At 43.0% G+C, this 144,179-nt stretch overlaps 5 protein-coding genes across 9 annotated transcripts in view; 2 read left to right on the top strand and 3 right to left on the bottom strand.

Moving 5' to 3' along the window:
* Positions 1-36,070: 36,070 nt before the first annotated feature.
* Positions 36,071-51,916, bottom strand: LOC129815571 (uncharacterized). The gene is made up of 3 exons (XM_055869509.1): positions 51,154-51,916; positions 46,486-46,750; positions 36,071-43,632 (listed from the first exon to the last, which is right to left on the bottom strand). The coding sequence occupies exons 1-3, from the start codon at positions 51,606-51,608 to the stop codon at positions 43,405-43,407; spliced, it is 948 nt and encodes a 315-aa protein (XP_055725484.1). The 5' UTR covers positions 51,609-51,916; the 3' UTR covers positions 36,071-43,404.
* Positions 51,917-55,347: 3,431 nt separating this feature from the next.
* On the bottom strand, positions 55,348-68,709 carry LOC129815570 (neuroblastoma suppressor of tumorigenicity 1-like). Of its 3 annotated transcripts, XM_055869505.1 has the most exons (5): positions 68,142-68,709; positions 66,578-66,684; positions 64,472-64,652; positions 64,025-64,136; positions 55,348-56,188 (listed from the first exon to the last, which is right to left on the bottom strand). In XM_055869505.1, the coding sequence occupies exons 2-5, from the start codon at positions 66,636-66,638 to the stop codon at positions 55,913-55,915; spliced, it is 630 nt and encodes a 209-aa protein (XP_055725480.1). In that variant the 5' UTR covers positions 66,639-66,684; positions 68,142-68,709; the 3' UTR covers positions 55,348-55,912. The 3 variants fall into 3 exon arrangements, with proteins under 3 accessions (XP_055725480.1, XP_055725481.1, XP_055725482.1); XM_055869506.1 differs by lacking the exon at positions 66,578-66,684 and having other exon boundaries at positions 68,142-68,706; XM_055869507.1 differs by lacking the exon at positions 68,142-68,709 and having other exon boundaries at positions 66,603-66,679.
* A 2,505-nt stretch (positions 68,710-71,214) lies between these two features.
* Positions 71,215-76,339, bottom strand: LOC129815568 (MICOS complex subunit Mic10-like). The gene is made up of 4 exons (XM_055869504.1): positions 76,222-76,339; positions 71,796-71,843; positions 71,559-71,668; positions 71,215-71,439 (listed from the first exon to the last, which is right to left on the bottom strand). The coding sequence occupies exons 1-4, from the start codon at positions 76,280-76,282 to the stop codon at positions 71,431-71,433; spliced, it is 228 nt and encodes a 75-aa protein (XP_055725479.1). The 5' UTR covers positions 76,283-76,339; the 3' UTR covers positions 71,215-71,430.
* Positions 76,340-94,309: 17,970 nt separating this feature from the next.
* Positions 94,310-125,035, top strand: LOC129815567 (F-actin-capping protein subunit beta isoforms 1 and 2). 2 transcript variants are annotated; one of them, XM_055869502.1, is made up of 9 exons: positions 94,310-94,503; positions 100,117-100,206; positions 119,879-120,000; positions 120,212-120,325; positions 120,783-121,041; positions 121,230-121,295; positions 122,673-122,749; positions 123,173-123,274; positions 123,944-124,031. In XM_055869502.1, the coding sequence occupies exons 1-8, from the start codon at positions 94,501-94,503 to the stop codon at positions 123,264-123,266; spliced, it is 825 nt and encodes a 274-aa protein (XP_055725477.1). In that variant the 5' UTR covers positions 94,310-94,500; the 3' UTR covers positions 123,267-123,274; positions 123,944-124,031. The 2 variants fall into 2 exon arrangements, with proteins under 2 accessions (XP_055725477.1, XP_055725478.1); XM_055869503.1 differs by lacking the exon at positions 123,173-123,274 and having other exon boundaries at positions 94,313-94,503; positions 123,944-125,035.
* A 2,244-nt stretch (positions 125,036-127,279) lies between these two features.
* LOC129815564 (cadherin EGF LAG seven-pass G-type receptor 2-like) overlaps positions 127,280-144,179 on the top strand; it is a 109,801-nt gene continuing 92,901 nt past the window's right edge. For both annotated transcript variants that reach the window (XM_055869497.1, XM_055869498.1), the window contains exon 1: positions 127,280-131,200. In XM_055869497.1, coding sequence (XP_055725472.1) covers positions 127,642-131,200 — 3,559 coding nt within the window. In that variant the 5' untranslated portion in view covers positions 127,280-127,641. The remainder of the gene's footprint in view (positions 131,201-144,179) is intronic.

Genomic DNA, 144,179 nt, shown 5'->3' with positions numbered 1-144,179 from the left:
TAAAGGAGAAGAAAGTGAGCTATATTTCGTAGTATATATATATATATTTGACTTTCCCAATCTTAGCTAGCTAGTTTAGCCTACTCTAACACCCAGTTCAGACAGAGAGGGATTCTATTTTAGCTAGCTGGCTATGGCTATCCAACAACGGGAACTCTTCCAAGTCAAGGTAAGCATTTGGTTTTTATTGCCACCGGGGCCTGTAATTTATTGCAACCGGGACCTGCCGATGTAACTGCTAAACTGCATGCTGTACACTGTACTGCATGATTGTAGCGGGTTTACTGATGTGTTAGTTCTATTAGCTATGCTGACTATGATATTAATATGGCTACAACGATGTAGGCTGTGTCTTGCAGTTGTGGTATGAAAGTTTGGCTTGGAAAGTTTTTTCCTGGTCACAGACAGCTGTTGTGTTGTGCACAGAGTCCACAAGCGAAGGGAAAAGGTGAGAGGAGGAGAGAGCGTACATGCGAGAAGGAATTATATATACAATGAGTAATCATGCAGTTTATATGTGGCTGTATTTGCATGTGATCTGGGGTGTATTCATTCCACCAATTCTGTTGAAAAACGTTTCTTTAGCGGAAGCAAACGGAAAGAAACTGAATTTGCCCAATAGAAACTCTCATTTGCAACTGTTGGACTAATGATTACACCTAAATCAGCTAGATGCTGGCAAGATTATGCAAGGCAGAATTGAATGTGTCAATGTCTGTCACCTTGATATCTAATTTTTAGATTTTCTTTTTTTACAACGTAGGTGCACAGGTAGAGAGAGATTTAAGTAATCAAGGTGACAAATATATATATTTATGATATATTTATTTATTTATTTTTTGCTCCAAAAATTTTGGGGGCAAAATAAAACCACCCATGGGCCTAATTCGGCCAGCGGGCCGCCAGTTTGGTAAACCTGATGGACACTGTCCCTGTCAAATAAATCTTATAAAGTAAAGGAAACTGCATATGAATGTGTGTTTATGTGGTGTGCATACATGCGAAAGGTGAAGTCACATGTTAGGAACATAGTATTTCTAGCAAATATATCCCTCTGGGTAATAAAGATTCTCCACTCTACTCTACTCTCGAGTATGGAGGTTTGTGCACACAAACAGTGTTGAAGCAGTATATTTTTTATGAGCACATGGAAGTTGTGCGTGTTTATGAGGTGGCAGGAGGTGGGACACCTGTTCTGATGTCCAGGTGTGTACGGTGTGTGTCTGATGACAGGACCATGACAGCTTATCTTCTGTTGACAGACGTGACGCGGGTTCCATACTCTATCTCATCCCTTCTCTTCACTTCCCTCACTTGTTTCTGTCATCCATCACCTCCTGTCTTCTCCTCCTTTCTCCTCTATTCTCCTCCTGGCCCTCTAAGCTGCTCCTCATCTGCCTTTCTCTTTCTTCTCCTTCTCTGGCCTAGGGAGGGGCCAAGGCGGACTGGGGAGTCTAGCACTCTCCTCCTCTCAGAGTTGCAGGACTCTATGGATATGTCACCCAGGAAGGAGGGTGTTTGTTTATGTCTAATTTCTGTTTGTCTGTTGTGTTAGTGTGTGTGTGCTTGGTGCGTGTGTGTACATTGTTAGGACCCGCCCTTGGGCTGTGTTTTTTCTGGAGCACATGAACAGCTCCATCGTCAGTCAACCTGTCTCTGGATTTCACTCTGTGTGTTTGTGGCTGTTTGTGTTACCTTCACTGCCCTGTTTCATATCCTTGTTGTAACCTGTACACTCTCATAGGTTTGCACTGTGTGTGTGATGTCTGTGAGTGAGTGTGTGTGTGTGTGTGTGTGTGTGTGTGTGTGTGTGTGTGTGTGTGTGTGTGTGTGTGTGTGTGTGTGTGTGTGTGTGTGTGTGTGTGTGTGTGTGCAGTAAGGTTTGTGGGGGTATCTCTTTGATGTGTGATGAAAGGGGACCCATATGCACTCAGTCTCACAGCAACAACCATGATGCTCCCACCACAATGTGAAATCTTCTCACTGGAAGTCTGTCTGGATCTGAATCATTAGACAACAAGAGACTGGAGCCTCTGAGCCAATGATTGCAATGTCAGTCATTGACTCATGTAACCAAATTAAATGTGGCTCTCCCATTGATGACCTGACTGTTGGCCCATACCACAGAACTTTACCACTGGAATAAGATTCATTAGGTCATCACTCCTTACTTGGATGAGTCAGTGATAAATGAATGACACATCTATTGTTCATAGTCAATTGCCTTAAAATTGTCTGGACATAATGACACAAAACCCTTATGATACCAAACCTGCAAATGAGAGTCTAATGACATAATCACAGTGAGTCAGTCTCTATCAATTCATTCCCTATGTTCATTTGTGCAGCAGGAGAACAATGCCAGTATCCTTGGTAAAGTTCTGGCTGTAGTGGTGCCTCAAAATAATTGTAATAATTTTGACCAATGACCAATGACTTTACTTCTCCTCTATCCCTATGTTAAACTCTACTCTCTGCCATGGCTTCAAATATATTAATTTTCTATTAAAACACCTCCTCCAAAATGACATTGTAATACCTACAGTGGCTTGCGAAAGTATTCCCCCCTTGGCATTTTTCCTATTTTGTTGCCTTACAACCTGGAATTAAAATAGATTTTGGGGGGGGTTTGTATCGTTTGATTTACATAACATGCCTACCACGTTGAAGATGCAAAATATGTTTTATTGTGAAACAAACAAGAAATAAGTGTCACGTTCCTGACCTATTTCTGTTAGTTTGTTGTATGTGTTAGTTGGTCAGGACGTGAGTTTGGGTGGGCATTCTATGTTGTCTGTTTCTATGTTGGTTTAGGGTTGCCTGGTATGGCTCTTAATTAGAGGCAGGTGTTTGGCGTTCCTCTAATTGAGAGTCATATTTAGGTAGGTTGTTTCACAGTGTTCGTTGTGGGTGGTTGTCTCCTGTGTCAGTGTTTGTCGCACCATACGGGACTGTTCGGTTTGTTTGTTCATCGTCATTTATGTGTAGGCTATTTTCCCTGTTCGTGCGTTCTCGTGTTTTATTGTAAGTTCGTATGTCCAGGTTTGTCTACTCCGTTTTGTTATTTTGTTAATTAGTCAAGTGTTTTCGTTTTCGTGTTTTCCGTCTTTACTTTAATAAATATCATGTCTTCACAATCCGCTGCATTTTGGTTCAATCCCTGCTCCTCCTCTTCGGATGAAGAGGAGGAGGACAACCGTTACAATAAGTCAAAAAACATAACTATTCACCCCCCCAAAGGCAATACTTTGTAGAGCCGCCTTTTGCGGCTCTCTATAAGCTTGGCACATCTAGCCACTGGGATTTTTGCCCATTCTTTAAGGAAAAACTGTTTCAGCTCCATCAAGTTGGATGGGTTCTGCTGGTGTACAGACATCTTTAAGTCATACCACAGATTCTCAATTGGATTGAGGTCTGGGCTTTGAATAGGCCATTCCAAGACATTTATATGTTTCTCCTTAAACCACTCGAGGGTTGCTTTAGCAGTATGCTTTGGGTCATTGTCCTGCTGGAAGGTGAAGCTCCGTCCCAGTCTCAAATCTCTTGAAGACTGAAACAGGTTTCCCTCAAGAATTTCCCCGTATTTAGCACCATCCATCATTCCTTAAATTCTGACCAGTTTCCCAGTCCCTGCCGATGAAAAATATACCCACAGCATGATCCTGCCACCACCATGCTTCACTGTGCAGATAGTGTTCTCAGGGTGATGAGAGGTGTTGGGTTTGCGCCAGATGTAGCGTTTTCCTTGATGGCCAAAAAGCAACATTTTAGTCTCATCTAACCAGAGTACCTTCTTCCATATGTTTGGGGAGTCTCCCACATGCCTTTTGATGAACACCAAACGTGTTTGTTTATTTTTTCCTTAAGCAATGGCTTTTTTTCTGGCCACTCTTCCGTAAAGTCCAGCTCTGTAGAGTGTATGGCTTAAAGTGGTCCTATGGACAGATACTCCAATCTCCGCTGTGGAGCTTTGCAGCTCCTTCAGGGTTATCTTTGGTCACTTTGTTGTGTCTTTGATTAATGCCCTCCTTGCCTGGTCCATGAGTTTTGGTGGGCGGCCCTCTCTTGGAAGGTTTGTTGTGGTGCCATATTCTTTCAATGTTTTAATAATGGATTTAATGGTTCTCTGTGGGATGTTCAAAGTTTCTGATATTTTTTTTAGAACCCAACGCTGATCTGTACTTCTCCACAACTTTGTGCCTGACCTGTTTGGAGAGCTCCTTGGTCTTAATGGTGCAGCTTGCTTGGTGGTGCCCCTTGCTTAGTGATGTTGCAGAGTCTGGGGCCTTTCAGAACAGGTGTATATATACTGAGATCATGTGACACTTAGATTGTACACAGGTGGACTTTATTTAACCAATTATGTGACTTCTGAAGGTAATTGGTTGCACCAGATCTTATTTAGGGGCTTCATAGCAAAGAGGGTGAATACATATGCACGCACCACTTTTCTGTTTTTTTTATTTTTAAATAATTTTTCATTTCCCTTCACCAATTTGTACTATTTTGTGTATGTCCATTACATGAAATCCAAATAAAAATACATTTTTAAATTACAGGTTGTAATGCAACAAAATAGGAAAAATGCCAAGGGGGTGAATAATTTTGCAAGGCACTGTATTAATCTACCACTGCAAAATCCAATAGCACTAATGTTATAGCCCATGACTATAATGGACCTTGGTAGGGCCATAATGATGAGAGAGATTAGTAACACGGATCCATGATCTCATCGCAGAGTAATGGGAGGTCAGCAGTGGCCTATAATGAGAAGGTGTGGGGGGTGCAAGTCATAGGGAATTACATTTTCTAAAGGGGGATAGACTATAGAGGCATGAGACGGGCTAGATAGAGGACATGAGATTGTTTGGTAAAAGGGAATTAGCATTAAGCTGTAAATTGAAAGTAAAGCGACAAAAGGAGACAATGAGAAATGGGGAGGAGAAAGGATTAAACAATGTATCAGTGTGACTCCCTTTGCCTTCTCTGGTGGGAGTAATGAGAGTGAGAGTGTGGCAGACGCAGGGGGCGGACTCCATTTTTCAGGTTAATTTTGGGTCTGAAAATCAGTTGCTGTCAGGCACAGGGACAGAAAGAGACTGACTATGGGCAGGCACAGAGAAAAGTTACAACAGGACTCAATACAAGGAGAGAGGGAATGAGAGAGAGAGTTAAAAGGTGCGAGTGGGAAAGTCAAGAGAGCAAAAGTAACTGAGGTGAGCGTGAGTACAAGACATGGAGAAAGGAAAGTGTAGCAGAAAAGATGCATGGAGAGAGAAACTGACGGGGCCGACTCTACGGGGTAGCAAAGCCTGGCATGGACCCCCCCCCCCAGACAGAATTTGTGCCCTCCCCCAAGTTTTGTTTCCCCATAAACATAACAAATGGTATATGAATTACCATGCCCGGTTTGCAAATGTACCGCCGCTGGGCTTACCAGTAGCGCAGACCCGGACAGAGGATATATGCCGGTGGGTGCTCATGATCTGAGGAGGGGGAAGGAGGGAGGGAAGTGGGATGTAATAATGTAACATTTAGTAATTCAAATCCAAAAATGCATTCTGATTGGGCACCTAGCCATGCAATTGCATAAGGTACCGCCTTCATTACCTTGTTTAGGAAGCTCATTGGATCCCAGGACAGGGTAAAATTGGGGAAAATGGTTGTTCACTTTTGCAGACAGCTACAGCTAGCGTCGTTAAGCTTTGGTAGTGGCGCACTGATTGAATAATTATAGCTAGTTAGCTAAGCTTTGATCAGCATGGATATCCGAAAATGGTTGGGCACTGCCAAGAGCAAAAAACCTGAGGACCACCATGTTGAGACCGATGCTGAGCTCACCGAGCAGCTTCCTAGCCTGACCACTGAGGTAGAGGAGCCTAGCAGCAAATGCAATACCCGCCCATCCCCAATGCCACCTGCTGACCAACAAGACAGAGAAAAGCCATGGCCAGCAGCATGAGGGTAACATCCCAACAAGCACCTGCACCACCGTTACCACAGCCACTAGCACCTGACGACCTCGGTGAGGATGAGCCAGCGCGGGTTTGTCTTTCAGTGGGAGAAAGCGGGCCTTTTGTAGCACCTGGTTGTGGTGCACGCTATGTCGTTTCAGGAGGCGATTTAATACTTTTTTGTGTGTAGCTCCCTGTACAATTTCTTTAGGAACCCCACGGTGGCTGCACAGTACACTGGGGGAAAACTGAACAGACTTCTTGATCAGAGATGGACTGTGTCGTGGAAATTTCAGTACTGAGAGAGACTTTGTAATTTCTTTAAAAAATCATCTTTATTTAATGTTGATTAGTTATTGCAATAAGTAAACCAGTCTGAGTAGCTTTTACAGACAATGCACAGTTTTATATAGCTGATAACAAGAATGCTCACTCATGGCTGGTTCCAGCCCTCCCATAAAGATTGTGGCGCACCATAAGCCACTTTGGGTTCATCCTGTGGTCATCTGCCTCTGGTGTTGTCTCCCAGATGCCAGAATAATTAGGAATACTGAGGCCTTTGTTCTGCTCCTCCAGGCAATCTCTATCTCGATGACACCCACCATATCTTATCTACGGAATGCCAGCTGTAGGTTTTTAGGCTCCTCCATTCACACAGACATTTAATAGAACAAAAATGTCTTACTGTTTAGTTAAGTGAATCATTGTTAAATATCCAACAAATCAGGTAAATATGTAATTTTTCTATCACAACTGGCAACCTCAACACCGTGTCAGTCATTTTGAAATCAAGTGACAACATCACAGAGATGCTCGTTGAAATCAAATCTATTTGTGCATATGGCACAGAAGTGAGACTTGAGGCCACATGCTTCTTGAAAGCAGTGGCAGAGGAGGGCGAGCTTTAACTTCTCTAGGGTATGTGGGACGCTAGCGTCTCACCTCGTCAACAGCCAGTGAAGCTGCAGGGAGCCAAATTCAAAACAACAGAAATCCCATAATTTAAATTCCTCAAACATACAAGTATTTTACACCATTTTAAAGATACACTTGTTGTAATTTCAAAAACGTTTTACAACGGAAGCACACCAAAAGATTATGTTAGGTCAGAGCCAAGTCACAGAAAAATATATTTTTCCAGACAAAAAGAGGAGTAACAAAAAGCAGAAATAGAGATAAAATTAATCACTAACCTTTGATGATCTTCATCAGATGACACTCATAGGACTTCATGTTACACAATACATGTATGTTTTGTTCGGTAAAGTTCATATTTATATCCAAAAATCTGAGTTTAGGCGGTACGCTACTGTCTAACTTGGACAAAAGCCAGAGAAAATGCAGAGCGCCAAATTCAAATAAATACTATAAAAATCCAACTTTCATTAAATCACACATGAAAGATACCAAATTAAAGCTACACTGGTTGCTAATCCAGCCAACATGTCAGAATTCAAATAGGCTTTTCGGCGAAAGCAAACGATGCTATTATCTGAGGATAGCATCATAGTAAACAAAGAGTGAAGCATATTTCAACCCTGCAGGCGCGACACAAAACGCAGAAATAAAAATATAATTCATGCCTTACCTTTGACTAGCTTCTGTTGTTGGCACTCCAATATGTCCCATAACCATCACAAATGGTCCTTATGTTCGATTAATTCCGTCGATATATATCCAAAATGTCAATTTATTTGGCGCGTTTCATCCAGAAAAACACTGGTTCCAACTTGTGAAATGTGACTACAAAATATCTCAAAGGTTACCTGTAAACTTTGCCAAAACATTTCAAACTACTTTTGTAATACAACTTTAGGTATTTTTAATGTAAATAATCGATCAAATTGAAGACGGGATGATCTGTGTTCAATACAGGATTAAAATAAACTGTAGCTAGCTTTGTGGTCACGCGCCTCTAACAAACAGGACACTTCGAGTGACCCTCGTTCAAGATGGCCGTACTTCTTCATTACACAAAGGAATAACCTCAACCAATTTCAAAAGACTGTTGACATCCAGTGGAAGCGGTAGGAACTGCAAGAAGGTCCCTTAGAAATCTGGATTCCCAATGAAAATCATTGAAAAGATAGTGACCTCAAAAAAGAAAAATCTGAATGGTTTGTCCTCGGGGTTTCGCCTGCTAAATAAGTTCTGTTATACTCACAGACATGATTCAAACAGTTTTAGAAACTTCAGAGTGTTTTCTATCCAAATCTACTAATAGTATGCATATCTTATCTTCTGGGGATGAGTAGCTGGCAGTTTGATTTGGGCATGCTTTTCATCCAAAATTCCAAATGCTGCCCCCTACCCTAGAGAAGTTAAATGTATTGCCAACATGACTCACAAAATCCTGGGGCTTCTCGACCCTCCTAACAAGTTACTGCAGTCTGAAGCAACTGATCTGCACACCAGTGTAAAACTTGTTTGCAGTACATATGGGTGTGTTGACAAACTGTGATGTGATGCTGAATTCAAAAAGCTTTGGGAAGCATGCCAGGAGGGCACGAGCACACCAGCTCCAAGGAAACGACAGAGACTCGTGAGTAAAACTTTGAAAGAGTATGTAGTTTAAAGCACAGTAGGTCAGCATAATGATGGAGACGAGGGAATATAAACAACTGTTTTTCAGCACTTCGGATGCTGTGCTGGGGGAAATGTCATCACAATTTAGGGAAGGAAATAGTCAACTGGTGGAAGCTCTGTGCGCCATGGATCCAAAGAGCCCAGACTGGATGTGGATGTGAACAAGGTCAAGGTAGCTCTAACCAAAACTGAACCAGTGGAAGCAGAATTTATTGAGACTAGTACATTCTTGCAAAGTGAAATCACAACCCCAGCCAGCAACAACAAATAGACCCCACTCAGTGTCCTTCAAAGATCGGGCGGCCTTTGTCAACAATGCCGACTGTGCTGTTGGCACTGAAACATGTATTAACATTTGGGGCATGTACAGCAATGTGCAAAAATTCCTTCTAAACCCTGAATAATGTATGTAGTGAGCACAGACGCAGCATGTTACAACAACGAAAGCCCAGCTTGTCCATCTGGCATTTTAGAGGGACCTGACAAGTACATTTCGCCAGGAAGGAGAATGAAATCAGAAACTTTTCATGAGTTTCAACACATAATCGAAGAGGCATCAGCTCTTCTAAAAGGTAAGCTACTATCTTTATGGCTCTGTCCGCCGTGCCTTAATCATACATTTTTTGGTTTTCCCTCATGTAAGCCTGGTTGTTTGTCAGATTTTTTTACGTAATGTATAGCTACTTTAGGCCTTTATTTTTTACTTCAATACAGGTTAGATTTATCTTTGATTCTTAATATCATTGTTTAGTTTTTGTGGGTCTAATTGCTATTTATATATATACAGATTTGTGTTATTTTATGGGTATAGGGACAATGACCAATGTAACCTATTGGTTGTCCTCTGAGGTGAGCCCTGGTGCGGTGCTCCTATTGTTCTGGCTGTCCACTTCAGTGGTGCTGAAATTGGCAATGCATCCTTTCATAGAGCTGACTGGCAGTAGCTTTCTCCCCATGGTCCTGAATTGTTGGTTACGGTGTATGTTGTTTTAATGAGCTCATCTTGGGCTACCAGTCTTAATGGGGATTCTCTTCAACATTGCAGGCTTTTATTGTGTGCAAAATGAAAGTTGTTGTGTATATGGCTGCATTTCAGATAGGCCTACATTTTTAAAAACATTTTGTATGTTGCAGTAGTATAGGACTAATACCGTGTGTAGTCTACTAAAAGAGGTAGACAAACGTTCACTCTATTATCATTAATTTACATTACACACAGTTGTTGTGTGATAGTGTAAAGGCAGTCATTGTTGTTCTCCCCCTTAGACGAGGAGGAGCATGGATAGGACCAAGATGCGGATTGAGGGAAATAAGCCATCTTTTAATGAAAACAGCAAACAAGACACTACAAAAACTACAAAACAACAAACGTGACTAACCTTCAACCGTCCTGTGTGGACACAGGAACAAACACCCACAAAACCCCAGTGAAACCCTGGCTGCCTTAGTATGACTCTCAATTAGAGACAAACGATACACACCTGTCTCTAATTGAGAATCATACCAGGCCGAACACAAAAACCAACCTAGAAATACAAAACATAGACTGCCCACCCAAAACACACGCCCTGACCATAAACACATACCAAAACAACATAAAACAGGTCAGGACCGTTACAGAACCCCCCCCTCAAGGTGCAAACGCCGGGCGCACCAGCACAAAGTCCAGGGGAGGGTCTGGGTGGGCAGTTGACCACGGTGGTGGCTCCGGCTCTGGACGCTGTCCCCACACCACCATAGTCACTCCCCGCTTCTGTCTTCCCCTCCCAATGACCACCCTAAAACTAACATCCCCTAAATGAGCGGCCAGCACCGGGAGAAGGGGCAGCACCGGGACGAGGGGCGGCACCGGGACGAGGGGCGGCACCGGGACGAGGGGCGGCACCGGGACGAGGGGCGGCACCGGGACGAGGGGCGGCACCGGGACGAGGGGCGGCACCGGGACGAGGGGCGGCACCGGGACGAGGGACTCCGGCAGGTCCTGGCTGAGGGACTCCGGCAGGTCCTGGCTGAGGGACTCCGGCAGGTCCTGGCTGAGGGACTCCGGCAGGTCCTGGCTGAGGGACTCCGGCAGGTCCTGGCTGAGGGACTCCGGCAGGTCCTGGCTGAGGGACTCCGGCAGGTCCTGGCTGAGGGACTCCGGCAGGTCCTGGCTGAGGGACTCCGGCAGGTCCTGGCTGAGGGACTCCGGCAGGTCCTGGCTGAGGGACTCCGGCAGGTCCTGGCTGAGGGACTCCGGCAGGTCCTGGCTGAGGGACTCCGGCAGGTCCTGGCTGAGGGGCTCCGGCAGGTCCTGGCTGAGGGGCTCCGGCAGGTCCTGGCTGAGGGGCTCCGGCAGGTCCTGGCTGAGGGGCTCCGGCAGGTCCTGGCTGAGGGGCTCCGGCAGGTCCTGGCTGAGGGGCTCCGGCAGGTCCTGGCTGGACGGCTCCGGCAGGTCCTGGCTGGACGGCTCCGGCAGGTCCTGGCTGGACGGCTCCGGCAGGTCCTGGCTGGACGGCTCCGGCAGGTCCTGGCTGGACGGCTCCGGCAGGTCATGGCAGGACGGCTCCGGCAGGTCATGGCAGGACGGCTCCGGCAGGTCATGGCAGGACGGCTCCGGCAGGTCATGGCAGGACGGCTCTGGCTGGTCATGGCAGGACGGCTCTGGCGCTAGGCAGACGGCAGACTCTGGCCGGCTGAGACGCACTATAGGCCTGGTGCGTGGTACCGGAACTGGAGGTACCGGGCTGAGGGCACGCACCTCAGGGCGAGTGCGGGGAACAGGAACTGGGCACACTGGACTCTCGTGGCGCACTCTAGGCCTGGTACGTGGTACCGGAACTGGAGGTACCGGGCTGGAGACACGCACCATAGGGAGAGTGCGTGGAAGAGGAACAGGGCTCTGGAGATGCACTGGAAGCCTGGTGCGTGGTGTAGGCACTGGTGGTACTGAGCTGGGGTGGGAAGGTGGCGCCGGATATACCGGACCGTGAAGGAGGACACGTGCTCTTGAGCACCGAGCCTCCCCAACCTTACCAGGTTGAATGGTCCCCGTAGCCCTGCCAGTGCGGCCAGGTGGAATAGCCCGCACTGGACTATGCAGGCGAACCGGGGACACCACCTGTAAGGCTGGTGCCATGTACGCCGGCCCGAGGAGACGTACTGGAGACCAGATACGTTGGGCCGGCTTCATGGCACTCGGCTCGATGCCCAACCTAGCCCTCCCAGTGCGGCAAGGTGGAATAGCCCGCACTGGGCTAAGCACGCGTACTGGGGACACCGTGCGCTTTACCGCATAACACGGTGTCTGACCAGTACGACGCCCTCTTACTCCACGGCAAGCCCGGGGAGTTGGCTCAGGTATCCAACCCAGCTTTGCCACACTCCCCTTTAGCCCCGCCCCAAGAAATTTTTGGGTGAGCCTCTCGGGCTTCCAGCCTCTCATACGTGCTGCCTCCTCAATCCACCGCTCCTGGGCTGTGGCTGCCTTCTCCTCCCGCGAGCGGCGATTCACACCAACCTTAGCCCAGGGTCCTTCTCCGTTGAATATTTGTTCCCAACTCCATTCCTCTTCTCTCCATTGCTTTAGTTCCTTTTCTCTCTCCTCAATCCGCTTGGTCCTGTTGTGGTGGGTGTTTCTGTAAAGGCAGTCATTGTTGTTCTCCCCCTTAGACGAGGAGGAGCATGGATAGGTCCAAGATGCGGATTGAGGGAAATAAGCCATCTTTTAATGAAAACAGCAAACAAGACACTACAAAAACTACAAAACAACAAACGTGACTAACCTTCAACCGTCCTGTGTGGACACAGGAACAAACACCCACAAAACCCCAGTGAAACCCTGGCTGCCTTAGTATGACTCTCAATTAGAGACAAACGATACACACCTGTCTCTAATTGAGAATCATACCAGGCCGAACACAAAAACCAACCTAGAAATACAAAACATAGACTGCCCACCCAAAACACACGCCCTGACCATAAACACATACCAAAACAACATAAAACAGGTCAGGACCGTTACAGATAGGCTATTGTAAAAGTGATGTCAACACTATGAAGGCACGCAGCTTACTTTATTGCCCCTCCCTGCTCTCTTGCTATAACGTGTGTGTGTGTTGCTCTCTGAATTGGCATTTACTCTTATTCGTGGCAGATTCATATTGGCTACTGACATGTAGAACATTTCACACCAGCTATGAATATAGTTTGGATTTAGTTTGCTTTTCTGAAACTCTCCCATAGAAAATGTTCCACACCTGGAGAAGTGGAGGCTTGGCTTACTGTAGATTATGCTCATTGCGTAGTGTCACAAATTTGACTAATGTAGCCTATAGTTGTAGTAATTGATGTTTACATTATGAAGCCTGTGAGAATCTTTGATGTCCTACTGGTGCTCATTCTGTCAGGCTGATCTGTGCCTTTTGGTAGGCGCAAATTATGTGTAGGCCTATGGCAGCTACAAGGTTGTTGATATGTATGGCTACATTTCAGAAAAGTTTTTGTACATTTGAAAAGCAGTAGGACCAATCTCTTGTTTTATTAGGGCTCTAAAGGAAAACTAGTTGTGCCCCTCCATGGATTTAAAATACCCCCTCAGGCGTGTCATCCTGGAGTCGGGCCTGGAAACTGAGTTGTTTTTCCTGCATATAGAGAAAGAGATGGTGGTGCAGGGAGGGAGTGAAAATAGTTTGGACAGGAGAGGGGTAGGTAAAGAGAGATAGTGGGGATGGGAGATTGATAGAGATGGTAAATACTACAATGACAGTGATTTACTGCACTGGGAAATTGGAAGCTGAAGGCAGAGAGAGAAGGAAGGAGTGGAAATCGGAGTGAGAAAACATTATATACACCACGCACAGGGCAGCCCTCATTTTCACTGGAAAACTTGAGAGAAAGCAGTGTCCTCTCCTATCTGTTCATTTATGTGTGTGACTGTGAATGTCTTTACAGGTTCTGTACATACTATTCCTATATATAACCAACTATATAGGTCTAATTGCCATATGAGATTGGAACATCACACAGTGGCATCAAATTGTCTTTCTGATACATATGTATATACATTACGTGTAATTGTAACTGAAATTTGTGACACTGAATGCGGTGATTATCACTGTAACCTAGATTCTGAATATACAGTACCAGTCAAAAGTTTGGACACACCTACTCATTCAAGGGTTTTTCTTTATTTTTACTATTTTCTACATTGTAGAACGATAGTAAAGACGTCAAAACTATGAAACAACACGTATGGAATCATGTAGTAACCCCAAAAAATGATTTTATTTTTGAGATTCTTCAAAGTAGCCACCCTTTGCCTTGATGACAGCGTTGCACACTCTTGGCATTCTCTCAACCAGCTTCAGCTAGAATGTTTTTCCAACAGTTCCCACATATGCTAGCACTTGTTGGCTGCTTTCCTTCACTCTGCTGTCCAACTCATCCCAAACCATCTCAATTGGGTTGAGGTCGGGTGATTGTGGAGGCCAGGTCATCTAATGCAGCACTCCATCACTCTCCTTATTGGTCAAATAGCCCTTTTACAGCCTGGAGGTGTGTTGGGTCATTGTCTTGTTGAAAAACAAATGATAGTCCCACTAAGCGCAAACCAGATGGGATTGCGTATCGCTGCAGAATGCTTTGGTAGCCATGCTGGTTAAGTGTGCCTTCAATTCCAAATAAATCACAGACAGTGTCACCAGCAAAGCACCACCACACCATCACATCTCCTCCTCCATGCTTCACGTTGGGAACCACACATGCGTAGATCATCCGATCACCTACTCTGTGTCTCACAAAGACACAGCGGTGTCACGTTCCTGACCGGTTTTCTGTTATTTTGTATGTGTTTGACGGTCAGGGCTTGAGTTTGGGTGGGTAGTCTATATTATGTGTTTCTATGTTGGTAATAGGGTGACCTGATATGGCTCTCAATTAGAGGCAGGTGGTTTTCATTTCCTCTGATTGAGAGCCATATTAAGGTAGGTGTTTTCACACTGTTTGTTTGTGGGTGGTTGTCTCCTGTGTCAGTGTCTGTTATGCCACACGGGACTGTTTCGGTTTCGGTTTGTTTGTTCGGTTTTTGTGTAGTCTGTTTTTCCTGTTCGTGCATTCTTCGTTACATGTAAGTTCCTACGTTCAGGTCAGTCTACGTCGTTTGTTGTTTTTCTATCTATTCAAGTGTTCTTCGTGTTTTCGGTTTTGTTTAATAAATATCATGTCATATAACCACGCTGCGTTTCAGTCGAATCCCTGCTCCCCCTCTTCGGATGAAGAGGAGGAGGAAAGCCGTTACAGGCGGATGGAACCAAAAATCTAAAATGTGGACTCATCAGACCAAAGGACAGATTTATCCAGGTCTAATGTCCATTGCTCGTGTTTCTTGGCCCAAGCAAGTTTCTTCTTATTATTGGTGTCCTTTAGTATTGGTTTCTTTGCAACAATTCTACCACGAAGGCCTGATTCAAGCAGTCTCCTCTGAACAGTTGATGTTGAGATGTGTCTGTTACTTGAACTCTGTGAAGCATTTATTTGGGCTGCAATTTGGCAACTCTAATGAACTTATCCTCTGGTACTTCCTATCCTATGGCGGTCCTCGTGAGAGCCAGTTTCATCACAGCGCTTGATGGTTTATGCGACTGCACTTGAAGAATCTTTCAAAGTTCTTGAAATGTTCCGTATTGACTGACCTTCATGTCTTAAAGTAATGATGGACTGTTTCTTTTTTGCTTATTTGAGCTGTTCTTGCCATAATATGGACTTGGTCTTTTACCAAATAGGGCTATCTTCTGTATACCAACCCTACCTTGTCACTACACAACTGATTGGCTCAAACGCATTAAGGAAAGAAATTCCACAAATTAACACCTGTAAATTTAATTCATTCCAGGTGACTACCTCACGAAGCTGGCTGAGAGAATGCCAAGAGTGTGCAAAGCTGTCATCAAGGCAAAGAGTGGCTACATTGCAGAATCACAAATATAAAATATGTTGTTTCATAGGTTTGATGTCTTCACTATTATTCTGCAGTGTAAAAACAATTGTAAAAATAAAGAAAACCCTTGAATAAGTAAGTGTGTCCAAACTTTTGACTGGTGCTGTATGTACTGAACAAAAATATAAACACAACATGTAAAGTGTTTCATGAGCTGAAATAAAAGATCCCAAGAAAATGTCCATACGCACAAGAATCTTATTTCTTTCAATGTTTGCAGAAATTTATTACATCCCTGTTAGTGAGCATTTCTCCTTTGCCAAGATGTCAGGTGGATTGAAGAAACTGATTAAATGGCATGATCGTTACACAGATTTACCTTGTGCTGGGGACAATAAAAGTCCACTCTGAAATGAGCAGTTTTGTCACACAACACAATGCCACATGTCTCAAGTTCTGAGGGAGCGTGCAATTGGCACGCTGACTGCAGGAACGTCCACCAGAGCTGTTGCCAGAAAATTGAATGTTCATTTTTCTACCGTAAGCCGCCTACAACGTTGTTTTAGAGAATTTGGCGGTACTGTACATCCAGCCGGCCTCACAACCACAGACCACATGTAACTACGCCAGCCAAGGACCTTTACATCCAGATTCTTCACCTGCGGGATAGTCTGAGACCAGCCACCAGGACAGCTGATAAAACTGTGGCTATGCACAACCAAATAATTTCTGCACAAACTGTCAGAAACCGTCTCAGGGAACCTAGTCAACATGCTCGTCGTCCGCACCAGGGTCTTGACCTGACTGCAGTTCAGTATTGTAACTGAATTCAGTGGGGAAATGCTTACCTTCGATGGCCACTGGTACGCTGGAGAAGTGTGTTCTTCATGGATGAATCCTGGTTTAAACTGTACCAGGCAGATGGTAGACAGCATGGGTGAGCGGTTCAACGTTGTGAACGGAGTCCCCCATGGTGGCGGTGGGGTTATGGTATGGGCAGGCATAAGCTACGGACAACGAACACAATTTCATTATAGCGATGGTAATTTGAACACACAGGGATACCGTGACAAGATTTTGAGACCCATTGTCGTGCCATTCATCTGCTGCAATCACCTCATGTTTCAGCATGATAATGCATGGCCGCATGCCGCAAGGATCTGTAAACAATTCCTGGAAGATGAAAATGTTCCAGTTCTTCCATGGCCTGCTCCTCAGACATGTCACCCAATGAGCAAGTTTGGGATGCTCTGTCTGGAACAGCATGTACGACAGGGTGTTCCAGTTCCCGCCAATATCCAGCAACAAAGCACAGCCATTGAAGAGTGGGACAACATTCCACAGGCTACAGGCAACAGCCTGATCAACTCTATGCAAAGGAGATGTGTCGCGCTGCATGAGGCAAATGGTGGTCACCCCAGATACTGACTGGTTCTCTGATGCACTTTCCCTACCTTTCTTCAAGGTATCTGTGACCAACAGATGCATATCTGTATTTCTAGTCATGTGAAATCCATAGATTAGGGCCTAATGAATTTATTTAAATTCACTGTTTTCCCTATATGAACTGTAACTCAGTAAAATCTTTGAAATTGTTGAATGTTGCGTTTATAATTTTGTTCAGTGTAGTTAGATATGATTGTCTGTAAATGAGATTATCAGGATCCGATGAAACCGTGACTGCAATTCAGAATAACCAGGAGGAGTCCGAGTGTCATCTGCATAAGGAAGCACTATCATTGTTAATTTGGAACACTGTATGTTCTTGGCGGTGATTGCAGCACAATCTTGAGTGTGTATTGTATTCTATCAGCCATTAATTCAGTTGCTGAGCACAGATGAGAACATCTGGTAGACGTGATTGTGACTGCTATTTGGAAGACTGAGCGCAGTGTCAGTGAACGATGTCTTTGACCTCCTTTGAATGAGGCAGTGTAAATCTAATCAATAAGGCCTGAGGAGATGTGGTACAGTGCTTTTGGAAAGTATTCAGACCCCATGACTTTTTACACATTTAGTAACATTACAGCCTTGTTCTAAAAAATGTAATTTTTTAATCCTCATCAATCTACTCACAATAACAGGTTTTTAGAAATTGTTGCTAATTTATGAAAAACAAAAACCAGAAAAACCTTATTTACATAAGTGTTCAGACCCTTTGCTATGATACTAGAATTTGAGCTCAGGTGCATCCTCTTTCCATTGATCATCCTTGAGATGTTTCTACAACTTGATTGGAGTCCACCTATGGTATATTCAATTGATTGGAGATGATTTGGAAAGGCACACATCTGTTTAAATGAGGTTCCACAGTTGACAGTACATGTCAGAGCAAAAACCAAGCCATGAGGTCGAAGGAATTGTCCGTAGCGTTCCGAGACAGGATTGTGTCGAGGCACAGATCTGGGGAAGGGTACCAAAGCATTTCTGCAGTATTGAAGGTCCCCAAGAACACAGTGGCCTCCATCATTCTTAAATGGAAGAAGTTTGGAACCACCAAGACTCTTCCGAGAGCGATCCCCCCCAGCCAAACTGAGCCATCGGGGGAGAAGGGCCTTGTCAGTGAGGTGACCAAGAACCCGATGGTCACTATGACAGAGCTCCAGAGTTTGTTGTGGTGTAAAGTACTTAAGTAAACATACTTTAAAGCACTACTTAAGTAGTTTTTTGTGTATATGTACTTTACTTTACTATTTATATATTTGACTGCTTTTAGTTTTGCTTCACTACATTCTTTAAGAAAATATTGTACTTTTTACTCCATTCATTTTCCTTGACACCCAAAAGTACTCGTTACATTTTGAATACTTAGCAGGGCAGGAAAATTGTCAAATTCACAAACTTATCAACCGAACATCCCTGGTCATCCCTACTGCCTCTGATCTGGCGGACTCACTAAATACACATGCTTTGTTTGTAATGATGTCTGAATGTTGGAGAGTCCCTGTCTTTCGGTATATTTAAAAAACAAGAAAATGGTGCTATCTGGTTTGCATATATAAGGAATGTTTAACCTCTAACGCCTCACAAACCCGGATCCGGGAGCACCCCCATCAAAAAAGCTGACTAGCATATTTTTTTTATTTATTATCAAATAATAAAATGTTCATGAAATCACAAGTCCAAGACACCAGATGAAAGATACACATCTTGTGAATCCAGCCATCATTTCTGATTTTTAAAATGTTTTACAGGGAAGACACAATATGTAAATCTATTAGCTAACCACGTTAGCAAAAGACACCACTTCTTTACTCCACCATTTTTTTACTCCATCAGTAGCTATCACAAATTCGACCAAATAAAGATATCAATAGCCACTAACCAAGAAACAACTTCATCAGATGACAGTCTGATAACATATTTATTGTATAGCATATGTTTTGTTAGAAAAATGTGCATATTTCAGGTATAAATCATAGTTTACATTGCAGCTAGAGAGTGTTTTCTATCCAATAGTAATAATAATATGCATATTGTACGAGCAAGAATTGAGTACGAGGCAGTTTAACCTGTCTAACCCCGGGGTGCCGCTAGCGGCACCCCCCCCACCCCCACTGAAAAGGCAGAGCCGCGAAATTCAAAAAAAAAATATTTTTTAAATATTTAACTTTCACACATTAAAGTCCAATACAGCTAATGAAAGACACAGATCTTGTGAATCCAGCCAACATGTCCGATTTTTTAAATGTTTTACAGGGAAGACACAATATGTAAAGATGTAAATCTATTAGCTAAACACATTAGCATAATCCACCATCTTTTCTTTGTCCACCAACACCAGTAGCTATCACCAATTCGGCTAAACTAAGAAATTGATAGCCACTAACCAAGAAAAAACCTCCTCAGATGACAGTCTGATAACATATTTATGGTATAGGATAGGTTTTGTTAGAAAAATGTGCATATTTCAGGTAGATGTCATAGTTTACAATTGCACCCACCGTCACAAATGGACTAGAATAATTACAATGAGCAACGTGTTTACCTAACTACTAATCATCAAACATTTCGTAAAAATACACAGCATACACTAATCGAAAGACACAGATCCTGTGAATACAGACAATATTTCAGATTTTCTAAGTGTTTTACGGCGAAAACACAATAAATCGTTATATTAGCATACCACATACGCAAACGTTACCCGAGCACTGATTCTAGCCAAAGAGAGCGATATCATATCATCGCCAAAATATATTAATTTTTTCACTAACCTTCTCAGAATTCTTCAGATGACACTCCTGTAACATCATATTACAACATACATATACAGTTTGTTCGAAAATGTGCATATTTAGCAATAAAAAAACGTGGTTATACAATGAAAATAGTAGCAAAACAAGCCTGGAAATGTCGGTCGCCATCTTTGAGTGATCTAGTTTAATCAATAGCTAATCATATACTTGACTAAAAAATACAGGGTTGACAGGAATCGAAAGACAAATTAGTTCTTAATGCAATCGCTGATTTACATTTTTTAAATTATCCTTACTTTTCAATACAGGTTGCGCCAAGCGAAGCTATACAAAACAAGATGGCGGCGTAAGCTTTAACATTTTTCGACAGAAACACGATTTATCATCATAAATTGTTCTTGCTGTGAGCTGTTCTTCCATCAGAATCTTGGGCAAAGAATCCTTTCTTGGGTCTAATCTTCTTTTGGTCGAAAGATGTCCACTTGTCCGTCGAAATGCCCACTAACGTACGACCGGGAACCCGAAATGTGCCCAGCGCGTCAAAGTGCACAACAAAGCAATGCCTCAAAATCGCACTAAAAGGATATAAATTGCTATACAACGGTTCAAATTAACTACCTTATGATGCTGTTAACACCTATAACGGGTGAAAACATGACCAGAGAAATATTACTGGCTACACTAATGCTTGGAAAAAGAGCAGGGCGGTGTCCACCGCGCGTCCGGCGCAGCTGGAAAAGAGTTCCTACCTACAGGTTTTTTTCCTTTATAGTGGCTGTGATTGCGCAATCGATACCATTCAAAGCGTCATCACGTAAAGGCATCTAGGGGAAGACGTAAGCAGTGTCCGTAATCTCATAGCGTTCACAGTGGCCTTTAAACTGACTCCAGATCAGGGGCCAAAATGTGTGAAATCTGACTCCATGTCAGGGAAATTGCTGTAGAATGAGTTCTGTTCCACTCAGAGACAAAATTCCAACGGCTATATAAACTAGAGAGTGTTTTCTATCCAATAATAGTAATAATATGCATATTGTACGATCAAGAATTGAGTAGGAAGCCGTTTCATCTGTAGAGACAATTATGCTAATTTGAAACAGCACCCCCTATAGTCGCAAGAAGTTAACCACAGCTTCTCAGCACACTTATCTGGGGCAAAATGTTACTTCCAGCACACACACACAGACACCCATGCGCCCAAACCAACAGTTGCTAATATTCAATCACGTGATGTAGTATTGGGTTATAGTGCAATAAACACAGATCCTCACACTCGGTAGAACGTGACTGATTTTACAACTAAATTAGACAATTATAAATAGGGTTATTCGCGAGGAGTTTTCGTCAGTTGGTGGTGCAGCGTTAGAACTCTTGCCTACAACGCGGGAGACTCGGGATCGCATCTCAGACTATGCACCAATAGGCTAAAATTCATTCGGATTGTAATTCAACTATTGATATGTCTTGCCTGGAAAGATACGGTCGCTAGTGTTTGGATAGGATATAAATTGAACGTTTTACTAGCTTGTTTAGGTTAAATTGAAAGACTCATCCATTCTAAATAATAGTGAGTCGATTTTGATGGAATAAGTTGTCTTGCCTAAATGTTCCGCTGGAATAACGTATTGGGAAAGGAATCCTATTTAAATGACTGAATCATAGAAGAGACAGTTGCCTAAATCCAATGAATTCTAAATTATAACGGAGAGATAATTACGATAGAGTTGTGTCCATCGAAATGTTTTTATTCTTATGGATTAACTGACATACGTTATAAACTTAGCGAAGTACATGGTACTTTTACAATTTTTTTTTTTTTATTTTTTTTTTTAGGGGTGGATCAGCTTAGTATTGCGGAAAGAATGTTGCTTCCAATGTAATTGTCTGCATCATTTCCATTCCCCCATATTTTTGGGGGTAAATATATATATCCATACACGTATGCATACATATACACATATATACATACACATACCTATATAGACATACATACTTTTTTAAAGAATATGCCTTTATTATTATTCCCCGCGACCCTACCACCAATCCCCCAATTGGAGTAAACTTATAAACACTTCTGCTTTTACCTTCAATTTCTACATCTTATACCTATCTTACAGACACAGTCCACTTTACAATAGTTCTCTCTTATTTGTTCTTAGTCCTTCCTCTATTTCTGTTGTCCATCCAATTTTATTTCCACTTGTAACTGTGCTATTTCACAAAAGCTCCGCACCTATACACATTTCACAGATCCCGTATGCCCTATATTGTTTATCTTGTTATTAGTCCCACCCTTCAGCTCCACCCAACCCCTCCCATCTATCTTCCAACATCATCCATTTCGGATTTCTATTTGCCATACATTTCTCAACTGTGCTGTGATGCTTCACAAAAGACCTGAACCTTCCTATTCTCATAGCTTCTACAGATTGTAAATTAAAAATAAACATCTTTGCCAAAATAATTATTATATTATTGATTGATTGACTATGGCTTTTCAAATCCCCCAGTATTGCTATCTGTAGCGTTAGTTTTAGGCAAATGTTGCAATTCTTCAGCCATTCCTGGACCTGTGACCAAAAACGAGCTACATATGGACAATACCAAAATAAATGATCTAATGACTCTGCCTCCTCACAACAGAATCTGCAGAGCTGGGAAGATTGTATACCCCATATATATAACATTCTATTAGTTGCAAGAATTTTGTACAGTAATTTATATTGAAAAATTCGAAGTTTTGAATCCGGCGTTGTTTTGCGTATCAATTCATAAACCATGTGCCATGGAATGGGTACATCGAAAATCTCTTCCGAACTATTTTGCAATTTGTATGGCACAGCTGTTAGTTTTTTGGTCCTTAAATGAAATTGGTATATGTTTTTATTTATCACACTTTTCTTTAACCATTTTTGTTCTTTAATACAGGGCCGACATACAAGTTCCTTACTTTTTTCCCCTTCTACTTGCCTCTTCCATTTTTGTGGTAATGCTGCAATTAATTGGTTGTAATTTTGGGTAGAGCAGACTTTTCCATATGTCTGTGTTAGCTGCATGTGTGACATAACTCCACCAGTCCTATTTATGATATCATTCACAAAAGTATACCTTTTTTAAACATTTCTTCGATAAATACAGTTTTTTTATCAATTATTATATTTGAATTTAACCACAATATTTGTTGTACTATTTGTTCCGTCCTTTCAGGTGGATTAAACTGAAATTGCAACCAACTTTCTAAGGCTTGTTTAAAGAATAAGGATATTTTGGAGATTATTTCCTTTTCAAACAACCGAAAGTGAGCAGGTGTAATCTGAATAAAGGGAAAAAGGCCCTTCTTGAACATAGGATGAGACATTCGTACCAGTTTACTAGAGAACCAGTTTGGATTTAAGTATAACTTTTGTATGACCGATGCCTTTAGTGAGAGGTCTAATGCTTTAATATTTAATAATTTCTGCCCTCCGAATTCATATTCGTTATATAAATAGGCCCTTTTAATTTTATCTGGCTTGCCGTTCCAAATAAAATTGAATATTTTTTGTTCATATAATTTAAAAAACAGGTCACTAGGTGTAGGCAAAACCATAAGCAAATAGGTAAACTGTGATATGACTAAAGAGTTAATTAGGGTGATTTTTCCACAAATAGACAGGTATTTTCCTTTCCATGGTAGCAAGATCTTATCTATTTTTGCTAACTTTCTATAAAAATTTATTGGAGTGAGATCATTTCTTTCTTTTGGGATTTTTATACCGAGTATGTCCACATCTCCGTCAGACCATTTAATTGGTAAACTACATGGCAATATAAAATGTGTATTTTTTAGTGATCCAATACGTAATATGGTACATTTATCATAATTTGGTTTTAATCCAGAGAGGATAGCAAAGGTATCTAGATCCTCTATGAGGCCCTGGAGAGACTCTAGTTGTGGTTTTAAAAGAAAACATGAATCATCAGCGTACAATGACACCTTAGTTTTTAAGCCATGGATTTCTAATCCTTTAATATTAATGTTTGATCTAATTTTAACAGCTAACATTTCGATGGCAATAATAATTAGATATGCCAATAGTGGACAACCTTGTTTTACTCCTCTAGATAGTTTAAAACTTTCTGAGATGTAGCCATTATTTACTATTTTACACCTAGGGTTACTATGCATAATCTTAACCCATTTTATAAGAGATTCCCCAAAATTGAAATATTCTAGGCATTTATATATAAACTCCAGTCGTACTTTATCAAAAGCCTTTTCAAAATCAGCTATGAAAACCAGGCCTGGTGTCCCCGATATCTCATAGTGTTCTATTGTTTCCAGTACTTGCCTTATATTATCTCCAATGTATCGTCCATGTAAAAAACCTGTCTGATTAGGATGAATAATATCTGACAAAACTTTTTTTATTCTATGCGCCAAGCATTTTGCTAGGATTTTTGCATCACAACACTGAAGTGTAAGAGGTCTCCAATTTTTTAATTGGACTGGATCTTTATATATACCACTTGGGTCCTGTTTCAGTAACAACGATATCAGACCTTCTTGTTGTGTGTCTGATAATCTACCATTTATATAGGAGTGGTTAAAACAAGTTAATAATGGTCCTTTGAGTATATCAAAAAACGTTTTGTATACTTCCACTGGTATGCCATCCAGCCCTGGAGTTTTCCCATCTTTAAAGGCCCCAATTGCAACAAGCAGTTCCTCCTCTGTAATTTGGCCTTCACATGAGTCTTTCTGTTCAGATGTTAATTTTACATTATTAATAGGAAAAAAATCCATACAATTAGTTTCAGTTAGTGGAGATGGAGGAGCTTGAAACGAAAACATATTCTTAAAGTACTTTACTTCCTCTTTCAAAATATCATTTGGTGAATCATGCGTGACTCCATCATTTGTCACAAGTTTTAATACATTTTTTTTGGTAGCATTTCTATATTGAAGATTGAAAAAGAATTTGGTGCATTTTTCCCCATATTCCATCCAGTTCGCTTTATTTTTATAATATATTACACTGGATCTTTCTTGAATAAGTTCCTCCATTTCTTTTTGTTTTTCCTCTAAATTATTCTGTGCCTCTATGGTACCGTTTTTATTGCTATCTAACTGTACTGTTAGTCCTTCAATTTCCTTTGTTAATATGGACTCTTTTGATCTAAATTGCTTTTGTTTTATAGATGAGTACTGAATTGCATGGCCTCTAAAGGCACACTTAAAAGTGTCCCATACAATAAGGGGATCTGCTGTACCTATGTTATGTCTGAAAAAGTCAGTTATAAAATCTTCTGTCCTAGTTCTAAACAATTTATCATCTAGTAGACTTTGATTAAATTTCCAATATCCTCGCCCACGTGGAAATTCTGTAAGAGAAATATATATGCCAATTATGTGATGATCCGACCGCATTCTATCCCCTATCAACACTTTTTTAACTTTTGGTGCCAGAGAGAATGGAATAAGAAAGTAGTCAAGACGACTAGCTTGATTCAGCCTCCGCCATGTATATCTCACTAAATCAGGGTATTTAAGTCTCCATATATCCACTAATTCCAATATATCCATGACATTCATGATTTCCTTAAGTGCCTGAGGGTGATAATTTGTAGTGTGATTTCCTTTCCGGTCTATAGAGCTATTTAAGACCGTATTAAAATCTCCCATTATAATAATAGAGTCTAGTGTTGCTTGTAGAGTTGATAAGTTCTTATATATATTTTCAAAGAAGCTTGGATCATCATTATTCGGACCGTATAGGTTAACAAGCCATATTTGTTTATTGTCCAATAACATATTTAAAATAATCCATCTACCTTGAGGATCTGTTTGGACAATTTGCACATTTGGATCAAAATTATTGTTAATTAAGATCATCACCCCTTTTGAATTTCTTTGCCCATGGGAGAAATATATTTTGCCCACCCAGTTCTTTTTCCACAAAACTTCATCTAAAACTGTTGAATGGGTTTCCTGTAAACAATAAATATTATAATCCTTCTCTTTTAGCCAGGTAAATACTGATCGTCTTTTCTTATTATCTGCTAAGCCATTACAATTGTAACTGGCTATACTTATTTCACCACTTACCATGAGACACACCTTTCATTCTTTTAATAAGAATATATTTTTGTAAACGTACTATTAAAAAGTAACATAATGATTGAGTGTCTATATAGTTGTACCATGATATTTGCATTTCTACTAAGTAAACCTCCAATTGGTCCCTACTATTCCACCCGCTAAAAGGCCTCATCTCGAGATGGCTTGTCATCCCAATGCCCGGCAGACCACCCTCGACCCCCTGTATCCCATAGCCCTGAACCGACTGGGATCCATTCTTTGAAAAGAGCATACAGTTCCATTTACCGAATTGAAGTAAATCAATTGCCATATGCATTTCCATTGCCGTCACCTCGATTTGTATTATATATAGCTGTGGATCATCCTCTATTGTACCTTACATCTTTTACTTCTTCTTTCGCAACAGTTGTGGGATACACACATACACACTCAGCCCTTACCCCCACACAACCATAAGCTCACTTTCTCAACAGTTGCACCATCCCAGAGCCCAACTCAAGATGGGTCATGATTTACAAATGCTATTGCAGTTGCAGCTGCATGAGAAGGCCTGCAAGACCGCGCAAAAAAAATAAGCAAAAATTTAATTTTATTTACCATTGTCATATCCTAGATAATGGCAGTCAAATGTACACCCTATTCCTGAAAAAAACACCCACAATACGGCCACCAGTCATGACCATGTCCCCACGCATCTCCATGCAGTCCGACCTTGATTCTGTGCCGCCAGGGCCACAATAATATACCCCCTCTCTGAATGTCCGAGTGTGACCCCCTCCCCATGGGTTACTGCAGCTAGTGTTGCCAGCACTGCCACTGCCTGGGTGGGGGTACCCCACCGGAATCCCCACCGGCTAGGTACAAGGTCGTCAAGGTTCTCATTAGCAGCTTTGAGAAATTCCTTGTATATTTTCCTCTCCCTTTAGGGGGCTTTGGCTTTGCAGGACCAACCCTGCCAAGCAGGCTCAGAATCTTGAGGGGGCAGTGCTGCTCTTGGTCTCTGACCTCATTTTAGCTGCATATAGACCGCTTACAGCGAGCACATAAAACAGTTAGGGACTTCTCCTTAATATCTGGGTCATTCAGGTGGGTGTCTAGGGTATAGGGCCATAGACAGTACCATTAAAATAGGATAATAATTAGATATAATTTATTAAGATAAAAAAAATGTAGTTTTCCATGATAGGACAATAAATAAATAAGACGTATAATTCATTATAAAAGTATATCCATCATCTGAACAACATTGAAAGCCCTCTCATACCCGGCTCACAGCAATACATTGGCTCTGGGATATGCAACCATTTCATTACTCACTCACTCAACTTTCCAAACATAACAAATAAGATAAAAAATAAAATAAACACAAACCATACCATCCACACATACTGTGCCTTCTGTTTACTTAGTTTTTATCTTCACTGTGTAAAAATAGTGCTTGTGTGTTCAATTAGTTATATGTGAAGATTTATAAAAAAGCTATATTTTTTGTTGTATTGTTACAATCAGTAACCGGGCTTGAATTGTGTTTATTTTCCTCGTCTATGAGAACTTTGTAAATTTTAAAATAACCATGGAGTAGTCTTTGTGTCTCTGAACAACTGGTTATCAATATATAGTTTATCAACGACGAGAGCTACTCGTTTCGCTTTTAATCTGTTTTCTTTGAAAATTGGATACAGAACTTTGCGCCGTTCTGCAATTTCTTTCGGAAACTGATCATTCATGCCAATTTTGGTCCCAGCAAGTCTTTTACCTAGGCTTTTAACCATTATTTTATCTTTAAATGAAGCAAATTTTGCAACGATTGGGCGTTCGTACCTCTGCCCTCTCTGTCCGAAGCGGTGAACACGTTCAAGTTGGATTTTGTCGACAACTTCGCATGGAATCTGAAGCGCTGTACGGAGGAACTCTCTAACTATAGATTCAGGAACTTCTCCTTCTTTTTCTTGGATACCTGTAAGTACCAAATTCTCTCTCATGGATCTAGTTTGAATCTCCAGTAAGGCTTCCTTCAGAACGATGTTCTCTTTTTTAATTCCATTCAGTACTTTTACATTTTGGAGTAGAGAGAGTTGGAACGTTTGGTTTTACTCTTACGATAGAACTAAAACAGAACTCAGTTTGAGTAGGGGGTATATTTTTGCCTAGAGGCAGGAATAAGAGAGTTGGTTGCAGTGTTGCCGAATAATTTTCAGGGTAAGTGCTGGAGGCAGGTTGAGTTGTTGCTAAATGACGTTGTGATATCATTGCGTGATAACGTAAAACTGTGTCATTACGTAGAATACACAATAACGGTACTCAAATTGATTTGAAAGTTGTTCAGGGATAGACTCCCACTCTTTCCTGTACTTCTGGCAGTACAATTTTGATTGGGAGACGTTGATTGATGTTGTAAGTTCTGTTCAAAATCAAACATTCATGACCAACGATATTAATTGGGTTTGGCTTGTCAAACCCGTAGAACTGCTGCTGCAGTCAGCCAATAATGATTTGCAAATCGCTGAAATTGCTGCTGCCTGGGGACGGGCTGAGCGCCTACTGCTGACATCACTCACAATGCACTTTTGCAGCCAGGCAATGATGTTGTGACTGAGGGTGTGACAGAGAAAATTGTTTGTGTCATTCAGAGGGGGAAATGCGTGCATTATAGCTTTGAGTCACTTTTCAAAAGTTGCTAAAAGTTCCAAATACATTTTTTTTTTAAGTAGCTGAATTTGTCAGGATAGTCTGAAAAGATGCTAAATATAGCAACAAAATTGCTAGGTGTACATCACTGGTTGTGTGCGCTGGGTTATATTTGGCTGTAAGCGATTCAGGTCGGAATAGTTGAATCGTAAACGTTTTGTCATAGTTTCTGGTTATTGATTTTTGGTTTGATTGTTTAGGTAACACCAGTGAATTTGAAGAGGAAGTTAACGTATTCTAAACATTATAATCTGTTTCCATTACGTGGAACCATGTCCGGTCGGTAAAGGGGATTGCAGGTTAGTTCATATTATTTTAAAGGGACAGTGCACGTTAATCACAGTTGTGGGTATCTAATGGCAGGATATTCCTATTAAGAATTTTGGGAGACTGTCTGCAAACGGACTGAATGGGTTTCACATATGACCATTGAGGAAATTTAAAAGGAATTATTAGGTTTTGTTTGTAGTCAACGGTTGGATTTCTGAGTCCGGGTAGTCTGACAAAGTGGTTTTTCTGGGAAAAGGAATACTTCATTGTTTTTCTTTGGAAATGTTTTCCGGGGCTGTTATCTTGAAGGGGGCGAGTGAGACAGAGGCATGTTTCTACCAACATTGCAAAGGCCTTTATATGTTTGTTTTTAGCCTTTGGGTTTGAGGAATTTTCCATTTTCCTAGAGAGACGATATCTAAAAGGGGTACGTACACACATGTGGAATATGAGAAGTTTTATTTTCCGAGTTTTAATTAAACACGTGAATTCTTTTGATCCGGGAATGTACCTGTACCTGGGATACAACATGTAAGAAATTTTTTGATGGTTTTTCTTCAATTTGTCTAATATTGTCATGTTTTGTCTTTGATTATCATGTCTTGTCCCTGTGCTTCCCTCTGCTGGTCTTATTAGGTTCTTTCCCTGTTTCTATCCCTCTCTCTCCTCCTCCCTCTCTCCCTCTCCCGCTCTCTCTCTCTATCGTTCCGTTCCTGCTCCCAGCTGTTTCTCATTCTCCTAACGACCTCATTTACTCTTTCACACCTGTCCCCTATTTTGCCCTCTGATTAGAGTCCCTATTTCTCCCTCTGTTTTCCGCTTCTGTCTTTGTCGGATTCTTGTTTGAGGTTTGCTGCTCTGTGTCCTTGTGCCGCCCTGTCGTGTTTTTTGCCTTTGTCAGATGCTGCGTGTGAGCAGGTGTCTATGTCAGCTACGGTCTGTGCCTTCCTGAAGCGACCTGCAGTCTGTGGTCGCGTCTCCAGTCGTTCCTCTCTACTGACGAGAGGTTTTTAGTTTCCTGTTTTGGATTTACCTTTGATAAGATCCAGGAGAATCATTGTTTGTTTAAAACTGGAATAAAGACTCTGTTTCTATTACGTCGCTTTTGGGTCCTCCTTCATCAGCATAACAGAAGAATCCGACCAAGAATGGACCCAGCGACTACGGATTCTCGCAAGACTGCCATCGAGATCCAGGGAGCAATGCTCGGCAGACACGAGCAGGAATTGTCTGCTGCTCGTCATGCCGTTGAGACCCTGGCCGCTCATGTCTCCGATCTCTCAGGACAGTTACAGAGTCTTCGTCTCGTGCCACCAGCTACTTCCTGGTCTTCCAAGTCTCCGGAACCTAGGGTTAATAACCCACCTTGTTCCTCTGGGCAGCCCACTGAGTGTCGCTCCTTTCTCACCCAGTGTGATATTGTGTTCTCGCTCCAGCCCAACACATACTCAGGAGAGAGAGCTCGGATCGCTTACGTCATATCGCTCCTTACTGGTCGGGCTCGGGAGTGGGGCACAGCTATCTGGGAGGCAAGGGCTGAGTGTTCTAACGTTTATCAGAACTTTAAGGAGGAGATGATACGCGTTTTTGATCGTTCTGTTTTTGGGAAGGAGGCTTCCAGGGTCCTGGCTTCCCTATGTCAAGGTGATCGATCCATAACGGATTACTCTATAGAGTTTCGCACTCTTGCTGCATCCAGTGACTGGAACGAGCCGGCGTTGCTCGCTCGTTTTCTGGAGGGACTTCACGCTGAGGTTAAGGATGAGATTCTCTCCCGGGAGGTTCCTTCCAGCGTGGACTCTTTGATTGCACTCGCCATCCGCATAGAACGACGGGTAGATCTTCGTCACCGAGCTCGTGGAAGAGAGCTCGCGTTAACGGTGTTTCCCCTCTCCGCATCTCAACCATCTTCTCCCATCAGCTCAGAGACTGAGCCCATGCAGCTGGGAGGTATTCGCATCTCGACTAAGGAGAGGGAACGGAGAATCACCAACCGCCTTTGTCTCTATTGCGGTTCTGCTGGACATTTTGTCATGTCATGTCCAGTAAAAGCCAGAGCTCATCAGTAAGCGGAGGGCTACTGGTGAGCGCTACTACTCAGGTCTCTCCATCAAGATCCTGTACTACCTTGTCGGTCCATCTACGCTGGACCGGTTCGGCTGCTTCCTGCAGTGCCTTGATAGACTCTGGGGCTGAGGGTTGTTTTATGGACGAAGCATGGGCTCGGAAACATGACATTCCTCTCAGACAGTTAGGGAGGCCCACGCCCATGTTCGCCTTAGATGGTAGTTCTCTCCCCAGTATCAGATGTGAGACACTACCTTTAACCCTCACAGTATCTGGTAACCACAGTGAGACCATTTCCTTTTTGATTTTTCGTTCACCTTTTACACCTGTTGTTTTGGGTCATCCCTGGCTAGTATGTCATAATCCTTCTATTAATTGGTCTAGTAATTCTATCCTATCCTGGAACGTTTCTTGTCATGTGAAGTGTTTAATGTCTGCTATCCCTCCTGTTTCTTGTGTTCCCTCTACTCAGGAGGAACCTGGTGATTTGACAGGAGTGCCGGAGGAATATCATGATCTACGCACGGTCTTCAGTCGGTCCAGAGCCAACTCTCTTCCTCCTCACCGGTCGTATGATTGTTGTATTGATCTTCTTCCGGGGACCACTCCCCCTCGGGGTAGACTATACTCTCTGTCGGCTCCCGAACGTAAGGCTCTCGAGGATTATCTGTCTGTTTCTCTCGACGCCGGTACCGTGGTGCCTTCTTCCTCTCCCGCCGGAGCGGGGTTTTTCTTTGTTAAGAAGAAGGACGGTACTCTGCGCCCCTGCGTGGATTATCGAGGGCTGAATGACATAACGGTTAAGAATCGTTATCCGCTTCCCCTTATGTCGTCAGCCTTCGAGATGCTGCAGGGAGCCAGGTTCTTTACTAAGTTGGACCTTCGTAACGCTTACCATCTCGTACGCATCAGAGAGGGGGACGAGTGGAAAACGGCGTTTAACACTCCGTTAGGGCATTTTGAATACCGGGTTCTGCCGTTCGGTCTCTCTAATGCTCCAGCTGTCTTTCAGGCATTAGTTAATGATGTACTGAGAGACATGCTGAACATCTTTGTTTTCGTTTACCTTGACGATATCCTGATTTTTTTCACCGTCACTCGAGATTCATGTTCAGCACGTTCGACGTGTACTCCAGCGCCTTTTAGAGAATTGTCTCTACGTGAAGGCTGAGAAGTGCGCCTTTCATGTCTCCTCTGTCACTTTTCTTGGTTCTGTTATTTCCGCTGAAGGCATTCAGATGGATCCCGCTAAGGTCCAGGCTGTCAGCGATTGGCCCGTACCTAAGTCACGTGTCGAGTTGCAGCGCTTTCTCGGTTTTGCTAATTTCTATCGGCGTTTCATTCGTAATTTCGGTCAAGTGGCTGCCCCTCTCACAGCTCTGACTTCTGTCAAGACTTGCTTTAAGTGGTCCGGTTCCGCCCAGGGAGCTTTTGATCTCCTCAAGAAGCGTTTTACATCCGCTCCTATCCTTGTTACTCCTGACGTCACTAAACAATTTATTGTCGAGGTTGACGCTTCAGAGGTGGGCGTGGGATCCATTCTGTCCCAGCGCTTCCAGTCTGACGATAAGGTTCATCCTTGCGCTTACTTTTCTCATCGCCTGTCGCCATCGGAACGCAACTATGATGTGGGTAACCGCGAACTGCTCGCTATCCGCTTAGCCATAGGCGAATGGCGACAGTGGTTGGAGGGGGCGACCGTTCCTTTTGTCGTTTGGACTGACCATAAGAACCTTGAGTACATCCGTTCTGCCAAACGACTTAATGCACGTCAAGCTCGTTGGGCGTTGTTTTTCGCTCGTTTCGAGTTCGTGATTTCCTATCGCCCGGGAAATAAGAACACCAAGCCTGATGCCTTATCCCGTCTCTTTAGTTCTTCTGTGGTTTCTACCGACCCCGAGGGGATTCTCCCTGAAGGGCGTGTTGTCGGGTTGACTGTCTGGGGAATTGAGAGACAGGTAAAGCAAGCACTCACTCACACTGCGTCGCCGCGCGCTTGTCCTAGTAACCTTCTGTTTGTTCCTGTCTCTACTCGTCTGGCTGTTCTTCAGTGGGCTCATTCTGCCAAGTTAGCTGGCCACCCCGGTGTTCGGGGTACGCTTGCTTCTATTCGCCAGCGGTTTTGGTGGCCTACTCAGGAGCGGGACACGCGCCGTTTCGTGGCTGCTTGTTCGGACTGCGCGCAGACTAAGTCAGGTAACTCTCCTCCTGCCGGTCGTCTCAGACCGCTTCCCATTCCTTCTCGACCATGGTCTCACATCGCCTTAGACTTTATTACCGGTCTGCCTTCGTCTGCGGGGAAGACTGTGATTCTTACGGTTATCGATAGGTTCTCTAAGGCGGCACATTTCATTCCCCTCGCTAAGCTTCCTTCCGCTAAGGAGACGGCACAAATCATCATTGAGAATGTGTTCAGAATTCATGGCCTCCCGTTAGACGCCGTTTCAGACAGAGGTCCGCAATTCACGTCACAGTTTTGGAGGGAGTTCTGTCGTTTGATCGGTGCTTCCGTCAGTCTCTCTTCCGGGTTTCATCCCCAGTCTAACGGTCAAGCAGAAAGGGCCAATCAGTCGATTGGTCGCATTTTACGCAGCCTTTCGTTTCGAAACCCTGCGTCTTGGGCAGAACAGCTTCCCTGGGCTGAGTACGCTCACAACTCGCTTCCTTCGTCTGCTACCGGGCTATCTCCGTTTCAGAGTAGTCTTGGTTACCAGCCTCCTCTGTTCTCGTCCCAGCTCGCCGAGTCCAGCGTTCCCTCCGCTCAGGCTTTTGTCCAACGTTGTGAGCGCACTTGGAGGAGGGTCAGGTCTGCACTTTGCCGTTACAGGGCGCAGACTGTGAGAGCCGCCAATAAACGTAGGATTAAGAGTCCTAGGTATTGTCGCGGTCAGAGAGTGTGGCTTTCCACTCGTAACCTTCCCCTTACGACAGCTTCTCGCAAGTTGACTCCGCGGTTCATTGGTCCGTTCCGTGTCTCTCAGGTCGTCAATCCTGTCGCTGTTCGACTGCTTCTTCCGCGACATCTTCGTCGCGTCCACCCTGTCTTCCATGTCTCTTGTGTCAAGCCTTTTCTTCGCGCTCCCGTTCGTCTTCCCTCCCCCCCTCCCGTCCTTGTCGAGGGCGCACCTATTTACAAGGTACGGAAGATCATGGACATGCGTTCTCGGGGACGTGGTCACCAGTACTTAGTGGATTGGGAGGGTTACGGTCCTGAGGAGAGGAGTTGGGTTCCATCTCGGGACGTGCTGGACCGTTCGTTGATTGATGATTTCCTTCGTTGCCGCCAGGGTTCCTCCTCGAGTGCGCCAGGAGGCGCTCGGTGAGTGGGGCGGTACTGTCATGTTTTGTCTTTGATTATCATGTCTTGTCCCTGTGCTTCCCTCTGCTGGTCTTATTAGGTTCTTTCCCTCTTTCTATCCCTCTCTCTCCTCCTCCCTCTCTCCCTCTCCCGCTCTCTCTCTCTATCGTTCCGTTCCTGCTCCCAGCTGTTTCTCATTCTCCTAACGACCTCATTTACTCTTTCACACCTGTCCCCTATTTTGCCCTCTGATTAGAGTCCCTATTTCTCCCTCTGTTTTCCGCTTCTGTCTTTGTCGGATTCTTGTTTGAGGTTTGCTGCTCTGTGTCCTTGTGCCGCCCTGTCGTGTTTTTTGCCTTTGTCAGATGCTGCGTGTGAGCAGGTGTCTATGTCAGCTACGGTCTGTGCCTTCCTGAAGCGACCTGCAGTCTGTGGTCGCGTCTCCAGTCGTTCCTCTCTACTGACGAGAGGTTTTTAGTTTCCTGTTTTGGATTTACCTTTGATAAGATCCAGGAGAATCATTGTTTGTTTAAAACTGGAATAAAGACTCTGTTTCTATTACGTCGCTTTTGGGTCCTCCTTCATCAGCATAACAAATATAGTATGGAAAACGACTGTAAAAGGGTGGTATGACTCTTGACCTCTATCATGGCTTTCCCTTGTGGTCTGATCATCCTCATGGGAGGGCCATTTGGATAAAGAATTAGAGGTCATTTGTGATACTGATTATAAGGTAAATTTGAGTAATGGATAATTATGAATGAGTTTATAGTTTTTTTACATAGTGGCCTTACATGGCCTTACATGTCGTGGCCTAGTGGCCTATGTGATAATGAACTACTAATTAAAAAGAAAAAAGTGACATCATTTGAGTCAATTGGAGGTGTACTTGTGGATGTATTTCAAGGCCTAACTTCAAACTCATTGCCTCTTTGCTTGACATCATGGGAAAATCAAAAGAAATCAGCCAAGACCTCATAAAAAAAATTGTAGACCTCCACAAGTCTGGTTCATCCTTGGGAGAAATTTCCAAACGCCTGAAGGCACCATTTTCTTCTGTACAAACAATACAGTATAAACAAGTATTAACACCATGGGACCATGCAGTCGTCATAACGCTCAGGAAGGAGACGCGTTCTGTCTCCTAGAGATGAACGTACTTTGGTGCGAAAAGTGCAAATCAATCCCAGAACAACAGCAATGGACCTTGTGAAGATGCTGGAGGAAACAGGTACAAAAGTATCTAAATCCACAGTAAAACGAGTCCTATATCGACATAACCTGAATGGCCGCTCAGCAAGGAGGAAGCCACTGCTTCAAAACCACCATAAAAAAGCCAGACTACGGTTTGCAACTGCACATGGGGACAAACATTGTACTTTTGGAGAAATGTCCTCTGGTCTGATGAAACAAAAATAGAACTGTTTGCCCATAATGACCATTGTTATGTTTGGAGGAAAAAGGGGGAGGCTTGCAAGCCAAAGAACACCATCCCAGCCGTGAAGCACGGGGGTGGCAGCATCATGTTGTGGGGGTGCTTTGTTGCAGGAGGGACTAGTGTGCTTCACAAAATAGATCGTATCATGAGGAAGGGAAATTATGTGGATATATTGAAGCAACATCTCAAGACATCAGTTAGGAAGTTAAAGCTTGGTCGCAAATGGGTCTTCCAAATGGACAATGACCCAAAGCTTACTTCAAAAGTTGTGGCAAAATGGCTTAAGGACAACAAGTGGCCATCACAAAGCCCTGACCTCAATCCTATAGAACATTTGTGAGCAGAACTGAAAAAGCATGTGCGAGCAAGGAGGTCTACAAATCTGACTCAGTTACACCAGCTCTGTCACGAATAATGGGCCAAAATTCACCCAACATATTGTGGGAAGATTGTGGAAGGCTACCAGAAATGTTTGACCCAAGTTAAACAATTTAAAGGCAATGCTACCAAATACTAATTGTGTGTGTGTGTCACGTTCGCTGGAATAATCATCGGACCAAGGTGCAGCGCGATATGGTTTCCACATATTTAATAGAGAAACACACAAAACAATAAAGAAATAAACGAAACGTGACGACAATTGAGTGCTAACATGCAACTACACATAACAATATCCCACAAACCACAGGTGGAAAAAAGGCTACAACGATTACCAGCTGCCTCTAATTGGGAATCATACAAAATCACCAACATAGAAAAACAAAACTAGAACCCCACATAGAAATAATAAACTAGACTAACCCCCAGTCACGCCCTGACCTACTCTACCATAGACAATAAGGGCTCTCTATGGTCAGGACGTGACAGTGTGTATGTAAACTTCTGACCCACTGGGAATGTGATGAAAGAAATAAAAGCTGAAATAAATCATTCTCTCTACTATTATTCTGACATTTCACATTCTCAAAATAAAGTGGTGATCCTAACTGACCTAAGACAGGGGATTTTTAATTGAATTAAATGTCAGGAATTGTGAAAAACTGAGTTTAAACTTATTTGGCTAAGGTGTATGTAAACTTATGACTTCAACAGTATAAAGTGGGACTTCAGCACTGGTATTCATGTGAGAAGGTGGATGTGAACCCTGGTCTCCAGCTTGTCAAAACACAGCCATAATCCACTCAGACAGACTAAATTTATTAACCACCCTTGTTACACTGAGCACATGAGGCCCGATTAAATGTTAAATCATCTTATTTCAAGTCTGAATAGGGCCTAGGGAGAATATTATTTTGTGGAAGTCCATCTTTTTTTCTGTGATTTCTTTATATGATTGGAAACAGGAGGAGACAGAGAAGGGGTGAAAGTGGGAGAAGGGAATTTAGCCCCTGACTTCTGGGTCAGTAAGATGGCAAATTTCTTTGGATTTTGACCAACTCAGCCACACAGCCACCTACCGTGTGAGGAACTTGGGCCACCATATCAGCAGAAAAATGTTTGGATTAAAGGCAAAATGTGAACTTCAAACATTGTACTGCCGTACTGTTCATAATTCCCCTAGTCCGGGGCATGGAGGTGGAAAGAGGGTATTCGTGGCAGGTGTGCCCTCTAGGAAACTATATTGTCAAGTATAAAAACAGGCACATTTGTGGACACCCAGATGTATTTACTGCTAAATCTCTCTCAGGTTGGAACAGTGGCCATTGTGGAATAGAGTAAGATGAGGACTGTGTCGTGAGGTCGATTTCTCAGAGAATGGCAGAAGCGGATACCAAGTTTGAATCTGATGGTGCAAAGCAAAGATGAGAGTGAGAATGAAGGTGATGAGAACACTGGATGGACTACAGTTGCTAAAGGACAGATACCATGAGCTAAAATTACAGTTAAAATGCTGTCTAGTAAGCCTACTTCTCATGGCACAACTATTTGTTTGTTTGTAAGAGTGAGTGCGGTTTGAGGATAAGAAGATGTACCTGGGAGATCTGTTTGATGTTCCCAGGATGGTGAAGAAAGTGTTGGGATCTGTGTAATCTTTGAGTTCCCTGAATGTCCTATAAGGGTGAAGGAGGCAGAAATTGCTAGGATAAGAGCTGTTCAGCATATCTCCTATGCTGAGGCAGAAAGAAAAGTTAAAGAATGTTCTAGTGGTTCTGTTGCTGTGGAGACACGGCAGTCCAGTGCTGATGGGGAGAGGTCTGTCAGTGATAAAGAGATGCTCTGTTTTTTTGGCACCCCACTCCACAAAGCAAGTCCTGCAGACTAGTTTAATCTTATCTTGATTATTGCCCAGTCATGTGGTCAAGTGCTGCAAAGGACCTAGTTAAGCATCAGCTGGCCCAGAACAGCAGCACATGTTGCTCTTCATTGTAATCAGAGGGCTTACATCAATACTATGCATGCCAGTCTCTCTTGGCTAAGAGTTGAGGAAAGATTGACTTAATCTCTTCTTGTTTTTATAGGAAATATAAATACGTTGGAAATTCCAAATTGTTTGCATGGTCAACATACACAAAGCACAGACACACACACTTATCCCACCAGACATGCCACCAGGGGTCTTTTCACAGTTCCCAGGTCCATAACAAATTCAAGGAAACATGCAGTACTATAAATTGCAGTGGCAAACAAGAAGAGAAATAAGAGAAGTAAAGTGGTCGTGAGAATCTAGGCATTTTGCCGTGAGGTGTTGCTTTATTTGTTTTTTTTACACCAGGATTGCTGTTCACTTGTGCTATATGAGATGGAAGGAACTCCCTTCCGTCTCATATAGAAAAAGTGAACAGCAAACCTTGTTTAAAAAAACAAATAAAGCAACACCTCACGGCACAATGCCTTTCCCCCATGGGACCTACTTTTTGTGTGTATGTATTGACATGTATGTGTCACACAAACAAACACACACACTATATGTTAATGTTTTTAAATGTATGTAAATTGTAGTCTTTTGTCTGTAATGTCTTTTACGTTGTGTCGGACCCCAGTAAGACCAGCAGTCACCATTGGCGTCGGCTAATGGGGATCCTAATAAAATAAAATACAAATCTGTGGGTGGTGTTTGCAAGGTGCATGATCTAGATACCCTTGTTGTGAAGAAAGTCAATTTTTGGGGCATTTATTGCTATAGTGATAAACTGCACTGCAAGAGTGGATAAGAACTCAGGAAAGATCGATCTCATCGTATCTGCAGCTGAACACTTCTTGGGAATGAAGAATGTAACAGGTGAGGAGCTGGATGGTGTACTGACTGGAGCAGCAGTTGTGTCATCTCAGGTCACCTGGATCGGAGTAGGGCTCTAAGTGTATTTTTAAGGACAGTGGGGGGGGGGTTGTATTTAATTTTCGGATGTTTAAGTGGATTGAAAGTTTTAGTTTATTTCCCTTTTCCATTTGGGATTTCCCCCTTTTCTATTCCCCACATCCAGTATTGGGCATAAGTTTTATGTTTGAAATTGATGGCGAGTTGAGTAGAAATAAGAGTGAGAAGGAATGAATTGCAGTGGCGAACAAGAAGAGAAATAAAAGAAGTAAAGTGGTAGTGAAAATCTAGTAAAGCCAAGCCTTACTCTGACTCTTTTTTTAGTTGGAGTGAGGGTTCTGGGCTGATGGCTTTATCTGGGAGATCCATTTGACGTCTCTATGAATATCATAGATATGTTGGACAAGGTTATGTCAGTGAGGATAACAAGAGGTGGGCTTATTTAGTTTTTTTGTGTATCCGAGGAGCAGAAGGAGTGTGCTTTGCAACTGAAAAAGATGTTGGATTGGAATGTGTCATATGTGGATCTGCAAAACAGGGCACATATCAAGGGTGTTAACTCTGGAGTGGCGCTAGGAAGGAATCCTGTCAACGAATGTTCCGTTCTCATATCCCAAATCAAATTGAAGCCGCTTTTGTCTTATCACTCCATATGGGTTGAGAATTCTTAACTCGCCTATAGTCATCTGCCGCATTACATCGTGATTTCACAAAAAAATTGTTTATCCAACTGTTTGGTTATGGTATGAGGATCCATTTAGACAAAATGCTGGCTGTACAATTTAGCTAGCTAGCTAGCCAAAAGGAAATTGCCAGCAATGTTTTATCAAGCAACAAACTAACCAAGCTAGCAACGAACTAATCTGGCTAGCTAGTGGTGTTCATGTTGAACAATTGCAGTTGAAACTGGTAAGAGAGAGGTCTGGGTTCACTTAAAAAAATAAATTATTGACTGCCAAAGCATGTACATAAACCTTTACTAACCCGGATGCCTGTATTTAATAACAGCTCCTGTTTAATGTCTCTTATTTATTGTTTTACTTTTTACCCCAATTTCATGATATCCAATTGATAGTTACAATCTTGTCCCATCACTGCAACTCCCGTACGGACTCAGGAGAGGCGAAGGTCAAGAGCCAAGAGACCTCTGAAACACGACCCTGTCAAGCCGCACTGCTTCTTGACACACTGCTCGCTTAACACGGAATCTAGCCGTGTGTCAGAGGAAACACCGGCCAACTAGCGACCATGTCGGTGTGCATGCGCCCTGCCCGCCACAGAAGTCACTAGAGAGCGATGGGACAAGGACAAACCCTCCCCTAATCCGGACGCCGCTAGGCCAGTTGTGCACCGCCACATGGATTTCCCGGTCGAAGCCGGTTGCGATACAGGCTAGGATCGAACCAGGATCTGTAGTGACACCTCTTGCACAGCGATGTAATGCCTTAGACCGCTGCGCCACTCGGGAGGCCTAATGTCTTTTCTGTCAACCTTTATCATGGCTCCCACAGCACTGACAGTTGTGTTGACATGACAACTGGGCTGGAATTGTGGACCTTCTTCTTTAAGGTTCAACCGATAAGGTGTATTGCCGCCAGAGTCGTAGGGGGTAGTAAACGATAGAAAAATAATTAAATTTTTTGTATTTTTAAATGACATCATACAAAAATAGACACATTAAAAAACCATCCCAATCCTTCAGTCACAGTCTGATTCTAATCACATCCCTACAGGCTCAGGGGCCTGTGAGGGAGGAACATTCTTCGAAAGGATTCCTTGCAAGGCATTGGCTGTAAAATGACTCCCAAAAAACTTCCAGCTGCACTCACAATGATGCAAATTTTCTCAAATGTATTTTCTGTTTGTGCTGTGCAGTTTATGATCATTGCAATTAACGATGCAAAGTCCATCATTATATCAAGATCCCTCAGTTGCAGAGAAACATTCACTGGTGCAGGTTCTACTACCTTTGCAGCGCCAATGCTACTCATTCCTTCGACTCTTCTCACTATAGGGCACAAAGGTTCTTACAGGGTATCTCACAAAGCCTAATGCCTAATAATAATTTGGGCTGTGCAGGGTGCTTATATTTGTCCTGCTACACACAAGTGTGTTATAGAAATGTGTTTCTTGCATATCCCAACTCCCCCTGAGACACCAACAGGGAGTGGGGTCCCAGCCAGAGTCACCATTGTACAGTGGCCCTGAGAAGGGAGAGTCTCTTCATCAAAGAACAAAAGTATAGGTGCCACCTGAGTGACGTAGCGGTCTAAGGATTGGCATGGTCATGTTTTGGAGGATGAATGGCTCTTGTTCTTCGCCTCTCCCAAGTCCGTAGGGGAGTTGCAGCGACGGGACACGACTGTAACAATCAATTGGATATCACAAAATTGAGGAGAAAATGGGTAAAAATACAAAAAAATACAACAACCTCAAAAAATGTATGGATGACGTGAATTTCTTCACTGCATCCACCATATGGGTCAGTCAATGTGCACCAACCACTCCACCTACTTCCTCAGGTATTTCATCTGCACACACATGCGCTATACCAGAGAATCCCCTTGATAGGCTCTCTGCTTCAAAGATCCATACACAAAACATTCCACTCTTACTGTATATCTTTTTGAGGCACAAAGCATATGAACTTCTCTGCAGACACACAAATCTAAACAAGACCACTTTTTGTGACCAACGCCACATTATCCTCCAACGTATCCCAGATTTTCCTTGAGAAGTCAAACGGGTCTCCAAGGTAACATTGGTTCAAAACCCTCATTCTAGACTAGGCTTGGATTTCCTAGTTTCCACCACAACTTTACCTCTCTTGTTTCCTTTCATTTTTGCCACTGTACTCATCTTCACCCAACATGCTGTCAGTTTCAAATAAAACATCGTCTCGTCTCTCGTTCCGAACCTGGATCATGTGACAAAATCATTCATTTTGATTGGCTGTCATTTTGTAAGGCCATCTTTTTGGTTCATACTGCTGGCTTGTTTGCCTACTAGCTTTAGCTTTACCTATTGTTTGATGCTAGCCCCACATGCTATATGCAACACTAAATAGCCTATGCCAATTTAGCCTGTTTAGGCTTTGCCCTACCACACCACATGTTATTGCATCCCACTTTTGACATTCATTTTTGGAATTACAAATGAGTTTGTCAACACAATATATAAGAGCATGGAATATAGGCCTACTATAAGAGGGACTCTCATTTACAGTATAGGTAAATGGATCTACTGTAATTCTGCACTAGACAGGATTTGAAACACCATAATAGTGTTTTCAACCTTTTCCATGTAAGTCTGGCAAGGTGTTAAAAGAAAGTGATGTTACAAGACAACATGTCATGTTTCAGAGCACCTCAGGATGAATGTTTCAGTACACCATCAAACTGTCTCAATACCCTCACAACCATGTGTTTCAATAATCCAGCAAAGTTAAGGTTTCGTCTCCTTTAAGGTGGTGGCAGCTCAGTTGCCACTCATTTTAGCGTTACAAAGCACTTTATTTTAACAGTGTGTGTTACAGTAATAGCCCTGAATGTAAAAAAAGAGAGTCTATTAAGCTACTCAGTGTACAAATTGGTCACATTAAACCCCAGTTAATTGGGCCACATCAGGGGAAAATGAATAAGTGCATGTACTTGTCAGTACATCTAAAGTTGGAGAGTTTGAAGTTTAATGAGGAATCTGAAGATGACTATCAAACATTATTCGAGGCAGAGTGAATCATGCCACTGCAGACCCACTGTACTGGAACCCTCCCTCTTATCACCATTAATACTTAAAGTGTGTGTCTGAGAGACTGTGTCTGAATAATGATGAGTGAGAAAGTGACAGACTCACAAATATCATACCCTCAAGACATGCTAACCTCTCACAATTACTATAACAGGGGAGGTTAGCATTTTTGAGGTATATGATATTTGTGCGTCTAACTTTCTCACTCATCATTATTCAGACACACTCACACTATTACGGAACTGTTGGAGCTTTTTGATACACGCGCAATGACATCTGATAAATATGTGTATGCAACCAATACAATTGTATTTGATTTAGATACTGATTTGGTGCTGAAGATAATGAATATGAGGTTGAAAAGTGGCAGAATTGCCCTTTAACCCAGATGGTGAAAAAGTGGCAGAATTGCCCTTTAGCCCAGATGGTGAAAATAATGAAATCAATAGAATGAACAACATCTGTCAAAATAAGTAAGTTTGTAAACATATTTTCCTTCCATTCTAGACATTTGAGTGACAGTTTATGCAATACTGTTTCGTTTATCTGCTACATCATGTTCACAACTATATGTTAACAGATAATTGATAACAGAAAAATATAAATATACATAACCAATACAAATTCACAGAGAACAGCTGCTAGTATATCCCACCATTGCCTCCACTGTCTCCTCTCTGACCAGCAATACTCCCCTAACCACTGCCTTGTTAACATGTCAAGCTCTGTTTTTAAATAATTGGACTGGTTCCTGTAATATCCATTTGATTGTATGACATTCACTACAGTTTAATAGGACACTAAATACATTAGGTGACACAGCGATTCTCCAGGACTGGATTCTCTCTTGACCGTTGACCTATTAAACTTTTAGACAACTGGTTTATTAGAGCGTTGGTCCAATCAGACCCAAGCACGGACGTTGCCTCCCCAGTCCAAGCCCTGTCCACGGTACCAGGCGCATGTGATTGGCTGAAACAGCAGGAGGAGTCGCAGCCTCCGGAGCAGCCCACAGAAGATGGCTGCCGCCACCACCACCAGCGGTGACATCATCACGAAGCCCAGGATAATAAGGGCGGAGCAGCTGTTGTCGTCGAGGTAACGGCAGAAAGGAGAGTGGGAGTCTAGGACCTGCGGGGGTGGAGAGGGAGACTAATGTAACATTCAGACAGAAACAGACTCCAAAGATATGGACAATTATATTGATACAGTACGTGTTTCTGAGTTGTTTTTGTTGGTGAAGCAAATGTTGGTGCTTTATCTTTAACTGAACAGAACTGAGGGGGAGGTGTGTGTGTGTGTGTGTGTGCGTGCGTGCGTGCGTGCGTGCGTGCGTGCGTGCGTGCGTGCGTGCGTGCGTGTGTGTGTGTGTGTGTGTGTGCATGCATGACAAAGCAAGAGGGACCATATGAGGGAAGGTAGTGGGGCGTGACAGACTCTTTCCCAGTTTCCCTTCAATGTTCAGATAAGAGGCAGCTGCCAATAAAACCCCTAGGCTGTCAATCACCCGTGAGTGCCACCGAAAGAGAGAGAGAGAGACGGAGGAAGATGGAGAGAGACTGGGATGAGAGAGAGGCAGATAGAGATAAGAGTGGAACCCTTGCTCTGCTTGCTACACTAAAAACCTGTAAGCAATGCTAATGGGTGACATACTATATACACACTGTCAGCAAGAGGGGAGAGGAGGGAGGGATACAGCTACACAGAGAGGGACATGCACAGGCAGACAGACATGCACAAACAGAAATGCACAAAAACACTTACATAGGAGTACACAAACACTCAAACACACTCAGTGTTGTCTCAATAGGGCTACATTCTATAATAACTCTCTGGCATATAATTCTCTAATTGTCAACATTTTCAAGAGGAATTTCCCCAGCCACCTCAACTGAGCTCTGCAACCTCGAGCCCATCACCAACTACAAGTACACACTCATCTACACACGCATACACACAGACACACTTTTTCTGTCTTGTCTGTATAGGCCTGGGCCCAGCTGGGGACTAACGGGTACTAATTTCAACAATCAGATCTTCTCATGGATATCCTTACTGTCCCATCCATCACCTCTCCAAGACAAACTGTTGATTGACACCCCCAACTCTGGCAGGCAGCAAGGGTCTATACTGGAACCTGTTGTCTTCTATATAGTACTGTTCACAACATTCCATTAAGCTACACTTTAAAAATAGCACTCACATTCTGTATAATGGTACATCCTCCCCAGCCATCACTAATGAAGATGTGGAAATGAAAACACCTTGAAAATACCAGTGTCTTCAAGGTGTTTAAAATATTTAGGATTGCTATTGATTTCATTAAATGGCAACTTTCCAAAGAAAGATAAATCAGTGTGATCGTACACAAAATTCTTCCAAATATCTAAAAAGTTAGCAAACGCATGTAAAAAGTTAAACCTAGTATAGAGCCATATTTTACTGTAACATCGATAATGGAGACAAGCAAGGCCACTGTGAAAAGGTAAATTGGGGCGTCTACACTTCGACAAGGGCAACAGCTGTATATCTTAGAGGACACTTTAGCATCATTATGAGAGTGATAGCATTTACTGACTGCCTCAGAATGCAAATCATAATCCTGTTTTAGACACAGTCTCTTCTTAAAGGTGGTCTTAACATGACAGCTTACTCCAAAAACAAGTTTGCTTCTCAGCACATCATAATCATGTTGTAGTCCAGTGTGTTCTAGACACAGTCCGCCTAAAATTATAGTTAAGTTTTAAATTTAAATTACGTTTGTCAGATGCTTTAAGACCTCAAAAGTGTTCTAATGTCAAGATGCATCCAGGCCATCTGTTGTCTATCCAGCAATATGCTTCCCTTTCCCATTCATTTGTGATTGAGGAATATAGCCGGATCTACATAAGAGGTGGCATGAGAAGTGGTCTCATCTTGACATTAAACCATGCACTTTATGAGATCTGCACTAACTTTGATTTTAAAGTCAACTCTCACTTTAATGTTGCCTATAGGCCAATGAAGTGAAGTCAGCTTCCGGGTGATGTCTAAAGAAGGGTGAGGCTGATAGGGGTTGGCAGGGAAGTCCTATCTTACCCAGAAATGTAGTGGTGTATCTGTCTGCCCCTGGGTGTTCCCAGTGCCTGTGCCATGTACTGCTGAAGAAACACAGGGTGTGCCCCAGGGTTATGCGCTTGTCCCCCTACTCTTCATAATCTACAGTACATACTCCCACTTGGACAGATACTTGAACCTCGACGCCCTGTCCCACCCTGAGTGTATTTGTTTTCCTCTGGTCCAGGGTGTTCTCTGTGCCATGAGCGACAAGAACTGAATCCTACCACTCTTTAAATACTTCGGCAAGCTCGGTATACTTTTACAGTGTTGGGTTAGGGTGGAGCAGAAGGGAATCATTCATATAATTTCATGTTGAAACACTTTCATGTTGGGGCACAGCAGACAGTTATCCACTAGTGAGGTTCTTAATATTATGTTATTTTAGCTGGTTTCATATGCAAATAAGCTGTTATTTACTGGTTTATTAAGGGTTTCCAAGCATAATGCAGGTTGACATAAAGTGTAGTCAACTTTGTTTAAAGAGCAGAAAGAATCTGATTGGTTTAGGGAAGAACAAATCTGATTGGTTTCTAAAAGGTCAATGGCGGAGTTTAACAGATGCACAACTTTTGAAAACATGGCAGAGGTTTGATCTGAGAATTTTGTAAATAAAACTTTGAGTTACAAGTTGTAATGTTTTGAAATCATTATTGTGTTACAGTAGTCAGACAAATGAGACAATATCTCTAAGATACAACTGGTGTCCTGACTTGAAGCAAAGAGTCAAATGTAGCATACTTGCAGCAACATACTAAGCTAATCAGAGAAATCTAGCAAGCTAAGCATTATGACCTCAATTCGGAGATAAAATCCTACCACAGTATTCTGATGGTCAAAGGTTGTGTTAGAGACATTGAGTGGCATTATGAGCAGCCCACTACTCACCCGTGAGTGGCAGAGGAAACCGACGTAGAGCAGCAGTGAGGCAGGCAGCAGGACTAGGGTGAACACGGCCACCAGGACCAGGACACACACCAGGACCACGCCCACATTCCACAACAGCAGCCCCGCCCCGCACGCCACACAGCCACACCTGCCCCGGCGACTGCCCCACGCGCTTCCCTCACTGTGGGCCAGGGGAGGGGGCAGCATCTTCACCCCCTCCCCCACCCAGCCCCCCTCATCCAGGTCCACGTCCACCCCACACATCCTGATGGGGAGAGAGAGATTAAAGGAGAAAGGAGGAGAGAGAAAATACATTGATACATTTAACCATGGAGTTTTATCAGTAGGAGAGTGAATAGTCCAATGTCATTCTTCATGGATGTAGCGTAATCCTACTTTTCCTGCAATCCCCTGCCTATTGTTCTATATTTCCCCACACGTTAATGTCTTTACCACCGGGATGTCACAGACCAACACACAGCTTTGTGACTAATGGTAAACCAGTAATGATATTTGACGTACAGCTATAAAACAGACTTCTGAGAGAGGAAACATTAACTATGGATTTGGTGTAAGGCTGCATGAGCTGTGACTAAACCACACAAAAACAACACTAGACACTATGGAACACAAAGCTTTTACTATCTCATCCTAGAATATACAAGATCTGAGGTCATCTGCCTTCGGCCTAAAGAGCAGGAACCCAGACTTCATCAAAGCAATTGGAAATACAGACATTGTCATCCTACAAGAAACATGGTATAAATGAGACAGACCCACTGGTTGCCCTCTAGGTTACAGAGAGCTGGTAGTCCCATCTATCAAACTACCTGGTGTGAAACAGGGTAGAGACTTAGGCTGTATTTTAATTTGGTACAGAGCGGACCTAACACACTCTATTAAGTTAGTTCAAACAGGAACATTTTACATCTATCTAGAAATTAATAAGGAAATTATCTCAACAGAGAAAAATGTCCTCATGTGTGCTACCTACTGTATATCCCCCCAATAGAATCGCCATACTTTAACGATGACAGCTTCTCCATCTTAGAGGGGGAGATCAACAGTTTCCAGGCTCAGGGACATGTACTAGTCTGTGGCAACCTAAATGCCAGAACAGGACAAGAACCCGACACCCTGAGCACACAGGGGGACAAACACAACTACGACAACATAACCAACACAACCCCTGCTGCGCTGTTGGACGCTGGGTATGTATATAGTCAATGGTAGGCTTCGAGGGGACTCCTATGGTAGGTACACCTATAGCTCATCTCTTGGCAGTAGTACTGTATACTACTTTATCACTGACCTCAACCCAGAGTCTCTTAGAGCGTTCACAGTCAGTCCACTGACAACCCCATCAGATCACAGCAAAATCACACTCTGCTTGAACAAGCATTACGCAATCATGAGGAATCAAAGTCAAAGGAACTGAATAATATTAAGAAATGCTATAGATGGAAGGGAAAAAGTGTGGAGATCTAGCAGAAAACTATTAGGCAACAACAAATTCAATCCCCTCTAGACAATTTCCTGGACAAAAGGTTTCACTTTAATAGTGAAGGTGTAAACTTGGCAGTAGAAAACCTAAACAGTATATTTGACCTCTCAGCTTCCCTATCAAATCTAAAAATGTCAAGCAGACAACCTAAGTAAATTAACAACAATGACAAATGGTTTGATGAAGAATGCAAAAACCTAAGAAAGAAATTGAGAAACTTATCCAACCAAACACATAAAGACCCAGAAAACCTGAACCTACGCCTTCATTATGGTGAACACGAAGAGTTATCTATCCAAAATGGAGATGTATGGATAAACCACTTCTCCAATCTTTTTGGCTCTATAACAAAGAACAAACAGCAAAAACATATACATGATCAAATAAATCTTATAATCAACTATTAAAGACTACCAGAACCCACAGGATTCTCCAATTACATTGAATGAACTACAGGACAAAATACAAACTGTCCAATCCAAAAAGGCCTGGGGTTGATGGTATCCTAAATTAAATGACAAAATATACAGACCACAAATTCCAATTGGCTATATTTAAACTCCTTAACATCATCCTCAGTGCTGGCATCTTCCCCAATATTTGAAACCAAGGACTGATCACCCCAATCCACAAAAGTGGAGACAAATTTGACCCCAATAACTACCGGGGTATATGTGTCAACAGCAACCTTGGGAAAAGCCTCTGCATTATCATTAACAGCAGACTCATCCATTTTCTCAGCAAAAACAATGTACTGAGCAAATGTCAAATTGTCTGTTTTACCAAATTACTGTACGACAGACCACGCATTCATCCTGCACACCCTAATTGACAAACAAACAAACCAACACAAAGGCAGTATTATCATGCTTTGTTGATTTCAAAAAAGCTTTCAACTCAATTTGGCATGAGGGTCTGCTATACAAAGTGATGGAAAGTGGTACTGGGGGAAAAACATACAACATTATAAAATCCATGTACACAAACAAGTGTATGGTAAAATTGACAAAAAACACACATATGTCTTTGCACAGGGCTGGGGGGTGAGACAGGGATGCAGCTTAAGCCCCACCATCTTCAACATATATATCAACGAATTGGCGAGGGCACTAGAACAGTCTGCAGCACCCGGCCTCACCCTACTAGAATCTGAAGTCAAAGTCTATTGTTTGCTGATGATCTGGTGCTTCTGTCCCCAACCAAGGACGGCTTACAGCAGCACCTAGATCTTCTGCACAGATTCTGTCAGACCTGGGCCCTGACAGTAAATCTCAGTCAGACAAAAATAATGGAGTTCCAAAAAAGGTCCAGTTGCACAATAAAAATTCCATCTAGACACTGTTGCCCCAGAGCACACAAAAAACGATACATACCTTGGCCTAAACATTAGTACCACAGGTAACTTCCACAAAGCTGTTAACGATCTGAGAGACAAGGCCAGAAGAGCCTTCTAAACTATCAAAAGGAACATCAAATTCGACATACCAATTAGGATCTGGCTAAAAATACTTGAATCAGTTATAGAACCTATTGCCCTTTATGGTTGTGAGGTCTGGGGTCCGCTCACCAACCAAGAAGTCACAAAATGGGACAAACACCAAATTGAGACTCTGCATGCAGAATTATGCAAAAATGTCCTCTGTGTACAACGTAAAACACCAAATAATGCAGAATTAGGCCGATACCCACTAATTATCAAAATCCTGAAAAAGCTGTTAAATTCTAAAGATTCCCAAACCTTCCATAACAAAGCCATCACCTACAGAGAAATGAACCTGGAGAAGAGCCTCCTAAGCAAGCTGGTCCTGTGGCTCTGTTCACAAACAGACCCTACAGAGCCCCAGGACATCAACACAATTAGACCCAACCAAATCATGAGAAAACAAAAAGAAAATTACTTGACACATTGGAAAGAATTTACAAAAAAACTGTGCAAACTAGAATGCTATTTGGCCCTAAACAGAGAGTACACAGTGACAGAATATTAAGGAACTCCCATATCTAGTGGGTGAAATACCACAGTGTGCAATCACAGCAGCAAGTTTTGTGACCTGTTGCCACAAGAAAAGGGCAACCAGTGAAGAACTAACACCATTGTAAATACAACCTATATTTATATATTTTCCCTTTTGTACTTTAACAATTTGCACATCAATACAACACTGTATATATACATAATATAACATTTGACATGTCTTTATTATTTTGGAACTTTTGTGAGTGTAATGTTTACTGTAAATTTTTGTATTGCTTATTTCACTTTTGTTTATTATCTATTTCACTTGCTTTGGCAATGTAAACATGTTTCCCATTCCAATAAAGCCACTTAAAATTGGGGGAAAAATGGAGAGAGAGAGAGAGAGACAGAGAGAGAGAGAGAGAGAGAGAGAGAGAGAGAGAGAGAGAGAGAGAGAGAGAGAGAGAGAGAGAGAGAGAGAGAGAGAGAGAGAGAGAGAGAGAGAGAGAGAGAGAGAGAGAGAGAGAGAGAGAGAGAGAGAGAGAGAGAGAGAGAGAGAGAGAGAGAGAGAGAGAGAGAGAGAGAGAGAGAGAGAGAGAGAGAGAGAGAGAGATGAAACAACAAGGTACAGTATATTGTTGTTCCACAGAACACAATAAGGACTCATAAAAGGACCCAATTACCCTTACCATCACGCCCAGATACATTTAAATATCTTGTGTCCGGTATATTATCATTATTTTCATCACCCCGCCCCATCCCTATCCCCACCCCATCCTGCGCTTAGTGGAATCGATAACAGCGATCTGTCCACCCCCCCTCCCCACCCCTTCACCGACCGGTCTTCTTAGTAGCAGCACCACCACCTGGATAAAAACTGGTTAAATCAATGTTGTTTCCACATCATTTCAACCAAAAAATGTAACGTAATAACGTTGAATCAGTGCGGAAAACGGATTGGATTTGCAACATAAATCATCAACTTTTAACCTATATCCAATGAATTGTTGGTTGATTTCACATTTGTTGGCAGCTCAACCAAATGTAAATCAAAACTAGACGTTGAACTGACGTCTGTCCCCAGTGGGACTCACAACTATAAATAACACATTTAAAAGCCAACACTGTCATCATACTTAAGATATAGTATTTCGCAAAATACAATAATCCAAGCAGATTTGTATTCCAAATATATTTGTACATTTACCTCGCTCTGGTGTCTCTGTCACTATGCCTCAGAAGTCTCCTTTGAAATTGTTGACCCCAGAACAGGAGCAGGTGCTTCCAAACTCCAGAGTATGTCAGAATAAGATGATATTTCCTCGTTTGCTGAGAACAGTAAAAACAAACAAAACAGCGCTTCATAGGATGCGCACCTATTGCCTTTTCCAAGACAGTAGCACAGTGATGCTTGCGTGCTGAGTTCGAGTGTGTATAGATCAGAGCGGTGCGCAGAGCGCATGCTGTGAGTATGTGTACTATGTTAGTGTTTGAGTGAGAGAGATAGAGAGAGCGAGAGAGAGCGAGAGATAAAGAGAGAGAGAGAGAGTTTGAGAGAGTCCACCTCAGCACAATTGGACACGGCACACTGTCCTCTTCAACATTAGTGACTTCACACGCAAGTGGTGGAGTTAAAATGAGATAACGGGATGAGCAGACCATACCATAAACCCTATTAGTATTCGCCTGTTTAAATGATGTCCCACTTATATTGTCCTCTTCTCTTTTAGCTGAATCTGATTTTCCCAACGTTTGACCTTACTTTGGAAGCTCATCTAATGTTTTTTTTTGTACTTAAAAAAATTATTTTATCCAAGTTTACTTTGAGCATCATAAACTTACTCTCATGTAATGCATTACTGCATCCCTATGTTAATTATCCTTGTTTACCAAAAGCCTTGGTAAAAGCGGCATCATATAAGCACAAATCCCTCAGTGATGCAGCATCAGAAGACCAAAGCCAGGCAAAGCAGCACTCATCTCTTGGACATAGGCTGCTTGTTGGCAGTGTTACCTGTACAGGCTCTGGTACTGTTAACCTACAGATGGGACATGGAGGGCTTGATTAATAATCCCTGTTGGTTATATCAGCCAGACATGAGGCTGTCCTACGCACCTCTCTGATGAGAGAGGTCTGGATTGGGCTATCCCCATGTGACAGATTACGGAGATCATACCCCGCTCACCCCCTCTAATGTCTCACAGTAGCCGATACAGCAGTCCCTCCCAAACAGAAAAACAAACACACACACACACTGTCACTCTCTCCACATTCTCTCCACTTCCCTTGCTCTCTGTAGGAATGGGCCGGGCCCAGCTGGGGACTATGTTAAACTGATGGTATGACATGGTTGACAAATGATGAATAGAAAACTCTCCCTGGAGTATGCTCTCTCTCTCTCTGGTGTAGGATCTTTTACTGGAAAAACCACCCTGTGTAGTCCTCTCCCACTGATACTCAGGACAACTTCTCAATGCAGTCATACTGACATCTGCTGGTCTGTTCGGTTATGGTTTCAAACATGGTTGGTCTTTTTTGTTCGTTACCTAATCATGCTTAGTTGTCAATTGAAAGGTTTGAACAGTTTCAAGTCACAACACACAGTCACAGCTGTTTAATCATTCATTTTTCTTGTAATGCAAAGCAGCTATAAGTTACTGTAACTTAATATCAGCTAGGAATAGATCTCTCTGGTCAATGTAACCTCTGTCTGTCCCTGACCTCAGACACCCCACTGATCCCCTTCACTATCTGTATATTAAACTGTATTGAGCTCTACCTACAGACAGACCAGAGAGCTGCACTAATGGATGAGCGCAAGCTGTACTCGCTCTCTCTCTCTGAACTCCTTCTTCCTCAGGCTTTTAGTCACTCTGCCCAACTCCATCTATCGACAACACGCCACTCTGGGTTGCCATGACATCTCATTGGGAAGGTTTATATTTTAGTGGCTTTATAGGTCAAAATCACTCAGTGATGAAATTATCAGATGGCAGTTAACCTTCATAAAGGTAGAAACAGGAACATTGTCCATATGATCTCAAACTCAGATAATAAAGCACTTAGCTGGTGGAGAAAAAGGAGAGTGGGATTTTACATTAATTTACATTACAATACTTTACATTTGAAATTGTGAAAACAGATCACTGATGATGTACATGAATGCATTATTGATGTGTGTGTGTGGGGGGGGGGGGGGGGGGGGGGGGTTTTGTAGTTTTAATGCCTGCCGTTTAGTGTTGGTTAAAATGGGGGGAAAGTCCTCTGTGTGTTTGATCTGTATGTTACTTACTAGCCAAGGGTTTCTATTCGAGAACAACGTGTCCATTGTGACTGCTGTAGGCAGAGAGTAGTGACGATGCAAACATGGCCAAAACACACAAATCTATAGTCCACAGTTAGGATTATAACACGCACAGCCTTAACTCTGCACTTTGAAAGGTAGCCAATGTAAAGAGATGGAAAATTCTGTAACTTGTTTTCAAATCCGAATACTTCTCAAATCAAATCAAATTGTAATAAAATCCAATTGTATTAGTCACATGCGCCGAATACGACAGGTGTAGACATTACAGTGAAACAAGCCCCTAACCAACAGAGCAGTTTCCAAAAATACGGATAAGAATAAGAGATAAAAAGTAACAAGTAATTAGAGAGCAGCAGTAAAAAATAACAATATATACAGGGGGATGCCGGTACAGAGTCAATGTGCGGGGGCACCGATTAGTTAAGGTAGTATGTACATGTAGGTAGAGTTGTTAAAGTGACTATGCATAGATGACAACAGAGAGTGGCATGGAGTAGAGAACGAAGGGGGCAATGCAAATAGTCTGGGTAAGCCATTTGACTAGATGTTCAGGACTCCTATGTCTTGGGGGTAGAAGCTGTTTCGAAGCCTCTTGGACCTAGACTTTGCGCTCCGGTACCGCTTGCCGTGCGGTAGCAGACAGAGAGAACAGTCTATGACTAGGATGGCTGGAGTCTGACAATTTTTCGGGCCTTCCTCTGACACTGCCTGGTATAGAGGTCCTGAATGGCAGGAAGCTTTGCCCCAGTGATTTACTGGGCCATTTGCACTACCCTCTGTAGTGCCTTGCGGTCGGAGGCCGAGCAGTTGCCATACCAGGCAGTGACGCAACAAGTCAGGATGCTCTCGATGGTGCAGCTGTAGAACCTTTTGAGGATCTGAGGACCCATGCCAAATCTTTTCAGTCTCCTGAGGGGGAATAGGTTTTGTCGTGCCCGCTTCACGACTGTCTTGGTGTGCTTGGCCCATGATAGTTTGTTGGTGATGTGGACACCAAGGAACTTGAAGCTCTCAACCTGCTCCACTGCAACCCCGTCTATGAGAATGGGGGCATGCTCTGTCCTCTTTTTCCTGTAGTACACAATCATCTCCTTTGTCTTGATCACATTGAGGGAGAGGTTGTTGTCCTGCACCACACGACCAGGTCTCTGACCTCCTCCCTATAGGCTGTCTCGTTGTTGTCGGTGATCAGGCCTACCACTGTTGTGTCATCTGCAAATTTAATGATGGTGTTGGAGTCGTGCTTGGCCGTGCAGTCATGAGTGAACAGGGAGTCCAGGAGGGGGCTGAGCACGCACCCCTGAGGGGCCCATGTTGAAGATCAGCGTGTCGGATGTGTTGTTACCTACCCTTACCATCTGGGGGTGGCCCGTCAAGAGGTCCAGGATCCAGTTGCAGAGGGAGGTGTTCAGTCCCAGGGTCCTTAGCTTATTGATGAGCTTTGAGGGCACTATGGTGTTGAACGCTGAGCTGTAGTCAATGAATAGCATTCTCACATAGGTGTCCTTTTGTCCAGGTGGGAAAGGGCAGTGTGGAGTGCAATAGACACTGCATCATCTGTGGATCTGTTGGGGGGGTATGCAAATTGGAGTGGGTCTAGGGTTTCTGGGATAATGGTGTTCTGTATCCAAATGCTGCATTTTTTTCTTGTGATCATTAGACTTTTTAGTTTGAAATGATATGCACACCAGTACAGCTCCCGATTGGTCTAAGGCACTGTATTTCAGTGCTAGAGGCGTCACTACAGACCCTGGTTCGATTTCCAGGCTGTATCACAACCGGACGTGATTGAGAGTCCTGTAGGGGCGGCGCAATTGGCCCAGCATTGTTAGTGTTTGGCCGGGGTAGCCCGTCATTGTAAATAAGAATTTGTTCTTAACTGACTTGCCTAGTTAAATAAAATACAGCGCATGCTGCTGCATCTTTATCAAGTTGCCCTCTGCAGTACCTCTTTAAACCAACAGAGAGAAGCATAATCAAATCTATTATATATGAACATAGGCAGCTGACTTGTCCAAGATCATGTTCCCACTACATGATGACAATAATAGACAAAAGCCTTAAATAAATCACTACAGATAGAGCTTCATTGATAAGATTGAACAAAAAGAGCTTTATTCTCGTATGAGAAGTACAAATTGGAACATATAGCTTTAGGTCAGATACTAATGCAAATTGGTGAGAGACATTAAGTCAAGAAACTGTACAGTTTATACTGTAGCTCTATGATTAAAAAACGAATTCACGCCAGATGAACAGAAATAAGTCTACAGCTTCAAAGGTCTATAGCTGTGTCAGAGTGCATGCCTGAGTGTGTGTAGGATTGTGATATTCGTTGTCCTAAGTGAGAAGTTAGATGACAAACATTGTGTAAACTGGTAAGTTTAAAGCGCTAATATATACTATGGTTGTCTTGTGAAGAGTACAGCATGAATGAGCTTCTGTGTGTGCGCTTTTATAAGCAGTTTTCATTGAAAATAAAACCTTACTTAACATGACAAAGTGCTTTTAAGGTGTTGAATGAAGAAACAGTGGCTGAATCGAAAAGAAGGGAAAATGCATCATACTGTAACTGTGTGTATAAGAAACAACTTGTGGAGTGATTTGGGAGAAGAATCAGGAATGGTGAAAGAGGAGTGTCAGCGGCGATCGAGCGACCTACCCTCCATCAGATGTGTGTGTGTGCGGGTGTGGCTCTGTGTGTTTGTGAGCATGCTGAGAGTGCGTGTCTGTGTGGGAGTGAGGGGGTGAGCCGCCATGGTGGCTCTCTGGTGAGGAAGGAGGGTCCTGGGCGCTCTCTGATAGGTAGAGCTGCATCACTGCCCCCTCCTGGGCTCCCTCCTTACTGCAGGACTGGCAGCTGCAGTGGAGGATCCTCTCCACCAGTTTATCCACACGAGGAGTGTCCTCAATGCCCGGGCATTCCAAAGTCACCTACAGACACACACAACGTACAATGCATTACACACACACACAACGTACAATGCATAACACACACACACAACGTACAATGCATTACACACAGACAACCTACAATGCATTACACACACACACAACGTACAATGCATTACTTACTTACTTACACACACACTCAGGAAAAGGCAGGTAGCCTAGTGGTTAGAGCACTGGGCCAGTAACTGAAAGGTTGCAAGATCAAATCCCTGAGCTGACAAGGTACAAATCTGTTGTTCTGCCAATGAACAAGGCTGATAACCCACTGTTCCTAGGCCGTCATTGTAAATAAGAATTTGTTCTTAACTGACTTGCCTGGTTAAAAAAAATGAACAACACTGCTGGACACTCCTACAGTCTGACAAAGCCTCAGTATCCATCTTCATGTTGTGCTTTTAGGAATTCATGCTTGACACAGGTGCCACACCAACAATAGGCGGGATCTGAAATAATTTGACAATGCACCATTATGGATGGAGACCATGAAAATAAATGGCAGAATCGTAAGTCTTGAGAAGCTTTTATGCTCAGAGGAACACAACTGCTTTTAGCCAGATCAAACCTTCTCCAACCTATCTCCTGATTCTGCCTCCTCAACCCTCCTCTCCTCCCTTTCTGCATCCTTTGACTCTCTATGTCCCCTATCCTCCAGGCCGGCTCGGTCCTCCCCTCCCGCTCCGTGGCTCGACGACTCATTGCGAGCTCACAGAACAGGGCTCCGGGCAGCCGAGCGGAAATGGAGGAAAACTCGCCTCCCTGCGGACCTGGCATCCTTTCACTCCCTCCTCTCTACATTTTCCTCTTCTGTCTCTGCTGCTAAAGCCACTTTCTACCACTCTAAATTCCAAGCATCTGCCTCTAACCCTAGGAAGCTCTTTGCCACCTTCTCCTCCCTCCTGAATCCTCCTCCCCCCCCCCCCCCCTCCTCCCTCTCTGCAGATGACTTCGTCAACCATTTTGAAAAGAAGGTCGACGACATCCGATCCTCGTTTGCTAAGTCAAACGACACCGCTGGTTCTGCTCACACTGCCCTACCCTGTGCTCTGACCTCTTTCTCCCCTCTCTCTCCAGATGAAATCTCACGTCTTGTGACGGCCGGCCGCCCAACAACCTGCCCTCTTGACCCTATCCCCTCCTCTCTTCTCCAGACCATTTCCGGAGACCTTCTCCCTTACCTCACCTCGCTCATCAACTCATCCCTGACCGCTGGCTACGTCCCTTCCGTCTTCAAGAGAGCGAGAGTTGCACCCCTTCTGAAAAAACCTACACTCGATCCCTCCGATGTCAACAACTACAGACCAGTATCCCTTCTTTCTTTTCTCTCCAAAACTCTTGAACGTGCCGTCCTTGGCCAGCTCTCCTGCTATCTCTCTCAGAATGACCTTCTTGATCCAAATCAGTCAGGTTTCAAGACTAGTCATTCAACTGAGACTGCTCTTCTCTGTATCACGGAGGCGCTCCGCACTGCTAAAGCTAACTCTCTCTCCTCTGCTCTCATCCTTCTAGACCTATCGGCTGCCTTCGACACTGTGAACCATCAGATCCTCCTCTCCACCCTCTCCGAGTTGGGCATCTCCGGCGCGGCCCACGCTTGGATTGCGTCCTACCTGACAGGTCGCTCCTACCAGGTGGCGTGGCGAGAATCTGTCTCCTCACCACGTGCTCTCACCACTGATGTCCCCCAGGGCTCTGTTCTAGGCCCTCTCCTATTCTCGCTATACACCAAGTCACTTGGCTCTGTCATAACCTCACATGGTCTCTCCTATCATTGCTATGCAGACGACACACAATTAATCTTCTCCTTTCCCCCTTCTGATGACCAGGTGGCGAATCGCATCTCTGCATGTCTGGCAGACATATCAGTGTGGATGACGGATCACCACCTCAAGCTGAACCTCGGCAAGACGGAGCTGCTCTTCCTCCCGGGGAAGGACTGGCCGTTCCATGATCTCGCCATCACGGTTGACAACTCCATTGTGTCCTCCTCCCAGAGCGCTAAGAACCTTGGCGTGATCCTGGACAACACCCTGTCGTTGTCAACTAACATCAAGGCGGTGGCCCGTTCCTGTAGGTTCATGCTCTACAACATCCGCAGAGTACGACCCTGCCTCACACAGGAAGCGGCGCAGGTCCTAATCCAGGCACTTGTCATCTCCCGTCTGGATTACTGCAACTCGCTGTTGGCTGGGCTCCCTGCCTGTGCCATTAAACCCCTACAACTCATCCAGAATGCCGCAGCCCGTCTGGTGTTCAACCTTCCCAAGTTCTCTCACGTCACCCCGCTCCTCCGCTCTCTCCACTGGCTACCAGTTGAAGCTCGCATCCGCTACAAGACCATGGTGCTTGCCTACGGAGCTGTGAGGGGAACGGCACCTCAGTACCTCCAGGCTCTGATCAGGCCCTACACCCAAACAAGGGCACTGCGTTCATCCACCTCTGGCCTGCTCGCCTCCCTACCACTGAGGAAGTACAGTTCCCGCTCAGCCCAGTCAAAACTGTTCGCTGCTCTGGCCCCCCAATGGTGGAACAAACTCCCTCACGACGCCAGGACAGCGGAGTCAATCACCACCTTCCGGAGACACCTGAAACCCCACCTCTTTAAGGAATACCTAGGATAGGATAAAGTAATCCTTCTGACCCCCCCCCCCCCTTAAAAGATTTAGATGCACTGTTGTAAAGTGGCTGTTCCACTGGATGTCATAAGGTGAATGCACCAATTTGTAAGTCGCTCTGGATAAGAGCGTCTGCTAAATGACTTAAATGTAAATGTTAAATGTAGCCAAGATATAAAAAATCATGAAAAAGTGCATTCCATTATCAAAGAGAGACACAGAAGGTTTATGTGGATCAAAAGAGTCAGAATCATAGTAATAATTAATATATCAACAACAGGGGTGATAAGGCACATGAGTCTGCTTTCATTTATTTTTCAATATTGTATAGAGTATATAACATGTACATCAAGCTTTTTCTCTTGAGGCATGAAGTCACATCACCTGTGGTCCCAGGCCTACTCTTATCCTACCTGTCTGGCTGCTCTCCAAACTACATACACCTCAACACAGGGAATTTGTTGTTCCAGGGCTCTGGAATCCCTGGCTACTAGACAGACAGCCCCATTAAAGACAGACAACAAGGGTAACCTCGGATGAATTAACTGCAGGATCAATTGTGGTTGTGGTAATGTGTGTTTCTGTAGGCTACTGGGGTTGTGGTTAGGTCTGTTGCGGTGACCGTATTACCACCACACCGGCGGTCATGAGTCATGAAGGCAGTCAAATTCCACGTGACCGTTTAGTCACGGTAATTCTCCAAGCTCTGATGCTGCTGATGGTCATTAGTAACCTACCAAGCTTGCTTAACTGCCTTGTACTCAGCACTCTATTGTCCCTCTAATCACTCTGACATCATTTCAAATATAATCGAAAATCTAAATCAAACACTTCATGAGAGCACATGAGCTCATGTTGCGCAACATTTCTATAGGCTATGCAATAGCGCGAGAAAACAGAGTGATGGCCTCCATTAAAAAGAGGAGGGTCCCAACAGCTTTCTATAGGCTAGGCCTACTATATGTATATATCAACTTTCCTAATATTAAGCACATTGCTTCTCTTTACAACAGGAGTACAGCCTACCTGGCTGGCATGAAAATGGACCGCAGGAAAAGCGTCCTCCATTCATTTAAGTGCAGAGACGACATTTTTTCCCCTGCCCCTGTTTCCATTCTAAATCAAAATGAATTTCACACATATATTATTTAGCATTTGTAAAGACAAGATTAAATCAAGAATAGTCTGATGGGTGACAATATTAGCCTATCACTTGTGAATTATGTATTATCACTTGTGAATGATGCTCAGCATAAGAAACAATGCCTTTTTTGTGTGACTTTTTTCTAATCATAGTCGCACACCTCATGTAGCCCAGCACATAGGCCTATATGTTTTGATAAGGTTTGTATCACCCCTCATGTAGCCTAGCCCATAGGCCTATATGTTTTGATAAGGTTTGTATCACCCCTCATGTAGCCTAGCACATAGGCCTACAGTGGGGGAAAAAAGTATTTAGTCAGCCACCAATTGTGCAAGTTCTCCCACTTAAAAAGATGCGAGAGGCCTGTAATTTTCATCATAAGTACACTTCAAAATCCAGAAAATCACATTGTAGGATTTTTAATGAATTTATTTGCAAATTATGGTGGAAAATAAGTATTTGGTCAATAACAAAAGTTTATCTCAATACTTTGTTACATACCCTTTGTTGGCAATGACAGAGGTCAAACGTTTTCTGTAAGTCTTCACAAGGTTTTCACACACTGTTGCTGGTATTTTGGCCCATTCCTCCATGCAGATCTCCTCTAGAGCAGTGATGTTTTGGGGCTGTTGCTGGGCAACACGGACTTTCAACTCCCTCCAAAGATTTTCTATGGGGTTGAGATCTGGAGACTGGCTAGGCCACTCCAGGACCTTGAAATGCTTCTTACGAAGCCACTCCTTCGTTGCCCGGGCAGTGTATTTGGGATCATTGTCATGCTGAAAGACCCAGCCACGTTTCATCTTCAATGCCCTTGCTGATGGAAGGAGGTTTCACTCAGAATCTCACGATACATGGCCCCATTCATTCTTTCCTCAGTCGTCCTGGTCCCTTTGCAGAAAAACAGCCCCAAAGCATGATGTTTCCACCCCCGTGCTTCACAGTAGGTATGGTGTTCTTTGGATGCAACTCAGCATTCTTTGTCCTCCAAACACGACGAGAAGAGTTTTTACCAAAAAGTTCTATTTTGGTTTCATCTGACCATATGACATTCTCCCAATCTTCTTCTGGATCATCCAAATGCTCTCTAGCAAACTTCAGACGGGCCTGGACATGTACTGGCTTAAGCAGGGGGACACGTCTGGCACTGCAGGATTTGAGTCCCTGGCGGCGTAGTGTGTTACTGATGGTAGGCTTTGGTACTTTGGTCCCAGCTCTCTGCAGGTCATTCACTAGGTCCCCCCGTGTGGTTCTGGGATTTTTGCTCACCGTTCTTGTGATCATTTTGACCCCACGGGGTGAGATCTTGCGTGGAGCCCCAGATCGAGGGAGATTATCAGTGGTCTTGTATGTCTTCCATTTCCTAATAATTGCTCCCACAGTTGATTTCTTCAAACCAAGCTGCTTACCTATTGCAGATTCAGTCTTCCCAGCCTGGTGCAGGTCTACAATTTTGTTTCTGGTGTCCTTTGACAGCTCTTTGGTCTTGGCCATAGTGGAGTTTGGAGTGTGACTGTTTGAGGTTGTGGACAGGTGTCTTTTATACTGATAACAAGTTCAAACAGGTGCCATTAATACAGGTAACGAGTGGAGGACAGAGGAGCCTCTTAAAGAAGAGGCTCCACAGGTCTGTGAGAGCCAGAAATCTTGCTTGTTTGTAGGTGACCAAATACTTATTTTCCACCATAATTTGCAAATAAATTAATTAAAAATCCTACAATGTGATTTTCTGATTTTTTTTTTCTCATTTTCTCTGTCATAGTTGAAGTGTACCTATGATGAAAATTACAGGCTTTTCTCATCTTTTTAAGTGGGAGAACTTGCACAATTGGTGGCTGACTAAATACTTTTTTGCCCCACTGTATATGTTTTGATAAGGTTTGTATCACAACTAAAGTGGCCAAATAACTTCTTAAAATTAAGAACAATAATCCACTTTATGACGGGTGTAGAGCCTAACTGGCATGCAGCGCGTGAGTTTCAAGTTTGGGAAATATAATTTTCACCATAAAATGCACCTTTATGGGGCCTCCCAAGTGGCGCAGCGGTCTAAGGCACCACAGTGCTTGAGGCATCACTACAGATCCGGGTTCGATCCCAGGCTGTGTCACTGCCGGCCGTGATCGGGAAACCCATGAGCCGACGCACAATAGGCCCCTCGTCATTCGGGTTGGGTGAGGGTTTGGCAGGCTGGAATGTCCTTGTCCCATCACACTCTAGCGACTCCTTGTGGCGGCCGGGCGCATGCACGCTAACGCGTCGCCAGTTGTACTGTGTTTCCTCCGACACAATGGTGCGGCTGGTTTCCGGGTTAAGCGGGCAGTGTGTTAAGAAGCAATGCGGCTCGGTAGTGTTTTGGAGGACGCATGGCTCTCAACCTTCGCCTCTCCCGAGTCCGTACGAGAGTTGCAGCGATGGGACAAGACTGTAACTACCAATTGGGGAGAAAAAGGGGTAAAAAAATGTTTTTAATTTTTTTTAAATAAAATGCACCTTTATAATAAAAGCATTACATGCATAATAGCATTTGCGGTCACTTTTGATAATGGTGTTTTCCCGCTAATGAAACATTCACGCTTAAAGCCTACTGCTGTGTGCACATTGATGTGCTTATTATGTGAAGAAATAGCCTAATAGTTTGTCAACATTTGAAACAAAACGTTCTGATCTGTTGCCTGAGCAACATTGCATGAGAACGTTTTTGGGATGCAAGTGGTTGTACTAATTTGGGATCTATTGCATCCCACAACTGTCCCAGACTATGTTTGGAATATTTATTTATTGCACAGAATAGAATAGGTCAACTTTTGTACAATGGGGGATAGTAGATTGACATAGGCTAGTGCTTTTGCTGTTCGTTAGGCCTACTCATCTCGTTTGGCTGATGAAAAGTAAATGTGGACAGTTGTTCCAATATCTTCAACATGCAAATAATAAAGACGTGTGCAGTTGTGTCCCCAATTTGTCTGTCTTCACTTGTAGCCTGTGAGAAAGACCTGATCATGTGATGGAGAGTGGTGTGAGTGAGATGAGAGGTGATGAGAGGAGTGGTCAGCATTTAGGGAGATGGGCTGCTTGGATTTTTTTAGGGTGCATTATGGCCATACTAAGGGGATTCTGCCAGGAAATTCGAGGCATTATCAAGTGCTTCTCAAATTGTGAATGAGAGACTGACAAAGTGTTTACAGCCTGCACAAAAACAAAGCAGAGCTCATGCCGTTCAAACGACTCTTTTCAAATCATCACTAGAGTTGCATTATGCAACCTTACAATGTATTAAAAATAAAAACACATAGCCCAAAGTTTGTAGAACAACTAAAGTTACATACATAACTCTAAATTAAGCATATAGGAGTACCTGTTTCTTTATTACGCTCAACACAGAATAGCTGCATGTGCCACTCCCTCAAATCGTTTGGAGAAAATATCCTTTCTATTTTATTCAGCTTTGTTCAATTGTAATCTTCATACTATAAAATAATGCCACGGAATTCTAAGCAAATCTTTTCTGCTAAATGAACTAGTGTAGCCCACATCCATATGGCATAGCCAGATCAGGACCTCACATAAGGACAACTCAGAGTATGCTATTCTGTTCTTCTGAAATAGACTACATTTTTCTTTAGACCTGTCTAAAATAAATAACTGATTTATTGTGATGGTGTAGGTTATATAACATGGATTTATTGTGATGGTGTAGGCTATATAACATGGATTTATTAGACTTTTTAAAATGCAGAAGTTCCAAAGGTCTGCATCAGTGGCTTGTAGGTGTGTGGAAGCCAAGAGACGCTAAATGTGTTTTTGTTAACGGTCAATCACGACAGTTATTTGTTTGACAATCACCGGCTGACGAAATTATGTGACCACCACAGCCCTAGTTGTGGTCATGTGTTTATATTGAAAGAGTAGTGTTACATTATCTGGGGCTTGTTTGTTTGTTTGTGTGTGTGTGTGTGTGTGTGTGTGTGTGTGTGTGTGTGTGTGTGTGTGTGTGTGTGTGTGTGTGTGTGTGTGTGTGTGTGTGTGTGTGTGTGTGTGTGTGTGTGTGTGTGAACTTACCACTTCCCACTGTGTCTGTGCAGGCATGCAGGAGTCACAGTGCACCAGGGACTCGGTGGACTGGGGGAAGGTGTTTGGGACGCTGTAGCTGAAGCACTGCCCCAGACACGCCCTGGGATGATAGGAGAGAGAGGGAGGAAAGAGAGGGGGGAGTGAGGGAGGGAAGATGTCACTATTCAGCTTATATACAGTATGTGTATATTTTATGGCTGCTTTGATTCTGTTTGGAGGTGACCCATGTACATTCAAATTATAGTGCTATTTGGGTAATTTGGCCATTCAAAGTCAAAGTCAAACTTCATTCCTGCTTTTCATTATTAAAGTGAGTCAGTCACCCTCTTGAAAATAGTATGAAATGCCTTTGCATGTGTGGTATGGAGGGAGAGGGGTGTGTGTGTGTGTGTGTGCGTGCGTGCGTGCGTGCGTGCGTGCGTGTTCCATACTGACCTGTTTTGGATAGAGCGAGGCTGGCAGCCAGTGTGCCCGACTATCTGTGTGATGTTCTTGGCCTCGCACCAAGCACTCTTGTCAGGGAACAGCGCCAGACGGTTGATGTGAGCGGGCGGTGCCGCCGAACAGAGCTCAAGCAGCGCACAGCAAATCACAATTCTTTGCCACATGACTGCACCTTAAGGAGCATAAAACATTGATTGTTATAACCACCTGAAATTATTTATGTTAGTTCAGTTACATATGCCTAGCCTTCTTCATCTGTTGTTATGTCTTAAAAAATAATTGAAATAGCAGACTGTTTTGCACAAGAAACCAAATTATAAAATATGTGCCATGATTTGGGGGGGAAACTTCTAGGTATATGCATAGCTTTAATTAATAAAGCCTGTTGCAGTTTTGCAGCATTCTGTATCCTCTTCTTCACTCATCCATTTAAACACGGTAATCATCTGCACTGAGCTATGCTCACATGGCCGAATTGGCTCTGGCTTTGCCTGTGAAGAAGAACAATAGTGAAGGATTGCCTAGTGAAAGTCTACACACCCCTTGCACAGTTGTCACATTTGGCTGCCTTAAAATTAAATCTAAAAAGGGATTACATTAGATTTTCCTCCTACTGATCTACACAACCTGCTCCACATTTTCAAAGTCAAAGAAAAGGTGTAGAACAATGGCTTTCCAAGAGGTGTTGAGTGTTCATGAGGGGTCCAGTCTCAGTCCTGACGTAAATCTGCTTGAAATTCATTATTGCTGTCCCTGATTCCCAACCAAATTTACTAATATTGAACAAATTTGACAAAAACAATGGATATATGTACTGGTGTAAAGTAACTAAGTAAAAATACTTTGAAGTACTACATAAGTCGTTTTTTGGGGTATTGGTAGTTTACTATTTATATTTTTGACAACTTTTACTCTACTACATTCCTAAAGAAAATATGTACGTTTTACACCCATAGATTTTGCCTGCCACTCAAAAGTACTTGTTACATTTCGAATGCTCAGGCAGGACAGCAACATGTTACTGGGTAACTTTCACATTTACTGAAGTTATGTTCTTTTAAGGTATCTTTACTTATACTCCAGTATGACAATGGAGTACTTTTTCCACCACTGGATTTGTACTGTGTACAAAACATACTGAGTGTACAAAACACCTGCTCTTTCCATGACATAGACTAACCAGGTGAATCCAGGTGAAAGCTATGATCCCTTATTGATGTTGCTTGTTAAATCCTCTTCAAATCAGCATAGATGAAGAGAAGAAGACAGGTTAATGAAATATTTTTAAGCCTCAAGAACTATAATGCTGCTGGGTTTTTCACACTCAATAGTTTCCCATGTGTATCAAGAATGGTCCACCACCCAAAGGACATCCAGCCAACTTGACACAACTGTGGGAAGCATTGGAGTCAACAGGGGCCAGCATCCCTGTGGAATGCCTCTATTTTGTAGAGTTCATTCCCCAAGGAAATTAGGCTGTTCTGAGGGGGAAAGGGGGTGCAAATCAATATTAAGAAGGTGTTCCTAATGTTTTGCACACTCAGTGTATATTGCTTTAAGAGTTGTAAAGAACTGGTACAATCTTATTAAAAATGATGTACAGCTGTAATTGCAGCCAAAGGTGCTTCCACCTAGTATTAACTCTGGGGTGTGAAGACATACACAATCAAGACATTTTCGTTGTTTTATATATTATTAATTTAGAAAGTGTTCTATAATTTTCTTTGACAATTTAAAATGTGTAGCAGATTGTGTAGATCAGTAGGAAAAAATGTATTGTAATCCTTTTTTAGATTTATTATGGCAGCAAAATGTGACAACTGTGCAAGGAGTGTGTAGACTTTCACTAATAACTTTAACCCAATTGGTTCAAAGTGGCCCAGCAGAGAGTAGAAGACAGAGAAACCAAGGGGTAGAGGTGGGAGAGAGGGAGATGTCTGCTTAATACCTCCTTACTCGAATAAACTACATCCACAAAAACTTATCTCTAGTTCATTTTAAAGCTGCGTAGGTCGGTTTCGTCATCTACCAACTCCTACAAAAAATAATATTTTGTTTCTTAAAAAGTTGCTTGGTCACAACATTTTGGCTGCAAACCTTTCCATGTCGTTTTATGTGTCACCTTTGAGGACAAAATGTCTCTTCGGGCAAATAACATTCCTGAAGGATTCGATATCGCTGTCCAACGACCAAATGCCCTGTGGCTGTAAAACAGAGAGCGTGAGAGGCGATTGGAGAGAGAGGGCATGACAAGAAGAAACGTGCACAAGATACTGTGGAAAATTTTATTAAGTGCTAATTCTACAGATGGGCTATTTCATGCATTCCAGCTCTTTTTTGGCACTAATGTAATTATAGAAATATTTGCTTTTATAGGTCTAATCACTTAAAGGAATAAACGTTTTTACGCTAAGGGCCTAGTTTATAATCAGGTCATAAGATATGTATTATGCTTAACCACACTTCTAAGAACTTGGCTACAGTGTATAGCAAAATAACTGACAAATAGGCTAATTAAATCCAGCAAATGATAATCATCAGACAGCTCCACAGAACAGAACCACAGGAAACAATTACAATGAGCTTATCAAAAGGAAGGACAAATTACAACTCTCAATGAAGGCAGTTTGCAACCAGGGTTCTAGCCAGGGTTGGAGTTTTAGTGAGGCCCGGAGTGAAGGGTTCCCCCTTTCCTCATCCAATACATTTTAGGAAAGTTGAAGCTCGTTTACTGCATTTCTATACCATTTAAAAACCCTAATATTATATTTGGAGAACAGCAAAAAACAAGCAAAAATGAACCCAGAAATTAGCCTATTGATCACTGTAGCTTCATTCACCTCCGTCGATATACAAACACGTAGTCTATTAGCTATACAATTAGCCACTACCCATTAACCTATTAACTCAGCAAGGGATTAAACACTATAATTTCGTACCTAAAGAGGGATCTGTTAGCAGAAAATATATTTTATTAACAAAAGGTAAAAAGGGACATTTGCTTTACCGATTTTTGTTGTTTTTGCAGTTTTACAGCTAATTTCCTGCAATTGTACACAATTTACTAGAAGCACAAGCATTTCGCTACACTCGCATTAACATCTGCTAACCATGTGTATGTGACAAATAAAATTTGATTTGAATTTGCAAAGGGGTGGCGAGAACGTTTTGCTGTTTTAAAGCCAATTTCCAGCAATTCTACACATTTTGCCATGACTTATGCCATGTTAATATGATATGAGTGAGAGTGACTAACAAAATCAATGGGGCCCCCCTGGAGGTCAGGGCCTCTGGGCACGTGATTAGGCCTACTACAAGTTTAGATAGCTGGCTAGACTAACTAGACTAATTTACCGATCTAAAAATGTTTAACTGACATGGGCTAATTGAATGACTGACAGTGACATATAACAAGAGGAAAACTGCTGATGCACAACCAAGCGTCGAAATTGCACCTTGTGTATTTTTCTATTTTATTTTTACTCGAAAAAATGTCCGAGGTTCAGACCTCGGTGTCCTCATATGTAGCTACGGCCCTGTTTGCAACGTGACATTTTGTGTTGTAAAACTTTGGCAACTCTCCGAGACTGAGAAAAGCATTAAAAAATGTGAACTTTGCGTCTGGATAGACTGTTAGTTAAAAAAAAAAACGTTTACTTACCGTTGGGAACCACCAAAATGCAGCAATATTCTGCTGAGACCCTTCACTAGAGCTTCAACACCCGTCTCTCCCAACCCTCTCTTGCCACCCGTCCCGCAGGAGACCGGAGAGACGATGGAGGATAAGCTCTAGTTGATCATTGGAAATGGAAAATATAACTGCTTTCAGCTGAGGCAAGGATTCACCCTTGATATAATTCCTAGTCCTAGAAAACAATTACATCTTCCGCCAGTGAGAGACGGATAGATATGGAGAGGGGTGAGAAGACAGTGCGTATTAGAAACCCTATCGGTCTCTAAGTCCATCGGCGTACAGGGTCCCTCCCCTCCGTGCTCTATCCCTTCCCTTATGAGTCTGTTTACACCTCTTCTCTCCAAAAACGGGAGGCTATGTCTTTTCCGTGAAGCTGTACGTTCCAAGTTCTCGCCTTTGCTTTAGTCGATGGATTTGGGTATAGGCGCGGCTGTGCCTCCGGACAGGAGTCCCGCTGTGTTTTTGGACGACTGGGAACGGGAGTTGGGTGAATGAGTTTGGCAGGTCTGAATTTATCAGTGTTTCAGCAAATTGAGCCCCTCTCCCTTTCGGGTCATACAACACTACATAGGCATGACATGGGCATATCACGACCATATGTTCTGTGATAACATTTTTTTACTCATATGCACCTTCTATCAGATCTCATTGTTTTCACTCAGAAAAAGTGTTTTTGTTATTTGACTTCTAAACTTCATGAAAGAAACATTTTCATAAGCTTATAGTAAAATGTTGCAAATAGTGACACATGCATCACTGGTGTCAGTTCACAGTGGCTGTTCTCAGGTGAGTGGAGTACCTATAAGAAACACATGAAGGAATATGGCTCAGTGGAAATAGATATATACAGTAGGCAGGGCCAGTGTTCAGGTTTTGTCCCAATCTTTGAATAAGCCACTGATGAACACCTTGGAAACCATGAACGGACCCTCCAATAAACCTATTGAGCAAGTAAGTGCCAGAAAGTAATGAAAACCAGCAGACGCTGTAGCTCTTTAGTGCCTCATGAGCTGTGCACCACTTCAGCAGTCAGTCAGCGTCCCAGACTTCCAGGGGTTATTTTTGCATAATGGAAGAATGTTGCTTCTCCATGATAATTTCTAACAGAAATTTGCTCAATGGCCACTGCAGTCCCTCATCCTACCATGACGGTACTCTGTTATCCTCAAATAAACTCTGCATGCTGGACTGGCACCTTTCTGACCTCCCTCTTCTGGCAGCAGAACAGACCACATCTGATGGAAAATGGTTGTAATTATGATGCTGACATGTGTATGATATCTGAACCAGCTGTGTTTTCTGATTAGTGGCAAGGTTATTAGTGATTATGACTGTCTTCTGGAGAATCTGGCAGACAGGCACAGACAAGTACACTATTATGTCCCTAGAAATCTACCCCCCTTTTCCCTCCACAGGTGTGCAGGTTGGATTGTATCCACAAGCACCCGTACCAGTGTTTTGCGCTTCACTTGAAGACAATAAGTGAAATAGAGGAACCTTTTTTTGAGATAATGTTTGTACCATGTTGTGTTGCTACCATGTTGTCATGTGGTGTTGCTACCATGGTGTGTTGGCATCTTAGGTCTCTCTTTATGTAGTGTTGTCTCTCGTCGTGATGTGTGTTTTGTTTTATTTTCTTTAATCCCCCGTCCCCGCAGGAGGCTGTCATTGTAAATAAGACTTTATTCTTAACTGACTTGCCTAGTTAAATAAAAAATGTCAACATATACTCCTTACTTTTTGCCCAATTCTTTGCAGAATGCATGCGTGAGTGTTTACATGCATGTGTGTGTAAGAGTGTCTGTGTGAAATAATGTTTATATACACACACACGACTGTTGAAGAACGTTTTGTATCTATTATGGAGAGAGATACACGTGAATGTGATTTTTAAATTATGTGGTATAAATAGTGTGTTTGAGATTGTATATGTATGCCTGGGCATATCTGTATGTGTGCTGTATGTAATGTGTATCGTTTAAGCTCATGAGGGAGCATGTGAGTTTGTACACGTGTATGAATGTGTGTTTGAATAAGTGCCTTGAAGTGAAAGTGTGAACGTGTTTCTCGCTCTGTGTGTGTGTGGAACAATGTGTGTGTGTTTTCAGACATGCACGGTGCAGTACTCACCTGTTAGTAATAAGAGCTGAGCTTCAGTCCAGCACTGACATTCTAGAACATTCCACAAATTCTGCTGCTCCAGGGGGCTGGACAAACACACACTCACAAAACACACTTACAGACACAGTGCTGCCAATGAACACACAGGTATAGAAGATTGCTCACAAAAGACACACAAGCTAGCATGATCCTTCTCCATGCAGCACCACCTACACAATCCCTGCCAACACACACATGCACGTAGACACACAGGTTCTCTGCCATTGCCAGCGTCCCAAACACTCCCATATGAGGTCAGACTGCATGGTGTTGCAGATAAGACTTTCACCTGGAACAATGTATTTCGCCCTTCTTGCCAGCGCAACATTGGTAACATGTCCTACAGTTTCTCCACTGAAACTATTCGTGGTAGTGCTAGATGGTAGCAATGCACAATAGATACTATTCAGGGGCGCAACTTTTTAGAAGTGTGGGGGGGACATAATTATTATTTTTTCAGCCAGATACACTCAAAAAAGCCTACCCGACCGCTCGGAGGCGTCCGTATGGTCCTAAAGCACATCGTTGCCTCGTTTTGTATCACATTCCAATGGTAAAACAGGGGGGGACATGTTCCCCCATCCCCAATGAAAGTTGCACCCCGATATTAATGATAGTGATAATTAGTTGTAATGCTGCACATCATAGATCCAAAATCCATGACCACCCCCCCTCCATCATCCATGGCTTAATTTTCTTTAGATTTATTTTTTCCCCTGCTTCCCCTCTTTCCTTGAGGGCTGCAGGTGCTGAAGCTGGCTCCCATTCCAAAACAGCAGGAGTTTAACTCTCCTACTCATTAACACACAAAATACTTAAATTCCCCCCCACTCTCTCCCTCCCACACCAAGCTTGCCAAAGTCATTTCAAAATACAGATGTTATTTGTGAGCACTCAAATACTTTATTGACACAGATGACAAAAGTAACTTAGGATATTTCTGTCAAATTCTTCATTACTGTTTTATTAAATATATACATATCGACTGCCCTGAGACTCACACAGTAATTACATTGGGTGGCAGGGAGACAGAGTTCCGTCCAAAATAATAAGGACGAGACAGCAACTTCTACATCAGCCAACTCTCATCAGTCTTCTACTGTTCCTGAAAGACAAAAAAAACAGTAATTGTATTATGTGCAATTATTGTTGAGGACAAAAGATGGGACACTGTTTCAAACTTAATGGCATCGACCTTGGTCATGGCGTGTGTGATTTGCTCACCTTCACCATGTGGCCATGGAGCATGTAAGGTGACCTGAAGTCCTGCTGGCAGTTGGAGTAGCCCATGCCTAGCCCCACACCCGAGCCAAACACCACTGGCCATGTGCGCCCTGAAGATGGGACGGACAATTCACTTTAATAAACAAAGCATAACTCCCACAAAGATCAACACATGGTCAGTTTATTAAAAAGCACAAATTACTATGACTGTTCTCTGCTGTCTGAGGCAATACTCACGTTTGAAGAAGAGAACTGAAAACACAATCCCCACACCAAGGCCGGTGGCTACAGCGAGGGAGAGAGAAAGAGAGCGAGAGAGCAATGTATAAACTTCAACAGAGGAACAGACAAAAACCAACTCAGCAGCACACCCTATGATTACGTATTGGGGTGATGCACACACACAGGTACGGAATTCCCTGGTGTGCTCCGAATTAAAACTTCTCTAACGAGTTGAGGGGGGGGCAACATGGCCACTAACCCCAGAGTTGGTTAACTTCTTATGCTGGGGGCAGTATTGAGTAGCTTGGATGAATAAGGTGCCCAGAGTAAACTGCCTGCTACTCAGGCCCAGAAGCTAAGATATGCATATTATTAGTATATTTGGATAGAAAACATTCTGAAGTTTCTAAAGCTGTTTGAATGATGTCTGTGAGTATAACAGAACTCATATGGCAGGCAAAAACCTGAGAAAGAATCCAACCCGGAAGTGGGAAATCTGAGGTTTGTCGGTTTTCCTATCCAATATACAGTGTCTATGGGGTCATATTGCACTTCCTAAGGCTTCCACTAGATGTCAACAGTCTTTAAAACCTTGTTTCAGGTTTCTACTGTGAAGGATAAGGGAATGAGAGCGGTTTCAACCAGGTGTCTGGCAGAGTGCCATGAGCTCAGTCAGGCGCGCGCCCGTGAGAGGTAGCTGTGTTCCTTTTTGTTTCTAAAGACAAAGGAATTCTCCGGTTGAAATATTATTGAAGATCTATGTTAAAAACATACTAAAGATTGATTCTATACATCGTTTGACATGTTTCTACGATCTGTAATGGAATTTTTTGACTTTGTCTGGCCTGCACGTCATGAAATTAGATTTTTTAACTAAAGGCGCGAACAAAAAGGTATTTGGACATAAATTATGGACTTTATCGAACAAAACAAACATTTATTGTGGAACTGGGATTTCTGGGAGTGCTTTCTGATGAAGATCATCAAAGGTAAGTGAATATTTATAATGCTATTTCTGACTTCTGTTGACTCCACAACATGGCGGGTACCTGTATGGCTTGTTTTTGTGTCTGAGCGCCGTACTCAGATTATTGCATGGTGTGCTTTTTCCGTAAAGTTTGTCTGGAATCTGACACAGCGGTTGCATTAAGGAGAAGTATCTAAAGTTCCATGTATAACACTTGTATCTTTTAGCAATGTTTATTAAGAGTATTTCTGTGAATTGATGTGGCTCTCTGCAAAATCACCGGATGTTTTGGAGGCAAAACATTACTGAACATAACGCGCCAATGTAAACTAATTTTTTGGGATATAAATATGAACTTTATCGAACAAAACATACATGTATTGTGTAACATGAAGTCCTATGAGTGTCATCTGATGAAGATCATCAAAGGTTAGTGATTCATTTTATCTCTATTTCTGCTTTTTGTGACTCTTTGGCTGGGAAAAAAATTCTGTGACTAGGTACTGACCTAACATAATCAGATGGTGTGCTTTTGTCGTAAAGCCTTTTTGAAATCGGACACTGTGGTGGGATTAACAACAAGTTTATCTTTAAAATGGTGTAAAATACGCATGTTTGAGGAATCTTTATGAGATTTCTGTTGTTTGAATTTGGCGCCCTGCACTTTCACTGGCTGTTGTCAAGGCAATCCCTTTAACGAGATCTCAGCCGATCTCAGTCGTAAGAAGTTAACAGCCCCTGTCAGCCAGACATGGATCTTTAGAGAGAGAAAGCGGGAGAAGACGAGGTAACGCATGTGAAAATGAACTTAATTGGAAAGAAAAAAATGGAAATGGAGTGGAAAGGGAGAGGAGATGCCTGGGGGTATGAGTAGCTAGTGCTGTGAAGGACAGACACAAAGAGGGAGGAGAGATAGGGGGGATAGAGGACTGGCAGTGTGATCTAGAGATCTGGGATGTGTAAGTAAGGGAGAGTGAGGATCCAGTCTGGTCAAGCTGAGGGTCCAGGTGGGTTGATGTGATCTCCATGACTAGGAGGTGGACAGACAAACTGATCAGACACCACACAGACAGAGCAAGTAAGTGTGGACCAGAGGGGGAGCTTGGAGGAGGAATGTGTTTGTGTTCTTAGCTTCACCTCGCTGTGGGCCGCGCCCCGCCCAGCTCTGGGCCAGCCATCACAGAAACACATAAAAACAACAGTTTGGGCCCCTCCACTTCTTAATTGGATTCAGAGAGCTATGCAGCATGACGATGCGCCGTTGCCAGAGCACTCAGACGCTGCTCCCTCCGTTAGGATTACACAATTTACACATGTCAAACAAGACCACAAAAACGACATCCCACATCTTTATTGCTGCTGACAAACATAAAATCATACTCCTCTTCACCTCCCCCCCTTTCCAGTCCAAGCTTTAAGATTTACAGACTCAGCTTTTGTCTCTTTAACCCCACTCCCTCTCTTAAACTCTCCATTTCTCCTCCTCCCGCTCCTCCCCCTTCCTGTGATAGTTGCCGAAATGCAGTGGAGTTGGCCAAATATGAAGCCAGATCTGCAACAGATTTACAGTTATGAATCTCTAGCCACACAGTGTGATCAAAATCTAAAACCTGGAAATTAGGAAGTTCTCATGGCTAGTTGCTCCAAAGCTAGCTGACATTCCAAAACCATGGCTAAATACTTTGGTTACAAAGGATGAGAATTAAAACCCCTCTGAGGAAAAACACTACTTAAATGGCCTCTAATTTCCCCAGATATTGTGTTTGGAAAGGGTGCCTTAATATCATCAGTTCAACATCAGAATGTGTGACATGTTCTTGGACATTATTATTTTATGGATATTGGACTCTACCTTCACACTCCACATGCATGATTAAAATGTTTTATTCCCACAGGTTTATAATGTTTTATCCCCAACACGATCCAGCAACTGTAATAGTAAAGTAACATTTAGACAATAGGCCAGGGATAAGGCTAGTGCAACTATACTGTCTGCACTGACCTTTCTGTAAAGTATAGTAACAATTTACATTAACTGTAAGTTTATTAATCCTCATTAGACATCATATATCAGCACATGATAGACATGACAGGGGTCCATGTGGCTCAGTTGGTAGAGCATGGCGCTTGCATTGTCAGGGTTGGGGGTTGGATTCCCACGGGGGGCCAGAATGAAAAAGTATAAAATGTACCGAGCACTACTGTAAGTCGCTCTGGATAAGAGTGTCTGCTAAATGATCAAAATGTCAATATAAATGACATAACTACATAGAACATAATTAAAGCTTGATTTATGTACTCATAATGTGGGTATTCCAATAACACTGGTTATGTTCTGATTGAAGAAGCTCTAGAGATGCGCTTGATAAGGAGCATACAGTTCAGGTGCATCATTACTGTATAGTTTGTTTAATCATATTAACCTTTGACTCAATGTCATATGCAAGTCTCAGTATTTCGTATTTTTTTAATAAAGGCAATACGCAACAACGCTGTCTGTCCATAGCCAATACTGTGCCTAATAGAGAAGGTCTCTCTCTGACATGAAAGAGGATGAGACAAGACTAGGCCAGGGTGAATGATGGGATGAAATTTTTAACAGATGCATTGATGAGCTATAGGTATCCTGTCAGCAGCACAACATACGCCATGTGGAATGTTGCCAAGAGGTCTATGGATGTTGCTTGGTACGTGCATCAGTGGCACAGTAGAGTGAAGTTCGTGATGAGAATGGACGGTGGCTAGGGGCAATAACAGACACACATCCAAGACCCTCTATCAGGGGTGTATTTATTACGTCTTGCAAGAGACACCATTTTAAAACGAAACGGAAGCAAACGGAACGAAATGGGGAGAGATCTACCTGAATTTGTCAAATAGAAGTTCTCGTTTTTGCAGCAAACATTTTACTCAAAATGGGAAAAGTTATCTGTTCCTAATCGTTTTGCAACAGACAAAACGATTTAACAGAGTCTGTGTAATGAACACACACCAGTTAGTTCCCTGTGACATGCATTGCAACAGTTAGCGATTCTGGTAACATTTTACTGCATGACATTGTATCAGTTATAGCATTAACAGTTACTGTCATTGAAACATTGTATCAAAGGCTTAAATTAGGGCGTGAAGGGCACGAGATCTGAGTGTTTCAAGGACTTGACACAGAATAATAAAAAACAGAGGACCTGCGAACGCAAAGGTTTGTGTCCGCTTCTGCAACACAATAGCCTATAATATAATTTCTACAACAAATCAATCAACCAAAAAAATATAGCTATGTTAATGAGCTTTTGGTTTGAAATGGCAATTGACCTCACCGGGTAACGTTATACGGCCCACACCATGCGATGCGATTACAGGTGGCCTTGCTAAGATCATGCGCCTAGTCCCCGGTTTACACTGCCCTGTTTTAGGTTGTACGCTGTTCGGAATACATTTCTCAATAGAGGCATTTTTCAAAATATAGATATTTACCTAACTTTACAGCGCTATCAGCTAGGCATCGGTCCCACTTCCGTCCCTGTTCCTCGGCCATGTCTTAAGCTGCTACCCGTCCAACGAAAAATCTTCAAAAACCGCGAGATTGGGGTCATGTGATCTCTACGTCACGCTTCTTCTTCTTCTCCTTCTTTAAAGTTTATGGCAGATTACAACTATTGGTGTATTGCCGCCACCTACTGTAGAGGGTATATAACAACCATCCCACTCCTTCAGTCACATCCCTTTATTTAAGTGGGCAAGTCAGTTAATAAAGAACAAATTCTTATTTACAATGGCGGCCTATAAAAAGGCAAAAGGCCTCTTGCGGGGACGGAAGCTTGGATTACAAATTAGGAAAAAACACACATCATGACGAGAGAGACAACACAACACTACATAAAGAGAGACCTAAGACAACAACATAGCATGCCAGCAACACATGACAACACACCATGGTAGCAACACAACATGACAACATGGTAGCAACACATGGCAGCAGCACAAAACATCATTGTGCATTCCCTACACATACTCAGGTGCCTGTGAGGACGGAGCATTCATCGGCGGGATTCCTTGTAATGCCTCTGCAGAAAAATCCACAAAATGTTTTTAAAAAATGCTCAGCCTTACAAAATGATGCCTATTTTCTCAAATTTCCATTACATTTGCACTGTGCAGTTGACAACCAAAGTAATAAACGTCCACCTTCTTAACATGCAACGTTGACAATTAATATAATCTTTTGGCTCTTTCTTCCACTCATGTCAACACCTCTGGATAGGTGACATTCTGGACAGCCCTTATTCTTGCCACCTCCCTCTCCTTCACCTGACAGGACACTTCAGAAATTCAAGTGCATGTTCACCACCACAATTGCAGCATTTACACTCAGCTGGCATATAATACTACTCCCGTCTACATATACTTGACACATTACCAAATAATTTACATTTATCACACTGCATGTGTTTGGGCACGAAAACCTACAGGATGTTAGCAGGGTTGGAGAGCCCTGCACTAAAGTAGATCTCAGAGTACTTTGTTGAGGGAAGCTTTATTATGACCAAACAATGAGGTGAGAGACATTACAACAATTTGGCCCATATCCACAAAGCATCTCAGAAAAGGTCCTGTTGGAATCCTGTTAAAACCTGTTTTAAGGAAAAAAAACTTCCAGCTCAGAGTAGGTATTAGGATGATGTTAAGACACTGTCCAGACAAACTCAGCCAGGAGTAAAATTAACTGATAAAAGTTTCTCAGGTGGTAATCAAACAGTTTGAGGTACCACAAAGGAAAGATAGTGATGATGAAACCCTTTGATGGCGCCATAGACAATGATAGAGGCCTCTAGTGGCCAAAAGGCCAAATTAGCATGGGAAATAGAGTTAGAGATAAATAGTAATGGCGTCTTTTTGTAGGCACTAATTGGGTTTTGGGGGGGATAAATGCCAAAAATAAGGTCTGTAACTAACACAGGCATAGGAGATCCTATACTTTTTGTTCTATGAGATCATCTTCATCAGCTAACGTCACTTTTTGTGAACTTGGAAGAATTTATTATATATTTTTTTAAGCACATGAAGTATATAAAGGCTTCATAATTCATAACTGCTATTATCTCATAGAACATAATTTAAAGATTTCCTAAGCTTGTTAACCTCAGACCTTATTTTCTGCGTTTATTCCAAAATTCTATTCTTTCACCATTCATTTTACGAGTTTTAGGATGACAAGTTGGCGAGCGCTATTGAGGGCTTCCACCATAATGTAGACAACTGGGTGGGACATCCGACTTCATTGGCTGATCCCTCCTAGTGATCATGTTGGAGTCATGTCCAACCGGGTCATCAGAAGGGATCAGTAAAATCACGAAGAAGAAAATTGACTACTTTAAAATTGAGATAGCTTCAATGGCGCTGCCACATACACTATATTGGCACAGCTACAAAGATGAGTCCTATCTACATGTACAAATGACCCCGACTAATCTGTACCCCTGCACATTGACTCGGTACCGATACCCCCTGTATATAGCCTCATTATTGTTATTTTATTGTGTTACTTATTTTATTTGTATTTAATTTTTTACTTTAGTTTACTTTAGTTTAGTAAATATTTTCTTAACTTCATTGTTGGTTAAGGGCTTGTAAGTAAGCATTTCACGGTAAGGTCTACTACACCTGTTGTATTCGGCGCATGTGAAAAATAACATTTGATTTGAGTCCTCTATCTATCTCTATGGAAGGTGTTCATTTACTTTGTTGCAAAAGATGGCGGGAATTAATAACCAATCGCGATGAGGCATCGACAGTGAACTCATTCCCTCCCCCACATGCCCCTCTAGACACAACTACGACAACATAACCAACAAAAACGGGTCACAACTACTGCAGCTCTGTCAGATGCCGGGTATGTACATAGTCAATAGTAGGCTTCGAGGGGACTCCTATGATAGATACACATATAGCTCATCTTTTGACAGTAGTACTGTAGACTACTTTATCACTGACCTCAACCCAGAGTCTCTTAGAGCGTTCACAGTCAATCAGATCACAGAAAAATCACACTCCACTTGAACAGAGCAATACTCAATCATGAGGCATCAAAGCCAAAGGAAGTGAATAATATTTAGAAATTATATAGATGGAAGGAAAGTAGTGTGGAAATCTACCAAAAAACAATTAAGCAACAGCAAATTCAATCCCTTCTAGACAATTTCCTGGACAAAATGTTTCACTGTAATAATGAAGGTGTAAACTTGGCATTAGAAATCTAAACAGTATATTTGACCTCTCAGCTTCCCTATCAAATCTAAAAATGTCAAGCAGACAACCTAAGTAAATTAACAACAATGACAAATGGTTAGATAAATTGCAAAAACCTAAGAAAGAAATTGAGAAACTTATCCAACCAAAAACAGAGACCCAGAAAATGGTGAATCACTAATACAATACAGAAATACACTACGGAAAAAAAAGGAACAGCACGTCAGATATCAGCTCAATGTAATCGAAGAATGCATAGAATCTAACCACTTCTGGGAAAATTGGAAAACTCTAAACAAACATGAAGAGTTATCTATCCAAAACAGAGATGTATGGATAAACCACTTCTCCAATCATTTTGGCTCTATAACAAGGAACAAACAGCAAAAACATATACATGATCAAATAAATCTTAGAATCAACTATTAAAGACTACCAGAACCCACTGGATTCTCCAACTACATTGAATGAACTAAAGGACAAAAACACAAACCCTCCAACCCAAAAAGGTCTGTGGTGTTGATGGCATCCTAAATTAAATGGTATAATATACAGACCACAAATTCCAATTGGCTATACCTAAACTCTAACATCATCCTCAGCTCTGGCATATTCCCCAATATTAGAAACCAAGGACTGATCACCCCAATCCACAAAAGTGAAGACAATTTTGGCCCCAATAACTACCATGGGATATGTGTCAACAGCAACCTTGGGAAAATCCTCTGCGTTATCATTAACAACAGACTGACATTTCCTCAGCGAAAACAATGTACTGAGCAAATGTCAAATTGGCTTTTTAGCAAATTACCTTACGACAGACCACACATTCACCCTGCACACCCTAATTGACAAACAAACAAACAAACCAAAAACAAAGGCAAAGGCAAAGTCTTCTCATGCTTTGTTGATTTCAGAAAAGCTTTTGACACAATTTGGCATGAGGGCCTGCTATACAAATTGATTGAAAGTGGTGTTTGGGGAAAAACATACGATATTATAAAATCCATGTACACAAACAACAAGTGTGTATTAAACATTTTTATTTTTTATTTTATTTTACCTTTATTTAACCAGGTAAGCTAGTTGAGAACAAGTTCTCATTTACAACTGCGACCTGGCCAAGATAAAGCAAAGCAGTAAAAAAACAAGCGTACAGTCAACACAATAGCAAAAAAAGAAAGTCTATATATAGTGTGTGCAAATGGCATGAGGAGGTAAGGCAATAAATAGGCCATAGTAGCAAAGTAATTACAATTTAGCAGATTAACACTGGAGTGATAGATGAGCAGATGATGATGAGCAGATGATGGTGTGTAAGTAGTGATACTGGTGTGCAAAAGAGCAGCAAAGTAAATAAAAACAATATGGGGATGAGTTAGGTAGATTGGGTGGGCTATTTACAGAGAGACTATGTACAGCTGGTTAGCTGCTCAGATAGCTGATGTTTAAAGTTAGAGAGGGAAATGTAAGTCTCCAGCTTCAGCAATTTTTGCAATTCGTTCCAGTCACTGGCAGCAGAGAACTGGAAGAAAAGGCGGCCAAAATAGGTATTGGCTTTGGGGATGACCAGTGAGATATACCTGCTGGAGCGAGTGCTACGGGTGGGTGTTGTTATGGTCACCAGTGAGCTGAGATAAGGCGGAGCTTTACCTAGCATAGACTTAAGCATGACCTGGAGCCAGTGGGTCTGGCGACGAATATGTAGCGAGGGCCAGCCGACTAGAGCATACAGGTTGCAGTGGTGGGTGGTATAAGGCTCTTTGTTAACAAAACGGATGGCACTGTGATAGACTACATCCAATTTGCTGAGTAGAGTATTGGAAGCTATTTTGTAGATGACATCGCCGAAGTCGAGGATCGGTAGGATAGTCAGTTTTACGAGGGTAAGTTTGGTGGCATGAGTGAAGGAGGCTTTGTTGTGAAATAGAAAGCCGATTCTAGATTTGATTGGAGATGTTTGATATGAGTCTGGAAGGAGAGTTTACAGTCTAGCCAGACACCTAGGTATTTGTAGTTGTCCACGTATTCTAGGTCAGAACCGTCCAGGGTAGTGATGCTAGTCTGGCGGGCGGGTGCGGGCAGCGAACGGTTGAAAAGCATGCATTTGGTTTTGCTAGCGTTTAAGAGAAGTTGGAGGCCACAGAAGGAGTGTTGTATGGAATTGAAGCTCGTTTGGAGGTTAGTTAACATAGTGTCCAAAGGGCCAGATGTATACAGAATGGTGTCGTCTGCGTAGAGGTGGATCAGAGAATCACCCGCAGCAAGAGCGACATCATTGATATATACTCGGGCCGAGAAGTGAACCCTGTGGTACCCCATAGAGACTGTTGATTGATTTAAAAAAACACACATTTCTTTCCACAGGGCCGGGGGGTGAGACAGGGATGCAGCTTAAGCCCCACCCTGTTCAACATATATATCAACGAATTGGCGAGGGCACTAGAACAGTCTGCAGCATCCAGCCTCACCCTACTAGAATCTGAAGTCAAATGTCTACTGTTTGCTGTTTGCTGATGATCTGGTGCTTCCGTCCCCAACCAAGGAGGGCCTACAGCAGCACCTAGATCTTCTGCACAGATTCTGTCAGACCTGGGCCCTGACAGTAAATCTCAGTCAGACAAAGATAATGGAGTTCCAAAAAAGCTCCAGTTCCCAGGACCACGAATACAAATTCCATCTAGACACTGTTGCCCCAGAGCACACAAAAAACTATATATACCTCGGCCTAAACATCAACGCCACAGGTAACTTCCACAAAGCTGTGAACGATCTGAGAGACAAGAGCCTTCTATGCCACCAAAAGGAACATAAAATTTGACATACCAATTAGGATCTGGCTAAAAATACTTGAATCAGTTATAGAACCCATTGCTCTTTATGGTTGTGAGGTCTGGGGTCCACTCACCAACCAAGAATTCACAAAATGGGACAAACACCAAATGAGACTGCATGCAGAATTCTGCAAAAATTTCATCCGTGTACAATGTCAATCACCAAATAATGCTGAATTAGGCTGATTCCCTCTAATTATCAAAATCCTAAGCAAGCTGGTCCTGGAGCTCTGTTCACAAACACAAACAGACCCCACAGAGCCCCAGGACAATTAAACCCAACCAAATCATGAGAAAACAAAAAGATAATTGCTTAACACATTGGAAAGAATTAGAACTAGAATGCTATTTGGCCCTAAACAGATAGTACCCAGTCGCAGAATACCTGACCACCGTGACTGACCCAAAATTAAGGAAATCTTTGACTATGTACAGACTCAGTGAGCATAGCCTTGCTATTGAGAAAGATCGCTGAAGGCAGACCTGGCTCTCAAGAGAAGACAGGCTATGTGCACACTGCCCACAAAATGAGGTGGAAATTGAGCTGCACTTCCTAATCTCGTGCCAAATGTATGACCATATTAGAGACACATATTTCCCTCAAATTACACAGACACACAAAGAATTAAAAAACAAAACAAATTTGGATAAACTCCCATATCTAGTGGGTGAAATACCACGGTATGCAATCACAGCAGCAAGATTTGTGACCTGTTTCCACAAGAAAATGGCAACCAGTGAAAAACAAACACCATTGTAAATAGAATCTATATTTATTTTCCCTTTTGTTCTTGAACTATTTGCACATCATTACAACACTGTATATATATACATAAGATAACATTTGAAATGTCTTTATTCTTTTGGAAGTGTAATGTGCAGTTTTTATTGTTTATTTCACTTTTGTTAATTATCTATTTCTGTAAGGACTTACGCTGGAGATGAGAATCACGTACGGGGGGGGAGTTGAACATTTAATAATGTCACGGCTGTCGTCAGGGTGGAAATGACCGGACCAAGGTGCAGCGTGGTAAGCGTACATTTTCCTTCATTTATGTAAATGTCGCCAACAAAACAAGAAACAAAAACACGACCGTGAAGCTTACTAGGGCTATAGTGCCACTAACAAAGGTAACTACCCACAAAATACAAAGGAAAAAAGGCTGCATAAATATGATTCCCAATCAGAGACAACGATAGACAGCTGTCCCTGATTGAGAACCATACCCGGCCAAAACATAGAAACACACAACATAGAATGCCCACCCTAAATCACACCCTGACCTAATCAAATAGAGAAATAAAAAGGCTCTCTAAGGTCAGGGCGTGACAAATAAAGAACGGACATGCAAAAGGACAGGAACAGCGTCAGAACTGGTTACACCAAAAATCCTGAAATTTACATCACTAACTATAACATTTTCCGACAAGATAGAACTACCAAAGGGGGCGGAGTTGCAATCTACTGCAGAGATAGCCTGCAGAGTTCTGTCAAACTATCCAGGTCTGTGCCCAAACAATTCAAGCTTCTACTTTAAAAAATCCACCTTTCCAGAAACAAGTCCCCCGCCGTTGCCGCTTGTTATAGACACCCTTCAGACCCCAGCTGTGCCCTGGACACCATGTGTGAATTGATTAAACCCCATCCATTTTCAGAGTTCGTACTGTTCGGTGACCTAAACTGGGACATGCTTAACACCCCGGCCGTCCTACAATCTAGGCTAGATGCCCTCAATCTCACACAAATTATCAAGGAACCTACCAGGTACAACCCTAAATCTGTAATTATGGGCACCCTCTTAGATATCATCCTGACCAACTTTCCCTCTAAATACACCTCTGCTGTCTTCAACCAGGATCTCAGCGATCACTGCCTCATTGCCTGCGTGCGCAACCGGTCCGCGGTCAAAAAAACACCCCTCATCACTGTCAAACGCTACCTAAAACACTTTAGCGAGCAGGCCTTTCTAATCGACCTGCCCCGGTATCCTGGAAGGATTTTGACCTCATCCAAATAAGCATGCCCCATTCAAAAAGAAAAACTAAGAACAGATATAGCCCTTGGTTCACCCCAGACTTGACTGCCCTTGACGAGCACAAAAACATCCTGTGGCGTTCTGCATTAGCATTGAATAGCCCCCTCAATATGCAACTTTTCAGGGAAGTCAGGAACCAATATACTCAGTCAGTTAGGAAAGCTAAGGCTAGCATTTTCAAACAGAATTTTGCATCCTGTAGCACTAATTCCAAAAAGTTTTGGGACACTAAAGTCCATGGAGAATAAGAGCACCTCCTCCCAGCTGCCCACTGCACTAAGGCTAGGAAACACTGTCACCACCGATAAATCTATGATAATCGACAATTTCAATAAGCATTTTTCTACGGCTGGCCATGCTTTCCACCTGGCTACCCCTACGCCGGCCAACATCTCAGCACCCCCTGCAGCAACTTGCCCAAGCCCCCCCCCTCCCTCTCTCTGGACCCTCTCTTTCTAAAATGATACGCCAAAATTGTTACAACCCCTAGTACTAGCCTATTCAACCACTCTTTCATATTGTCTGAGATCCCCAAAGATTGAAAAGCTGCCGGGGTCATCCCCCTCTTCAAAGGGGGAGACACTCTAGACCCAAACTGTTATAGACCTATATCCATCCTGCCCTGCCTTTCTAAAATCTTCGAAAGCCAAGTTAAACAGATCACCAACCATTTCGAATCCCACCGTACCTTCTCCATGATGCAATCTGGTTTCCAAGCTGGTCATGTGTGCACCTCAGCCACGCTCAAGGTCCTAAACAATGTCATGCAGCCGTCTTCATCGATCTGGCCAAGGCTTTCGACTCTGTCAATCTTCGCATTCTCATCGGCAGACTCAATAGTGTCAGGTTTTTGGCCAGGACTGTTCTGGTTTTGGTCACTAGATGTCCCCATTGCACCTTTTTTGAACCTTTTGTTTTTTTCTTGCTCTAATTATTGTTTGCACCTGTATGTCGTTCCCTTGTTAGTATTTAAACCCTGTGTGTTCCTCAGTTCTTTGCTCAGTGTTTGTATGTTAGCACCCAGCCCCAGCCCTGTTGTGAACATATATTTTCTCTTGTTGGATTTTCCAGAGGTTCTCTGGTTTTGTTCTTGTGTATTTTGGATTAGTCTTTTGAGGTTTGTTTTTTCCCTTGCTGTTCTTAACACTTTGTGGATTTTCTTTGTATTTTGGAAGATATCCATTTTTTGCCTTTTGGCTTTATTTTGGACATTGTGGATTTATATTCTTTGCCTGACGATCTTGTTCTTTTATTAAACCACCATCTTTAGTACTGCTGTGTCTGCCTCATCTTCTGGGTTCTGCTGATTTATTAGTGACTGTTTCTCGCACCGGGTCCTGACAGAAACACTGAGCCATTAATATGAACCCAGAGGCAGCCAGTACCCAGGACTTTTTTTCCCATGCTGTCCCACCACGAGGGGACTGTCCAACGTCACGAAGCTGCTCTGATTCAGCAAGAGGCCTTAATGGCTGGACATTCTCAACTTCTGTCGGAGATGATGACTTCCATAAAGTAGATTTCTGATCAACTTTCCCCTGCAACCGCTTCTGCTCCAGTTCATCAGATTCTAGTGCCCGTGGCAGTTAACCCCCTGGCTGAACAAAAAACAGGTTCTCAGGTGATCCGAGTGTTTGTAAGGGGTTTTTCACCCAATGTTCTCTCTCCTTCGAGCTGCAACCCTCGTCGTTTCCCACAGACCGGTCCAAGATAGCATATATCATCACCCTGCTGTCGGAAAAAGCCCTAGCCTGGGCTACTGCTGTGTGGGATGCCCAAAGTCCCTGCTGTGCCAGCTACTCTACCTTTGCTGAAGAATTCAAGCGAGTGTTTCAAGGTCCTACCAGCGGTCCTGACTCAGCCAAACAGCTCCTGACTCTCCGCCAAGGTCGGCGCAGCGTGACGGACTATGCCATCCAGTTCCGCACGGTGGCAGCAGCGAGTGGCTGGAACGACGAGGCGCTCAGTGTGCTTTTTGAAGGGTCTTTCCGACACCATCCAAGATGAACTGGCCACTCGGGAACCACCGGACAACCTCGAGTCCCTGATCAAGTTGGCTTCACGCATAGACCAGCGTCTGAGAGAGAGAGAGCTCAACCGTAGATCTCTCACCCTAGCTCCTATCGGTCCCAGCTCCGAGTCTCCACCTTTATCCTCGCTGACTCCACCGGAACCCATGCAGGTTACATTCCAGTTACCCTTTCCTGGGACAACCACGAGCTTCCCCTTCAAGCCTTGGTAGACTCTGGAGCCGCAGGTAACTTCATGGATGGTGTCTGGGCGAAGGAGAATGGCGTACCCTCTGAACCTCTAAGTGACCCCATAAGGGTTACTACGCTGGATGGAAGCCCTTTGGGATCTGGACTTGTCACTCGTGTCACTACCCCCTTGCGACTTTCAGTTTCCCAACACCAGGAAGTGATGAACTTTCATTTGACCTCGTGTTCCGAGTTCCCTCTTGTCCTTGGATACCCCTGGCTTCACAGCCATAACCCTCACATCGACTGGTCTGTGGGCACTATCAAGCAGTGGGGTCCTACTTGCCAAGCCACTTGTATCTTCCCAAGTTCCCCGAGTTCCCCTTCTGAGTCTCTAGAATCCATCGACCTGTCCCGAGTTCCCGAGTGTTACCATGACCTCAAACCGGTATTTAGCAAACAGAGGGCCACCAAACTACCACCCCATAGACCTTACGATTGCCCCATCGACCTGTTTCCGGGCCCCTGCCCCCCCCAGGGGTCGGATCTTTTCCCTATCTCCTCCCGAACGAGCGGCTATGGATACCTACATCAAGGACGCTCTGGCAGCAGGCCTCATACGTCCATCCACCTCGCCGGCGGGAGCAGGGTTTTTCTTTGTGGCTAAAAAAGACGGGGGATTACGTCCTTGCATCGACTACCGGGGACTTAATGCCATAACCTTCCGTACCCGCTACCCCTTATGGCACAGGTGTCAAACTCATTCCACGGAGGGCCGAGTGTCTGCGGGTTTTCGCTCCACCCTTGTACTTGATTGATGAATTAACATCACTAATTAGTTAGGAACTCCCCACACCTGGTTGTCTAGGGCTTTATTGAAAGGAAAGACCAAAAACCTGCAGACACAAGGCCCTCCGTGGAATGAGTTTGACACCCCTGCCTTATGGCCACAGCCTTTGAGCTGCTCCAGGAAGCAGTGGTCTTCACTAAGCTTGACCTGCGGAACGCATACCATCTTGTGCGGATCAAACCCGGTGACGAGTGGAAGACCGCTTTCAACACGCCTACTGGTCACTACGAATACTTGGTGATGCCCTTCGGCCTGACCAACGCCCCGGCTGTGTTCCAAGCGCTCATAAACGATGTGCTTAGGGATATGCTTAACATTTTCTTGTTTGTTTACTTGGATGACATCCTCATCTTTTCGAGCTCCCTTCAAGAACACACTAAGCATGTCAGACAAGTGCTCAAATTTCTCCTAGACAGCCATTTGTACGTTAAGCCGGAAAAGTGTGAATTCCATTCCTCTCGAGAACAATTCCTGGGATTTGTAGTGGAACCCGGTCGAGTCCAGATGGACCCCAAGAAGGTAGGGGCGGTAGCGGATTGGCCCACCCCCAAGTCCGTTAAGGAAGTTCAGCGTTTCCTGGGCTTCACTAACTTCTACCGCAAGTTCATCAAGAACTTCAGCTCGGTGGCAGCCCCTCTCTCAGCTTTAACCAAGGGTGGCAACACAAGGTTTCTGTGGGGAAGAGAAGCTGAGACGGCCTTCCAAGGACCCAAGCAGCGCATCCTCTCTGCTCCTATCCTGACATTACCGACGGTGGATGAACCTTTTGTGGTGGAGGTAGACGCATCAGAGGTTGGTGTTGGAGCTGTCCTGTCTCAGAAGGGTGAAGACAAGAGGCTTCATCCTTGCGCCTTCTTCTCTCACCTGCTTACCCCGGCCGAGAGGAATTACGATGTGGGGGATCGTGAACTCCTAGCGGTTAAGATGGCATTGAAGGAATGGAGACACTGGCTCGAGGGGGCTTCTCAACCGTTTCAAGTGCTTACGGACCACAAAAATCTGGAGTATATCCAGCAGGCGAAGCGGTTGAACTCCAGACAAGCTCGATGGTCTCTTTTCTTCAGCCGATTCCAGTTTATCCTCACCTATAGACCCGGGTCGAAGAATCTCAAACCGGATGCCTTGTCACGAGTCTACTCTCCTGCCATTCGAGAAGATACTGACATGACTGTTCTTCCTGCCGCTAAGATCGTGGCTCCAATCTCGTGGCAAGTTGAGGATACCGTGAGACAAGCTCAAGCCATCGAACCGGGTCCTAAAGGAGGTCCTGCCAATCGGTTGTTTGTTCCCAAGGCAGCAAGATCCCAAGTCCTTCTGTGGGGGCACTCCTCTCGCCTCACCTGTCACCCGGGCGTAGGTCGCACCTTGGAGTTCATTCAGCGTAAGTTCTGGTGGCCCACCATAAAAGAAGACGTTGCCACTTTCGTCAAGGCCTGTTCCGTGTGCTGCCAGGGCAAATCTTCTCACCTCCGCCCTCAAGGACTCCTTCATCCTTTATCTATTCCCCACCGACCCTGGTCCCATATCTCGTTGGACTTTATTACTGGCCTTCCTCCGTCCCATGGTAATACTACTATCCTAGTCATCATCGACAGGTTTTCTAAGGCGGCCAGGTTTGTTCCCTTGACCAAATTACCTTCTGCCAAGGAAACAGCTGAGTTGGCGATTAACCATGTGTTCCGAGTCTTTGGCATCCCGCAAGATATGGTTTCCGACAGAGGTCCCCAGTTCGCCTCAAGGTTTTGGAAGGCCTTCTGCCAACTCATAGGGGCCACAGCCAGTTTATCTTCAGGGTACCATCCGGAGTCCAACGGCCAAACTGAGAGGATGAATCAGGAGCTGGAAACCACCCTCAGATGTATGGTTTCCAACAACCCGTCCACATGGTCATCCTTCATTGTTTGGGCCGAGTACGCGCACAACACTTTGTGCTCCTCCTCCACTGGTATATCCCCGCACGAGTGTCAGTTTGGCTATGCTCCTCTATTGTTCCCGGACCAGGAGGCAGAAGTCAGAGTGCCTCGAGGTTCATCAAACGCTGTCGGCTTACGTGGAAGAAGGCCCGTCTTAATCTTCTGCGTTCCTCACAGCAGTACCTACGACAAGCCAACAGACGTCGCCGTCCCGGTCCTACCCTGTGCCCCGGCCAGAGAGTATGGCTCTCAACAAAAAACTTACCGCTACGGGTGGAGTCTCGCAAGCTGTCCCAGAGATTCATCGGTCCCTTTAAGATTGCCAGGAGAGTCAATCCCATTACTTTTCGCCTGCCCTTACCCAGATCCCTTAAGATCAATCCCACATTTCACATTTCTTTATTAAAACCTGTTGTTTTTTCTCCCATTATCCCGGCAGGCAGACCTCCCCCTCCGCCCCGTATCATCGGAGGCCAGGCTTATACCGTCCACCGGATACTGGACTCCCGCCGGGTGCAGCGGTCCTGGCAGTATCTGGTGGACTGGGAAGGCTACGGTCCCGAGGAGCGCTCCTGGGTTCCTGCCAAGGACATACTGGACCCTGACCTCATTCGTCAGTTCAGGGCCCTCCACCCTGAGAAGGCTGGTAGGAACGTCAGGAGCCGTTCCTAGGAGGGGGATTCTGTCAGGTTTTGGCCAGGACTGTTCTGGTTTTGGTCACTAGATGTCTCCATTGCACCTTTTTTGAACCTTTTGTTTTTTTCTTGCTCTAATTATTGTTTGCACCTGTATGTCGTTCCCTTGTTAGTATTTAAACCCTGTGTGTTCCTCAGTTCTTTGCTCAGTGTTTGTATGTTAGCACCCAGCCCCAGCCCAAGCCTTGTTGTGAACATATATTTTCTCTTGTTGGATTTTCCAGAGGTTCTCTGGTTTTGTTCTTGTGTATTTTGGATTAGTCTTTTGAGGTTTGTTTTTTCCCTTGATGTTCTTACCACTTTGTGGATTTTCTTTGTATTTTGGAAGATATCCATTTTTTGGCTTTATTTTGGACATTGTGGATTTATATTCTTTGCCTGAAGATCTTGTTCTTTTATTAAACCACCATCTTTAGTACTGCTGTGTCTGCCTCATCTTCTGGGTTCTGCTGATTTATTAGTGACTGTTTCTCGCACCGGGTCCTGACAAATAGCCTTGGTTTCTCAAATGACTGCCTCACCTGGATCACCAACTACTTAACATTTATGTCATTTTAGCAGACGCTCTTATCCAGAGCGACTTACAAATTGGAAAGTTCATACATATTCATCCTGGTCCCCCCGTGGGGAATGAACCCACAACCCTGGCGTTGCAAGCGCCATGCTCTACCAACTGAGCCACACGGGACACTTCTCAGATAGAGTTGAGTGTGTCAAATCAGAGGGCCTTTTGTTCGGACCTCTGGCAGTCTCTATGGGGGTACCACAGGGTTAAATTCTCAGGCCGACTCTTTTCTCTGTAACTATCAACGATGTCGCTCTTGCTGCTGTTGATTCTCTGATCCACCTCTACGCAGACGACACCATTCTGTATACATCTGGCCCTTCTTTGGACAGAAACCTCCTAAAGGGGTTTCAATGCCATACAACACTCCTTCTGTGGCCTCCAACTGCATTTAAGAAATAGTAAAACTAAGTGCATGCTCTTCAACCAATTGCTGCTTGCCCAACTAGCATCACTACTCTGGACGGTTCTGACTTAGAATATGTGACCAACTACAAATACCTAGGTGTCTGGTTAGACTGTAAACTCTCCTTCCAGACTCACATTAAGCATCTCCAAAATGAAATCTAGAATCGGCTTCCTATTTCGCAACAAAGCCTCATTCACTCATGCTGCCAAACATACAAATCAAATCAAAGTTTATTTGTCACGTGTGCCGAATACAACAGGTGTAGTAGACCTTACAGTAAAATGCTTACTTACAGGCTCTAACCAATAGTGCAAAAAAGGTATTAGGTGAACAATAGGTAGGTAAAGAAATAAAACAACAGTAAAATGACAGGCTATATACAGTAGCGGGGCTATAAAAGTAGCGAGGCTACATACAGACACCGGTTAGTCAGGCTAATTGAGGTAGTATGTGCATGTAGATATGGTTAAAGTGACTATGCATATATGATGAACAGAGAGTAGCAGTAGCGTAAAAGAGGGCTTGGCAGTTGGTGGGTGGGACACAATGCAAATAGTCCGGGTAGCCATTTGATTACCTATTCAGGAGTCTTATGGCTTGGGGGTAAAAACTGTTGAGAAGCCTTTTTGTCCTAGACTTGGCACTCCAGTACCGCTTGCCATGCGGTAGTAGAGAGAACAGTCTATGACTGGGGTGGCTCGTGTTTTTGACCATTTTTAGATGACGTGGGCGTTGGTGCTGTTGGTGTTGGTGCTGAGGGGTGAGTCCGAGACCGAGGAGGAATTCTTGGACCGTTTAAGTGAGGAGTGATTGGCAGTGGAGAGGGACGAAAGAGTTTGGAGGGGTTGGAGTCTGGAGCAAGACAGTCGCTTTGAGGAGCGTGTGACCCTTCAGGCACCATGCTTTGCGGTTACACGTACTGTGTCTCCGGTACCCATCCACAGCCCAGTGCGTCCTGTGCCAGCGCCCCGCAGTTGCCGGGCTAGGGTTAGCATCCAGCCAGGACGGGTTGTGCCAGCTCTGCGCTCCAGACCTCTGGTGCGTCTCTACGGCCCAGTACATCCTGTGCCAGCTCCACTCACCCGGTCTGCTGTGCGTCTGTCCCGCCTGGTAAGCCCTGTGCCAGCTCTACGCACCAGGCCTCCAGTGCGTCTCTCCAGCCCGGGGCGTCCTGTGCCAGCTCTACGCACCCGGCCTCCAGTGGTGATCCATGGCCTGGAGCCTCCAGTGATGATCCATGGCACGAAGCCTCCAGTGATAATCCATGGCCCGAAGCCTCCAGTGATAATCCATGGCCCGAAGCCTCCAGTGATGATCCATGGCCCGGAGCCTGCAGTGAGGATCCATGGCACGGAGTCCCCAGGGACGGTCCGCGGTCCGGAACCCCCGGTGACGGTCAGCGGTCCGCAGCCCCCGGCAACGATCCGCGGTCCGGAGCCCTCCGCGACGATCCGCGGTCCGGAGCCCTCTGCGACGATACAGAGGGATCAGCAAGTGGAGCGGGGTCTTCGCCCCAAATCGGAGTCGCCACCGAGGCTAGATGCCCACCCGAACCCTCCCTCATAGAGTCAGGTTTTGCGGCCGGAGTCCGCACCTTTGGGAGGGGGGGTACTGTCACGCCACTGTCACTGTCACGCTGTTCGGGCCATGAATTATCACTGGAGGCTTCGTGCCATGGACCTTAGAGATCCATTTTATTTCTCTCTTTGGTTAGTTCAGGGTGTGATTTGGGTGGCCATTCTAGTTTTCTATTTCTTTATTGGCCGTGTATGGTTTCCAATCAGAGGCAGCTGTCTATCGTTGTCTCTGATTGGGAATCATACTTAGGCAGCCTGTTTTCCACCCTAGTTTGTGGGATCTTGTTTTTGGACAGTTACTAGGTAACCTGCAGAATGTTACGTTTGCTTATTCTTTTGTTGTTTTTTTGGTGTTCATCTTAATAAAGAAAGATGTACGCTTACGCGCTGCGCCTTGGTCTCCTTCTAACGACGGACGTAACAGATGCATACGATGTTTGAAAGGTCTATCATTTTCATCAACACAATCAAAATTATCATAAGCACTAGAGGACTTCTACTGCCAAATATATAGACATGCCCAATATAGGTATCTTTTTTCAAACAACGTGACGTTGCGCTCCAAAGGGATAACTTGAAATAACATGATGTAGTAGGTAATTAAATAACCAAAAGAAAAATGTGTTTATTTATTAGCCTAGTGGTTTTGAGTATTTAGGCATATGATGTGAAATTGGCCTTGTGAAATCATTGCCAAAAGCACAAGAGATATTGCTGCATGTAGGTATAGATTATTTATGGATTGACCATATAGAAACTCCAAAGCAATTGCATGTGGCGCAGGAACAACTGGTTAGGACAGTTCATGAAGGTGTTTCTCCTAAATATCTGTCGACTAGATGGGATGCTTATGATTAAAGAGGCTTCACGCATAGCTTTTATTTTTACCCATAAGAGTAATGTTTGTAATATTTCTGCTGTAAATTGTCGAAGATGTTTTGCAGGTTTGGTTGACCTGTATTACAAAAGGTCCAGAGTCAGACCCCTTGGTCCTGGTATGTTCCAATACAGACTACACCAGGATATTGTACCCTTCTTACAACAAATGTGGATTTGAAAATTGAGCAGATCTATATTTGAATTGCTATAAAATGTGTATCAATGTTTCAAGTAATGTTGGTAAATGGTTGAAGGAAAACGGTATTATTATGACAAGCTTGAGGAAATGTTGTATCACCCAGTGATGTGTATAAACACGTCTTGGTACTCCTCCATTGTAAAAAAGATTTTGGAAGCTAAAGAATTGCATTTATTAATGTCTAGATTCGTTTTGACACGTTTATTCTATTACAGACACGTTAATGTATACTTCATATTATAACATCATGTATAACATCATATTATGTGAGCATGTTAATGTATATCATCATATTATGTGAGCTAAACAAACAAATAAAACATGAACAAATGTATAAAACATTTTCTTTTGTCTTTTTCCCGAGTACTAATGTTACTACAACAACAAAAATACATGTCATTTTGTCTTTGAAACATTTAATTGAAATACTGTAGAATTCCATTCATCCCTATTTATTTAACTAGGCAAGTCAGTTAAGAACAAATTCGTATTTACAAAGACAGCCTAAACCAGACAACACTGGGCCAATTGTGTATGGGACTCCCAATCACAGCCAGACTGGAATAGAACCAGGGTCCATAGTGATACCTCTAGCACTGAGATGCAGTGCCTTAGACCGCTGCGCCACTGGGAAGCCCATGGACTGCTCCTACAGAGAGTGCCAATATGACAGACCTGTGTCTTCAAAACCTCTCAATGGCCAATACATTGCTTCTGTATTCCAGGGTTTGTATACATCATTGGTACCCCCCCCCCCCCCCCCTCCCCTCCCCTCTATCGCCCTCTCTCGTCCCTCTGTTCATCTACTTATTACAATTCACCACTCCTCTCCTTTCCATACTTGGCAATCCCTTACTTACTCCTCTCTGATTGGCTGTTTCAGAGGAGTGGAGTGACCCGGATATGCAATCTCCGCTTTTTTCACCATCTCCCTTCCTGTGTTTCCACTAGTTACCACAGCCACAAAGGTCCGATTGGCCATATCGTAAAAATTCATGAAAACTAAAATGTCACTTTTGGTCTTAATTTAAGGTTATGGTTATTCATAAGGTTATCAGTGTGGTTACGGTTAGGGTTATGTTTAAGATCAGATTAAAAAAATATAAATTATAGAAATGGGTGGGGTTTAGGACTTTGTGACTGTGGTAAGTAGTGACGACCCCCGTTCCTGTACCCGGTTGAGGAAGTGAATTCGCTGACAGGGCTGGGTTCCGTGAGGGAGGCGAAAGAAACATAATTTACCTGGTGGGGATAAAAACAACAACAGTATAGAAGAACAAGTTGTGCAAGCACAATAAAACGTACGTGTAAAGCATATTTCATCTCCGAGATCGTCACTGAGCGCCGCAGACATGGTAAGGCCGCGGAGAAGAGCTAGAGGAATGGGTCGTTTTTGGTGGGGCTGCTAAGGGATATTAGCCAGCTAGCATGCTATCTGTCCTTTTATAGGAAGTGCTGTGTTGCGTTTCGACAGTGGCATATACATTCATATAAATGATCTACCCACAGTTAGCTAAACGACCTAGCTATGAATGTTACTCCGATTTTCATTGTTAACTAACTAGCCAGCTTGATGTTCCGGGCGCAGAATAAAGTTACAGGATGTTTTGGATTGAGAAACTAGTTCGGGGATTAAAGGGGTCTCGCTCTCACTACCCCCTCTTCTTGCACACCCCATGGTTAAAATAGTACAAACGCTGGGTTGCCTGTCGCTAAAATCGGCCTGCTCCGCCCCTTCTCTCCGGTGGATTTGAGGCCACAACTCAACTTTTCATTGACTTCAACAATGTGAATTACGTGTTCAGTATCTTTTGTTCTTTACTGACAGTGTAACTTTTTGAAAAACACGTTTAATAATGTAACTGTGAAATTGTTTCATGGAATAATTCACTAACATCCTTTCAATGTTAGGCATATTGTGGTGCACCTGACAAAATAAATTCAACCACCATTGCATAGTAATTCAAATCAAATCAAAGTTTATTTGTCACGTGCGCGGAATACAACAGGTGTAGTAGACCTTACAGTGAAATGCTTACTTACAGACTCTAACCAATAGTGCAAAAAAGGTATTAGGGGAACAGTAGGTAAGTAAAGAAATAAAACAACAGTGAAAAATAACAGTAGCAATTATTTTTACGATATAGGCCTATATTATGGGGCAGGTAGCCTCGAGGTTAGAGCATTGAGCCAGTAAACGAAAGGTTGATTGTTCGAATACCAGAGCTGACAAGTTGAAAACATTTTAACAAATCGTTCACTGTGCCCTTGAGCAAGGCACTTAACTCAAATTACTCCAGGGATGCTGTACAATGGCGACCCTAGCTATGACCCCACTTCCTGCAGGGGAGTTGGGATATGCAAAAAAAACATTACCATTACATACTTGTTTATTATTTTGAATTTCCTAATGGCTTTAAACACTTGAAGTAATGTGGCTGCCTTGTCACCAACAAATCTAACTAGCTACATTCACACATCAAACTCCACTCTACTCCTTTTATGAATGTTGCACACTTGGAATGAAGGTCTGATACATTATAATGGAGAGCAGATGGCTTGTCTCCCCAGCCACCCGCTGACCTCATCCATCATGTTGTTCCATCCTCGCTGCTCTTCTCGGCCCCCAGGGCAGTTGGTCCAGCAGTGTTTACACCGAGACTAGGGCGTTGGTAAACAGTGTCAGGGAGTGCAGGTGTCGGCTGAACAAGGCTGATTCATCTGCCTAGAAACAACCCAAAAGTGTGAGAGAGGGCATGCAATACATGATCTGAAAACCTTGGCTGTGTTCAGGAGAAAGCAGACTGGAGTTTGTTTAGGGAAGGAATGATTCTGTCTGTGTGATTCTCCTATAGCCAGCTGCTCCAGTTTCATCTGATGACTTGGCATTTGATTTTTGATTTATTAGGATCCCCATTAGCTGATGCCAATGGTGACAGCTAGTTTAACTGGGGTCTGACATGTATAACGAAAAATACTTTTGGCAAGACTTTACAATTTGCATACACATGTTAATGTTTTTAAGTGTATCTCAGTTACACATACATGTCAGTACATACACACAACAAGTAGGTCAAATGGGGGAGAGGCGTTGTGCCGTGAGATTCTGGTTTTTGAAACCAGGTTTTCTGAACTAGTGCTATATAAGATGGAAAGGAGTTCCATGCACTCATGGCTCTGTATAATACTGTACTTTTCCTTGAATTTGTTCTGGACCTGGGGACTGTGAAAAGACCCCAGGTGGCATGTCTGGTGGGGTAAGTGTGTGTGCTGTGTGTAAGTTGGCGAAGCAAACAATTTGGAATTTCCTGCACATTCTTTCTTATAAAAACAAGAAGTGACGCAGTCCGTCTTTCCTCAACTCTTAGCCAAGAGAGACTGGCATGTGTAGTATTAATATTAGCCCTCTGATTACAATGAAGAGCAAGATGTGCCTCTCTGTTCTGGGCCAGCTGCAGCTTAACTAGGTCTTTCTTTGCTGCACTTGACTGGACAATATTCAAGATAAGATAAAACTAGAGCCTGCGGGACTTGATTTGTGGAGTAGTGTCAAAAAAGCGGTTAGACCTCTATCTTTACAACCATTGAATCCATATGTTTTGACCATGACAGTTTGCAATCTAAGGTAACACCCAAGTAATTTAGTCTCCTAAACTTGTTCAACAGCCACACCATTCATTACCAGATTCAGCTGAGATCCAGAACTTGGGGAATGATTTGTACCAAATACAATGCTCTTAGTTTTAGAGATGTTTAGGACCAGTTTATTACTGGCCACCCATTCCAAAACAGACTGCAACTCTTTGTTAAGGGTTTCCGTGACTATATTAGCTGTGGTTGCTGATGCGTATAAATTGAAAGACATTGAGTTGATTACTGGTATTCCTGTGAATTTGTATATTGGCATTGGTGTGTTTTTTTGTTTGTGAATCAGATGTTGTTTATGAGAACCACCATGTGTTTTGACAGGTGTTCAGTTTGTGTTGTTTCTAGACTTTTAGGTCTCTAGGCTATATCTCAATTTGTTGTCTTTGCATCTCTCAAGATGAGTGTGTTGCTGCACTATTTATCAGTACTTACTAAAATTCTGTTACTTTTGTTTATTTAATTGGAATAGGACTACAGTCAGAACTGCGTTAAGTTCAAATTGGATGAATACAAACTTGACTTGAGTTGCTCCAGATTAGAGGTTGACCAATTTATGATTTTTCAACGCTGATACCGATTGATGGAGGACCAAAAAAAGACGATACCGATTAATCGGCCGATTTAAAAAAATAAAGTTTTTTTTTTTATATATATATATATATATATATATATTTTTTAATAGAAAATATAGAAAAAATAATGACAATTACAACAATGCTCAATGAACACTTTTTAAATTATAACTTAATATAATGCATGAATAAAATCAATGTAGTCTCAAATAAATAATGAAACATGTTCAATTTGGTTTAAATAATGCAAAAACAGTTTTGGAGAAGAAAGTAAAAGTGCAATATGTGCCATGTAAAAAAGCTAACGTTTAAGTTCCTTGCTCAGAACATGAAAGCTGGTGGGTCCTTAACATGTGGTCAGCCTGCCACGCAGTCTCCTCGTGGAGTGCAATATAATCGGTGTCCAAAAATGCTGATTACCGATTCTTATGAAAACTTGAAAACGGCCCTAATTAATTGGCCATGCCGATTTTAATCGGTCGACCTCTACTCCAGATATCTCTGTCCTGTACATTTCTCAGGGGTTTCATGTTGTGGCTGGCCTGTCCTTCCCTGCATGCTGATAACCTGCTCACCATAGTTCAGAGAGGGATCACCCTCAGGGAAGTCTCTGCGAGGTGATCCGCTAGCTTAGCTTCTCCCCATTAACAACAATCCTCTCTGTTCCACTGCTAGATCTCCTCAGTAATTGAACATACGGAAAGCTTGTGGAGGGACTGATGCCATGAATCAATCCGTATTCATTCATCCTTCTTTCTGAAGTTCAGTTTAATCACATTTATTTATATGTGCTTGTTTGACAAAGTTGTCAGTAATACAATACAACACGCCTGTATTCAAAAAGCAAGCCTGAGCCCATGGAATTTTGGATCATGGTAATTAGCCAGCCAAATGACAGCAGTCATAAAAAAACTTAACAATAAAAAAAGAGGCACATTTTCTTCTCTCCTCTGCTCCTGACTGCATGTGCTGCCATAAAAATAGAACAAATAAAATGGACGTTCCCATTCAAGTCAATGATGGCATAATGGGTGGACTGGCCGCCTGTGCGAGTTTACCCATAGGAGCAAAGCAGGAAGTAAAAGCAGGAAGTGTACCCATCCATGCTGTGATTTGTTGATTCAACTCCACTGCATTGGAAAAAAAACATTGCATGAGCACAGTTAAAGGTAGACTCAGTGAATTGCCATGCCATGAGCAGCACCGCAGATATTGAGATGGGTGAGATGCAACACCTCGCTGTCACACAGTATCTGGGCATGTGCATGCGATCGCTTCACGCTGTTAACAGCGTGGTAGCCAGGGGACCAAAACAGCGGAGAAGTTGAGCCTCACGCTTCAACTCTCATAGTTGTGGAAATTTACCCACTATGCTGTTCACATTTTACCTTTAACATAATTTTTAATGAACATTCTACATTACCGTGGAAATGATTGCATTACAATACCAGGCAGTAATTGTGAGCGTACCCATTACCAGTCAAATTGCCAGGGTTAGAGTTTCCAAGCCATTCTTCTAAACTTAAAAAAAAGTTATGACTTATTTTATTGAGTCTCATCCATAACCGTCGGTTCTATGGTAATTGTGCCAGTAAGAACAGAGTATTGTAATGGATACTCATTCTCCACAAATTAGTCTTTAATTTTTTTTTTTTACATTTATCTTTCCTCACAAAGGTTTGTACTCAGTTTTATAGCAGAGGAAGTAGGAGAGGCAGTGGAGTGACTCGTTCACATCCTTTTGGTATAGGTTTAGTCACATTTTCAGTTGATGGGAACTGTTGTCTTCATTTATGAGCTCTCAAGCAATCAAATAATTTACATAGGTCAACATTATTTTAAGTCTTTCTAGATGCCATAAAATGACTGGCCTGTATCAATAACTGGAGGCTCCACAGCATTGCCTTATATGGTAACCAGTCAATCTGTCTTCTAACTACCATGGTAACAAAATGTTTTTCACGTTTGACCCCGTCTAAAGCTGAGTTTTTAGCCAGGGCCCAGTTGTAGATTTAGACACTCCCCTAAAGGAATCTACCATGTGTTGTAAAGTTGTCTAGTGTACTTGATAGACCTATCACATACACAACAAGGCTATTTAGGGGCAAATCCAGAACTTCCTCTCTCATGCCACTTAGTTTTGCTTTGATAAAGGCCGTTACTGAAACCATGAGCAGCTAGTTCCATGACCTATGTAATCTTAGGATGCAGTGAGTGAGTGTATGGCTATTGTTGTCAGGGTGTGAATGTTCTCTCCATACCCTAGTCACGGCATTGCTCGGCCCTGTCGTATCTACTGTAAGAATGTAACATGCATCCATCACTGGCTGCCTCCTCATTCTGCTGGGGCTGTGTGGGAGGCCGGAAACTTTTTTGGCTCTGTTGTCAATTCAATCTATTTTGGTTGATTAAATGTAGACAGTGATGGGGATGCATTTTAAACTAAAACATTTTAAAGTTCATTTAATCTCCTTTTTTAAAAGATTCATGAAAATCAACTGTTAAAACAGCCAGCTTCTTATATGTTCCAAGACCAGCTTAAACTGTTCAGACTCTTTCTGCGGGGTTGAACTTGGCAAGGAACAAGTTCATGTAAAATGAACAGTGAAACACACATTTTCTCTTGTAAAATAAAAAAAAGTTGACAAAAAGCAAGTGGAACTTGCTTTTAGACTTTCTTTTGCAGAACTATACATTTTGTGTGTTGGAATGTGTATCAAAAGCTGACTCTTATTTTGTGTGTTTCAGAATGACCAGCAGCTGGACTGTGCTCTGGACCTGATGAGGCGTCTTCCTCCCCAGCAGATCGAGAAGAATCTCAGTGACCTCATCGACCTGGTGAGTCTCCAGCAGAAGACAACCTTATAGGGAGGGGCACTCAACATGTACGGCACTTACAAATGACCTGACGATTGGCGGAAAAAATTAAGACAATTGTGGGAGCTGTTTTATTAGACTTCAGTGCAGCTTTTGACATTATCGATCATAGTCTGCTGCTGGAAAAACAACATGTTTATTTTGCTTCACGTCAACTCTTGATCCATGATATAGCAGAGTCTAATGGAAGCGCCTCCAACATAATCAAATCTGTAGTTTTAGCGAACTGAAAAGAGGAGCTACCCGGGGATGTGTGTGCTTTGGGGACCTTTAACTTCTTGTGGCTGCAGGGGCAGTATTGAGTAGCTTGGATGAAAGGTGCACAGAGCTGCCCATAGTAAACTGCCTGCTCCTCAGTCCCAGTTGCTAATATATGCATATTATTATTCGCATTGGATAGAAAACACTCTGAAGTTTCTAAAACTGTTTGAATGATGTCTGTGAGTATAACAGAACTCATATGGCAGGCAAAAACATGAGAAAAAATCCAAACAGGAAATGGGAATTCTGATGTTGGTCGATTTTTAACACAGCCCCTACAGAACACACAGTTGGATATGGATGAGTTTGCACTTCCTACGGCTTCCACTAGATGTCAACAGTCTGTAGAACCTTGTCTGATGCCTCTACTGTGTAGTGGGGCTGAAGGAGACAGGAAATAGTCAGGTCTACCATGACCTGGCCATGCTCTGACCATGCGCGTTCACGTTAGCGGGAGCTCTGTTCCATCGCACATCTGAAGTCAATGTAATTCTCCGGTTGGAACGGTACCGAAGATTTATGTTAAAAACATTCTAAAGATTGATTCAATACATCGTTTGACATGTTTCTACTGACTTTTACGGAACTTTTTGACACTTCGTCAGCATTTAGTGAACGCGCTTTCTGACTTTGGATTTGTTTATCAAACACGCTAACAAAAATAGCTATTTGGACATAAATGATGGACATTACCGAACAAAACTAACATTTCTTGTGGGAGTCCTGGGAGTGCATTCCGACGAAGATCAGCAAAGGTAAGTGAAGATTTATAATGCTTTTTATGAGTTTTGTTGACTGCACAATTTGGCGGGTACCTGTATGGCTTCCTTTTGTGGCTGAACGCTGTTCTCAGATTATTGAATATTGTGCTTTTGCCGTAAAGCTTTTTGAAATCTGACACAGCGGTTGCGTTAAGAACAAATGTATCTTTAATTCTATGTAAAACTTGTATCTTTATTCAAAGTTTATGATGAGTATTTCTGTAAATTGATGTGGCTCTGCAAAATCACCGGATTTTTTTGAACTGCTGAACATAACGCGCCAATGTAAACTGAGGTTTTTGGATATAAATATGAGCTTTATCGAACAAAACATATATATGTATTGTGTAACATGAAGTCCTATGAGTGTAATCTGATGAAGATCATCAAAGGTTCGTGATTAATTTTATCTTTCTGCTTTTTGTGACTCCTCTCTTCTGGCTGGAAAAATGACTGTTTTTCTGTGATTTTTGCGGTGACCTAACAAAATCGTTTGGTGCTTTCGCTGTAAAGCATATTTGAAATCGGGACACTTTGGTAGGGTTAACAAGATTACCTTTAAAATGGTATAAGATACATGTATGTTTGAGGAATTTTAATTATGAGATTTCTGTTTGAATTTGGCGCCCTGCACTTTCACTGGCTGTTGTCATATCATCCCGTTAACTTCTTATGGCTGCAATCCCGTTAACAGAAAGTGACTGGCAGAATGGGTGTAGTATGTGGAGGATGAGGGTGAGGGCTGCACTAGGTATCTCAGATAGGGGGAGTGAGGCCTAAGAGGGTTTATAAATATGCATCAACCAGTGGGTCTTGCGATGGGTACACAGACAACCAGTTTACAGAGGCGTATAGAGTGCAGTGATGTGTCCTATACGGAGCATTGGTGGCAAATCTGGTGAAGAACATCTAGCCACACGAGAGCACCCTTGCCTGCCAATCTATTAATTACGTTTCTGTAATCTAGCATGGGTAGGATGGTCATCTGAATCAGGGTTCGTTTGGCAGCTGGGGTGAGAGAGGAGTGATTATGATAGAGGAAACCAAGTCTATACTCCCAAGTACTTGTATGAGGTGACTACCTCAAGCTCTAAACCCTCAGAGGTAGTAGTCACACTGGTGGGGAGCGGGGCATTCTTCTTACCAAACCACATGACCTTTGTTTTGGAGGTGTTCAGAACAAGTTTAAGGGCAGGGAAAGCTTGTTGGACACTAAGGAAGCTTTGTTCTAGAGCGATTAACACAATATCCGGGGAGGTGCCAGCTGAGTATAAGACTGTATCAGCTGCATATAAATGGATGAGAGCGCTTCCTACTGCCTGAGATATGTTGTTGATGTAAATTGATAAGAGAGTGGGGCCTAGGATCGAACCTTGGGGTACTCCCTTGGTGACAGTCATGGGCTGAGACAGCAGAGGTGCTGACTTTATACACTGCACTCTTTGAGAGAGGTAGTCAGCAAACCAAGCCAAAGACTTCTGCGACACCAATACTCCTTAGCCAGCCCACAAGAATGGAATCATCTACCCTATCAAAAGCTTTGGCCAAGTCAATAAAAATAGCTGCACAACATTGCTTAGAATCAAGGGCAATGGTTTCATCATTTAGGACCTTTAGGTTGAGGTGACACATCCATAACCTGAGCGGAAAGCAGATTGCATACCAGCGAGAATACTATAGACCTCAAGAAAGCCAGTCCGCTGATTATTGACAAGTTTGTCCAACACTTTTTGATAAACGGGGCAAAATTAAAATTGTCCTATAACCGTTAGGATCAGATGAATCACCCCCTTAACTTTTTATGGCTGCATCCCACTACAGGGATCAATATGACAGCAGCCAGTGACACTGCAAAGGCGCAAAATTCAAACAGAAATCTCATAATTAAAAATCCTCAAACATACATGTGTCTTATATCATTTTGAAGGTATTCTTGTTGTTAATCCCACCAAAGTGTCTGATTTCAAATATGCTTTTCAGCCAAGGCACTACAAATGATTATGTTAGGTCACCATCAAACCACAATAAGCGAAATATAGCAGGCAGAAATAGAGATCAAATTAATCACTGACCTTTGATTATCTTCATCAGAGGACACTCATAGGACTTCATGTTACACAATACATGCATGTTTTGTTAGATAAAGTTCATATTTCTATCAAAAAATCTGAGTTTACATTGGCGCATTACATTCACTAGTTCCAAAAAAATCAAGTGATTTTGCATAGCCACATCGTTTCAACAGAAATACTCATCATAAATGTAGATGATAATACAAGTTATACACATGGAATTATAGATATACCTCTCCTTAATGCAACCGCTGTGTCAGATTTCAAAAAAAACTTTAAGGAAAAAGCAAATCATGCAATAATCTGAGACGGAGCTCAGAACAATAGCCATATTAGCCGCCATGTTGGGGTCAACAGAAACCAGAAAATATATGATAAATGTTTCCTTACCTTTTGAACTTCATCAGAATGCAGTCCTAGGAATCCCAGGTCCACAATAAATGCTTGATTTGTTTGATAATGTCCGTTATTTATGTCCAATTAGCTACTTTGGTTAGCGCCTTTGGTAAACAATTCCAAAGTCACAAAGCACCTCCACTATAACGTGACGAAATGTCCAAAAGTTCCGTAAGTCAGTCAACATGTCAAACGATGTACTGAATCAATCTTTAGAATGTTAACCTTTCTGCGCACAGATCCCTATTTTTACGGGATCATTTCCCTAAACAACTGCTGAATTGCAGGGTGCCAAATTTAAAAATATTTATCATGCAATCACAAGTGAAATATACCAAAACACAGCTTAGCTTGTTGTTAATCCACCTATCGTGTCAGATTTGGAAAATATGCTTTACAGAGAAAGAAATCCAAGCTTTTGTGAATGTATCAATCAATGCTACAACAGCTAGCCCCAAATTAGCATGGTCACGAAAGTCAAAGCAATCAAATTAATCGCTTACCTTTGATAATCTTCGGATGTTTGCACTCACGAGACTCCCAGTTACACAACAAATGTTATTTTTGTTCGATAAATATTACTTTTATAACAAAAAAACGCCATTTGGGTTGCGTGTTATGTTCAGAAAACTACAGCCTCGTTCCGTTCGACGAAAATTCCAAAAAGTATCCGTAATGGTCGTAGAAACATGTCAAATGTTTTTTATAATCAATCTTCAGGTTGTTTTTAACAAACATAATCGATTAATATTTTGACCGTAACCTATTCAATAAGAGAGAAAAGGAAACTGGAGAGCTCCCCTTTCGCGCGCAGGCACTATTCAAAGGACACCTGACTACTTTTGGAAAATCTCGTTCATTTTTCAAAATAACAGCCTGAAACTGTCTAAAGCCTGTTCACAGCCTGAGGAAGCCATTGGAAAATGAATCTGGTTGATACCCCTTTAAATGGAAGAAAGACTGGCCAGGAAACACAGATAAAAAAAAATATATATATATATATGTTCTCCCACTTAAAAGGATGAGAAAGGCCTGTCATTTTCATCATAGGTACACTTCAACTATGACAGACAAAATGAGGAAAGAAAATCCAGAAAATCACATTGTAGGATTTTATATGAATTTATTTGCAAATTATGGTGGAAAATAAGTATTTGGTCACCTACAAACAAGCAAGATTTCTGGCTCTCACAGACCTGTAACTTCTTCTTCTTTAAGAGGCTCCTCTGTCCTCCACTCGTTACCTGTATTAATGGCACCTGTTTGAACTTGTTATCAGTATAAAAGACACCTGTCCACAACCTCAAACAGTCACACTCCAAACTCCACTATGGCCAAGACCAAAGAGCTGTCAAAGGACACCAGAAACAAAATTGTAGACCTGCACCAGGCTGGGAAGACTGACTCTGCAATAGGTAAGCAGCTTGGTTTGAAGAAATCAACTGTGGGAGCAATTATTAGGAAATGGAAGACATACAAGACCACTGATAATCTCCCTCGATCTGGGGCTCCACGCAAGATCTCACCCCGTGGGGTCAAAATGATCACAAGAACGGTGAGCAAAAATCCCAGAACCACACGGGGGGACCTAGTGAATGACCTGCAGAGAGCTGGGACCAAAGTACCAAAGCCTACCATCAGTAACACACTACGCCGCCAGGGACTCAAATCCTGCAGTGCCAGACGTGTCCCCCTGCTTAAGCCAGTACATGTCCAGGCCCGTCTGAAGTTTGCTAGAGAGCATTTGGATGATCCAGAAGAAGATTGGGAGAATGTCATATGGTCAGATGAAACCAAAATAGAACTTTTTGGTAAAAACTCAACTGGTCGTGTTTGGAGGACAAAGAATGCTGAGTTGCATCCAAAGAACACCATACCTACTGTGAAGCATGGGGGTGGAAGCATCATGCTTTGGGGCTGTTTTTCTGCAAAGGGACCAGGACGACTGAGGAAAGAATGAATGGGGCCATGTATCGTGAGATTTTGAGTGAAAACCTCCTTCCATCAGCAAGGGCATTGAAGATGAAACGTGGCTGGGTCTTTCAGCATGACAATGATCCCAAACACACCACCCGGGCAACGAAGGAGTGGCTTCGTAAGAAGCATTTCAAGGTCCTGGAGTGTCCTAGCCAGTCTCCCGATCTCAATCCTATAGAAAATCTTTGGAGGGAGTTAAAGTCCGTGTTGCCCAGCAACAGCCCCAAAACATCACTGCTCTAGTGGAGATCTGCATGGAGGAATGGGCCAAAATACCAGCAACAGTGTGTGAAAACCTTGTGAAGACTTACAGAAAACGTTTGACCTCTGTCATTGCCAACAAAGGGTATACAGTAATCCCTCGTTTATCGCGGGGGTTACGTTCCGAAAATGACCCGCGATAAGTGAAATCCGCGAAATAGAAAACTTTTTTTTTTTTTACAATTAGCAACTATTACATGTATACAAATACAGTGACTCACGTGTAGGCCGTTTCACTGCTCTTCAGAGCGTTTCGTCGACATTATGGGTTTAGGAGATGTTCGAAATTACAAGATAATTTGGCCAACTTAATGTAAATTTGCCAAGCTGTTTCATGTACGTACACAACTGCACGAGACGACAAAATGATAGCACAATTCGTAGCATGTTTTGATACAAGAAGCGGGAGTGAGTTTTTAGCGAATCAGAATGCAGAGCACAATGCACCAAAAAAAAAAAAAAAAATGCATTATGAAAATCCGCGAAATAGCGAATCCGCGATAAGTGAACCGCGAAGTGGCGAGGGATCACTGTATAACAAAGTATTGAGAAACTTTTGTTATTGACCAAATACTTATTTTCCACCATAATTTGCAAATAAATTCATTAAAAACCCTACAATGTGATTTTCTGGATTTTATTTTCTCATTTTGTCTGTCATAGTTGAAGTGTACCTATGATGGAAATTACAGGCCTCATCTTTTTAGTGGGAGAACTTGCACAATTGGTGGCTGACTAAATACTTTTTTTGCCCCACTGTATGTAAACTTCTGACCCACTGGAATTGTGATGCAGTGAAATAATCTTTCTGCAAACAATTGTTGGAGAAATTACTTCCATGTCCTGCTTCTATTCCACTTACCAATACCTGACGAGAGCCTCATTGAAATTGCAACAAGCGGTTCTGTGAAAATTTAATTTAATTAGAAGCCACTGCCAGATTTCCGGATTGGGCTGCGCTCAGTTTCTTGCCTTGGCAAATTTTAAGACCCTGCCTTTTGCAACCACGTACCTATGTGAGAGTGGATTCTCAGCCCTCCCTATCATGAACACTAAATACAGGCACAGACTGCGGAAAATTATTTTAAGACAGCTCTGCAATGTTGTATTGGAGAGAGTCTGTGCCTTCTTTCAAGCACACCCTTCTCATTAACCTATGTTCGTCAAATTGTGAATAAAGTTTTATATGTAAGATGGTTAAATACAGAGCAAAATTATTGTTTATTATTATTTGTACCCTGGTCCTATAAGAGCTCTGTCACTTCCCACGAACCAGGTTGTGACAAACGCACACTCATTCTTATATTTAATAAATGTGTGTGTGGCGCAGGCTTACAACAATGGCAATAAACATTTGGGAGTGCGCTGAGCATGGTGCTGGAGGGGGTACGCAGGTGGAGGTTGAATGTTTTGAAGGGCTACGGGACTAAGTTTGAGAACCACTGGTGTAGATGAATACTTAACATATTTACATGTATTGTTATGCGGAAGTTCGTATCAATCAAAACTGATTGAATTGTCATAGTTATTATGCTTACACAGAGCTGTATTTCTGAACTCCATGATGTGTATATCTCGGTGGTGTTAGGTTGCAACGACCTTGGGCGGAGTGTACCTACGACTACATCGAGTCTCAGTCGATACGAGGGAACACTCTGTGCTTGTATTTGGGTAACATTTTATCTGAAAATGTGGATTTCAACAAAAAAGAAAAGCACATAGCTACAGAGGACAATGGGTGCACAGTGAGGGTTTTAAAGCTAGAATTAGTTGTAATTAAAACTGTAACAAAGCACCTTCCCTGCTTCTGTTTTGGTAAAAAGCTGAGGAACTGGCCTGGAGAAAGGGCAAGGGGAATACCTAGTCAGTCGTACAACTGAAATGTGTCTTCCCAAATCAGAGGGGTACGGAGGCCTGCCTTAATCGACATCCACATCTTTGGCACCCGGGGAACAGTGGGTTAACTGCCTTGCTTAGGGACATAACGACAGAATTGTACTTTGTCCGCTTGGGGATTCGATCCTGGAACCACTCTAAAATTCATAACAGAGCTATGGATGCAATAATTTACCATCCATGCCCTTTAACATGAGTTTAACCATGTTTTTAGGCTATACAGTGTTTGTTTGCATTCATATTGTTTACAAACATTGCAAGATTATTTTGCGTTCTGATAGGGTACGAAAGTTAAACTAAACTCATGAGGCATGAATAACTTATATTCTTCAAGATTCATTGGGTGTATATAATCATTTATAAGTCCAAAAAATGGATGTAGCAATTAACATTTTAAGGAGTATCGACTGACAGCGACTCGAAGTCGGAGATACAGTCCACACACTCATCTCAACTTCATTAATGTACATTATGGAGTTGAGGAACTCTGCTAGCTTATACAGACTTACAGTAGACTACCTACTAACAGCCAGGACTGTGCTTGAAATCTCCCGTAGTGCAAAAACATCTGACAGATTAAGCTGAATCAGACAGCTGAATCAAACCACACATTCTCTAGTGATTGTTCTCCACATTTTTTGGGGGATCATATCCGTTTTTCCCTTCAGAACCTCGTCTGCTCCTCTTCCTTTCTTCTCCCCTTTGACAACTCACTCCCCTGGGCACCAGCACTCTCCTTGACCGCCTCAGCGCGCTCCTCTGTATCTGGTTGTTAGCGCTCATTAGCAACGCTGTCAATCACTCTACGTGAGCCCATTTAGCCCCTCCCTCTCCTTACACTCGCTTCTTACGGTTGAGAATCACCTGAGCTCACCTCCTCTAGCGTCACCATTTCCCCCTCTATACTGTTCTGTCCCCCAACCATTCTCTTTCCTCCTTGATTCTACTTTCTACCCCAGTTTCCCACTTCTGCCTGCCTTCTGTCCCCCCTCTGTTTCTGTGTGTCTGGCGGTTGCCAGGTGTGGGGCTGTGTCCATGGAACAAAGCAGGCATTGTCTCTGTGTGTTCTGATGGGGGGGGTCCATGTCACTCTGAGTAGTCATTTGTACCCCTTTATCCCCTGAGACTGTTGTCATTCTAATTCTTATTCTCTCCCCCTCATTTCCCTGTCACCTTCTCTCCCACTTAGCAAGTAGACATGGAATGAGGGGAAAATTGGTTTAACCTCATTTCCCCCTCATTCAGGGACATCATATGCCAGCTTTCTCTCGTCTCCTTGTCATCTTTTTCTCACGCACACTATGCCCTCTCTCAACCGCTACAGTCTAGCCCAGCTTTTGCCAAAGATAACTTCTTTGTCCCCCCCGTTGTCTCGCGTCGGAAGAGGAACTCATCTTCTGAAAATCACTGCTCTCGGTAGCTATGTTGCACTGGCTACTACGGCAAACTATGCTCCAGCTAGCACCCTATTCCAAGCTTGTTTGAATGGCCATAGCTAGTTTGCCAGCTTGTTGAAGTTGTATGGGGTTGTCCTCAGAAATCTGCATGTTTTCAAAAGAAAATGTTTAACCTTTTTTATTTAACTAGGCAAGTCAGTTAATAACAAATTATTATTTATAATGACGGCCTACCGTGGAACAGTGGGTTAATTTCCTTGTTCAGGGGCAGAACTACAGATGAGAAGAAAAAAAAAAGTTTTTACCTTGTCAGCTCAGGGATTCACTCCAGCAAACTTTTGGTTACTGGCTCAACGCTCTAACCCCTAGGCTGCCTGCCGCCCGTATCTGACTCTGAGAGCTGCCACTGTGCCTCACTACTTTGCAACATTATCTTGTTGGCCAAATATTACAGAGAGCAGTCAGCTGTGCAATAGAACTCGGCGCACGAATCACGGCAGAACAGGTAATCATGATTACTCATTTGTGTATTAGCTAGAACTTCACTATGCTAGCTAGCTAGTGGGGCTATTCTGCATTTGAATGTGTGTGAACTGGCGTTGTTAGCATCCTTGACTTTTTTAGACTGGTTCAGCAAGCAGACACTAGCTAGCAAATGTCGTGCACATTACAAATGTCACATTCTGATTCTACTACCACAAAACACCTTAGCTAGATGTAGAATTGGGTAGTGAATATTTGCTCAGGTTTATAGTTTTTGGTAAAATTGACTTTTGAGGATGAAAGGGGGTTCAGGGGACGATGTCACCTTGCTAACATTTTCAAATATTAAAACAGCATATTGTAGCCGGACTGCTTTTTAGCTATCCCATATGTGTTTATGCGAGTGATCAGTGCAGACCGCAATCTATGTCTACATGTCTACACCATACACACACCTAGAGCTGGGCGATATTGCCAAAATAGCGTGTGTATACATTCTCTCTCGCTACGTCGCTCGCACTCTCGCGACGCCGCTCGCTCTACCTCGCTCACTCTCTCTACCAGTAAATTGTTTTTTTGGAACACCTACTCATTCAAGGGTTTTAATTTAATTTTTACTATTTTCTACATTGTAGAATAATAGCGAAGACAAACTATGAAAACACATATGGAATCATGTAGTAAGCAAAAAGGTGTTGAACAAATCAAGATATATTTGAGATTCTTCAAATAGCCACCCTTTGCCTTGATGACAGCTTTGCACACACTTGGGATTTTCTCAACCAGTTTCACCTGGAATGCATTTCCAACCATCTTGAACAACTTCCCACATATGCTGAACACTTGTTAGCTGCTTTTCCTTCACTCTGCGGTCCAACTCATCCCAAACCATCTCAATTTGTTTGAGGTCGGGGGATTGTGGAGGCCAGGTCATCTGATGCAGCACTCCATCACTCTCCTTCTTGGTCAAATAGCCCTTACACAGCCTGGAGGTGTGTTGGGTCATTATCCTGTTGAAAAACAAATGATAGTCTCACTAACCGCTAGGCTACCTTCCGCCCCATTATTAGGTAGGTAGCCTACTGGTTAGAGCGTTGGACTAGGAACCGGAAGGTTGCAAGATCGAATCCCCGATCTGACAAAGTAAAAATGTTGTTCTGCCCCTGAACAAGGCAGTTAACCCACTGTTCCTAGGCCGTCATTGAAAATAAGAATTTGTTCTTAACTGACTTGCCTAGTAAATAAAAAATCCCAAACCAGTTGGGATGGCGTAGCAGACTCTGCAGAATGCTGTGGTAGCCACGCTGGTTAAGTGTGCCTTGAATTCTAAATAAATCAGTGTCACCAGCAAAGCACCATAACACCACCACTTCCATGCTTTACGGTGGGAAATACACATGCGGAGATCATCCATTCGCACACCGCGTCTCACAAAGATACGGCGGTTGGAACCATAAATGACCAATTTGCACTCTAGACAAAATAACACATTTCCATCGGTCTAATGTCCATTGCTCGTCTTTCTTGGCCCAAGCAAGTCTCGTCTTCTTATTGGTGTCCTTTTAGTAGTGATTACTTTGCAGCAATTCAACCATGACGGCCTGATTCACAGTCTCCTCGGAAAAGTTGATGTTGAGATGTGTCTGTTACTTGAACTCTGAAGCATTTATTTGAGCTGCAATTTCTGAAGCTGGTAACTCTAATGAACTTATCCTTTACAGCAGAGTTAACTCTGGGTCTTCCATTCCTGTGGCTGTTCTCATGAGAACCAGTTTCATCATAGCGCTTGATTGTTTTTGAGACTGCACTTGAAGAAACTTTAGTAGTTCTTGAAATGTTCCGTATTGACTGCCCTTCATGTCTTAAAGTATTGATGAACTGTCGTTTCATTTTGCCTATTTGAGCTGTTCTTGCCATAATACGGACGTGGTTTTTACCCAAATCTTCTTTATACTTGTGACAACACAACTGATTGGCACAAACGCATTAAGAAGGAAAGCAATTCTACAAATTAACTTTTTTAAGGCACACCTCTTGACGCTAGGGGTCAGATTTTTTTATTTTTAATATCATTCCCAAGGTAAACGGACATTTTCTCTGGCCCAGATTGTAGAATATGCATATAATTTACAGATTAGGATAAACACTCCGTTTCCAAAACTGTCAAAATATTGTCTGTGAGTATAACAGAACGTATTCTGCAGACCTGATAAAAATATAACCCGGAAGTGATATTTATAAAAAAAAAAAAAAAGAGAGAGAAAAAAAAAAGAAAATTGTGTTTCCTGGACCGTCTTTCTTCCATTTTAAAGGGGTATCAACCAGATTACTTTTCCAATTGCTTCCTCAGGCTGTAACCAGGCTTTAGACATAGTTTCAGGCTTTTATTTTGAAAAATGAACAAGATTTTTCATAACCTTGTCTCTTAATGAGTAGGTTATGGTCCGGTTGAAATATTATTGATTATGTTTGTTAAAAATAACCTGAGGATTGATTATAAAAAACATTTGACATGTTTCTACGACCATTACGGATACTTTTTTGGATTTGTCGAACGGAACACGGCTTTGGTTTTCTCAACATAATGCGCAACCCAAATGGCGTTTTTTTTGTGATAAAAGTAATATTTATCGAACAAAAATAACATTTGTTGTGTAACTGGGAGTCTCGTGAGTGGAAACATCCGAAGATTATCAAAGGTAAGCGATTTAATTGTATTGCTTTTCTGACATTCGTGACCGTGCTAATTTGGGGCTAGCTGTTGTAGCATTGAAAGCTACACTCACAAAAGCTTGGATTTCTTTCGTTGTAAAATATATTTTCAAAATCTGACACAATAGGTGGATAAACAACAAGCTAAGCTGTGTTTTGGTATATTTCACTTGTGATTGCATGATTATAAATATTTTTAGTAATATATTTGCATTTGGCGCCCTGCAATTTTAGCGGTTGTTTAGGAAAGTGATCCCGTAAAAGGGATCCGTAGCGCAGAGAAGTTAATTGAAATGCATTCCAGGTGACTACCTCGTGAAGCTGGTTGAGAGAATGCCAAGAGTGTGCAAAGCTGTTAGGTTCTTATTTTTTCAGAGTAAATAACTCTCGAAGCTTTAACAAAGTTTAATCATTCCCAAAGGTTCTGTACAGCTGTAATCAGACAGCAAAACATTTCTTTCTTCAGTTATATACATCCTACTTAAAACACTCCTCCAATCCTTACATTTTATGGCTCCACAGGAAGCTAATAAAGAGGGTAACAGGATAACAAACCTTTATTACTCCCTTAAGAGAATCTGTCCTCGCCTCCTGACCTCAACACATTCCTTCATCTAATCCACAGATGTCCATTGTTTTTCTTCATAAAACCATTAACTTCTGACAACCAAGTCTCTTTCATTTCCTATCTCAATGATCAAAGTTTAGCCGATTCCAACACTGTCAAGGCAAAGGGTGGCTCTTTGAAGAATCTCAAATATAAAATATTTTGGTTACGACATGATTCCATGTCATTTCAAAAAATGTTGATGTCTTCACTATTATTCTACAATGTAGAAAATAGTCAAAATAAAGAAAAACCCTTGAATGAGTAGGTGTTCTAAAACTTTTGACCTGTACTGTATATACACTACCGTTCAAAAGTTTGGGATCACTTAGAAATGTCCTTGTGTTTTGCGGGTACTATTTAATTTAGCTGCCTGTTGAGGTGTCTGTCTCAAACTAGACCCTAATGTACTTGTCCTCTTGCTCAGTTGTGCACCGGGGCCTCACACTCCTCTTTCTATTCTGGTTAGAGACAGTTTGCGCTGTTCTGTGAAGAGAGTAGTACACAGTGTTGTACAAGATCTTCAGTTTCTTGGCAATTTCTCGCATGGAATTGCCTTCATTTCTCAGAACAGGAATAGGCTGACGAGTTTCAGAAGAAAGTTCTTTGTTTCTGGCCATTTTGATCCTGTAATCAAACCTACAAATGCTGATGCTCCAGATACTCAACTAGTCTAAAGAAGGCCAGTTTTATTGCTTCTTTAATCAGAGCAGTTTTCAGCTGTGCAAACACAATTGCAAAAAGGTTTTCTAATGATCAATTAGCCTTTTTAAAATGATAAACTTGGATTAGCTAATTCAACGTTCCATTGGAACACAGGAGTGATGGTTTCTGACAATGGACCTCTGTACGCATATGTAGATATTCCATAAGAATCTGCCTTTTCCAGCTACAATAGTCATTTACAACATTAACAATGTCTGCACTGTATTTTTCATCAATTTGATGTTATTTTAATGGACAAATTTGCTTTTCTTTCAATCAAGGACATTTCTAAGTGACCCCAAACTTTTGAACGGTAGTGTATATATTTTAATTGAACCTTAACTTGGTTAACTTAGTTAAATAAAGAACAATTTCTTACATTTACATTTAAAACCTGTTATGGCTGCAGCCCGACACCGGTACACTTATGACAACATCCAGCTCAGGTGCAGGGCGCGAAATTCAAAATCTATTTTTTTTAATATTTAACTTTCACACATTAACAAGTCCAATACAGCATTTGAAAGATAAACATCTTGTTAATCCAGCCAACGTGTCCGATTTTTAAAATGTTTTACAGCAAAAACACCACGTATATTTATGTTAGTTCACCACCAAATACAAAAGAGGACAGACATTTTTCACAGCACAGGTAGCATGCACAAAGCCAACCTAACTAACCAAGATCCAACCAAACAGACCTAGAAACAACTTCCTTAGATGACAGTCCTATAACATGTTACACAATAAATCTATATTTTGTTCGAAAATGTGCATATTTGAGCTATAAATCAGTTTTATATTGATGCTACCATCATAGCTACAGTCAGAAATAGCACGGGAGTAGCCAGAGTAAATACAGACACCAACGTCAACTACCTAATTACTCATCATAAAACATTTCAGAAAAATATATGGTGTATAGCAAAATGAAAGACAAAGATCTTGTGAATACAGACAATATTTCCGATTTTTTTAAAGTGTTTTACAGCAAACACAATATATCGTTATATTAGCTTACTGCAATGGCTAACACACAACAGCATTGATTCCAAGTAATCGATAGCGATAGCACAGCTCGACAGATATATGAAATAGCATCCCAAATTGGGTCCTTATCTTTGTTGATCTTCCATCAGAATGTTGTAAAGGGGTCCATTGTCCAGAACGGTCTTTGTTTGGATCCAGAACAAACTATTTCCCTCTTGAATTAGCGAGCACACTGGCCGTGCGGCGCTAACCTCTCCTTCTTGAAAAAAACATTTCCAACGCATCACGTCTAAAGTCCCGAATAAATTTCAATAATGTAATTTAACTATATTGAAAAAACATACTTTAGGATGATATTGTGACATGTACCAAGTAAAATCGAAGCCGGAGATTATATTCACCTATAACGACGGTTTTCCAGGAGGCAATACTAGGTCCAACTTCGCGCCTTCGAGAATTTTTTTTATGGCGGACCTCTCACTCCAAGAGGCTGTATGCAATCCCTGAACGAGATATTCTGGTCCTTTCTGCTCTCACTTCCGCATGACACCCAGGGGAAGGCGTATGACGTGTTTCTATGGTCCCAAGTGACATGCCCTTTTATAGACAAGCTCTTGAAAAAAGACCTCGCATTTGGAAATCTCACTTCCGGATAGGAAATGGGCTGCAGAAAGAGTTCTGGTTCACTTAGAGAAATAATTCAAACGGTTTAAGAAACTAGAGAGTGTTTTCTATCCAATAGTAATGATAATATGCATATTGTACGAGCAAGAATTGAGTAGGAGGCCGTTTGAAATGGCCACCTCTTTTCAGGTTACTCAGTGCTGCCCCTTGCAGCCATAAGAAGTTAAGTCATTTAGCAGACGCTCTTATCCAGAGCGACTTACAAATTGGTGCATTCACCTTAAGATATCCAGTGGAACAGCCACTTTACAATAGTGCATCTAAATCTTTTAAGGGGGGGGGGGGGGGTCAGAAGGATTACTTTATCCTATCCTAGGTATTCCTTAAAGAGGTGGGGTTTCAGGTGTCTCCGGAAGGTGGTGATTGACTCCGCTGTCCTGGCGTCGTGAGGGAGTTTGTTCCACCATTGGGGTGCCAGAGCAGCGAACAGTTTTGACTGGGCTGAGCGGGAACTGTACTTCCTCAGTGGTAGGGAGGCGAGCAGGCCAGAGGTGGATGAACGCAGTGCCCTTGTTTGGGTGTAGGGCCTGATCAGAGCCTGAAGGTACTGAGGTGCCGTTCCCCTCACAGCTCCGTAGGCAAGCACCATGGTCTTGTAGCAGATGCGAGCTTCAACTGGAAGCCAGTGGAGAGAGCGGAGGAGCGGGGTGACGTGAGAGAACTTGGGAAGGTTGAACACCAGACGGGCTGCGGCGTTCTGGATGAGTTGTAGGGGTTTAATGGCACAGGCAGGGAGGCCAGCCAACAGCGAGTTGCAGTAATCCAGACGGGAGATGACAAGTGCCTGGATTAGGACCTGCGCCGCTTCCTGTGTGAGGCAGGGTCGTACTCTGCGGATGTTGTAGAGCATGAACCTACAGGAACGGGCCACCGCCTTCTTATTTACAATGACGGCCTACTCCAACCAAACCCGGACGATGCTGGGCCAATTGTGCGCCGCCCTATGGGACTCCCAATCACGGCTGGTTGTGATGGCCTGGAATCGAACCAGGGAATGTAGTGATCCCTCTAGCACTGAGATGCAGTGCCTTGGACCGCTGCGCCACTCGGGAGCCCGATAAACTGGGTGGTTCAAGCCCTGAATGCTGATTGGCTGAAAGCCGTATATCTGAAAGCCGTGGTCATATATATATACCACGGGTATGACAAAACATTTTATTTCTACTGCTCTAATTACGTTGGTAACCCGTTTCTAATAGCAAAGGGGACCTCGGGTTTCTGGTAAATGGCCATTATACCATGGCTAAGAGCTGTATCCAGGCACACAGTTTCCTGTGCGAATCAAGAATGGTCCACCACCCAAAGGACATCCAGCCAACTTGACAGAACTGTGGGAAGCATTGGAGTCAGCATGGACCAGCATCCCTGTGGAATGCTTTTGACACTTTGTAGAGTCCATGCCCTGACGAATTGAGGATGTTCTGAAGGCAAAGGGGGGTGCAACTCAATAATAGGAAGGTGTTCCTAATGTTTGGTATACTCAGTGTATTTGTCAATTAAAAGTCTCTTTAAAGTTTGGCTACATTTTCTGGTCCTTCCCTCATGTCAGCATTGGTTCGGACATGAGGCTGTAGCCAAAATGCATATCTCCTACACTTTCACATGTAGGCTTTTTTATTTATGTACATAAAAAATAGATTTGAATATTATTCCAATGTTTGCTGCTCTGATCCAATTCTGATTGGAGTAATTGTTTGATATTGTGAATTTTATTAAATCTATATTCTTCTTGTCCGTCAGTTTCTTTTACTTGTCCCGGACAAGTGTTCATGTCGAGACCTGTGTTTCTATATGTAGTGTATCACCCTTGAATGGCAACAAATGAATTGTAAGTGATTTTAATAGGCTTTCTCCATTCAGATGGTTTTATACTCAACCAAACTATGACAATACTGAATGTGAAGTTGTCCAACTTTTCATTTAATTTAGCACTGTATTAAAATGTCGTTATACTCTAGACGATATTGTAAAAATTCAAATCTGTCGATCCATACCGGTTTTCACAAAATATATTTTAGATTAAATTTAAAGACTCAAAGTATGTGAGTCATTGCTCTCTGTCTTTAAATGTGCTTGTAGAGTGGGTTGATGGGCTGAGGAAAAAAGAAGAAACCCGCACACTGCTCTTGATAGTTTCACTGCTCTTTAATAAGCTTTACGTACCGGCCTCAAGGCATTCGTCAGAGCATTTGTGGGTTGGTGGGGGGGGGGGGGGGGGGGGGGGGGGGGGGGGGGGGGGGGGGGACAAATTGATCGGTTCCAAATCATATAGGCTGTATTTGACATCTGTTGTTCGTAAGTTACTATGGTACCTGTTCAAATACACTGTGTATAAAATTGTACAGTATGCTTTAAAAAATCACTGAGTGAACTTAAGAGACCTTATTTTTTGAAAGTGTTTTGGAGAACATTTGACTGTTCATGTACACTGCCTTCAAAGTATTTTTACCTCTTGACTTATTTCACATTTTGTTGTTACACACACACACACACACACATACAATACCCCCTAATGACAAAGTGAAAACACGTTTTTTTAAATAAAATAAAAGGAAATAATCTAATTTACATAATTATTCACATCCCTGAGTTATAGCTGTGAGTCTTCCTGGGTTTTTTAAGAGCTTTGCCCACCTGGATTGGACAATATTTGCACTTTATTTTTTAAATATTTTTTTATTCTTCAAGTTGTTTGTTGATCATTGCTAGACAGCTATTTTCAAGTTATATTTTTGCTGATTTTTATTTATTATTATTCAATTCTATTTAGGCCACTCAGGAACATTCAATGTCGTCTTGGTTAGCAACTCGTGTAAATTTGGCCTTGTTTTAGGTTATTGTCCTGCTAAAAGGTGAATTTGTCTCCCAGTGTCTGTTGGAAAGCAGACTGAACCAGGTTTTTCCTCTAGGATTTAGCCTGTGCTTAGCTCCATTCCATTTATTTTTATCCCCAAAAAACTAGTTCTTGCTGATTATAAGCAAACACATTAGGGATGCACAATATATTTGTGAACATATTTCGGAATCGGACGATATTAGCTAAAAATGCCAACATCGGTATCAATGTCTAGTTTAACACAGATGTTAAAAACCGATGTCAAAGCTACCGTGCATACCTATATAACGTAGGTACATGGTGTAATAGTGCCACGTAAGATTTTGCGCTACACATCATTCCTAACCTAGCCCACACAATGTCTGCTGTGTGTATCAAGCAGTCAACAAGTCAAGCAGTCATTTTGAAAGAGTCAGAATTTCAGCGAGACAACTCAAAGGCGAAATCCATTAAAGCCAAGATAATGGAATTCATTGTCAAGGACAATCAACCGTTCTCTGTCGAGGGTGTTCGCCGACTGGTCGAGCACCTGTATACTCTACCAAGTGCGCTATTTTTCAGATGTTACCTACTGGAGTTACACTGCTTTTAGCTTCACAACATGCATACTATGGGATGCCGTTTGGGTCTTTGCGTGTCAAAAAAAGATACAGGAACACTGTCAAAGCTGTACAAAAAAGTCGGCAAACACCGGCCACGAACGATGTTTACGAAACCGTGTTTGTAATAAAGCATCATTTGTTCGACCACTTCTTCTGGGGTAGCTATCTTTAGCTTGGTACCTAGCTAGCACCAATACAACCAGCCTGAAAACATTGACCAGTAGGAACTGCAGATCCATCCTCAGTTATCTCCTATCACAGCCATTAAACTCTGTAACTGTTTTAGTCACCATTGGCCTCGTGGTGAAATCCCAGATCGGTTTTCTTCCTCTCTGGCAACTGAGTTAGGAAAGACACCTGTATCGTTGTAGTGAATGGGTGTGTTGAAACACCATCCAAAGTGTAATAACTTCCCATGCTCAAAGGGATATTCAAAATCAGCTTTTTTTTTTTTTACAATAGGTTACCTTTTTTTGAGACACTGGCTTTTGAGGTTGAATCTGTTTTTGAAATTCACTGCTTGACTGAGGGACCTTAAAGATAATTGAATGTGTGGGGTACAGAGATGAGGTTGTTATTCAGAAATCAAGTTAAACACTTATTGCACCAATGAGTCCACTCAATGTAATATGTGACTTGTTAAGCAAATGTTTACTCCTGAACTTAACCCCTTTGTTATGGCAGTGAGTACTTATTGACTCAAGCCATTTCAGCTTTTCATAATAAATTTTTCAACATTTTGTAAAACAATTCCACTTTGACATTATGGAGTATTCTGTGTAGGCCAGTGAGACAATCTCAATTTAATAAATTTGAAATGCCGAACAAAACAAAAAATTTCAAAAGTCAAGTGGTGTGAATACTTCCTGATGGCACTAAGTTTGCGAGAAGGTCTGCGTGTAAGTTCGTCAATGAAAGTGTGTGTGAGCATGTCGAATAGTATCAAGTGTGTTGTTGGAACATGTCGCAAGAACTTTCTCTGTCTGTGTCCAGGTGCCCAGTCTGTGTGAGGACCTACTCTCCTCTGTGGACCAGCCTCTGAAGATCGCCCGGGACAAGGTGGTGGGGAAAGACTACCTGCTCTGTGACTACAACAGAGACGGTGACTCCTACAGGTAGGACTGACAACCTGCAGCTCCTCCTTTATCTCTACCTTACTTCCCTTCCCACATATCCATCTCCTCAGAAACCATGCCTGGTAAAAATTAATGTCATTACAATTATTTGTTTGTCATACATGAACATTTGACCACACACAAATGATGGGCATCCGTTTGGTCATAAGGATTGATTTTGGATTTTCTCTTGCTCATTCTTGTTTCTCAGATCCCCATGGAGTAATAAGTATGAGCCACCCATCGACGATGGTGCCATGCCATCTGCCCGCCTGCGCAAACTAGAGGTGGAAGCCAACAATGCCTTTGACCAGTATAGAGACCTGTGAGTACCAGTATGCCGTTGGTATGACCAAGTCAGAATGTGAAAGGAACAGACGGACTCATTATTGACACTTTAGAGTATCGTTACACCACAGTAATACCATTTATACTGTTATTATAAAGTGGGTCGTTTGGATCCTCAATTCTCATTGGCTATGCCATGTCTATGACGAAAATAAATAACCTGGTAATACCACCAATGAGTCTTATCATAAATATCCAAGCCCTCCTAAGAGGAGACAGGTAGCCTAGAGGTTAGAGCGTTGGGCCAGTAACCGAAAGATTGCTAGATAGAATCCCCGAGCTGACAAGGTAAATATCTGTCGTTCTGCCTCTGAACAAGGCAGTTAACCCACTGTTCCTAGACCGTCATTGTAGATAAGAATTTGTTCTTAACTGACTTGCCTAGTTAAATAAAGGTTCAATTTTTTTTTTAAATATATGTATTGTGTTGTCAGGTACTTTGAGGGTGGCGTATCATCTGTGTATCTGTGGGACTTGGATCATGGCTTTGCTGGGGTCATCCTCATCAAGAAGGCTGGAGACGGCTCCAAGAAGATCAAAGGCTGCTGGGACTCCATCCATGTGGTGGAGGTGCAGGAGAAATCCAGCGGACGGACCGCTCACTACAAACTCACCTCCACCGTTATGCTGTGGCTCCAGACGACCAAGACTGGGTCTGGAACCATGAACCTGGGTGGCAGTCTGACAAGACAGGTACTTGCATACAACTGTGTGTGTGAGAGGATGTGGGTGGGAGGGAGGAACGGGTGTGTGTGTGTGTGGGGGGGGGGGGGTGTACATGCTCTCGTAATCTGTCTTGTTTTGTAATCTGTCTCTTGGTTTACTTGTTGCAACATATTTCCACTGTTGGACTGTACAATACCCTCATCTCTCTCTTCCAGATGGAGAAAGACGAGACAGTTGGAGAGTCTTCCCCACATATTGCCAACATCGGCCGCCTGGTGGAGGTGGGTAGAACTACATCTACTATATGCATGCAGACTCACTTATGCACACTCACTGACATACTGTATAGAAAATGAAACACAGAAGTATCATTTACACAAGTATTCACACCCTTTTGCTATGACACTCCAAATTGAGGTCAATTTCTTTTGATCGTCCTTGAGATTTCAACTTCATTGGAGTCCACCTATGACCAATTCAATTGTTTGGACATGAGTTAGAAAGAAACACCTGTCTATATTAGGTCCCACAGTTGACAGTGCGTGTCAGAGCAGCAACCTTACTATGAAGTCAAAGGAACTGTCCGTAGATCTCAGATTGTGATGAAGCATATATCTGGGGAAGGGTATAAAACAATTTCTAGAATTGCAAAAAAATTGCATTTTGGGAAATGCAATAAAATATGGAACTACCCAGACTCTGCCTAGAGGTGGCCGTCCTACCAAGCTGAGCAACCGGACAGGGAGGTGACCAAGAACCCAATGACCACTCTGACAGAACAACAGAGTTCCTTGGCTGAGATGGGAGAACCTGCCAGAAGAACAAGTCTCTACAGCACTTCACCAATCTGGGGTTTATGGGAGAGTGGCCAGACGGAAGCCACTCCTAAGAAAATGGCACATGACAGCACGCCCTGAGTTCGAAAAAGACATGTGAAAGACTCGGATCACAGGCAAAACATTCTGTGGTCTGATGAGACAAAAATTGAACTCTTTGGCCTGAATACAAAGTGCTCTGTCGCAGAAACCCAAGCACAGCTCATCACCTATCTAACACTATCCCTACCATGAAGCATGGTGGTGGCAGCATCATGCTATGGGGATGCTTTTCAGCAGCAGGGACTGGGAGACTGGTAAGGGCATGGCTTCAGAACAAGAATGTGAAAGTCCTTGAGTGGCCCAAACAAAGTCCAGACTTGAATCCCATCTAATTTAACAGAGCTTGAGAAAATCTACAAGGAAAAATGCAACCCTGATAGACATATCCATGATGAAAGTTGTAATCGCCATCAAGGGGTGTGAATAGTTATGTGAACTAGATATCTGCATTTCATTTTCAATGTGTGAGAAATTATATTACTGTATTGGTTTACATGGGGTTACTTTAGCATTATTTCAGCTAAGGAATCCATGTAAACCACCATGTGCGTGTGTGTGTGTAACTGTATACATTAGCAACAAATCCTAAAAACATGTTTTCACTTTGTCGTTATGGGGTATTGTGTGCTGATGGGTGATCAAAAATAATCAATTTTGAATTCAGGCTGTTATAACAAAATGTGCAATAGGTCAAGGAGTATAAAACATTTCTGAAGGCACTGTCTATTGATATGGATATCACAAGATTAGTGTTATGTCAATTCATTTTTCTAACCTCAGGATATGGAGAATAAGATTCGCTCCACTCTCAACGAGATCTACTTTGGGAAGACCAAGGACATCGTCAATGGTTTAAGGTACGTGAGTGCGGACACACACACTTGTCACATTGATATAAAGTCACTATATTCTGCTGCAGATGCTCCAAGTCTCAGCACACCTGACATCCACGTCAAAGACGGGTACTAATGGGCTCCTGCAGTCTCCTACTGCATTTCTAGTTAGGCCTCTTTCAGCCACACGCCTGTTTTTAACCTTGGCTACTACAGCTCATCTGTTGACTGGGATTTTTCCTAATTCTTTCTGCCATATTGTGTTATCTGCTTCCCATGTCATTGTCTGTTTTTCAGTTCTACATTTTTCAACCTTGTTTATTTGCTTCCATTTCCCTCCTCCTTCCCCTGCCCACTCTCTTCTCTATGCCCACTCGTCCCTCGTCTGTCTGCCTGTCCCTCTTCTTCTCCTTTTCTCCTCTCCCCCTCCTCTCCACTGTGGTCCAGATCTATTGACTCTCTGCCTGATAACCAAAAGTACCGGCAGCTCCAGAAGGAGCTGTCTCAGGTCCTTACCCAGCGCCAGATCTTCATTGACTAAGGCCAGAGGTATCGTCTGGCATGGGACAACAGGCTGTGTGTCTGTGGCGTTGGAGAAATGTGTGTGCGCGCTTGCATGTGTGGCATGGTGTTTGTGTGATTGAGTGGTTTCCCAGAAAGTTGCAACACGCTGACATTGTTTCTCAAGGAGCGTTTGTTGCAGCTAAGCCAACCGTGCCAACATGCAGTTTGAGACAACCAACTGCATGAGGAAGAGTCCTAGATGATAAACTTACCTGACTAAACATTTAATGTTGATTGCACCTAAGTGTCTGGAGTGTATTAACCCAGCCATCTTCTCTCTACAGTGAGAGTTGGAGACAATGTGATATCCTCACAACTTGTTGTTTAAAAATGAATTGGCTCTATATCTCTACCTATTTGTCTTCTATCTACCCATCTTATTTGCTTTCTCACAAATTCACTTTTACTGCATCTATTAATTGAGTTCCAAATAGGCCCCTATTCCCTTGGCACTCCTGTATATCTGAAATTATTGTAATGTTTTATGGTACTTGCTTCACCTTAGCTTCTGTGAGGCTGAGTGAAGCTTTTATCATATTGCTTAGGTTTTTATTTATCAAAAATATCTACAGGAGTGCTTAGGGGAGTCGGTGTTACAGGTTGATTTGGAATCTAGTGTATATTTAATCTGTCTCACTCCCTCTTCCCTGACAGGAGTGTTCAGACCCTGGCTGACAAGTCGAAGCAGGAGGCTCTGAAGAACGACCTGATGGAGGCGCTTAAACGCAAACAGCAAAGCTAGAGATGCTATTTTTTATTTTATTTTCCTCTTTCTCTCTGTTCCCCTCGCACTATCTCCACCTTACTCCAACCATCTTTTTTCTGTTTCTGTTTGTACGTCTCTCCTTCCATGCCTGTTTCAGTGCTGCACTGTTGTTCATTTGTGGAAAAAACAAAAAGGAGAAAATGCTTAGCCTTTTGTGTTTTTGTTTATTTTCACGCATTGTTTTGAGGCATCCCATTCGCTATCAAGCCATTCACCCACCCTGTCTCTCTCTCTGTCTTTCTCATGTTATGAATATTATGATAGTATTCTTAAGGTTAATGATAATCTTACAGTTTTACCACAATGTTTATAATCCATATAGCTCTGTCACAGCTGGGTCTGTTTTGAATGAGTGACATCAGCTTCTCCCCTATCCTCTGGTTAGGGGACAGAGTCAGATACAGACTGTACTGTAGCTAGGCTTGGCTGGGCTAACAAATCGTCATTCATTTCCACCAACGTTTTCTTTCTTGTACCCATTATATCAGTGTCTGTGCCACCACCTTTCTTGAAATATAACTGTCAATATAACTGTCATTTTTCTGGGTGATGTAATGGCAAACGGAATGGGAGAGGGTGGCCCTAGATATTATGTATTGTAAGGATTGGTTAATGGTTTGACCTTCGTCCCACTCTTACCCGCATGCGTTGTGAGTCTGAAAGCATTGGATCCCGGGATGGAGCTGTAGACCTCTAAAACATGGGGAGGGACTGTTAAGTTCACTGTGTATACCCATGTCATTAAGTCCCCCTCTTACACTGTGTATAATGTGACGATTTGCATACCTCTGTCTCTCTTTCTCCCTTTCACCTGGTCTATGTTGGGGGTCACAGTTTTGTCTTTTTGCGTCTTGAAGGAAGCTTTTGACCGTTTCTGTTTTGGGGGGAATCTTTTTTGTTGTATTTTGTTCTTATTTTGTAAGCTAATGATTCATATTGTATTAGAGCCTCCAGCAACAATAAAAACAGTAAAAAAACTATTTATTGTAATATTTTTACTTTTGCTTCTTTTCTGCATCATGGCCATCACTCACAGGGTTGAAACTTTTTGCTCCAGACTTGTTCTTGGGCTGTCTAAAGATTAGGATTTAATTAAACCAGTTATCTAGAGATGACCAATGGAAAAATGTTAGGTTACTGTGCTGTGACAGTGATGGCCAGCTTCAGCTATTATTAGTGACATCAGGGCACTGGGCACAGCAGTTCAGCTCCACACACTGCATGTGTTATTTTCCCTCACATCAGTAAATGTAAGCATGCACTTATCACTTTCTGGTCTTCTGTTACTTGGTTGGTAGAGCATGGCACTTGCAATGCCAGGATAGTGGGTTCCATTCCTGGGACCTGCCAAACGTAAAACGTAAGCGCGCATGACTAAGTCGCTTTGGATAAAAGCATCTTCTAAATGGCATTATTATTGTTACTCCAGGTGATCTCTTCCTGAACTAGGTCTACCTGTATGTGCCTTCTCAATATTGTACACTGTTGCAGTCTCCACAGGTACCTTTTGACCAGAAGTTAGGACTTGATTAATTGGTCTGATTGCTGTCTGCAGTAATGTACATGTACCAGCAGGTGGCAGGAAAGTAAAGTGAATATACAGGTAACTTCCACAATTTATTTTATTTATTTTACCGTTATTTTACCAGGTAAGTTGACTGAGAACACGTTCTCATTTGCAGCAACGACCTGGGGAATAGTTACAGGGGAGAGGAGGGGGATGAATGAGCCAATTGTAAACTGGGGATTATTAGGTGACCATGATGGTTTGAGGGCCAGATTGGGAATTTAGCCAGGACACCGGGGTTAACACCCCTACTCTTACGATAAGTGCCATGGGATCTTTAATGACCTCAGAGAGTCAGGACACCCGTTTAACGTCCCATCCGAAAGACGGCACCCTACACAGGGCAGTGTCCCCAATCACTGCCCTGGGGCATTGGGAACTAGTTTTAGACCAGAGGAAAGAGTGCCTCCTACTGGCCCTCCAACACCACTTCCAGCAGCATCTGGTCTCCCATCCAGGGCCTGACCAGGACCAACCCTGCTTAGCTTCAGAAGCAAGCCAGTAGTGGTATAAAGGAAACACCAACATAGTGTCCTAATGCTTTGGGCCACCACGAACCAGAACAGCTTCAATGCACCTTAACATGGATTCTACAAATGACGAACTCTATTGGAGGGATGCAACACCATTCGTCCATGAGAAATTCCATAATTTGGTGTTTTGTTGATGATGGTGGAGAATGGTGTCTCAGGCTCTGTTCCAACAATCTCCCATGAGACTGCCATGGCATTTGGTTCACATTTTCATGCCCATTAAACCATTCAGTGTCCACTTGTGCACTGTGGATGTGGCTATTGTCATCCTATGGGGGGGCATAGCCATGGTAGTCAATAATGGCCTTCCCAGCTACTTTATACATAACCCTAAGCGTGATGGGATATTAATTGCATAATTAACTCAGGAATTCCACCTGTGTGGAAGCACCTGCTTTCAATATATTTTGTATCCCTCATTTACTTAGGTGTTTCCTTTATTTTGGCAGTTACCTAGTTCACCCTCAGCAACAAAAAACGATTCTACAAACAAGATCAATAGCAGTCTAAAGAATGACTAGGAGTAGCCTATTTACTTTCACAGCTGCTCAATACTTCCTCGTGTCTGTGTAAGAGGCACATAACAGACAAATGGCATAATGCCTCTGCTTTTAATGAGGATGATGATTATGATGCCTTTGGCATGACCCCTCTCCCACATGAGATACAAACATGTCTGCAGCATCTGCTGGACAGCTGTCAAAAATGGTGTTTACATGAAACATTACAAGATATACCCCTGCTCACTGTCCTGCCATTTATTCCATTTAACCTCATTCGAATAAAGAATTTAGATACCCACATAGGACTAGAGAATAGCATGAATCCTTACTTTGCATATAGGTCTGATGTGTAGTGTAATTTGACTAGCCTATAAGGTAAGATCACTTTTGTATTAGACAGGTATGTATAAGCATAGGGAAACACTACACTTTCTGTGCCTGGGGTTGTGTTGGGGGGATGAGAACTGTACGAATCTCACACGTTTAACCTTATGTTATTTAAATAGTGACAGCATTTGTTTAGGCTTATCAACAGTCCAAGTACTGCTACTTTGCAAAAACACTGTGTAAACAGCTAGATGTGTCTTCCACAAGGGGGACCAAACAGAGGCCGGTCATATTTCTTTACAACTCAGTGTGGCCCCTGGGAGAACGGCCCTTGCTACACACACACACTCTCTCTCTCCCCTCTTTCTCTCACACACTGAAATAGATTTATGATAATGAGAAGCCTCAAGCATAAAGGGTAGTAGGAGCCATTTCATTAATTCACGCGAACGGAGTGGAGTTGTAGGTTCGGCGTGTTTGGGTGGTGAGAAGCTTTGGCTAGGTGACTGCGATTTCTCTCCCGATTCAATTGGATTAGCTACTGTGGAGCAGTGAAAGCATGGATACGCTGCAACAAAAGGGAACGATTAGACGGAAAGTTTAAGGGAAGGCGGCGGTAATTACGTTCAAACCTGGTTTAACATTATCGAGGAGCAATGCCCGTCATTAAGTGGGATTTGGTGTTTATTATTTTCGGCTGGTTTGAAATAATTTCACTGTCGGATTGCTACAGTACACACATCAGTGAGGATGCAGAGCCGGGGACGGTGATAGCAAGTGTGGAACAGAGCGGGGCATGCACTTTGGATCAGGTAATCGCTCCTAAATTCTCAAAGACCTTTATTGAAACTGATGCGTCCGCGCGCATTGTGTTCATTTCGGGTAGTTTAAATTGTGCCTCGCTCAGCTCCAACCCTTTCACCGTGTACACTGTTGTTGACTGCGTGAACAGTGGCCCAGGGTCCAGGCACCTCCTCACGAGCCAGTATGATGTGCATGTTCACGGAAGGAACTGTTCAAGTAAACACAAAATGAAATCTCAATGGGACTTGGAGATCATCAGTTTGTTTAAGGCCCATAATCATCAGTTAGAATGCTACGAGGCTGGTACTGTGCTCCTCCGGGTATCTGATCTACTACCCGACTCTCCAACCCACAGCAGTATGCACTGCAAGGTGACTAGTAGTTCGGACTTCTACTTTTCGGAGGGGCAGTTGTTTGTGTCCAAGACCCTGTGTTTGAAGCACGACACACTCCTTGAGCTAGACTTACATTGTAACCAATACACAGGAGATGAGAGGGAAGCTAAAGTGAACAGCATTTCAGTCCACTGGCGGGTGGGTCAAGGTTCCTTCAAGCAGGGCCACTTGGGGAAGTTACTACAGCAGGCTGTCCAGTCTGAGTCGGGCATAGTGAGCAGGAGGAAGAGGGCTGTCAACAGTAGTCCCCAGTTTCAGCCTCCTATGTACCAGGTGTCTGTGGCAGAGAATAAGCCAGCTGGAACTCCTGTAGTTGTTTTAAAGGCAGTAGATTCTGATGAGGGGGAGGCAGGCAGGCTGGAGTACTTCATAGAGGCCCTGTTTGATAGCCGCTCTAACAACCTATTTTTTGTGGACCCAGTCAATGGAGCTGTCTCCACTGTGGAGGTGCTCGATAGAGAGCAGAAGGACACCCATGTGTTCCGTGTGAATGCTGTTGACCACGGCACGCCCCGACGTACGGCCATGGCCACCCTCACCATCACAGTGAGTGACACTAATGACCATGACCCTGTCTTTGAGCAACAGGACTATAAGGAGAGGGTCAGGGAGAACCTAGAGATAGGCTACGAGGTGCTGACTGTCAGGGCCACGGATGGGGACGCCCCGGTAAATGGTAACATCCTCTACCGTGTCCTCAACAGCAACGGCTCCAACGATGTGTTTGAGATTGACCCCAGGTCAGGGGTGATCCGCACAAATGGCCCGGTGGATAGAGAGATGGTGGAGGCCTACATGCTGTTGGTGGAGGCCAACGACCAGGGTCGCGACCCCAGCCCCCGCAGCGCTACGGCAACAGTTCACATTATTGTGGAGGATGACAATGATAATGCGCCCCAGTTTAGTGAAAAGAGATATGTGGTGCAGGTTCCGGAGGATATGGCACCCAACACAGAGATCCTGCAGGTGATTGCCACAGACCAGGACAGAGGGAGTAACTCCATGGTTCACTTCAGCATCATGAGTGGCAACACCAGGGGCCAGTTCTACATTGACGCCCAGACAGGCAAGATGGACCTGGTCAGTCAGTTGGACTACGAGGCTAACAAGGAATACACGTTACGCATCCGCGCTCAGGACGGGGGACGCCCGCCTCTCTCCAACATCAGCGGCCTGGTAACGGTGCAGGTGGTGGATATCAATGATAACGCCCCCATTTTCGTCAGCACCCCCTTCCAGGCCACTGTGCTAGAGAACGTGCCGGTGGGTTACTCCATCATTCACATCCAGGCCGTTGACGCAGACTCCGGCGACAACTCCAGGCTGGAGTACTGCCTCATTGAAACCACGCCCAACTTACCCTTTTCCATTAACAACAGCAGTGGATGGATAGTGGTAGCCGCTGGGCTGGACAGGGAGAGCGTGGACTTCTACAACTTTGGGGTGGAGGCCCGTGATCATGGCCACCCGGTGATGTCCTCCTCAGCTAGCGTTAGCATGACCATCCTTGACGTCAACGATAACAACCCAGAGTTCACCCAGAGATCATACTACATGCGCCTCAATGAGGATGCTGTTGTGGGCGCAAGCGTGGTGACGGTTTCTGCGGTGGACCAGGATATCAACAGTGTGGTGACATATCAGATCTCCAGTGGTAACACCAGAAACAGGTTTTCCATCACCAGCCAGAGTGGAGGGGGCCTCATCACCCTGGCCCTGCCCCTCGACTACAAACTGGAGCGCCAATACGTCCTGAGTGTCACCGCGTCTGACGGCACACGCTTCGATACCGCCAAGGTGTTCGTCAACGTCACCGACGCCAATACCCACCGTCCCGTGTTTCAGAGCTCCCATTACACCGTCAACATCAATGAGGACAGACCTGTTGGCACCACCGTTGTGGTGATCAGTGCTACAGATGAGGACACCGGGGAGAACGCACGTATAACCTACTTTATGGATGACAGCATCCCCCAGTTCGACATTGACTCAGACACAGGCGCTGTCACCACAAAGATGGAGCTGGACTATGAAGACCAGGTGTCCTACACGTTAGCCATCACGGCCCGGGACAACGGCATCCCACAGAAGTCTGACACCACCTACCTGGAGATCCTGGTGAATGATGTGAATGACAACTCTCCTCGGTTCCTCAGAGACCACTACCTAGGCTCTGTGATGGAGGACGTGCCAGTGTTTACCAGCGTCGTCCAGGTCTCTGCCACTGACCGAGACTCTGGCCTCAATGGACGTGTCTTCTATACTTTCCAGGGGGGAGAGGACGGTGATGGAGACTTCATAATTGAGTCTACCTCTGGTATTGTGCGAACGCTGCGTCGCCTGGACCGTGAGAACATGCCTATCTACAACCTGCAGGCCTTTGCTGTGGATAAAGGTGTTCCTGGTCTCAAGACGTCCGTGGACATCCAGGTGACCATCTTAGACGTGAACGACAACCCTCCCGTGTTTGAGAAAGATGAGTTTGACATCTTTGTGGAGGAGAACAGCCCAATAGGCCTGGTAGTGGCACACATATCTGCCTCAGACCCAGACGAGGGGAGCAACGCCCAGATCATGTACCAGATAGTAGAGGGAAACATCCCAGAGGTGTTCCAGCTGGATATCTTCTCAGGAGAACTAACCGTTCTGACAGATCTCGACTACGAGACGCAGTCGGAGTATGTCATCGTGGTCCAGGCCACCTCCGCCCCACTGGTCAGCCGTGCCACCGTGCACGTCAAGCTGGTTGACAAGAACGACAACGTACCAGTGCTGAAAAATTTCCAGATCATATTCAATAACTATGTCACTGACAAGTCCAGTAGCTTCCCCACAGGGGTGATCGGGCGGATCCCTGCCCATGACCCAGATGCCTCGGACCAGCTCCAGTACAGCTTTGAGGCTGGTAATGAGCTGAACCTGGTCATCCTGAACCAGAGCACTGGGGAGATACGCCTCAGCCAGGCCCTGAACAACAACAGACCCCTGGAGGCCTCCATGAGGATATCTGTCTCCGGTAAGACCAACCTCTCCTCAATTGTTTTTTAATACGTAGGCCCTTTTCTGATATGTTAATGTTAGGCACAGTGAAGACTTGTTCTTCCTCATTCTTTAGATTTTTCCTATTTATGTTCCCCACTTGAAAATTTTCAACATTACAATACCAAAGATGTAATTTTTTTGACACAGTTGGAATTGAATACTGTGAATGTCATACAAACTGTTTTATGTATGGCCTCTGCTGCAGTGTTTCAGTTTTACAACTTCATTATTTCAATATTAATCATAAATTAGAATTAACATTCAGGTTAGGATCTTAGTATGCCTCCTCAAGCCTTATGTTTCATTTGGAGAGAGAAGTCCTCTCTAGACTAGATTGTGCCTTTTTAGCTTCTTGGGGTTTGTTTTTCTGTTATAGTATTTGTCATCTTGTTAAAGAGCAGGCTGTACCCAGGCCTGATGTAGATCAATGTGAATTTAAATAGCAGTTTATCTGCATGTCTGCAGCCGGTTAGCCTGCTCCTGTGGGAAATACACTCCAGTGGGTCTGGATAATTTTCCATTATTGCCCAACTTAAAACCCCCATTTTCAGCTAGCTCACAATATTTCATTCAATTATGGATGTTTTTTTAATCTATATATTCGCACGATGATGACAGTTGATTTCAAACTGAGGGTTAAACAAGGATTCATTTGACCATATTTATTTTGTATCACATACCAGATTGTCAGGATATTTCCCTACTTACTTAAATTATTATTTGTAATTTCAAAATGAGCAATGCATACCTTGTGTGCCAGTTGTTGTTATCCCAGCATTTGTATTACCTTTGTAAATAAGTGTAGCATGAACAATACAGGCTTTATGGCTATAAGGTATGGCATATGTCATGTTTTAAGCCGTGATGGACTATGCCATCATTGTGAAGACACTTTGGACCCAGGCATGTAATTAACTTAGATTCATTTTAGACACACTGAAAGATAAAAGTAGCCTGTGTCTTGTGTAGCACCAAACAAATATATTTTACGTTTGGAGAGTTGTAGTAGCCAGCTCATGAAAACCAGTGAGCTGTGTTGTCTACTCTAACCTCTTGTTTCTCTTTAATTGAGTCTGCATAAGGCACCCGTCATTTCAACTGTCAGCACAATTTACAGAGCATTTTATTTGCTCTAAAAATGTGACTGAACTTTAATTGCTGCAGAAACAGATTTGTTACCCGGTGTGAGTCAGACTGCAGAGCTGGTTCCTTCATGACCTTGGATCTCATTTAAAGAGATGTGCAAACAGCACCTTCTAAATGTTACACTGCATTTCAGTCAGGGATTTGACATCAAAGTGTCCATATTTAACCAGGTAAAACACGTTTAACTAGAAGGATTAAAATGGTCCTATTATACTATTTTCTCTGAGGTGGTGTGTTAATATCTGACCCTCTCATATATCAGCCAATAGACACAGTGCTGGGCTGGCTGAGTAGATTGTGACTGCCAGATACTAGAAGGTCAGCATGGGTAGTAGTCATTACAATGTATTGCAGCGCCGATTTGTTTTTTTGGTGTGTTTTTACTTCTCCTCCCTGAAGCCTCTTTAAAGGAGGAGGTCCCTAGTGACAGATGAGAGAGCTTTCTGTCTTTCTTGGAGACAATGGCGACTGGTCGATTTGAGGTAGGCGTGAGGAGATCATGCTAGGCCCTGGTTGGAGGCAACAGCTGTGACTCTACCAAGGACCAATTAGACGGATGGCTTGTCTCCGCGTCCCGCACCTGCTGGGGTATCTCTGTCAGTACCCCTGCGGGTGAGAGAAAGAGGGAGAGGGAGGTGGGTAAATAGAGAGCAAACGAAAATCATGTTGGTGTGAGATGGATAGAACATGAAGATGCAGATGTAATGAGAAAGGTAAATATAGAGAGAGGAGATGGAGAGGGTGCCTGCCTGTAGAATAAATGTTTGCCCCAGTGCTGAGAGATCTTCCCTTGACGACTTAACATCCTCCCATTATTTGGAGTGGATGCCATATGATGGATGATTCCATTAGCCTCAGCTAGTCTGTGATGAAATACAACAGATCATATCACTTCAACCACAACAATTACACTGTTAAGGTGCACCAATTCAGGTAAATATTATTACTGTATCTAGATATTCATGTTAAGAGGAACATCAAAAGGTCTGAAAATGGTTCAATAAGAGCTATACCTATGTGTACTGTTTCACAATGACTTTCATTGGAGTGGCGCAGTGTTAAATAGCCTATGATTGGCATGGTGGGTCCATATTGCACTCTCTGTAGCTGCTCTCATAGCAGCCCTGGCAATTATACTTATGATTAATCCTTCGCTTAGCTAATTATGGAGCCAGCTTTCCTGCCATGGTGCACTGGTTGTAGGCCCTGCAAATTAACACCGGTATGAGGGATACCCCGGCTAATGTGCTGGATTAGACGTTCCATATCACTGGCCGTGGGAGTAGACATTTCTGAATGAATTTCTGCAGCCCAGATTATGGTTGTAAATACAGCTGATTACAGATTTGTGGGGATTGTTAGATCTGTCTTCTCCCTCCTAAGCTGAGGAACATAACTGACACCAGATCAGCCCAGCCAAGACGTTTCTGACCGTGCTGGGAGGCCAGTACCAGGCAGTGGGTTTAGTAATTGATGTGGCAGAACCTGGGCTCTGTTGCTCCAGCGTTGACATACTGCTGATCTAATGCTGCCTCCTGTGTGTGTGAGCTCGCATTAACGTGTGTGTGCTTTTGATGCTGGGGATTTAGCCTCCTTCCTCTCATCCTTTGATGGAATAATCTCCCTCAGTCTACTTACCTGAAGATTGTTCTAGAATAAACACCATGGTATTTACCTTGTAATGTTTGTTCCTTTGATGAAATTCCATGAAGCCTTGGTAGTCAGAATACTGCACATGCCCACAGTTATATTTATCAGCACGGAGGTTAAATGGTCAAGCCCTCCCCTCTGACTGAACATGGAGCTTGATTTGCCTCAGCCCATGGCAGGACATGCAGTAGCTCACAAATGACATGCTAATAGTAGCAGGCATGCTATGTTGTCTACCTAGGTGGTCTCTGGCCAGGAGGTACTGTCACTGGTTAGATCATCAGTAGTCAGTATACTAGGGATTCTCCATAGGGCAACTCCTCTCCTCTCACCAACCCCTCTGAACCATCACAATTGACCCCTGACCTCTGACTGTTCTCATTACCTCCCTTGGTCAACTCCCTATGCCATCAGACAGCATGCTAATCAGTTCCACAAGGATTAAGGTAAAGTTTAAGAAATTGGATCTGAATTAGGACTGAGATTCATGTTGACACTAGAATCTATTTCCATAGTGCTTTGCTTTGCATTTGTGATTATTGCTCACAAATCTTATTTCAAGACAATTACACATGTAAATATTTTGAGACCTTGTAAACATAGCATAACGTTACATTGGTTCTCTTTTAATTAAGCCTGTCTTAAGAAGACTAAGTGAATCTACAATGGGCAACTTGTTTTAAATGTTCAAATTTCTGATTTGAATGTGAGAGTTCTCCCAACTCCCACAAAGCCAGGCCCAGGCAATCCATATTCTGTGTGATTGAATGTTGTTTTGTAAGGCGTTCATTTTCCCACTGTCACCATCCACCGCACAACACAACAGGACAAGAGTGGAATTTTAAAGTTTAAGGAAGCCACTCTCATCCATCACATCTAAATCAGCGCTGTCCCAGTCTGTGTAATTACATGACAGTGTATTAAGACTAGGCTGTTGTCTGTGGATGGACTTTCTCTGTGGCTGGTCTCTGCCAGGGGACAGGGTCTGGCTGTATTAGCTGAAATATGGATGGCTGCACAAGAGTAGCACTGAGATCAGTTTTAATCTCGCCCTTTGCTTAGTGTTTGAAGCCAATGGGTTTCTCCCAATGGCAACGCGGACATGGTTAATGGAAAGTTGAGAACGTGCTAATACCCAGAAATACCCTTGGCCTACATATACTACCACTCAATATGCCATACAATTTCCATGATGTAGTCTGTTGTTGTGTGTATGTTTGTGCTGACTTGTCTGTAATGGGCCTTTATCTCTCTCCATACCTCTGTTCTCCCCCAAGAAAACATTAGTCACAGCCCTGCTTGAAATGAATGTAGCACTTTGTCCACCTACTCTATCTGCTATTTCCTCTAACATCACCTATTCCCTGGATTCTGTCCCTATTTTATTCGTCAGTCATCCAATCCTCCTCTTCTATCCATGATTCTCACCCCCGCAGCAACCTCTCAACTGCCCCCTCCCCATCCTTTCAAGCTCCTCCAGCCTCTTTCTTTTCTCCCCCTTTTTCCTTTGACTGTTGTTCCCTCTCTCCTCTGTGAAAGGAAGAATGCCTAAAATAAATGCTTTGTTAAGCACCCAGTTGTCATGGTAACCCCAGCAATGCCTGAGAAATTCCTGGTGGGTGGGGACAAGGGGGAGGGTCCCTTTGTGTAGGGAAGATGGGGGGAGGGGCAGCACATAAATTCTAAAGTGCAACAGTGCAACTTTTGAGCCGACTGTCACACTCTCCCGCTCCCCAGTGAAGGATAGACCCAATGAGTCTTGCTTTGGACACGGGGTCTGTGAGGCCAGCCACAGTGACCTGTCTGACTGCTCGACTGTTCTCTCTCACCGTTTGACCTTTGTTTTATTGGACAAACTATTTTGACACACTATCCATTCTGCTTATGTGAGGTTACAATTTTGTTACTCAGAAATAACGTGTATGCGTTGATGATAACTTTATGCCGGTGCCAATAACAATGGATTGCTTTAAGTTTATAAAAGGTGACGTTAACTTTTCTCACTAAACCTAGGCACTATTTGCTCAACCAATACCTCTTTGACGGTGAGAGAACAGGAGCTAGGGTTTGATGGATGTCAACAGCTCAGAGTTTTGTAACTGCTCTGTGAAAACCTTACCAGAGTAAAGCACATGGTAGGCAGGTTGTGTTGTCTAAGCCCTTTGATTTGTGACACAAATGTGTGGAGGTGGTATGTGATTCCCTGCTGTTGGCTGCTTTCTCTATCAGAACATCTCCTTATGTGGGACTCTCTTTTTTCTCTCTCTCTTTTTCTCTCTCTCAACCCCCCCCCCCCCCCCCCCCCCCCCCAGCCCTCCCCGCCTTGTTGCTCTGATGGTCTGGATGTGAGGGGGATGACATCATCCCAGTGTTTGGGATTAGGGCTGATGCATGGCTCGGGTAGGAGTTAGGGCTGTTGGCGTTAGCACACATTGCAAGGTCGTCCTGTATTGTCCCCCACTATCACTGCAGACAATGGGGTGGGGAATTTAGCGGGCTCTGTCTGGGTCTGTACCCCTCTGTCTTTGTGTCCCTTGTTTGTTCTGGTCCTGTAGTCTTCAGGGGAGTCTGACCATGCCTGCCAGCACCGCCATATTAAGGCATGAGTTGGTTAATTTCAGATTAATATACAGTCTGATGAAGAATTTAGTCTCAGTTTTTGTCTCAAATACTTTTTACTCCTTAGATTATATTTATTTTAATTCATAGCTCAGCTATCCACTGCATTGCCACACATTTCTGAGCTGGGGTACTCTTTCTGTTATGTCTACAATAAATCCCCCTTACTACTACTACTACTACTACTACAAATTAAACTTTAATTTAAAGTCTCCACTAATTTAAAAAGTCCATAATGTAAACAAGTTGGGGTGTTCTAGTGCTGTGAGCAACATATGTTTATTTAACAGATTGCTTACTTGCAAGCTACATTGCACTAATTTAGCATCAAAACATAGAGATATTACACAGTGACCTGGTTTCATGGGCTCCTATCAAGGAGGGTAGAATGTCAGCATTGGGGCTTAAGGCTTTGGTACTAAGAATGGGGGAAGGGTTCCTAGTTAACACACGGTGTGTGAAGTGCTGAAACTCTAATGGTTTTTAACACCAACTAGGCCTTCCAGCTAACTAGCCAGATGGTTTATTCTGGACAATGACGAGCTTGGCCATCTAGGTAGCATCAATCTTATTCTTTCAGCTGTTCCAATTAAACTAGGTGGAGTGTTTTCATTAAGTGGCCACTTTATCAGCCATGCCAAGAAGGACTGGGCAGAATCAGATTCTATAGATTAAAAAAATACTTTTTATTATTTTCACAGCATGCAAGGGAAATCGTTTTTTAACAAGGTCACATCTGTTATTTACATTCAAATGGAGGTTTTTCAATGCTATTATAAGGAGTAGGTCACTATTTAAGAATCTCTGCTAAAAGAAATCTCTAAATTACTGCTGTTGCTGATGTTTGTCAGGTTAACTAGTCATCCGTTTGAGTAATGTGACATTGATGATCATCATCACGCCTGCATCCCTCAGTACCAAATCACATCCATATTGAATACGTATCAGAACTCTTGAATACCAGCCTCATGCTTAGTAACGTCTCTGCATGCTAATGTCTCTTTACTAAAGTGCCGACAGAGGTTTTCCTTATAATGTGCAAATGTATTGATTTGAACTGCACTTCTACTTTTCTTTGGCTTGCCCCTCTCATAATAAGGAACAATCTGTGGAATGCTAGAGAATGGAGTTATTTTAGCTTGATACAGAGGAGAGTTGTCCACTGTTGTCTTTTCTTGGGCTGTGAGACCCTGCATTATGTGGCTGCTCCAGAAATCATCTGGATTAAAATGCCTGGGTCTGACATTGAGATCCGGAGACCCTCTCCTTTCCTGAATGTCTGGATGTTGAAGAAGATGGGAGTCTGGGCTGTGTTTCTGTTGTTCTTCATGCATTTTCTCATGACAAATACTGTTTGGTTTGCTCTATTGGAGGAGAAAACGGATATCCAGTAATTACACTTGATTGTTTTGATTGCAGGGTTGTATCAGATTTCTGTATATTTATAACCCCTCATTTCACACCATCCTTGTGTACACGTACGTGCATGCAGACACTAAGACCAAAGACGACTAATCTATTTGGCAACAGTTACAGCTGTATTGTGGAACAAGAAGATTTGGCAGCATTCATCATAGACTTTTTATAATTCTGTCGAACAAATGAAATCATTTTGTGCAATTGATTTGGCTTTACATCATTCCGAGATATATGTAAAAATCTGTTGCGTAGGAGTTAGGACATGCTCTCTCCACAGTCATCCCTCCTCAGGCTCAACAGAAGGGCTACGTTGGCTCACTGTGTGATATATGAAGTGCTCATGTTAATTTGAGCTTAATCTCATACAGCAGCTGTCTCCCAAAAATGGGACCAAGCCATTAACCCCTTCACCCTGCTGGAGGCCAAGTGCACATTGTCCACAACCAATCTGCCTCAATTTGCCCTCCTTACAGGATCATGTACGCTTGCACACATTACACCGAATGTGGATCTAGCGTTCATCTGCCTATCTTTTTTTTTTAAGAACCAACCTCTATAGATGTCTGACTGCCAAACAGTTTCAAGCCATTGTACATGTAAAATCGGTGCGCACTTGGTTCTCAAATTACATTCAGAGATACTAAGTACTCTCGGCCAGCAAAAGCTATTGGTGTGTCTGAGCCCTTAATGATCCAGCCCACAGTTACGTTCATGTAAAACGTGTGAACACATCCAAAAGCTAACCATTTTGATACTCTCCCATCACTCCAGTGCCCAAATGGGTTGTCTATTTAGTCTCTGAGTCTATATTCAGAGGTGGCAGTTACCAACTGCCTCTGCTTCCATGCTTGGTGTTGGATAATGGACAATATTGTGGGAGCTTAAAGAATTAAATCAGCTATCATGCTGTGTTTGAGCTTCAGTCTGTCCATTACAGGGTTGTCAGACCCTCTCATTGGCTGTCTTGACAGTGAGGTCAGACTGCGAAGGTTCTGATGAGGATTGTGGACAGTAGAGGTAGTGAACCGTTTTAGGGGAGGTGGTCTGGTCGCCTGCCTGGTGGAGGGCGTTAGGGGGACTGTATCCAGAAGGGGAGTGTTGTTGCATCACTATAACTAATTGGTAGGTCTACCATTACTTGTTACTTCTGTGGGTTTTTTCGTAATGGAATTACAAGAAAAAGGCTACATTTCTTTAACTTACAGAAGGTAAACAAGTTCTCCAAAATGAAATATGTGTTGATATTAGCTGTCAGGGGTCTTTACGTCAACATTATTGTGTTTTAATGTATTTCTGATACCTTTTTTAAGACTTTCCGGTAGATGTTTTCTTAGACCCCTTTTCCATCTGTTTATCCAGAAAGCCTTTACTTATGGCCAAAATGTTTTGTTTGTTTATCTATTCCTTCATTTCCCCAAATTATAGACTCTTCGCTTTCATTTGCCACCCAATTTGATATGCGCCTATGAACTTCACATGTTCGTGCTAATTGGTCCTTTTTGATGGAAATGCCCAACATCACTAACCAAGCATGATCGGCTGATTTAATGAGTGAGCCCACTGATTAGCGTGATCTAACAAACTACTTCCACAGTCGGAGAATCAAACCTCCCAACTCCTCCTACCCTGCTAAAATGCCCTCTACAGGAGCATCATGTGAACCCCACTGTCTACCTAGGTGAACCCCACTGTCTACCAAGGACTGACTTCCCAACTCCTTTGATGGAGTTCTGATTGGACTGATCCCTGCTTGCTGATTGGTTGGTAGTGGTGGATTAGGCCTGCTGTCCTGCTGAGAGCTCTCTGGTCCTGTACATCAGCGTTCTGCTCAAGTGGAAGAAATCTATTCAGTTCCCATGACACCCACAGAAACCATAGGCAACCGAGGCCAGGCTTCAAAACACTCTCATAAAGACTTGTTAGCTTCCCTTTTTGTGAATTTGACCTTGTACACCTCAATCCCTAAAACCCCACCAAACCATTTTAGAAACCAATCTTTAGTTTGTCAAAGAATGGTTGTCTTTACACAATTTCATGTTCACAAGGAATGTGTGTGAGTACTTGAGTACTCAAACTGACTTTAAAATGCAATCTTTAACCAGAGATCACATTTTTGTTCAAGTACTGTAAAACTATTTGGTAGAATGTGCTTTGTGGCTGCCCGAATGTGCAAGTGAAATTTTGTTCCCCAAAAATTGAAATGTTGCGGGCACAACAAAAAAGCAACCAATCCAAGCATCACACAGTTCTCACTCAATTGCGTTCTAATCACTCCCTCTACACACGCATGCTGCTGAGTACGCACAAGCCTCCGTAGGCCTACAAAAATGAATGCCTATAAAACGTATCTAACTAATGTTGATACACGAGCTACAGTCCTTGCAAAATGACAACAGTTTTATCACAAATTCAAAATGGACTGTTTGATAGGGAAATGTGTTCCAACAACAATCTATTTTCCATTTGGGCTACTTTGCGAACTGCTAGTGCAATTTATAATTGGTTAGCCTAGGCTATAACCCCCTAAACATAGACAGGTTCCACACTGAAAACATTAGTTTGATAAAGTATGTTCATCAGAATCATTAAGCCTGGGCCTACTCACCAAACAGATGTAGTGGGCGCACTTCATCACCATACAGTGTTCAATGTGGAATTGTTACTCCATTTGAAAAATTCCAAAGAACAAGCAGAATGAATGAGTCTCTGTAAATCGAAAAGAAGACTGATTTTGGTTTCATGTAATCATGTAGTAACCAAAAAAGTGTTAAACAAATCAAAATGTATTTGATATTCTTCAAAGTAGCCACCTTTTGCCTGGATGACAGCTTTGCACACTCTTGGCATTCTCTCAACCAGCTTCATGAGGTAGTAACCTGGAATGCATTTCAATTAACAGGTGTGCCTTGTTAAAAGTTCATTTGTGAAATTTCCTTCCTTCTTAATGCGTTTGAGCCAATCAGTTGTGTTGTGACAAGGTAGGGGTGGTATACAGAAGATGGCCCTATTTGGCAAAATACCAAGTCCATATTATGGCAAGAACAGCTCAAATAAGCAAAGAGAAACGACAGTCCAGCATTACTTTAAGACACGAAGGTCAGTCAATATGTACAATTTCAAGAACTTTGAAAGTTTCTTCAAGTGCAGTCGCAAAAACCATCAAGCGCTATGATGGAACTGGCTTTCATGAGGAACGCCAAAGGAAAGGAAGACCCATAGTTACCTCTGCTGCAGAGGATAAGTTCATTAGTGTAACCAGCCTCAGAAATTAAAGCCCAAATATATGCTTCACAGAGTTAAAGTAACAGACATCTCAACATCAACTGTTCAGAGGAGACTGTGTGAATCAAGCCTTCATGGTCAAATTGCTGCAAAAAAAATCACAACTAAAGGACACCAATAAGAAGAGACTTGCTTGGGCCAAGAAACACGAGCAATGTACATTAAACCAGTGGAAATCTGTCATTTGGTCTGATGAGTCCACATTTGAGATTTTTGGTTCCAAACGCTGTGTGTTTGTGAGACGTAGAGTAGTTTAACTATTCTTTTGATTACTACATGATTCCATATGTGTTATTTCATAGTTTGATGTCTTAACTATTATTATACAATGTAGAAAATAGTAAAAAAGAAAGAAAAACCTTGGAATGAGTAGGTGTCCAAACTTTTGACTGGTACAGTGTGTATATGTAGTGACTTCAGAAAGTATTCAGACCCCTTGACGTTTTCCACATTTTCTTACGTTACAGCCTTATTCTAAAATGGATTAAATAAAAACAATACTTCATCCATCTACACACTATACCCCATAATGACAAAGAAAAAATTGGTTATTTTATTAAAAATAATAAACAGATGCCTTATTTACATAAGTGTTCAGACCCTTTGCTATTAGATTCAAAATTGAGCTCAAGTGCATCCTGTTTCCATTGATCATCCTTGAGATGTTTCTACAACTTGATTGGAGTCCACCTGTGGTAAATTCAATTGATTGGACATGATTTGGAAAGGCTGTCTATGTAAGGTCCCACAGTTGACAGTGCATGTCAGAGCAAAAACCAAGCCATGAGGTTGAAGGAATTGTCCGTAGAGCTCCGAGACAGCATTGTGTCAAGGCACAGATCTGGGGAAGGGCACCAAAAAACGTCTGTAGCATTGAAGGTCCCCAAGAACACAGTGCCCTCCAATGGAACAAGTTTGGAACCACCAAGACTCTTCATGATCTGACCGCCCGGCCACACTGAGCAATCGGGGGAGACAGGCCTTGGCCAGGGAAGTGACCAAGAACCCAATGGTCACTCTGACAGAGCTCTAGAGTACCTCTGTGTGAGAACCTTCCAGAAGGACAACCATCTCTGCAGCACTCCACCAATCAGGACTTTATGGTAGGGGCCAAACGGAAGCCACTCCTCAGTAAAAGGTACATGACAGCCCACTTGACATTTGCCAAAAGGCACCTAAAGACTCTCAGACCATGAGAAACGATTTATTTTATTTCACCTTTATTTAACCAGGTAGGCCAGTTGAGAACAAGTTCTCATTTACAACTGCGACCTGGCCAAGATAAAGAAAAGCAGTGCGACAAAAACAACACAGTTACACAAACAAATGTACAGTCAATAACACAATATAAAAAATCATGTACAGTGTGTGCAAATGTAGAAGAGTAGGGCGGTAAGGCAATAAATAGGCCATAGAGGCGAAATAATTTGAATTTAGCATTAACACTGGAGTGATAGATGTGCAAGTAGAGATACCGGGGTGCAAAAGAGCAAGAAGATAATATAACAATATGGGGATCAGGTAGTTGGGTGTGCTATTTACAGATGGGCTATGTACAGGTGCAATGATCGATCGGTAAGCTGCTCTGACAACTGATGCTTAAAGTTAGAGAGGGAGATTTTAAGACTCCAGCTTCAGAGATTTTTGCAATTGGCAGCAGAGAATTGGCAGCAGAGAACTGGAAGGAAAGGCGGCCGAAGGAAGTGTTGGCTTTGGGGATGACCAGTGAAATATACCTGCTGGAATGCGTGCTATGGGTGGGTGTTGCTATGGTGATCAGTGAGCTGAGATAACGCAGAGCTTTACCTTGCAATGACTTAGATGACCTGGAGCCAGTGGGTTTGGCGACAAATATGAAGCGAGGGCCAGCCAACGAGAGCATACAGGTCGCAGGGATGGGGAGTATATGGGGCTTTGGTGACAAAACGGATGGCACTGTGATAGACTACATCCAGTTTGCTGAGTAGAGTGTTGGAGGCTATTTTGTAAATGATATCGCCGAAGTCAAGAATCAGTAGGATTGTCAGTTTTGCAAGGGTATGTTTGGCAGCATGAGTGAAGGAGGCTTTGATGCGAAATAGGAAGCCGACTCTAGATTTAATTTTGGATTGGAGATGCTTAATGTGAGTCTAGAAGGAGAGTTTACAGTCTAGCCAGACACCTAGGTATTTGTAGTTGTCCACATATTCAAAGTCAGAACTGTCCGGAGTAGTGGATCATCCAATCTGATTAAACAAGATTGAACTATTTGGCCTGAATGCCAAGCGTCACGTCTGGAGGACTCTTCGCCCATCCCTACGGTGACACATGGTGGTGGGAGCATCATGTTGTGGGGATGTTTTCCAGCGGCAGGGACTGAGAGACTAGTCAGGATCGAGGCAAAGCTGAACGGAGCAAAGTACAGAGATCCTTGATGAAAACCTTCTCCAGAGCGCTCAGGTCCTCAGACTGGGGCGAAAGTTCACCTTCCAACAGGACAATGACCCTAAGCACACAGCCAAGACAACGCAGGAGTGGCTCCGGGACAATTTCCTTGAGTGGCCCAACCAGAGCCCAGACTTGAACCCGATCGAACATCTCTGGAGAGACCTGAAAATAGCTGTGCAGCAATTCTCCCAATCCAACCTGACAGAGCTTGAGAGGATCTGCAGAGAATAATGGGAGAAGCTCCCCAAATACAGGTGCGCCAAGCTTGTAGTGTCATACCCAAGAAGAATCGATGCTGTAATCGCTGCCAAAGGTGCTTAAACAAAGTACTGAGTAAAGGGTCTGAATACTTATCTACAGTTGAAGTCGGAAGTTTACATACACCTTAGCCAAATACATTTCAACTCAGT

The sequence above is a fragment of the Salvelinus fontinalis genome, chromosome 18 (assembly GCF_029448725.1).
Source record: "Salvelinus fontinalis isolate EN_2023a chromosome 18, ASM2944872v1, whole genome shotgun sequence".
NCBI classification, from domain to species: Eukaryota; Metazoa; Chordata; class Actinopteri; order Salmoniformes; family Salmonidae; genus Salvelinus; species Salvelinus fontinalis.
This window is presented reverse-complemented; position numbering and strand designations above follow the sequence as displayed.

Excerpts from the sequence above, each read along its gene's own strand:
- LOC129815571 (XM_055869509.1), bottom strand. The coding sequence starts at position 51,608 with ATGGTCTGCTCATCCCGTTATCTCATTTTAACTCCACCACTTGCGTGT. Across the intron at positions 46,751-51,153 it reads GACAGAGACACCAGAGCGAG|GATGTGTGGGGTGGACGTGG; the intron begins GTAAATGTACAA and ends TCTCCCCATCAG. Across the intron at positions 43,633-46,485 it reads GTTTCCTCTGCCACTCACGG|GTCCTAGACTCCCACTCTCC; the intron begins GTGAGTAGTGGG and ends CCACCCCCGCAG.
- LOC129815567 (XM_055869502.1), top strand. Across the intron at positions 100,207-119,878 it reads TCAGTGACCTCATCGACCTG|GTGCCCAGTCTGTGTGAGGA; the intron begins GTGAGTCTCCAG and ends GTCTGTGTCCAG. Across the intron at positions 122,750-123,172 it reads GACATCGTCAATGGTTTAAG|ATCTATTGACTCTCTGCCTG; the intron begins GTACGTGAGTGC and ends ACTGTGGTCCAG.
- LOC129815570 (XM_055869505.1), bottom strand. The coding sequence starts at position 66,638 with ATGTTATTTGCCCGAAGAGACATTTTGTCCTCAAAGGTGACACATAAA. Across the intron at positions 64,653-66,577 it reads ACATAAAACGACATGGAAAG|GTGCAGTCATGTGGCAAAGA; the intron begins GTTTGCAGCCAA and ends ATGCTCCTTAAG. Across the intron at positions 56,189-64,024 it reads CACAGACACAGTGGGAAGTG|GTGACTTTGGAATGCCCGGG; the intron begins GTAAGTTCACAC and ends GTGTGTCTGTAG.
- LOC129815568 (XM_055869504.1), bottom strand. The coding sequence starts at position 76,282 with ATGGCCGAGGAACAGGGACGGAAGTGGGACCGATGCCTAGCTGATAGC. Across the intron at positions 71,844-76,221 it reads TGATAGCGCTGTAAAGTTAG|CCACCGGCCTTGGTGTGGGG; the intron begins GTAAATATCTAT and ends CCCTCGCTGTAG. Across the intron at positions 71,669-71,795 it reads TTCAGTTCTCTTCTTCAAAC|GGCGCACATGGCCAGTGGTG; the intron begins GTGAGTATTGCC and ends TCCCATCTTCAG.